The 127,464-nt window shown below is 51.8% G+C and overlaps 2 protein-coding genes, 1 non-coding gene and 1 pseudogene across 7 annotated transcripts; 3 read left to right on the top strand and 1 right to left on the bottom strand.

Moving 5' to 3' along the window:
• The first annotated feature begins 9,193 nt into the window (after positions 1-9,193).
• LOC122729641 (serum paraoxonase/arylesterase 1-like) lies at positions 9,194-34,988 on the top strand. 2 transcript variants are annotated; one of them, XM_043968613.1, is made up of 9 exons: positions 9,194-9,314; positions 17,127-17,197; positions 18,294-18,349; positions 23,486-23,654; positions 26,784-26,910; positions 27,756-27,956; positions 28,766-28,847; positions 32,287-32,415; positions 34,739-34,988. In XM_043968613.1, exons 1-9 carry the CDS (start codon positions 9,238-9,240, stop codon positions 34,895-34,897), a joined length of 1,071 nt encoding a protein of 356 aa, XP_043824548.1. In that variant the 5' UTR covers positions 9,194-9,237; the 3' UTR covers positions 34,898-34,988. The 2 variants fall into 2 exon arrangements, with proteins under 2 accessions (XP_043824548.1, XP_043824549.1); XM_043968614.1 differs by lacking the exon at positions 27,756-27,956.
• Positions 34,989-39,197: 4,209 nt separating this feature from the next.
• Positions 39,198-39,304, top strand: LOC122730296. The gene has a single exon (XR_006353481.1). It is a non-coding gene; the product is annotated as a U6 spliceosomal RNA (small nuclear RNA).
• A 5,494-nt stretch (positions 39,305-44,798) lies between these two features.
• PPP1R9A (protein phosphatase 1 regulatory subunit 9A) lies at positions 44,799-121,390 on the bottom strand. 4 transcript variants are annotated; one of them, XM_043966137.1, is made up of 18 exons: positions 121,252-121,390; positions 119,559-120,933; positions 78,406-78,538; positions 78,111-78,231; positions 77,389-77,493; positions 74,214-74,349; positions 65,058-65,213; positions 64,050-64,103; positions 62,687-62,916; positions 61,024-61,120; positions 60,789-60,945; positions 56,592-56,749; positions 56,197-56,393; positions 51,831-52,029; positions 48,957-49,076; positions 48,750-48,773; positions 47,980-48,162; positions 44,799-47,788 (listed from the first exon to the last, which is right to left on the bottom strand). In XM_043966137.1, the coding sequence occupies exons 2-18, from the start codon at positions 120,753-120,755 to the stop codon at positions 47,585-47,587; spliced, it is 3,471 nt and encodes a 1,156-aa protein (XP_043822072.1). In that variant the 5' UTR covers positions 120,756-120,933; positions 121,252-121,390; the 3' UTR covers positions 44,799-47,584. The 4 variants fall into 4 exon arrangements, with proteins under 4 accessions (XP_043822072.1, XP_043822074.1, XP_043822075.1 ...); XM_043966139.1 differs by lacking the exon at positions 48,750-48,773; XM_043966140.1 differs by lacking the exons at positions 51,831-52,029; positions 56,197-56,393.
• Positions 94,928-95,179, top strand: LOC122728057 (annotated as a pseudogene).
• Positions 121,391-127,464: the final 6,074 nt, after the last annotated feature.

Here is a 127,464-nt window from a genome sequence, read left to right as displayed (position 1 = left end):
TCTCGGACCAGCTGAGTGTGGTCCACAGGAGTGCTGATCAGCATCAGGGGAGAGGCTGTTCATAGTCATCTGGATATGAGCCAGATGTGGGGAAGGAATGTTCTGCCTGCCTTCAGCCAGACAGGTGCCTACCCAAGAGAAGCTGGGATAAGCCAACAATCTGAGGCTCCAAATGGCCAGGAAGGCAAAATTCTCAGCCCTAGGCCCTCAGGGATCCTTAGTCCTTTTGTACTCTTCCCCAAGGAAAATGACAAGCCAACCTTTGGGGGCATCCTCCTCCCTTCCCTCCTTTCCCATGTGCGTCTGGTGGGGGAGAGCAGGATGGTGGTTGTGCCCTTGCACTGGATGCGAGAGCTCCCATGGGGCATCCACTCTATGCAGGCAGTGTCAGCATTGGAGGGCCTGTGCAGACTCTGTTCCAGGCTCTCAGGGTGAGCTGAGCCAGGAGCAATGGAAGGTCATCCCGGGTACGGCCGGACCTTTCCTAACATGAGACAGACTGAGGAAAGGCAAGCCTGGCAAGCTGTGGGTGAGGCGTGAGGCAAGTCCCATGAGATGGTGACTTCTAGCACATTTGGAGTTTCTTCAAAACCCTAGCCAGGGGGCAGCTGGGTGGCACAGTGGATGGAGCGCCGGCCCTGGAGTTGGGAGGACCTGGGTCAGGAGCCAGCCTCAGACACTTGGCACTTGCTGGCTGTGTGACCCTGGGCAGGTCACTTGACCCCAACTGCCTTACCAAAAACAAAAACAAACCCAAGCCAGGTCTCTCCTCCCAGAGAAGTGTTCTGGGAGAACACTGATCCTCCTCACGGGTCATTCGAGCGGAGGATTCAGCTGCCCGCGCATGCCTACCTCAAGCCTTCTGGAGCAGGAGTCAGGAGACTGCCGGGTCCCTGCTGGGCTGTGAGCTCCCTCAGTGACCTTGGCCAAGTCACTGTCCTCCCTGAGCTTACAAAGCTTCTTTCTCTGGAAAAGGAGGAGGCTTGTCTCTAACTCTGGTTCTCTGCTGACAAGTCAGGGTGAGCAGGACTGAGCTCTCCAAAAGCTTCCATTCTAATGGGGAAATGACACTTAAAGAACAAGCTGAAAATGGTGGGGCCGGGGAGGGAAGGGCCACCAGGATGTGGTGGCCAAGCCCAAAGAATGGAGGACGCCTTCCCCCCAGTAGAGGCTCTGGGAAGGCTTCCCCAGTGGGACTCAGCGAGGACCTGGGTCATGGTGCTGAAGTCCAAGGTCAAGGGCTTTGAGAGGAGAGACTGAGAAGCCCTTGGCTGCTTTCTGCCCCAGAGAAGTAGGGCCCAATGAAGATTGTCCCCAAATCCTGAAAAGGCCACCTCCACTCTCCCCCCAACCCATGACCACCATGCAGTGGGAGAGGAAGAGCGGCTGAGATTAAAGATTAGCTGCAAAATGGGTGCAACATGGGAGCCCAAGGTCACTCTTTATAGTGACAAATGTCCAAGGGGAAGGATCCAGTCCCACTTCAGGCTGAACACACCCCTCAGTGGCTGCTTGGCACAATGCCTAGCACACCGTAGTCACTTAATAAATGTTCATTGAAGGACAGATATGCAGAATAAAAACAGAAATGGGGGCCGGGAGGGTGGAAAACCCAGACTATGTCTCCTTCACTTCTTTCTCTCTTTTTCCCTAGCTTAAATTAATTTGCTTGCCAAGCCAGAGAGTATCTTTTCTAAAAAAACATTTCTATTTAAAGTTTTGAGTTCCGATTTTTATCCCTCCTTTCCTCCCTCCCCTCCCCCCTCTGAGGTGGCAAGCAGTCAGACATGGGTTATACATGTATGATTATGTAAAATGTGACCATATTAGTCATTTTGTACAAGAAAACTCTAATAGAAGAGAAAGAAAGGAAGGAAGGAAGAAAGAAAGAAAGAAAAACAGCCCATTTCAGTCTGTTCCATCAGTATCGGTTCTTTCTTTGGAGGTGGACAGTATGCTTCATCATGAGTCCTTCTTCGACCTTTGTATTACTGAGAAGAGTTAAGTCCTTCACAATTCTTCGTCCAACAATATGGCTGTCTCTGTGCACAAAGCTCTTCTGGTTCTGCTCTCTTCACCAGACATCAGTTCATATTAGTCTTTCCAGGCCTATCTGGAATCATCCTGCTTGTCATTTCTTATAGCACAAGAATATTCCATCACGATCATGTATCACAGCTTATTTAGCCATTCCCCAATGGATGGGCATTTCTTTGATTTCCAATTCGTAGCCACCACAGAAAGAGCTGCTAGAAATATTTTTGTACAAATAGGTCTTCTTCTCTTTTAGGGGATGTCTTTGGGATATAGACCTAGAAGTGGTATTGCTGGATCAAAGGGTATGCACAGTTCTATAGCCTTTTGGACATAGTTCCAAATTGCTCTCAGGAACAGTTTTATCAGTTCACAACTTCACCAACAGTAGATTAGTGTCCCAGTTTTCCTACATCCCCTCCGACATTTAACATTTTTCTCTTTTGTTATATTTGCCACTCTGATAGGTGGGGTGGGACCTCACAGTTAATTTGCATTTCTCTGATAGTGATTTTTTTTTTTAACCGGGCAATGGGGGTTAAGTGACTTGCCCAGGGTCACACAGCTAGTAAGTGTTAAGTGTCTGAGGCTGGATTTGAACTCAGGTCCTCCTGAATCCAGGGCCGGTGCTTTATCCACTGCGCCACCTAGCCGTCCTCTGATAGTGATTTAGAGCATTTTTTCATGACTATAGATTGTTTTGATTTCTTTGTCTACCACAGAGTATCTTAGGGATTTCAAACTCTAGGTTCTATAGTAGTCTAGAGCAAAAGACTGTTCTTAGCCCTTGATGTTCTATGGAGGCTGATAAAGGATAACCTTTGATTGGCAGTATTCTGCCCAATCTTTCTTAGCTAAATTTGGTCTGGCTATCACATATAAAGGGGCTTCCTCCTCATTAGAATCTACAGAGTGTAGCTGAGATAGCTGGTGGAAGGAACTCCTAGGGATCTCCAGAGCCCAGCCCCCACCCCAGTCACTGGAGGAGGCGCTAACCACTTGGCCCAGAGTCCTACTTCCTCTGACCACATCTAGTTCTGGATACAGAGATGGAAACTGCATCCTTCTTCAAAGGGGATGTTAGTGCACTGCCCTATCATTGTTCTCACCATCCCTGGAACTTCTTAGACCAAAATGCGCCTCCAAAGATATTTCTTCCTGGGTAATATAAGCTCCTTACTGATACCTGATAGCTTACTTCCTTGGGGAGGGGGGAGGAGAGGGAGGGATAGAATCTGGAAGTCAGAACTTTAAATAAAATGGTTCATTCAAGCTTTCTTATACAAAATGACTCATATGGGAATGTTTTACATAATTGCACATGTACAACCTGTATCTGATTGCCTACTGCTTTGGGGTGGAGGGGAAAGGGAGGGAGGGAAGGAGGGATAGAATCTGAAACTTGAAATAAAAATGTTTATTATTTTTTTTAAAGAATAGTTTTTGCACAAACAAAACTAATGTAACCAAGATTACAAGGAAAGCAGAAAACTGGGAAAGAATTTTTGAAACAAGTATCTCTGATAAAGGCCTCCTTTCTCAATTATATAGAGAACTGAGTCAAATTTATAAAAAAGAATAGAAGTCATTTCCCAATTGATAAACGGTCAAAGTATATGAACAGGCAGTTTTCAGACAAAGAAATCAACGCTATCTATTATCATATGAAAAAATGCTCTAGATCACTATTGATCAGAGAAATGCAAATTAAAACAACTCTGAAGTATCACCTAACACCTATCAGAGTGGTAAATATCACCAAAAAAAAGGAAAATATTGGATACTGGAGGAGAGGTGGGAAAGCTGGAATGCCAATCCATTATTGGTGGAGTTGTGAAAAGATACAACCATTCTGGAGAGCAATTTGGAACTATGCCCAAAGGGCTACATGTGAGAAAATGGGTAGTTGCCTCCTCTCAATGTGGATACAACAGTCAATAACCCTTCTGACCTGCTTATAGGACAAAGGTCTCAGATCCCCTCCTCCCCCTCAGGCTAAAGTCACATGGTTCAAAGAGCCCTGTTCTCAACAAGGTCCTCCACATAAGGAAACTAAGGTCCAGTCCTGAGTCATGCCTATATAAGGAAGAGGGATGGGAATACTGCGTTCCAATTAGCTAGTTTTTGTGTGTAGATTGTAACCCTTGAGTAATTGGACCAATGATGAAAAAGGGGAGGACCTATTTAGCTGCACACTAGGGTGCCTCTTCGTGAGAAGGAAATAAAAGAGCTTTTGTCACTTCACTGTTGAGTTCCTAAGAATTATTGAGAAGAGGATGAATTTTTCCCTCATACTACAGAATGTGTATACCTGTTGATCCAGCAATACCACTGCTAGGTTTATATGCCAGAGTCATCCCTAAAAAGAGAAAAAGGGGCAGCTAGGTGGCGCAGTGGATAGAGCACCGGCCCTGGAGTCAGGAGTACCTGAGTTCAAACCCAGCCTCAGACACTTAACACTAGCTGTGTGACCCTGGGCAAGTCACTTAACCCCAACTGCCTCACTAAAATAAATAAAAATAAAAATAAATAAAAATAAAAATAAATGCTAGCTATAAAAAGAGAAAAAGACCTATCCATGTAAAAAATATTTCACCACCAATTTGATGTTGTTGTTTTTCTGGGCAATGAGGGTTAAGTGACTTGCCCAGGGTCACATAGCTCATGAGTGTCATGTGTCTGAGGCCAGATTTCAACTCAGGTCCTCCTGAATCCTGTGCTTTATCCACTATACCACCTAGCTGCCCTGTATACAAAAATATTTCTAGCAGCTCCATATGTGGTGGCTAAGAATTGGAAATCAAAGGAATGCCCATCCATTGGGGAATGGCTAAAAAAGCTATGGTGAGGGGCAGCTAGGTGGCACAGTGGATAAAGCACTGGTCTTGGATTCAGGAGGATCTGAGTTCAAATCCAGTCACAGACACTTGACACTTACTAGCTGTGTGACCCTGGGCAAGTCACTTAGCCCTCATTGCCCAGCCAAAAAAAAAAAAACCCACTGTGGTGTATGATGGTGATGGAATATTATTGTGCTATAAGAAATGACAAGCAGGATGACTTCAGAAAGGCCTGGAAAGGGGGGGCAGTGGATAAAGCACTGGCCCTGGATTCAGGAGGACCTGAGTTCAAATCTGACTTCACTTACTAGCTGTGTGACCCTGGGCAAGTCACTTAACCCTCATTGCCCTGCAAAAAAAACAAAAAACAAACCCCCAAAAAGTTAAATTGGGAAAGGCCTGGAAAGACATATATGAAATGATGTATAGTGAAGTGAGCAGAACTGAGAGACCATTTTACACAGGGATATTGTTTGATGAAGAATTGTGAATGACTTGACTATTCTCAACAATACAATGATCCAAGACAATTCCCAAGGACTATTGATGAAACATGCTATTCACCTCCAAAGAAAGAAATTATATTGATAGAGCATGGACTGAAGCATGCTATTGTTCACTTTCTTTCATTTTTTCTTTTATTCAAGTTTTCTTATACAAAATGACAAATATGGTCATGTTTTACATAATCATACATGTATAACATATCTGTTTGCTTGCTGCCTCAGGGAGGGGAGAGGTGAAGGAGGGATAAAAATTGGAACCAGTAACTATAAATGAAAATGTTTATTACTTAAAAAAAAAAGAATATAAGCTCCTTATAAGGGGCAGTCTCACTTTTGTATTTGTAGCCCTAGCACTTAACAGTGCTTAGCACATGGTCAATCTACAATAACGGTTTTTCCCCCCTTCATCTCACCCCATCCAGAGGCAAACCACTCTACCTTTGGACCAGTTTAATTGTGAGGAAATTTTTCCTGACCAACCAAAAGCTAGAATTTGCAAGTTTGTAGCTTCTACTCCTTGTACCTGCTTCTGCCCTTTGGAGCTGAATGGAACAAGTCCATCTTGCGCATGACAACATTCAATCTTCTCTCTGCACCTTTGCATTGGCTATTCCCCATGCTGGGAAAATAGCCCCTCCTCTCCTCCCCTTCACAGAATCACCACCTTCTGTACAAAGCCTTCCTCTCCCAAGGTTCCTGACATCCAGATTGCTGGTGTTTTGTCTGTACTTGTAGGAGGAGCAGGAGGCTTGGTTGAGTCAGTCAGTCGATCAATCATCCTGGCGCACCTAAAGTAGCGACCAAGACACTCTTGCTCTGATGCCTGCATCTCTACTGAATCAGCCAGTCAGCCAAAGGCATTTCCATGAAGTGCAACCGGAAGTGTCGGCATCATGAAGCGGGGGCGTGTATTGAGAAAGCAAACTAACCCCGATTCCAGCAGCAGCTTGATCCAAGCCCCTGAGAGGGAAGTGCTTGCGAGGGGAGGAGTGTAAGCTCCTTGAGTGCAGGGCTTCCTAAAACGTGGGGCCCAGAGTTAAGTCCAATATTGCAGGGTCAAGGGCAGACAGAGTAGTGGGACAGCTACCTCTCCAGTCACCGGTGAGAGCTCTCAGGGCTAGAGGACCTCAGATTCTAGCCAGAACAAGCCTTCCCCCAATCCCTTACGGAGCCTCTGTATGACCCCTGGCCAGCTGTCCTTCAGCCCTTGCTTGATGACCTAGGAACCAATTTCCAGTTCACTAGTTACTTGATGACCCCTCCTCCCAGTCTTGGGTCACCTGCAAATGTTCTCCCCACTGTGCTTGTTGTCAGATGGATTTCAGACTGCTGAAGGTTGGGGTGGATCCCAGCTGGTCCTGTCCAGTCCTGGGGTCAGACTCCATGTCTAACCCTAATTCAAAGCAAACTCATTGTGTGGGGGAAAGGGGTGGACCTAAGTTCGTGTATTGAGGGAGGGACTGTTATTGCCCCCACGGACATGGAGGAAACTGAAGTGAAGTGACTTCTCCAGGGTCACCGAGCTAGTATGGTCAGAGGCTGGATTTGAACTCAGGTCTTCCTGACCTCTCCCCCTTCAACTGCACCACCTGACTGCCTGCTAAAGTTGAAGCTAAACCTGACTCTATCTGAGGCAACATCACTCATCCATCTCTCCTAAGATTTTTTTGGGTAGTGGCAGAGCAATGAGGGTTAAGTGACTTGCCCAGGGTCACATAGCTAGTGTCAAGTGTCTGAGGCCGGATTTGAACTCAGGTCTTCCTGAATCCAGGGCTGGTGCTTTATCCACTGAGCCACCTAGCCGCCCCTGTTCCCTGAGATTCTTGCTATTTTTCCTCTCCCTTCCCAAACCCTGTTGTCTTGACCTGAGCAGCATTTCTCCTTGGCCCCTCCCCTCTACTCTTCTGGTTGATTATGCAGTCCAAGCCCTCACCACCATCCCCCTGGACAATGTCTCCCCCAGCCCGAGGCCACCCCTCTTACCTCCCCTAGACTCATCGTCCTCATGCCTGAAGCAGCACTCACATGGCAGATCAGCAATCTTCCTTGGTGCCTAGTGACCCTTCAGGGCGTTGGCAATCTTCCCTCACCGCACTCCCCCACCAGATGCCGGTTTGGGAAGACTGCGTTCCTGAGAAAGGGTTCCTGAGGCATTCCGGTTGCTTAATCTGCTGAATCTCCAATGATCCTTTATGACATACCTAAAATATCACCTCATCCAGGAAGCCTTCCTTGCTGTCCCCTTCCCTCGTTCTCCAGTCTGGAGCCACCTTCCTATTCTAATGGGGGCTTGCCATCCCCATCCATCATACCCTGCCTCTCTCTGCACTCCAAGCTCTCCTTATGGATGGGCCCTGTCCATCTTCACTAGACTTAGCCCCTCCTTGAGGTAAAGTGCCTACTTTGGGATCTGCCCACTTGCTTCTTACCCCTCCCCTCAAACTACCCATTCCAGGTACCTTGGCGGATCATCAGTCCTCACCCTTGTGGCCTCGGAGGCAGCTTTTGACACTGAGAGTGACTCTCTCCCCCTGTGAGCTCTCTCCTCTCTGAGTTTTGTGACCCTGCTCTCTTTGGGTTCTGCTCTTGTTATCTGAGCAGCTACATGCACCATAGAGAGAGTCCTGGACCTGGAGATCCGAGTTCAAATCCCTCCTCAGACACTTACTAGCCATGTGAACCATGGCAAGTCATGTCACCTCTGTGTGCCTCAGTTTCCTCAACTGTAAAGTGGGAATAATAATAGCACTAACCTCCAGGGTCGCTGTAAGGATCAAATGGGATAATAGTTGTAAAGCACTTAGCACAGTGCCTGACGCACAGTAGGTGTCTAATCAATGCTTGCTCCCTTCCCCTCTCTGCCTCTTCCTTGGTGTCTGTGGCCATCATCTTTGCCTGCCTACCCCATGTGCTGATGTCTGCTGGGGCTCTTCCCTCTCCCTCCTCTTTCTTTCTTGGGAACCGCGTCAGCTCTCAGAGTCCCATGAGCACCCTCTTCCAGCGTCTCCTGTCATTTCAAGCCTTGCTCTGCTGTGTCCCTTCACCTGAATTGGCCCCTCAGGCCCCGAGGTCTGAGCAGAAGCAGAGCTTCTTCTCCTTCCTGCCCCTCCTGCCACTTCTTTTTTTTTTTTTTTTTAGTGAGGCAATTGGGGTTAAGTGACTTGCTCAGGGTCACACAGCTAGTAGTGTTAAGTGTCTGAGGTCGGATTTGAACTCAGGTACTCCTGACTCCAGGGCTGGTGCTCTATCTACTGCGCCATCTAGCTGCCCCCCTCCTGCCACTTCTTAACTCCTCCTTCTGTCAAGAACAGCCCAGGGCCTGGGCCCAGCAGCCATCCTTGAGGCTCCTGGCCTCACCACAGAGTTTGGGGAGCTCAGTAAGCCCTGAGCCAGTCTCTGGCAAGTCGAGGCCACCCAGCAGGGAGGGGCCCCTCCCCTCCTTCCCTCTCTCCCTCTTCTGCCTTCCCTGGCCCTGGCCCCTTGGAACAGTACCCATGGTGCGAAAGGGTTTATTTCTGCAACTTTCATCCTCTGTTCCCCAGAAGAGCAGAGCCTCCCCCTGGCCCAGGGCCCACGAGGAACCTTCCAGTAGTAAGCCCTAACGCCTCTCCTGGGGACAGACACAGAGAAGGATGCCTGAGAGGGCAGAGGGCTGGCGGGGCGCTCTCGCAGGCACCTGGGCAGTGAGCAGGGATCCCGAGGGGGCGGGGCAGGACACCAATGGATGCAGGGGGAGGAGAGGCACCAGAAGCCCAGGGGCGGGGAAGCCGCCTCCACCTCCTTTCCCCACCCCTTTAGGTCCCCTCCATCTGATTAAGCAGCTCAGAGGCCGAGGCCAGACCCGAGTGAGCTCAGCCATGGCGCGGGGGCTGCTACTGCTCAGCCTGGTGGTCCTGGCGCTGGCTTTGGTAGCGGAGAGGCGGGCGGCGTTCCGGTGAGCAGCAGCTAGGGGCAGCTGGACAGGCGGGCACAGGGACCGGGCGTCAGTGTGTCCTTGACTGGGCTGTGTGGGGCTGTGGAAGAGAGGCCACTCCGTAGGGGGCGGCAGGGGCGGGTCCTGGGGGTCTGGGAGGGGAGAATCCCCACGGCAGCAGCTATGTCAAGAAGGGAGAGATGGGATGGCTGGGATGCCCATGGACCTCAGGGAGAGCCCGAACGAGGCAACTAGAGCGTGCTTGGTGGGCCCAGGACGTAGGGGGATCGCTAACCCTGCAGGTGTCACTCCTAGGGGACCACTGAGGACTAGCGGCTTCCTGGCCCCTCTACCCCTGCATGAGAAGGCAACCCAGACCTTCTGGAAACATCTGACCTTGTGTGATTTAAGGCAAACCTATCTATTTCCCCAATAGATGGATTCCCCCCCCTCCCAAGGGAAATAGCTCGAGAGACCGGACTGGTGCCCAAGGGCACGGACCCCAACCCTGAATCTGGGCTGGGGCAAGTCTGGGGCCAGGCCGAGAGCGAGGACCATGGGAGAGAAGGGCCCTGGTTGTGGTGAATGACCTCAGCACCTAGGAGCTGCCAAGGGGGCAGCCGAGGCCCTGGGGCACTCTCAGCTGCTTCTCCTCCAAGGCCCCAGCGTCCCCATCCCTTCACCACCGCAGTACCCCTTGGGGATGGGCTGCTTCCCATGTGTGGGGCTGTAGACAGCCCAGAGAAAGGGGGTGGGGGGGAGCTGGGCTAGGGGCAGTGACTGGGGCTGCGCTTTCTGAGGCCCTGAGCCAGCTGGCCCCACTTCCATCCCAACCGGCTCTTTGGCCAAGCCTGAGCACGGCGTGGGGTGGGGGAGGGGAGGCATGCCAGCCAGCTGTGTTAACAGCTCCAACGGGCTGGTGTCAGGTAGGGAAGACCAGCTCAGAGGCCTTGAGAATGTCCCAGCATGGCACCAGTGGCTCCCCGGCCGGCCTTGGGGAAATCCTCCCTTCTAGCTAGCACATCTCCAGGCACAGCAGCTGCCAGCCCCTCCCTCTGAGGCAGCCCCACATGGGGCACAGGACGGTAAGGCCGACCCGCCTTGGGATGGCTCCTGCTCAGTTGCTCCTAAATAAGTCCCTTCAGCCAAGGTTCAAGAAGGGAAAAGAGGATTGGCTGAAGAAAGGCGGGCACACACGCTCCCAGACTGCTCTCTGGGATCCCGTTTGGGGCTTTCTCGGCAGAGACACTGGAGGGCTCGGCCATCTCCTTCTCAAGCCCATTTGACAGATGAGGAACTGAGGCAAACAGGGTGAAGCGACTTGCCCAGGGTCATACAGCTAATAAGCATCTGAGGCCAGATTTCCTGACGCCAGGTCCGGAGCTCTGTGCACTGTGGTGACCCCAAATGTTGTGGGCTGCCCCAGGGGGATAGGAAGCACAGAGGGGAGTGATGGCATCTGGGAATAGGCTGGGTGCTGTGGAGGGGCTTCTGGGTCATGCCCAGGTTATCCCAGAGGCCTCCAGGTTCCTTCCAGATCAGAGTCTGAGCCTGGAGGTTCTTTCTTGTCCCAAAGCCTTCTAATTCCCCTCCTGGCCCATCTACATCCTCCACTGCTCAGGTTCGGAAGAGTGAAGGACAAAGACAAGGCCTCCCCCCCTCCCCTCTCCCCCTCCTCCTCTCCCCCTCCTCCTCTCCCCCCCTGCCCCCCTCCCCTTCTTCTCTCCCCTCCCCCCTCTCCCCCTTCTCCTCTCCCCCTCCCCCCTCTCCCCTTCTTCCCTCCCCTCCCTCCCTCTCCCCTTCTTCCCTCGCCCCTGCCCCCTCTCCCCTTCTTCCCTCCCCCTGCCCCCTCTCCCCTTCTTCTCTCCCCTCCCCCCTCTCCCCCTTCTCTTCTCCCCCTGCCCCCTCTCCCCTCCCCCCTCCCCCCTCTCCCCTTCTTCCCTCCCCCCTGCCCTCTCTCCCCTTCTTCTCTCCCCTCCCCCCTCTCCCCCTTCTCCTCTCCCCTCCCCCCTCTCCCCTTCTTCCCTCCCCCCTCCCCCCTCTCCCCTTCTTCTCTCCCCTCCCCCCTCTCCCCTTCTCTTCTCCCCCTGCCCCCTGCCCCCTCTCCCCTTCTTCCCTCCCCCCTCCCCCCTCTCCCCTTCTTCCCTCCCCCCTGCCCCCTCTCCCCTTCTCCCCTCCCCCTCCCCTCCCCTCTCCTGACCTCCCCTCCCCTTCCTCCTCCTTTCTGCCTGCTTGGATCAGCCTGGACCTCTGGGAAGGAACACAGGCTTCTTCCCTCCTGGAGGGCATGTTCTAGTTGGTTTGTGAGTTCTGATAGTAGAAACCCTAGCCCCAGTGTGTATGTGCTGAGTCATGACCAACAACTAACAAGCAGCACCTGGGGGGAGTTTCACAGGGATTTCTGGCCTGTAATTAAGGTTTCACTGGTCTAAAGTTTCATCTCTGCATGAGGGGATCTGGTGACTGGATCACCAAGTACCAAGAAGGGTGGGGAGGCAGTGGGGAGAGCACTGGTTTTGAAGTTGGGAGGATCTGAGTTCAAATCTCCCCTCAGACACTCGGATGTTTACATCCGGGGCCATCTCCAGTCATCCCGATCTATATCTTGGACCCAGATGACTCTGGAGGAGAAAGTGAGGCTGGTGACTCTGCACAGCCCTCCCTCCCTCCAATCCACTTCACTGCAAGTCACAACATTACCTCCTGATGTCATGGTTCTCTTCAAGGACAATCGAGAAGAGGAAGGTGCCAGCCTTAGGACGGACCTAGGAGCAGCACCTTGGTCCAGCGCTGGGAGGCTGGGTCCCTGCACGGGGTCCTTCAGCAAGGGCAGGCAGGATGGAAGAGCCGGAGGCACAGAGTGGCTGCCAGGAAGCTGGAGGGCCCTTAGTACCACAGCTAGCCCTGAATGGGGGTGGGGCTGGACCGGGCCTCATTTTACCGAGGAGGACTTGAATAAATGCATAGCTGAAGAGTAGGGCTTTTCTGAGTCCTGGATCCCTGGAAGGAAGTGACCTCTCTCTTTCAAGGGCTGAAAAACAGGAGATATCCCCCAAGAGATGCTGTAAAGCCAGACGCAGGCTAACCTAGGCTGCTGTGAAGCCAGATTCGGGCTAACCTGGGCTTCAAGGCTTGGGTGGAGAGAAGGGGCCTGGAAATGAAGTAGCCAGAGCCTGGCCTTAAGGCAATGAAGTGGGAAATACAAGTCTCTTAGGAACTGAAAAGCAAAGGGATGCCCATCCATTGGGGAAGGGCTCCACAGGCTACGTTATATGATGGGGATGGACCATTATTGTGCTACAAGAAGTGACAAGCAGGAGGATTTCAGAAAGGCCTGGAAAGACTTGTATGAACTGATGTAGAGTGAAGTGAGAAGAACCAAGAGAACATTGTGCACAGAGACAGCCATGTTGTTGGATGAAGACCTGTGAGTGACTTAGCTATTCTCAACAATACGATGATCTGAGACAATCCCAAAGGACTATCAATGAAACACTCTCCACCTCCAAAGAAAGAACTGATACTGAAGGAACAGACTGAAGCGTGCTATTTTCACTTTATTTCTTTCATTTTTTATTCGTTTTCTTGTACAAAATGGTTAATATGGCAATGTTGTACATAATCAGACATGTATAAGCCCTATCTGATTGTTTACTGCCTCAGGGAGCAGAGAGGGGAGGGAGGGAAGGATAAAACTGGAGCCCAAAACTGTGAATAAAAATGTTTATTACTATAAAAACAAAAGAAAAAAGAACCAGAAGCAGCTGGGTGCATTTAGCGGCTCCCTGCAGATGCCTCTGGCTCCTGCCCCTGGTGCTTCAGGCCTATAATCATGGGGGGGCTCAAACTCAACTCCACCCAGCAGACATTTATTAATCCCCTGCTGTGTACCAGACAGCAGGCCAGGTGCTGGGAAACCAAGACAAAGCAAAGTCCAGTCCCTGCCTGTGTGGGGAGGGAGGGAGGGGGCTCTCGCTTGGGCGCTCTCGCTTGGGCGCTCTCGGGTGGAGCCTGCAAAGGAGGCAGAGACTCAGGGAGGCCGAGGGGCCTGCTTCTCCCTTCCCTTCCCTACCACAAGGACAGAAGCACCCTGGGCTCCAGCTTGGGCTCTGACACAGTCTGAGGTGGGGACAGTTATCCTCACACATCCAGTTTGGGTTTTTTTTTTCCTCAAGAAATGACTTTTTAAATCTCAAAGTGCCGTGAAAATATTTCAGTATCCTCCAGCCTCTTCAGGTTCCTCACATACCCAGTCACCAAGTCCCCGGGGATCCTCTCTGAGACATCCTTCACATCTATCCCTCTCCTCTCCCGCTCACAGTCACCAGCCCCTGCCCTCTCCCCTCCCCCCCCCCCATCTCTTTTCTCTTTCTGTCTCTCTTTTTTTTCTCTTTCTCTGTGTCTCTCTCTTCCCCTCCCCTCCCCTCCCCCCCTCCCCTCCCCTCCTCTTCTCTTCTCTTCTCTTCTCTTCTCTTCTCTTCTCTTCTCTTCTCTTCTCTTCTCTTCTCTTCTCTTCTCTTCTCTTCTCTTCTCTTCTCTTCTCTTCTCTTCTCTTCTTCTCCTTCTCTCTCTCTCTCTCTCTCTCTCTCTCTCTCTCTCTCTCTCTCTCTCTCTCTCTCTCTCTCTCTCTCTTCCTCTCCTGTCCTCTCCTGTCCTCTCCTCTTCTCTCACTCCCCTCCACCCCCCTATGGTCACTTCCCACTTGTTCTCCCTGACTTGTCTCCTCTCTCCAAATCCGTTTGGCCCACAAGCCTTCAGGGGCTCCCTTTGGCTGCTAAGACAAACTCCGAGTCACCAGTCTGGTGTTTAAGGGCTCTGGGACCTGCCTGTCACTGACTTCCCTAGCCTTCTTTCTCAGAAATTCTCTCATCCTGCCTTCTTCTACACCAGGGCATTTGCACACCTGCTGTGTCTGGGATGGATCCCCTAGCTCTGGCCATCTTGAACCCTCCCTGAGGGCTCAGCTCTGGGGTCACTTCTTCTCTGAGGCCCTCCCTGATTTCTTTCTTTCTTTTTTTTTTTTTTGGTGAGGCCATTGGGGTTAAGTGACTTGCCCAGGGTCACACAGCTAGTAAGTGTTAAATGTTTGAGGCTGGATTTGAACTCAGGTCCTCCTGAATCCAGGGCCAGTACTCTATCCACTGGGCCATCTAGCTGCCCCACCCTCCCTGATTTCTAAATATGGAAGTGACCCCTCCTTTCTCATTGCTTGTGTCGCTCACGGGCGCTCTCATGCTCACCCTATCCTAGCTGTCCAGCCCACCAGCCCCCATTGACTGGAAGCTCCTGCCACAGAGGACATGGCCCCTTTTCTTTGCATCTTTATACACCCAGCACAGGGCACATCACTTCACCTGTGGGAGATGGTCAGTCAGCTACTAAGACTGCAACATCTCAGATGGTGGCAGACCTGGTGAGGGTCTGTGAAGGACAAGGCTGAGGGGAGGAGGGCAGTGCCATCCCCTCCTGTTTCCTGCTCACTAATGGAAGTGCACCATCTTCTCTGTGATTGACAAACAAGCTCTGATGCTCACAAACACAACTTTCACCGCCAGCTACCTCACAAACCCATCCCTCTCCCTAAACTTCCTGACGCCATTATGGGGTTGGTCTTAAGAACTCTCCACCTGGCCCACTGCTCCTTCCCCACTGGACATCCCTCTTCTAGCGCCCTGTTCCTGCCATTTATGACTGGTATGGCTGGTGGTAAGGCCCCTTCTCTCCGCCCAAACCTTTCTGTTTAGAACCCCCATTTTCTCTCCTGTAAGATGAATGGGTTGGAACAGTTGGCCTGTCTGGACCCTCCAGGTCTAGCTCTTTAGGGTCTGAGGACTCTTCTGTCCCAGCTGAACTGTCCAAGCCCAGTAAAGCCCCCTGACTGCCCAGGTCATTGAGAATTGAGGTGGTTGGTCCACCTGCTTCTCCAACCACTCTTCCCACCAAGGAGCCATTCTCTCTCCTCCAGTCTGCTCCATCCCCTCCTTGTTGCCCAAAGTCATCAGCCTCCTTTCCCCACAGACCTTTGCCGTGGTGCCAAGCCTCCTGCAGGGAGCTCAGCCCTACCCTTGGAGGATGTGGTCAGGGCCACTTTTGTGGGGACCTTTCCTCAGAGGGCCTTTCTATAGCACTTAGACTGGACATCACACAATCCTTTCCTTAGCACTTGGACAGCATCTCCGCTATATCTAGGCACCTTGCCAAAGGTGAGATGGGTACAGCTTCATGGTACCTCCTAGTCCAGCCCTCCACCGAGAGCAGGCATGCCACCTTAGCCCTCCCTCCAAGCTGTCACCACTCTTAGTACCCCCATTTCTCCAGGGTTCAGCCACAAAATCATTACTCTTGCCCCTCCTTTGTCTCACCCACTGCCACTGACTAGGGCCCTCATGGGCTAATTGGTCAGAAGCTGGGCCCCCTCTCTGTGGGCCCTTCAACCAACTGCCCAAGGCATGCACATGAAGGCTCTTCTTTCCCCACCAGTGGCATGTTCGACCTGCTTGTCCACCTTGGGATTCACAAGGCCCATGTTTAGTGAAATGAGCAGAACCAAGAGAACACTGTATACAGTAACAGCAATAGTGCTTTTAGAATGACTTTGAGCCCAAAGGGCTATGGGACTGTGCATGTCCTTGGATCCAGCAATACTACTGCCAGGTTTGTATCCCAAAGACATCCCCAAAAAGAAAAAAAAGACCTATTTGTACATAAATATTTTTAGCAGCTCTTTTTATGATGGCTAAGAATTGGAAATCAAAGGAATGCCCATCTATTGGGGAATGGCTCAACAAGCTGTGGTATATGATGGTAATGGACTATTATTGTGCTATAAGAAATGACAAGCAGAATGACTTCAGAAAGGCCTGGAAATACTTGTATGAACTGATGTATAGTGAAGAGAACAGAACAAAGAGAACATTGTACAGAAAGACAGCTACAATATTGTTGGATGAAGAACAGGGAATGACTTAACCATTCTCAGAAGCACAATGATCCAAGACAATCCCAAAGGATTGTTGACGAAGCAGACTCTCCACCTCCAGAAAAAGAACAGATATATTTTTTTAATGTTTTTTTTTTAAATGAGGCAATTGGGGTTAAGTGACTTGCCCAGGGTCACATAGCTAGTAAGTGTCAAGTGTCTGAGGCCAGATTTGAACTCAGGTACTCCTGACTCCAGGGCCAGTGCTCTATCCACTGCACCATTCTTGTACAAAATGACAAACATGGCAATAATCATACATGTATAACCCATATCTGATTGTTTGCTACCTCAGGGAGGGGAGGGAGGGAAGGAGGGATAAAAATTGAAACCCAAAACTATAAATAAAAATGTTTATTACATTAAAAAAAAGAATTCAAGCAAAAAAATAAAGTGACTTTGAGCCAATACATCATTCTGACCATTATAAATACCTGAATTACCTATAAAGGAAATGTGAAGAGAGATGCTATCTGTATCCAGAGAAAGAACTGATCAATAGAAGTGTGTGTAGAGTCGTTTTCCACATACCTATCTGTAGCTAATGGTAGCCATCTCTAGGGAAGCAGGGTGGGGGGAGAGAAAAAAGTGACATGGTAACTTTCTCATATATTTCAAAGGAATAGCAAGTTGTACATAATAGATTTGCAGTTTTATGTGAAAAAGAAATAAGGACCGTGTTTACAGAGGGGTTTGCCCTTTGTTTCTCAGCCTTGGCCAGAGGTCCACAGGCTGCCTCGATGGGGCAGGGATGCACAGGGCAGTGGCTGGAGCAGAGCCATGTATGACAGGATTTCACATGTTGACGTCAGCTCATTGCATTTCTGTTTGTTTTCTCTCTGGTCCTGGCCCAGAAATCGCTTTAATGCCTCCCGAGAAGTGAAGCCCCTGGACCTTCTTGGCTGCCGCCTCATTAAAGGGATCGGTATGTTGTGGGACGGCCCTCAAGCCTCCGGGTTGGTGGAATTGTTTTGCAATCTGTTTGTTGAATTTGGCTTCTAGGGAAACAACCCCCGAACCTTTGGAGGCTGAAAATGCCAACCCAATATTTAACGAGGATGCCAAACTATCTCACAATCAAACCCTGGGCCTGTTTACATGACCTTGAACCCTCGGGTGATTTAGTGAATTCAAAAGTCACGAGGAGCTCCTGTTTGCTGCTATGCAGGAACATCTGGGTCCTGTATAGAACAGAGATGGGAGATGAAGACAGGAAGAGGGGCGGAGTTCGAGCACTTGGCACTTAATAATAAATGTCCTGAACAGACATGCACAACACGTGTATGCACACACGCATCTATGCATATGGGGCTTGTGCAAACACATACTGTGTACTCACAGCATACACACAGGTACACACACTGTGGTACACACATGCACACCGTGCACACTGCACACACATGTACAGTGCAGCATACCTGTACACACATGCATACATGTGCACACACATACTCTCCCTGTGCCCACTTGTATAAACAGAATTTCACTTGTCAATTGTAAAAATGTCCTTAATTTTCTTTTTTTTTCTTTGCTTTTTGTTTTGTTTTGGTTTTTTGCAGGGCAATGAGGGTTAAGTGACTTGCCCAGGGTCACACAGCTAGTAAGTGTCAAGTGTCTGAGGTCAGATTTGAACTCAGGTCCTCCTGAATCCAGGGCCAGTGCTCTATGCACCGAGCCACCTAGCTGCCCTCAAAATGTCCTTAATTTTCATGTGATCATGTGCAGTGAGATCTGGAGTTCACCAAGTGCCAGATTGAAGATTAGGCTAAGGAAGAAATGAGAAGATTGGCACCCTCAGAATGCTACCAAGACACTTATGGAGGGGAATGTCAGAAATCCAATCCCCACTAAATGTGACTTGGTCGAACCATGGCCTTTGAAGGGCCCAGTGGAGAAGCAGACTGTGAGCCTTTCAGCCCCATGGAAGTAGGATCAAGCCCTGGTCATCTAGGGGTCATCCAGACTTTTGTCACCCAGCTCACATTCCAACCAGATCACACCTCTCATGCATTCTCTTGCAGAAACTGGTTCTGAAGACCTGGAGATACTTCCCCACGGCCTGGCTTTCCTGAGCTGCGTGAGTGTTGTCTATTCCCCTTGAGTGCTGCCTGGCAGGGAACCCCAGGGCATCAACAGAGGTCTGCAGGCAGGCGACTTTTGTTCTGGGGACACACACACAGACGCAGTCACGGGTGCTGGTGACTGACTGCGTAGCACAGATTGGGGTGCCAGAAGTAGAGGAACTCTGGAAAGACCCCCAAGGCAAAGCCCCCTGTCCTGTCCTAGTCCTGATTTTAGGTCTGGGTCTTTGCTAAAATTGTGTATGTTAGATATGTTGTCCAGGAGATAGGGTTCTGATGAAAATCTGTCTCTCTGCCTCTGTCTCTGTCTCTGCCTGTCTCTGTCTCTCTGCCTCTGTCTCTGTCTTTCTGTCTCTGTCTCTCTGTCTGTCTCTGTCTCTCTGCCTCTGTCTCTGTCTCTCTGCCTCTGTCTCTATCTCTCTGTCTGTCTCTGTCTCTCTGTCTCTCTGTCTTTCTCTCTGCCTCTGTCTCCCCAAGCTTCATGCCCCAAGGCCAACACCGAGGCAGCCTCTGCATGGGGGTCTGAGGGGGCTGTCTCACCAAACCAGGTCCATTCAGCATTATGACACCTCTTCCTCCTCACCCTTCCGGGCATCGGCACCACTACACACAGCAGTACTCACTATAATAATCTCTCTGAAAGAAATAGGCCCAAAGCGGGTGGCATCCACCCTACTTCATGCTGCTTCCTCATTCTCCTCTTCCATCTCCTGGCCGCTCTCTACCAAAACCCTCTGTGAATGGTGCCAGCCTTTGTCCACAATCACCCATTGCTGTGATACCTGGGAGAGTCATACAAGGTGAGGGAGGGCTACCCATGGACTGCCTATCTACAAACATGACTAGCTGGCATCACATAAAACATGTAAAGATGTGTAATGTGAACAGGCATCCTGCATTCCCTTGCCGGCAGCTTAAGATCAACATGCTTGAAACAGTTTACCATGTCTTCCACGAAGCTCACTCCTTCCCAGACTTCCCTGTTCTTGCCCAGGGTCTCACCACCTTGCAGCCCAAACCCAATATGCTTCCGCCTCCCTCACTCCCCACAGCCAATCAGCTGTGAGAGCCTGTGGCTTCCACAGATTCCCTAGAATCTTCCTCCCCATTTACTCAGCCACTCATTTAGTTGATGCTTCCCTCCCCTCCCACTTCCCAGGTCCAACTCGAATGTCAAAGCCTCCCCCCTGACAAAAGCCCTTGCTTCATTCTCCACGGCCTCAAAGAGAAAACCAAATTCCTCATCCTTGGCACTTGAGCCTTCTCCCCTGTACTCTGCCTTATCACCTGTTCTTTCCCTTCTTACGCTCTGTGTTCCAGCTGCATGAGATTAGGGTTTCACAAAGTAGATCCCCGATCTCCTGCCTCCTGGGACTGACACAGGTTGTGTTCATGCCGAGAGTGCATGCTGGCTTCTTCTCCACCTTTCAGACACGACCTATTTAGAGAGCCTTTGCAGGCATCAGGGACGGCCAAAGAAAATGTTTGTAGTGAGGACGCGGAACAGCAAGGAAGCCAAGGTCACTGGACTGTGAAGTACATGGGAGTGAGGTGTAAGAATACTGGAAAGGGGGTAAGGGAGGTTATAAAGGATTCTGAATGCCAGAGGGTTTGATACTTGATCCCGGAGACCATAGGGAGCCACTGGAGGTTATAGAGTAGGAGGGTGACATGGTCAGACCTGTACTTCAAGAGGATCACTTTGATGGCTGAATGGAGGGTGGACTGGAGTGGGGAGAGATTTGGGGCAGACAAGTGTCCCCTAGGCTGCCTTCCCTGACTATGGAGTTGTGTACGTGGAATTCTGGTGCTCATTTGTGTAGCCAGCAGGTGTTGCTGTGGAGGTGAACTTGGCCGCTGAAAATGCTATGATTGGCAGCCATGATGCAAACACCACTTGGGTCCCCAGTAATTCCCCTTCTCTTCTGGGTAGTAAAGGGAACTGAGCACATCAGTCTGCAGACCCTGGGCCAGCTCAAGGCATGACCTTTCAGGAGGCCCCGCCTCTACCCCACTCTCCCTTCTTTGGTGCTAACAATGAAAAGCCCAAAGGCTCCCTGATAAGTGCCAGGATTGGCTCTACAGAAATTAGCTTGCGAAACTTTCTCACCTAGCATAAGACTCAATTCCAGGTGTCTTTTTTCCCTTGTAAAGTTAAAAAGCTTAAGAAATATGCTGTTAATCAATTCATGAAAGCTCTGACCTTTTATGAAGTCTGAGAAGGGCCCAGATGAGATTTGGCTTCCTGACTCCATTATGTCCTGGGTAGTCAAATATCCATTGGCTAATCTGAATCTCCTTATCCCATTCTTTATAGCAAAGACACGAACTCAAGATGAAACAAATTATCTTTATCTAAATAATCATCGTTAAAATACAGTCAGTGAACAGGCAGCTTTAAAAGGGCAGAGAATCACTTAGAAGCAAATAATGCCATCTGTTGGCATGATGTAATCAATACAAAAGGGATACAAAGCACAGGATCATCAGTGATTTGTCTGAGACTCATCTGACTGTGGCTATTATATTTGTAAAAAACCAAAAAACACCCTTTGACATCTGCTCCTCCCAAATCTAGAAGATATGTCAGACTATGCCTCCATCAATCACAGATTCTAAGATGGAGCAGACACCTTCCTTCATGATTCCCATCACTTCTGTTTTCAAAAACCAGGCTCTGGGGCAGCTAGGTGGTGCAGTAGATAGAGCACTGGCCCTGGATTCAGGAGGACCTGAGTTAAAAACTGGCCTCAGACACTTAACACTTACTAGCTATGTGACCCCGGGCAAGTCACTTAACCCCAATTGCCTCACCAAAAGCAAAAAACCAAAAAAACAGGTCCTCCTTATTGGTGTGGTCAGTTCTAGATGGTAGGTCCCCTCATCACCTATTGAACCATAAAATGATCATTATAGCAAATCAAGACATTGTTAATAGTTCTCTGTTCTTGGCAGAGAGAGACAGAGAGAGTTCTGGATAACTGAAGCCTCCATTCCTGTCCATCTTGCCCCAGTGCCAGGCTTGTGGTCCATTTCCCGAGCTCCTCATCTATCCCTTCCTTCTGGCCCAGTGGTCTGTTGTGTACTCTGATGACACTATTGTTTCTGTTTCTCCCTCTGTGGTGTTTACCCAAATGCTTTCCACCTCCCTTCTGGATGCTGAGCAGACCTTTTTTTTTTTTTTTTTTAAGTGAGGCAGTTGGGGTTAAGTGACTTGCCCAGGGTCACACAGCTAGTAAGTGTTACGTGTCTGAGGCCAGATTTGAACTCAGGTCCTCCTGACTCCAGGGCTGGTGCTCTATCCACTGCACCACCTAGCTGCCCCTGAGCAGACCTTCTTAATGCACCACACTCTGCTCCCCCCCTTCCTCCATCTGTTCCCCAGGATGCTCCTTTCTGTCTGGTCTCTATAGCTGTATTGTCGCTGGAGGCCCTTCAGGTCTCAGGAGAGGTCGCCAGCTTGCAAGGGAGGACCAGCTTGCCTCCTGCTGTATGCATTAGGGATACAAAACTCATGTTCTCATTTGCTACATTTTGTTCTTTTGTGCATGAGCTGTTCATTTTAGTGCTCACTTCTTTCTTGGGTGTTGGTGTTACTTCAGCTACCTTGTAACCCCTCTCTATGGCATCTGGCTTGATGGGGTCCTTTCCATGCATCCTCTTCACTTTCTTTTCCATTTAATGCCCTCGTGAGTGGATTCTTGAGAGCCCAGGCAGCCCAGCTGGACTCTCTCCACCCACATCCCTCTGTTTAAGCCTTGGGTCAGAAAGCTGAGAACCAGCCTCACAGAGCATCTTGGCCAACGCCCCCTCCCCAGATCTGCTGCTCTTCAGAAGCCCTTGTCTTTCTTACTTCAAGGCTTCACTGGGATGCTACCTCCTCCAGGAAGCCTTCCCTGCCATACATTCGCCCCCAGCTGAAAGTACATTCTTCCTTCTCCATTTCCCTTTCTGTCCCTTTGCCCCAACTCACACAGACAAGACGGCTCCCATGTTCACTCGTGTACACGGTGTGGACCCTGCCTTGCCCACTCCCATCAGAGGAGAAGTTCCCTGTGGACTGCTTTTGTGGTTGCCTCTGTGTCTCCTGACGTGGGGACAGTGTAGTGGAGTTGGAGGACTGTCATCAGAGACAGGAAGACCTGGGCTTATGTGGCCAACAAGTCTCTGAGGCTCCAGGTGAGTCTCTGAGAGTTTCCTAATCAGGAATTCCTGATTGTAAAGAAATCCCAGGTCCGAGGAAAAACCAGCATCGTCCAGGGCCATCTCCAGTTGTCCTGATGTCTATCTTGCCGCTGGCCCCAGATGGCTCTGGAGGAGAGAGTGAGGCTGGTGACCCCTCACAGTCCTCCCTCCCTTCAATCCTATTCAGTGCAAGTCAGGACAGCCCCTCCCGATGTCATGGCCCTCTTCGAGGACAAAGGAGAAACAACAGCAATGACCAGGCCAAGAGCTGCCTCTCTTCGGTCCGGGGCCAGCACTTCCAGCAGGAGGTGCTTAATCAAGGATTGGTGGGGCCCACGGTCCCCGTTTCTGAGTAGCTTTTCCCCCAAAGAGGTTCCCAAGCCATTTTTCTTTAGTTCTCTGCTCAGTGGAGAGGAGAAGTGGCAGGTTTCGTCTGCTATCAGTCCCTCCGTTCCAGACACTGACTCTGCCCTCAGTCTTCTCTGCTCTGCTAGATCATAGAGTTCCTGTAGTTTTTTGTCACAGGCTGGGAGCAAAGTCCAAAAGTCAATGTGCCCTCCCAGCAGCTCCCACACCTAATATGAAGGCCCCAAGGGCTCTTCTAGTCAGAGCCATTTGCAGGCTTGGGCATGAGCTGAAAGAACATTCTTCACAGGACCCGGCCAGTCTCCCTAGTGCCAGAACTGAGTTCAGCCCACATTTATTAAGTACCTACTGTGTGCACAGCAGTGTACCGGGCACAGGATAGGGGGAAGGGCATATTTCCATGTGTCTGTGATTCATTTGGCAGCTTTGAGGTGCTCAAAAGGGGACAGGTGTGAATGTGGATAAGTCAGTGCCCAGAAACAAAGTCTGTGTGCCTCTGACTTTGATGCTGAGCCTGGATGATGGGTCAGGGTGTTCCTGTGTACATTTATACCCATTTTCTGTTCTCTGGTTTTTCAAAGGGCTTAAAATATCCAGGCATAAAGAGCTTTGCTCCACACAAGCCTGGAGAAATACTTCTGATGGACCTCAATGAAGAAAAACCCGAGCCTGTGGTTCTGCCCATCCATGGGGATGGGCTGGACAGGGCTTCTCTTAACCCACACGGGATCAGCACATTCACAGATGAAGGTAAAATGCCAGGGTTATTTGGAGAAAGGGTGTCCTTGGGAACCCCAAAGCTGAGAAGTTCTGCCTCACCCTAGGCATAGGCCTGGGTAGCCTGGGCCTGATACTCTCCTTCACAGTCCCAGGGCAGAACATGCATGCACACACACACACATGCATTCACACACATATACACACACGTGTGTGCACTTATGAATGCATCCATCCATGTGTACACACATACGTGGATGGAGGTGCATGGTAGAGCAAGCATGCTGTCCAGATTAGCTGGATGGTGCCTATTGGAGTCTCAGCAGGATGCTTCAAGGCTCAGAAAGCCTTTGGGAAGTCACACCTTAATAGTGCAAATGTTCATGATGCTTTTCCACATGGGGCTCTAGTCAAAATGAGTCTGGGTTGGGATGGGGTGGGGGCCTGGGTTGGAATCTCCGCCCTAACCCTGCTGTGACTCGGGGCTGTCACGTGCCCCATTCTTCACTGTAGTTTGTCCTTCTACAAAACTTGGACTTGCTGAGCCCTGAGGTCCCTGCCAGCTTGAACCTCTTGGGCCCGCAGGGTGGGCATGGCCTGACTGAGCAGCTCAGCAATGGGCCCACAGGGGCTTGGCTCAGTGGGAAACAGTAACTCCCAACAGCAGGTGTGCCAAAGGGCCAAGGCCCCCCTCCCAGCCACTTGTTCCTCCAGCCCTGTCCCCTCTACAGAGAAGTGCTGACCCCAGCATGTCTGGTCTCAACTCCTTTCTGTGAAAATTCATTATCTGAAAACATTTCTGAGGCTTATTATTTTTGAGTGAAAATGGTTTCAAGCAAGGCTAGCCAGCTCCCACTAAATCAGGTCATCGAATTCCTCAATAATTAGTGGTGAAGGAGGGATTTATGGGCTGATTTTTATAACAGAAAAGAGGAATTCCAAAATGAGGGGGACTTGCTTTGAACATAATTCCACTGGACAGGAGAGGTCATCTGTCTAGTTCGCTTCTCCCAGACAACATCTCTCTGCTGAAGTGAGATGCCCCAAGAAGTCTTTGCCCTAAGCGGGAATGCCTTTTGTAACCAGAAAGCTAGCTGGGGAAGGGGAACTTGAAGGGCTAAGAGGCCATCCCCTGCCCCAGTCCTCCCCTGAGCACTTTAGACTGAACCTTGAACCCCTCCAGCACCAAGGAGGGGAAAAGGAACTGAGTCATTAGCCAACCCCACTTGCCCCAGCAGCCAGAAAGGGGGACCTAGCCTTTAAAAATCAGAGTCTGATAATAAATCTTAGGCTCCTTTTAGTGCCTATAAAGATACAATGATCTGCTACTAAATGATAAAGCGTTCTCAATCTATCTATTAATCCAGTCTATAGGAAACCTGGACTTGAGAGAATAACTATGTTAGTCTGACTTGGCTCTAGGACCAGCTTCTCCCAGAGAAGCTGAGTAAAAAGAGATCAAAGGAATCGACCCTAACTGATTTAAAGGTGTCTGTCCTTCACTCCCCTTGCCTGGGGAGCTGTTGGCCTTTGTCTGACCAGTGCCTGGCTTGGCCCCTTCTGGCTTAAGGTCTCCCCTCCTCACTCTCCTTCCCTGACACTGAGCTATAACTGTTCTCTCACAGGTCCTTGCCACATGAGCCAGCTGCTTCTTCTGCCCACATGCTTCCTGACTGTCTGGGGGCCCCTGTGAATGGTGTATGTGTGCATATTCTCCTTCTCCTGCCTGCTGCTTTGCATTGATGGCTGGTGGAGTTGCCCTGTGGTCCCTCTCCCCCGCTGACTGAGTCATGGCTCCAAGGACCCAGAAATGTCAGTCTTGTCTTCTGGTCATTCCCTCCTAGATCCCTCCTCTCCACCCATGGCTCTGGCATTCTCCCAGGAAGCCAACCTCCAGGCCTTGGTTGTCTGGCTCCCTGTCTTCCACATGACCAGTCAGCCCCCCAGCTGCTTTTGGCCTTCCTAAGTGATTCCTCTTCTCTTTCTTTCTTTCTTCTTTTCTTTCTTTTTTTTTTTTTGGCAGGGAAAGGAGGGTTAAGTGACTTGCCCAAGGTCACACAGCTGCGAAGTGTCAAGTGTCTGAGGCCCGATTTGAATTCAGGTCCTCCTGAATCCAGGGCCTGTGCTTTATCCACTGTGCCCCTTAGCTGCCCCTCCCTTCTCTTTTCTGCTGCCATGGCCCCAGAGAAGGCCCTGCCCCTCCTAGTGACCTCACCCCAGTGACCTGTCAAATGAGGGGCTGGACTGGCCCATCACCTCCCACTTCCCTGGTGTTGGTGTAACACAGGAAATGGAGGATTGGACTTGGAGTCAGGAAGACCTGGGTTCAAATCTTGCTTCTGGTGCTTAGCTGTGTGATGAGCAACTCTTAAGCCCTCTGAGCCTCAGTTTTCTTGTCTATAAAATGGGGACCAGAATGCCTGGATTGTTGTGAGGCTCAAAGGAGATGAGGCACCCAACAGGCCCTATCCATGGCCTAGGAGGAGCTACAGACATTTCTCTCAGAGTCGTGACTTTCCCCTCTTTCTTGTCCCTCCCCCTCCCCCCCCCCCCGCACCTGCCCCATCCCCACTGACTTCCCTTTCTCAAGAACCTTACATGGCTGCCTATTTCCTGCCATAGCAGCTGCTCTGCCCATCATTCAGGGCTCTTCCCCACCTAGGTCCTGCCATGCACACATACACACAAGCACAATCCTCTGCTCCCCAAGGAGCCCAGTCTGGGCTCCCCAACATCCCCGGCCTTTCCTACTGTTCCCTGCTCGGGACCAGACACCGGCTCTCAGGGTGGGGATGATCCTGCTGTCCCCAGTTCTCTCAGAGGCCCCACCCCAGCCGCAGCGACCCGTCCTAAATGCCGACTCTCTTCATGCTTATGCCTGGAGGCTGCAGGAGCAGACAGAGGCCCAGGAGGTCTTGGGCATCTTCCGGGATAGACACTGACTCTCCCACTACCTGCACATGGTCTTGAGCCTCCAAGGACAGACGGTCCTGTCCAGCTTTGGGCCCTTTCTGGGCATCAGGCACAGACGTGCTCCCTCCTGAGGCCAGAAGAGCCCCACGCAGGGAAGCCTTCTGGGAGGCAGGCCAGGACTGATCCTCAGGGACCAAAGCCAACATCTTCTGGGCCGGGTTAATCCTGCCTCTCTGTCCCTCCTCTCAGATAACACCGTGTACCTGTTTGTGGTGAATCATCCGCAGTTCACGACCACTGTGGAGCTGTTTAAGTTTCAAGAAGAAGAAAGATCCCTTTTGTACCTGAAAACGATACAACATGAGCTGCTTCCCAAGTATGGCCCCCATAGGGACATGGTGCCCCCCCCCCCAGCCCCAATTCCCTGGGCCTGCCCCTAAAGCCCCGCTCCTTGGACCTCCTGCGGGCCATTTTCCAGAGGGGTCCTTCCCGTGCAGTTTAATCCATGTTTGACTGTGGGCCAGAGGAATGGCCCCAGCAATGCTCCAGGAGCTCCCATGGGCGTCTTTTCCTCCCCCACCAGGAATCCTCCATTTCTGACCCTTCCACGGTAGTGAGAGGACCAGGACCAGGACCCTGAGCATCCCTCCTGTAGCATTCTGGGATGCCCCATTGGTCTTTGCTCCTTTGCATTGTTCTGCCTAAGCTGCCCCAAAGCTCAAAAAAGCGAGCCAGTTCTCTGTCCCCATCCCCTCCTCATCTGATTCTAGTTCCATTCAGGTGCAGCCTTCATCCCAGCTGGGGAGCCACCACCAAGCCAACAGGGAGAGCAGCATTGAGAGGAGGGTTAGCTCCATCTCTCCTCCTCACCACACCAGCTCTTCTTGACCATGCTGCTGGTGCTCTGTGGAAAGTCAGGGTTCCAGGTTAAAGCTGCGCCATCCAGGCTTTCAGTAGGACTAGGAAGGCACCTCCCCCGCAGGTCCTCCTGCTTTGAAGAGGCCACCCTGCTCTCCCATCTGGCCAGAGTAGACCCTAATGGACAGCTTTGTATCAGGCCTGTGGCCCACATTCAGACCCTCAGGGCACAGAAGCAGGGCTTTCTCGGGTGTTTCCACCCTCCCTAAGTCTGGCTTTTCATTAGAGGGAAAATCTAATTCCTGGCCAAGTGTGAATGTGCTCTCAATTCTGCAATGTTCTGTCCTTGTGTCCACAATGCAGTGTGAATGACATCATTGCCGTGGGACCTGAACATTTCTATGCCACCAATGATCATTACTTCTCAGACCCCTACCTCCGGTCCTGGGAGCTGTACTTGGGTTTGAAATGGTCCAATGTGGTTTACTACAGCCCAACCCAAGTGCGCGAGGTCGCTGGCGGCTTTGATTTTGCCAATGGTATCAACATTTCACCTGATGGGAAGTATGTGGCCAGATTCCCAACCTCAAGACTCCTTTCTAGAAATTTTCCGGACCTGGTCAGGGTTAATGGCAGATACCACTGAGCTGAAATCAGAGAAAAGATACAGTGTAGACTAGCATGTCGTGGGATCCAAACCCTAGAGTTATCACAAACCTGCTTATTCTCCTCATGACTTTGGCAGCAGACACTGAATGACTAGTAGCTACAATAATCGCTAATATTGATAATAATATTGATAATATTTTAAGGATTGCAAAAGCCCTTACCCATATTACCCCATACAAATGCAGAAGTTAGGCAGTACCTGCCTGCCCTGTCCCCTCCGCCCTCGGAAGAGTTTACATTCTTGCCTCAGTGGGGAGTAGTGGACGGGGAGGGACTTCTGGAGGGTAAAGCCATGGGGCACACAGTCGGCTGGCAATAGTGGTGTGAATGGGATCATAGGTCACAGAACAAGAGGTGGAAAGGCTGCAGAAAGGAAACACCTGTCATCTCCCACCAGACACAGTCCCTAGTGATCTAGTCGAGAGGGTGGAAGGGCAATAGAAAAGTATTTGAGAGGGCCAAGAAGGTGAAGATGTCAACAGCAGCCAGACTGGCAGATGCCCAAAGCTTCAGTGGGCTGAGGCACAGTGAGAGCAGCAACATTTTCTGGAAGGAAACAAGTCCTTTCTCAATGAAGGGCATGACAGAGGGGGCCAAGGAGGGTGAGCTGTTCTTTGGGATGAAGGGCTCAGCCAGGGAAGCTGTTCTCTCCACTGCACATCCTCTTCTGGGGTTTCTGAATGTAAGTCTTTCTTCTCTTCAAGGTATCTTTATGTGGCCGAACTGCTAGGTCATAAGATTCATGTCTTTGAAAAACTTGCTGATGGGAGCCTCAAGGCACGGAAGGTAAGATGCATCCCGCCCCCCCCCCCCCACTTAGCAGTAAAGGCAGGAAACTTCTCTTAGAGCAAACAAGTCAAGGAGTGGCCTCCCTGGAAGACATGGAAGCCCACCAATGACTAAGCTTGGTGGAGGGGACCAAAGCTTGGTCAGCCTGGGTCATTCCCTAGAACGGAGGTCCCTGTAGGAACTTAACAATGGGAAAGGGGGGAAGCATAGGAAAGGGATGATCCGAGTGAGGAGGTCACAGGGAAGGTGGATGATGGATGATTCAGGGTGAGGATGCCCCAGGAACTGAGGGAACTTCAAGGTGGCACAACAGCTCAGGCATTATGGTAGCCAAGTCCGGAAGGGAAGCAAAGCAAGAGGGAAATCAGAGGGGCCCCTGAATAGACATAGAGAACACCTCAAGCCTTGGTAGTCCTTCCCTCAGGAGAAACCGCCCTTTGGCTGGTCACCTGGGCAGCTCCTCGGACGGCTGGGGGACCCACATTCACAGGAATTACTCCACAGCTTCCCATGCTGGAAGTCAAAAAGCACTATGGAGGAGGAAGATGGGACCAGGGAAATGGTTTTTAATTCCAAGACTCATTTAGAGAAGACTGACCAGTACTTCATTTCTCTCCATATTTGCTCCTTTGCTCTATTTTTAAAGTGGAATTTTAAGAAGTGAGGCAATTGTAACCCACTGTTGGGCTCCAGGGACCTCTCTCTTTTCCTAAGGGGTCTCCTCTGTTCAGGATCCCTACGTGTGATGGGGCCGGCCTCCATCAGAAGGGCTAGACTCCCTTTTTCTCACTCTTGGGCACTCCCATCCCCCACACAGTGACTGAGGGAAGAGCTCCTTGAAGCTTGGTTGTGCTTAATCTCTAGGGTCTCCCTAAAGGGGGAGTCAAAAAGAACTCAGCGCATGCCAGAAACCAAGTATCAGACTGCTATTTATTTCCTATACACAATAGAAATGCCAAAATGTAAATAACTCATAATGTGTGATGAGGACTTCTCATCCACTTAACTATTACCATTGTTATAACTTCAACTCATCAGAGCATAAAACTGTTTTTCCCTTTTCACCTCAGCTCTGCACTATCCAAGCAAATCTTGGTTCCTATCTTCTGAGAGTGGTCCTTTCCTCTGATGAAGAAACTCCCCTTACTTCCAGTTAGTTCCACCTGATAGGCTCAGAGCTTCAGGACTCTTGACCTCAGCAGGTCACCTCCAAGACTGGACACATTTTGTCACCTACTCAGGACAGGAAACACAAAGCAGGGTCCCAGGCACAAACTCAGCTAGTTGAGTACATGCAGGATTCTTCTCATGCCCATAGTGTAACCCGACCTAGTGACGGGTAGTCAGAGGAGATGGAGCCAGAACTTCCACAGCACCACGTGTCCTTGCTATCATCCTGGTCCTGGGCAAGTCATGCCAAGTCCTTTTGGCCTGAGCCACCACGTGGCCAATAGCAGCATCAGGGGCATTTCAAAGAATTTTAGCCCATGAGATCCTGCTTAATCATCTTTTGCAACTCTCCCCAGATCTGTGGTGAAATGGGGATGTTGGAGGGATTAATAGCTCGGTAGAAGTTAGCAGTGTGGGACGGCAACCGAGACAACTATGGCCATCTCGGCTGCGGTGAGCAAGGGAGAGCTTTACCCCCAGGGCTGCCTCTCTCTAGGCAGGTCAGCACCTTCATCTTGGAGAGCTGGCCCAGAGAGCCAGTGACAGGACCCTCTGAAGCTAGCTGCTGTCCACTGCTCCATGGCTGCTTCTCTTTATTTCAGAGTCAGGGAGGAAGTCCTCCCACTAGCCTCGTCAGACCTCCTCTGCAGTGGGGGTGGTGCATTTTAGGAAGGATGATGCTGATGTTGGGGGTGTCCAGAAGATGATGAGCAGGCTGGTGAAAGATGCTGAGTCTACTTCCAGCCTGGGACAAAAGCCCAGAGATCAGGAGGCTTAGGGAAGTGTGATAGCTGCCTGACAGAAGCCGTCATATGGAGATGATAGTTCTGTGTGGGCCAAGAGAACAGAAGCAGGAGTGGAGGAGGAAGCAGCCAAGAGGCCTGTTTGCGCTTTCTCAGGCCTTGGCTCTTCCTCAATGTGTGGTGCTCCTGGGGAGCCATGGCAAGCAAATGTGGTCAGCTGGGAATTGGTCAGTGGAGCCCCTGGCAGAGGCTAGCACATGTTCACATGCAGCCAGAGTATTAGTGAGGCCAACAGTGAAGAAAACCAAAAGCACCGACCCCCTCTCCCCAAGGCTGGAAAGTGGCTCCTAGGGCCACGTGCCCACATTGTCTAGTTCATGGCTTCTTAAACCTTTCCCACTCACGACCCCTTTTTGCCTGAGGAATTTGTACATGACTCCAGGTATAGGGTATATAAAATAGGTATACAGAACCTTTTACTGTTGCCAAAGTTTTTGCAACCCCCACCTGCAGTTACATGACCCCACACAGGGTTTTGACCCACTGTCTAAGACTCGAGACTCCATCTCACTGGGACTTGAAATGGACCAAGTAGACAGAGCCTTGGTTTCGTCAAAGCCCCAGCACTTCCTCCTTGAGTCCTCCCTGCTGTGCTCCTCCTTGACCCATCCATCAGCAAGCATGTCCGGAGCTCACCTACTCCAGTACGGGCTGGGCTCTAGGCTGGGTGGTAGGGACACTGAGTCACAGGTGAAATGACCCTGCCCTTCAGCAGGCAGAGAAAATGTGCCCAGGTACACCCCAAATCCCCACAGCACATCCCAGCTCCCATTGGGAGCACACAGGAGCCTTGGTGGAGCACAAAGACAGGCTTTCTGCAGCCAGTGGTCCAGAAGTCTTGAAGGAAGTTAGGGAGGTACCAAAGGAGGGAGAGACCAGGAAGGACAGCACTTGAGGCCTGGGGGAGGGGCTGGCTTGAGCAATGGGGTCTCCTTGGTGACCCAGCAGTCCTGTGGCCCTGCTTGGGTTGGAGCTCCCTTGTCCAGACTGGAGGGCATCCTCCCTGGCCTGTGTGTGTGTGTGTGTGTGTGTGTGTGTGCGAGCACTCGCACGCGCACACAGGCATTCATGTTTAGGCTAGCCTAGGAAATGCACACACCTATGCCATTTGGGGTTTGCTCCTCAGAACAGGGCATGGCCGGCTTCTTCAGGCCCTTTACCCTAATGGGCCATTCTTCGTCCCCATCCCCGTCCCCTCTCACTACCTTCTCTTTCCTTTCTGAAAGAGGATCTGAGCAGTGCTTGCCTGTCGGGCCGGGCTTTCTCTCATGTCCTCCACCCCTCATTCTCTCACTCTGGAGACTCTCCTCCAAGCCAGCACAGAGGATGCCAATGGGCTTCTGTTACTGCAACATGCTTTTGGAACCAGAACGAGGAGCAAATGGTCCTGGGTCCCAGGCGCTGCTACTTCTGACATGGTTTTGTTGTCTTTCCATTCTCTCCGTCTCTCAAAATTTTGGAAGGCCCTTGCTTTTGACACGCTTGTGGATAACTTGTCTGTGGATCCCACCACAGGGGATGTGTGGGTTGGATGCCATCCCAACGGCATGAAAATTTTCTTCTACGACCCAGAGAATCCACCTCCATCAGAGGTGAGTCTTTTTTTTTGAAGGGGAATGAGGGTTAAGTGACTTGCCCAGGGTCACACAGCTAGTAAGTGCCAAGTGTCTGAGGCCAGATTTGGACTCAGGTCCTCCTGAATCCAGGGCCGGTACTCTATCCACTGCTCCACCAACCTGCCCCCAGAGGTAAATCTTGTGAAGAAATTGAGACATTTTCTTTCTTCTTCCCTATAGTTTCCACTGGAAACCATAGCCCTCAGGCAAGGTAGAAGTTTTATTTTAAAGGGATATTTCATCTGGAAAGTTGTTTTTCAAAAAAAAAACCCTTGTGTTTTCTGATTTTATCTGTTTCTGATTTTGTGGGGAATCCCAATCAAGCCAGCCTGGGCTGATCTGGCCTCCCAAGCAGGGGAGTGAGAGATCCCTGAGCACCCTGAGGCAGGGCTGGCATTTCTCATTAGACTGCTGGTCTATGGTTTTTTTTTTTAATTTTTTTTTTTTAGTGAGGCATTTGGGGTTAAGTGACTTGCCCAGGGTCACACAGCTAGTAAGTGTCAAGTGTCTGAGACCGGATTTGAACTCAGGTACTCCTGACTCCAGGGCCAGTGCTCTATCCACTTCGCCACCTAGCTGCCCCCTGCTGGTCTATATTAAGAAGGATAATTTACATTTAATCAGTGTGTGACTTTAGAGACATTATCTCATTTAAAGGCAGCTAGATGGTGCAGTGACTAGAATGCTAGATTTGGAGTGAAAAAAGCCTGAGTTCAAATCCAGCCTCACTTACTTCCTAGCTGTGTGGCCCTGAGCAAATCATGTTACCTTGTCTGCCTCAGTTTCCTCAAAAGCGAAATAGAGATGACAGTATCTACCTGCCAGGGTTGTTGTGAGGCTCCAATGAGATAACATTTGTAAAGCACTTAGCCCAGTGCCTGGCATTACTATAGTAGGCATTTAATAAATGTTGATTCTCTTATTCCTTCCCTCATTTGAGCTTTAGAACACACCTATGAAGTTGGTACTATCATTACACCCACCCACCACACATGAATTTTTAGGAGTGATACTGAGTGAGGTCAGGAGACTCAGTGTTCCCGAGGAAGATTCTGAGGTGGGATTTAACCCAGGTCTCTCTTCACTCTAGGTCGAGCATTCTAACCACTATCCCACACTACGCAAGCCTTCCCTGGTAGACTGCTTCACTTGCTCCTTCCCCTAGATCACTTTCTGATGATTGTTTGAAAATACCTCTTGTGTAAAACCCTTGTGCTTCAGCTCTCACCTCAGTTAAACTAGTAACATGGTGGGGTCCCACTCTGGAGAAAGGGGGTGGGAGGAGGGAGAGGGAAGGAGACGGAGAGAAGGAGAGAGACAGAAGGGAGGGAGGGAAGCATGGAAGGAAAGAGTAAGGGAGGGAGGGAGAGAGACTGAGAGACGCAGGGGAGGGAGGGAAAGAGAGAGGAAATGGGGAGAGGGAAGGAGGACAGAGGGAGGGAGAGCTTCCTTAAGCAGAGTGCTGGACAGCGCCAGTATAGGCTGCTGAGGATGCCCTGCATGGGCTCCTCCCCAGGCACTTGTGCTGCATCCCTGGGCCTCCGGGCTGTCCCCACACATTCAGTATTCTCCACCACCACGTCGGGATGTTCTGCCGGGTTCCAGGCACAGGCAGGGCCCAGAAGACTCTACAAGGGCCCCCAGCACCAGCCTGACAGTTTCTGGTGGTAGCGTGGACTTCTCTGCCAGAGCTGACCATCAGTGGTGGCTGGATCCCCGAGGCCCTCCTGAATCATTCTTAAGAGTCATTGGATTACTGAGATCTGAGTGTCGAAGGGCCACACCACATGTATCCAAAGGAGGCCCAGCCTCTTAGCTGCAATCAGTGCGTCAGTGATGCCCTGGTAGACCTCCTCTTTGCGGGGATTGACGCCCGAAGCACGTTCAGAGCCCGAGAGGCCAGCTGGGCCAATGCCCTTGCTTACACCTGGGGAAGCTGAGACATGGAGTGAGGAAGGCACAGGCCGTAATGAGCAGAACTGGGCCTTACTCAGCAAGTCTGGACTTACTCCCGAGCGTGGCAGGCCACGGTCACTCGGTCACTGTCCCAGATGCAGCCCAGCGGAGGCTGGAGATGCGGAGGGGCATTCTTCACTGGGCTGTGGGTGCCAGGGGCAGGGGTGGAGATGAGCCCAGCAGCCTGGGAGGTCCAGGGGCTGAGGCCACAGGACCCTTCACTTAGAAGCTGGAAGGTTTTCAGGGGTCAATCTTGGGCCTACGCCAGTCATAGCAGTACTAGTGGAAGGGACTCAGCCAAGCCAGGGCTGAAGGCCATGACATCATTTCCCCTCTGCCTAAGGTGCTCCGCATCCAGAACATTCTATCCTCCAACCCAACGGTGACCCAGGTGTATGCAGAAGAAGGTTCCGTCCTGCAGGGCAGCACCGTGGCATCGGTATACCAAGGGAGGCTGCTGATCGGTACGGTCTTCCACCGGGCTCTGTACTGTGAGCTCTAGCCGTGCCCTCCTCCCTCTTGGGAGCCAGGTCACTGAGGCTGTGGGCATCAAGGGGAACCCGTCAGAGCAATAAAAGGAGTGCCCAATAGAAGTTTTCAGAGTGCGATGTTGGAGGCTGACCAGCTGATAAATGGTGCATTTGCTGTTCCTAAGCTTGGCTTCCCTTGTCAAAATCCATCCTAAAATTCAGTGCCCAGGACCAACTTCAGTACTCTGAGATGCAATCAGAGCGTGGGACGGGGTAGGTCTGTCACCTCAGGCCTGCTGGACATGCTCCACTCCTATGGGCTTCCATTTGAAGCAGCTTTCTGGGATGCCAAGGCTTTGGAACATGAGTTCCCTTTGGCCCTAAAGCATAGAATTCCTTGGATGGGTGAGTCTCAGGTCAGCCGGCTGGAATGGAGGGGGAGGAGAGGAAGGAGGGAGGGAGAAGGGGAGGAGAGAAGGAAACGTTTGGCCCGGGAAAATTTTGCCCATGTAATTAGGCATCCGAATAATGGAGTGTGACATTCCTAGACTTGGCAGGGGCCCACTCCAAGTGGGTGACAACACAGCCCCCACCCCACCTATGTTTTCCCCTCTCCCCTCCCTTCCCCTAAGATCTCCTCTGCTGCCTTTCCAGATCTCATCTAGCTCCCAAGCAGCCTCAGGTAGTTGGGGACACTGGCTGCCAGCCACCCCCCCTTTCCAAACCCCCACACATTATCCACAAGGCACAATGGGGCACTGCCTAACCAATGAATGTGAGCTGTAAACAACATTTTCACCCCGACCAACGCAGCCCCCAAGCCTTCCCAAAGAGGGCTTTGGCACTCCAGGACATGTGGCTTCATTGGTACATGTCCTGCTCTGCCCTGCCTGTCTTCCCAGGCCTAGTCAGCAGGCTCTGGGGCAGATGTGGCTAAGGCCAGCCTGATGCTGACCCTCTGACCTGGCAGAGTCTCCTAGGCCCAGCACTTCAGGGATCAATCAACAAGCACTCATTAAGCTCCAAATGCTGGTTAGATACTGGAGAAAGGTGAAGACAGACATGCACTATTGGCTCTCTGAAAGACCACACCATCTTGGAGGGGGCCGTGTATACATATGGGAACATTCAAAGGTAATACAAGATTGTGGCCATCCCAGGATGTGTGATGAGCCTAGTGTGCACCAGACACCAGCGAGGCACTGGGCTGGGGCTGGGGAGCTGCGGTTGGCTCAAAAGGGAGATACAAGGCAGATGCTCTTCACTGTGCAGTGAAGAAAAGCCTGCCTGGCCTTCTCATGGGTACTCCAAGCCCTGGGTACAGTGTTGGGAAGAGCTGGCCTTGAATCTCTGTTCAGAAGCCTGCACGCTGGGCTGCCCTGAGCCAAGTGTCTCCCTCTTCTACACCAGCTTCCCCATCTTTGCCTTGCCAGAGTCCAGCCTGTGAAGAGAGCTTGCTGATTGTCTGCTGAGCCCATCAGGATCCCAGAGCTGGCAACCCCACCCACATCCCAAGAGCATCTCTCTCTCTCACACACACATCCCCAGTCACACACATACACACACTCACACACACACACACACATACACACACACACACATACTCACATACACACATACACATCCCCAGTCACACACACCACACACTCACACACATACACACACACACACCATATACCCTCTCTCTCTCTCACCACACACACACACACACACCAGACTCCCCCTTCTATCAAAGACAAACATGTCGGACAGTCTCCTTGCTGCCAGCCTGTCTGGAGGCATGTAACAAGGGTTGGGGGAGGCTGCTCCCCTTATGGGACTGTCCTGCTTGCCCACTCCCAGCTCCAATCACCCCCTAATCCCCACTGGCCTTGGGATTATCCTCTTTGCTGTGATCTGAAAGCTGCTCTCCCTGGCCTTTTATATGGTTGTGGGAACAGGACCCCATGGTTATACAATCCTGGGGTGGGGAGTAGCAGGGAGGGGAAGCTAAATCTCCTTCTGACAGGTGTGTGGCACACCTGCACACCTTAGGAATTGTTATTGACCTGGGCCAGGTGCTAATCCCCAAGGCCCCAGGGGGGCCTTGAGCTCTCAAGAAAAGGAAGTTGTCTATCCCTAACAGGTTGGGCTGTAAGTAATTCCTGGCCCAGCCAAATACCCACAAAACAGCCTGGCACCTGAGAAAATGGACCAGGAAACAGCAGAGGCAGGTCCAGCCCCTTCCAAGCAGAAGTGGAGGCAGTGCAACTGTCTACCAGGTTCCTACCTCTACCAAACACTTTCTCCTGCTAACACGGTCTGAGAAAGTCCAGACCTAACACCTCTCCCTATTGAGAGGACCCTGGGAAGCTCCTGGATGGTCTGCCATAACCATCCCATTTTACAGTTTATGTTACAGAGGCCAAAACACATGATAGGTATACAGACAAGATTAGAACCCAGGGCTCTTCCTACCATGCTGTGTGATCTTGTAGGGAGCCCTAACTCTTAGAAGGGACCTTCCTGCCCTGGAGTCTCCAGCTGCTTGGGATTCACTAAAGGAAATAAACGTGCCTGCCAAGGTGCTTTGGTATCCAAGTGATGAGCTGAGTGCTACCGGGGGAAGGGGTTCAGGCCCCCATCAGAGTGAGCAGTCCTCCCAGTTTTATCAGGTCTAACAGGTTTAATTTTGAGAAGAGCCCCCTCCTCCCTCCCTAGGTGTCTTCTAGTGTCTTTGCCAAGAAAACCCCACAGACAGCACTGACATGATAAAAGACATGACACCTAAAGATGATCCCCTCAGGTCAGAAAGGAAGGTGCCCTAATACTGGGGAAGAGCAGAAGGCAATTATAAGTAGTTCCAGTACTAATGACGTGGCTGGACCAAAGCTGAAAGGAAGCTCAGCTGCAGGTGCATCTGTTGACAAAAGGAAAGCCCGATGCTGTAAAGATCAGTATGGAACAGGAACCTGAAATGTAAGATCTATGAACCCAACTAGATGTGCTCAAACAGGACATGGAGAGATTAAAGATTGACATCATGGGTATTGGTGAATGTAAATGGACAGGAATGGCTGAGTTTAATTCAGATGATCTTGACATATACTGCTGTGGGCAAGAATCCTTTAGAAGAAATGGAGTAGCCCCATAGTCAATAAAAGGGTGAGAAGGACATCCTAGGGTAGAACCTCCAAAATGACGGAATGATATCTGTTCAAATCCAAGGCAAAGCATTCAGCATCACAGTAATATGGCTGTGTTCCAACCACTGATGCTGAGACCAGTCGATCAGTTCCATGAGGACCCGCAGCATTTTCTAGAAGTAACAAAGATGTCACTTTCATCATAAGGGATTGGAGTGCTAACATGCAAAATAGAAAGGGCATTGGAAAAACAGGCAAGTTTGGCCTTGGAGGACAGAATGAATCAGGGCAGAGACTGATCGAGTTTCTTTAACAACCCAAAAGGCAACTCTACACACGGATATCACTGGATGGTCAATATTGAATCTGATGGATTATATCTTTGACAGCCAAAGGTCGAGAAGCTCTTTACACTCCATGAAAACAAGACCTAGAGCTGACTGTGACTCAGATCATGAGCTTCTTATTGCGAAGTTCAGAAAAACGAAAGTTAAGGAAAAGCCATCAGGCCATACAAGTGTGACCTAAATAACATCTCTTATGAGTATGAAGGGGAAGTGATGAATAACTTTACGGGATTAGAGGCTGAAGATCCATACGCCGAGATTTACACTTGGGCAGGAGGCAAGAAAAAGAAGCACAAGAAAGCAAAATGGTGGTCATCTGATCAGGCTTTCCAAATGGCCAGGGACAGAAGGGAAGGGAAATAGAAGGGAGAAAAGGAAAGATATAGCGAACTGAGTGCAGAATTCCTGAGAAGAGCAAGGCAAAGAAATAGAAGAAAACAACAGAAAGGGAAAGAGACAAGATCTCTTCAAGAAAATTAGTTATCAAGGGAAAATGTCATGCAAAAATAGGCATGATAAAAGACCAGAATGGCAGGGATTTAACAAAAGCAGAATCACTTAAGAAGAGGTGGCAAGAATACAAAATAAGTATACAAGGAAGAACTTAATAGCCCAGATAACCACCATGGTGTACCTACTGATCTAGAAGCAGACATCCTAGACAATGAAGTTGAGTGGCCTTAGGAGGCATTGCTAACAATGTCTAAAGGAGGTGATGGAATTCCAATGAATCTATTTAAAATCCTCAAAGATGGTGCTTTTTGTTTCTTGTTTTTAATTCCTCAGTCTTGCCTACATTGCCCTTTACTGTCCTCTATGTATTTTTAGTAGTGTCTTATTTTTTCCAACTACATGTAAAGGTGCTCACTTCAGCAGCACATATAGTAAAATTGGAATGATACAGAGAAGATTAGCATGGCCCCTGCGCAAGGATGACGTGCAAATTCATGAAGTGTTCCAACTATATGTAAAGACAATTTTTAACATTCTTTTTTTTTTTTTTGGTGAGGCAATGAGGGTTAAATGACTTGCCTAGGGTCACACAGCTAGTAAGTGTCAAGTGTCTGAGGCCAAATTTGAACTCAGGTCCTCCTGAATCAAGGGCCGGTGCTTAATCCACTGTGCCACCTAGCTGCCCCAACATTCATTTAAAACTTTTTTTAGTTTTAATTTCTCTTCCTCCCTCTTTTCCTCCCCCTCCCTAAAATGATAAGCAATTTCATATAGGTTATATATGTGTAATTATGTATATTAGTCATGTTGAGAGAGAAGAAACAAACCAAAAGGAAACATACACACACACACACACACAAAATGAAAATAGTATGCTCTGATCTGCATTTAGACTACACCAGTTTTTTTCCCCCCTCTGGATGTAGATAGCGTTTTCTTTCAGGAGTCCTTTGAAATTGTCTTTGATCATTGCATTGCTGAGAAGAGTTGTTATTCATTTTTGATCATCACACAATGTTGCTGTTACTGTGTATAATGTTTTCCTGGTTCTGTTCACTTCTCTTTGCATCAGTTCATGTAAGTCCTCCCAGTTTTTAAAAAAATGTACCTTCTCATCATTTCTCATAGCAAAATAGTATTCTATGACCATTCATATGTCTGCCACAACTTGTTCATCTGCCAGCCACATTTAACTTCACTCAGCATCAGTTCATGTAAGTCTTTCCAAGTTTTTCTAAAGTCAGCTTGTTCATCATTTCTTTTTTTGCTTTGTTTTGTTTTGTTTTGTTTTGTTTTGTTTTGTTTTGTTTTGTTTTGAGAAGCAATGAGGGTTAAGTGACTTCCCTGGGGTCACACAGCTAGTAAGTGTCAAGTGTCTGAGGTCAAATTTGAACTCAGGTCCTCCTGAATCCAGGGCCAGTGCTTTATCCACTGCACCACCTAGCTGTCCCCTTGCTCATTTCTTACAGCACAATAGTATTCCATGACAATAATATACCACAACTTGTTCAGCCATTCCCCAATTGATGAGCATCCCCTCAACTTCCAATTCTTTTCCACCACAAAAAGAACTGCTATAAATATTTTTGTATGAGTGGGAGGATTTCAGAGAAACCTGGAAGGACTTACATGATGCTGAGAGGAGCAGAACCAGAAGAACATCATACACAGTAACAGCAACACTGTGTGAAGAACAACTGTGATAGACTTGGCTCTTCTCAGCAGTGCAATGATCCAAAACAATTTCAAAGAACTCGTGATAGAAAATGTTCTCAACATCCAGAAAAAAGAACTGTGGATTATGAATGCAGATTGAACCATGCTGTTTCTACTTTGGGGCTGTTTTTTCCCCTTCTTTTTTGAGGTTTTTCCCTTGTGCTCTGATTCTTCTTTCACAATATGACTAATGTAGAAATATGTTTAATGTGATTGTACATATATAACATATCAGATTGACTTCCATCTTGGGGAGGAGGGAGGGAAGGGAGGGTGGGAGAAAAATTTGAAACTAAAAATCCTATGAAAACAAATGTTGAAAAATATCCTTACATGTAATTGGAAATTAATAAAATACTTTTATTAAAATATATTTTTATACAAATAGGTCCTTTCCCCTTTGATCACTTTGAGATACAAACCTAGTAGTGGTATTGCTGGATCAAGGGATATACACAGTTTGATTGTCCTTTGGGCATAGTTCCAAAATAATCTCCAGAATGGTTGAATCAGTTCACAACTCCATCAACAGTATATTAGGGATAAAATTTGGAACTCAAAACTATAAATAAACTATAAATAAAAAATGTTTATTATTTTTTTAAAAGTTGTGAATTCCAAATTTTATCCTTCCTTCCCTCCCTCCCCTCCCCTCTCTGAAGCAGTAAGCAATCAGATATAGGTTATATATGTGCAATTACATTCTCATATTAATAATTTTTTACAAGAAAACAAATAAAAGAAAAAATGAAAGTGAAAAACAGCATGTTTCAGTCTGTGTTCAGTCAACATCAGTTCTTCCTTTGGAAGTGGATAGTATGTTTCATCAATAGTCCTTTGGGATTGTCTTGGATCAATGCATTGCTGAGAATAGTTAAGTCCTTCACAGTTCTTCATCCAACAATATTGCTGTCTCTGTGCACAATGTTCTCCTGGTTCTGCTCTCTTCACTATATATCAGTTCATACAAGTCTTTCCAGGCCTTTCTAAAGTCATCCTGCTTATCATTTCTTATAGCATAATAATAGTCCATCACCATTATATACCACAGTTTGTTTAGCTATTCTCCAATTGATGGGCATTCATTTGATTTCCAATTCTTAGCCACCACAAAAAAAGCTGCTATGAATATTTTTGTACAAATAGATTTTTCTCTTTTGAACTCACAACTTTAAATTAAAATGTTTATTGAGAGACAGAAACACACACACACACACACATAGAGACAGAGAGAGACAGAGAGGAGAGAGACAGAGAGACAGAGAGAGACAGAGAAGGAGAGATGGGGGGAGTGCAGAGACAGAGACAAAGAGAGACAGAGAGAGGGGAAAGACAGGGACAGAAAAAGAGAGAGATAGACAGAGACAGAGACAGAGAAGACAGACAGATTTTCCCTACAAGACCTACACTGCATCAGCTGGGCTCTGCAGCTGTGATTGGGCTAAATGGCCCAGCTCTGATGTGTGCTGGGGCAGAAAGGCTTGGCGTTTCTCCCCTCCCCATTTTTTTGGGGGGGGGTGAGGCAATTGGGGTTAAGTGACTTGCCCAGGTCACACAACTAGTAATTGTTAAGTGTCTGAGCTCAAATTTGAACTCAGGTCCTCCTGAATCCAGGGCTGGTGCTCTATCCACTGTGCCACCTAGCTGCCCCTCTCCCCCAATTTTAAATGAAGTACTTTGGGCAAACACAGGACACATCTGTAACTTGTGGTGTCCAAATGGCAGTTACACAGCTACTGGTGGCCTCTTTGATCCCTCCATTTTCCTGGGTACCCCTGGTGGAGGCAGCTGTGTCAGAATCAAGAGGGGGATGAGCTCCCTTCATGCCTAGAACCCCTGTCTGACTTGGAGCCCTATCATCATCATGAGAAATGTAAGGGTTGCCTCCCCACCCCCCCACCCCCCTTGGGCCAGTGGAAGAACCAGACAAAAGTACCTTGGACAGATCTCAAGCCTGCTCTTTATTGCATTCATTCGTTGTGTGACAACAATAATACTCAATGGCAAGTTTATTTACACAAGGAAATCACATGTCATCCCGGGGGCTTTCTCCATTGGTCAGAAAACCAACAGCTGGGCGCGGGATGGCTTGCTCACTCGATGGAGGGGGCCAAGTTTGAGGATGGGCCTGGACACAGCACGCTTACTCTTCCATGCAAATGAGCAGACATCAAGATGTACAAACTAAGAATTTTGGATAACATGCTATCCTTACATACTTGAAGTTACTTCAAAACTTGGTTTTCCCTCAATGTGATTCTAAAGAAGGATGAAAATAAAAACGACTTTTTTTTTTTTAAACAGCAGGACAGTTCATCTTTTCTCTCTGAGCTGCCCAAAGATCTGTTACCAAAATGTGGCACTTGTCACTCCAAAGGATTGAATTGCCAGGGCACTGAAAAGTACAAAAGCAGTAGTTATGACGTTAAATATACCCAGGTAGGGGGAGGGAAACAATGTTGGGCACTGGGTTCGAGCTCCAGGGAATGACCTCCAGTGAGTGCCTTGTGGTCCCTGCATCATCCTTTGTGGCCACGTGTCCCTTCACAAAATTCACATCGAATTCTTCCACAGATCAACAGAAGACACAAGTGTGCAAATTAAAACATCAAAAGACACACAACAGAAAGGGGCCCTTCTCTCAGTGCCTTCTGGAATGCCCCCATGCACACAGGAACTACACACACAGCATTCACATGCACACAAGGTCCACCCACCCCCACATGTACACACACACACACACACACACACACACACACACACACACCACTCACATGCACATGAGCTCCACCCACCCATGAGCACCACATACCACACATACTCACCTCCTTGCCAGCCAGTGGGGTCTTGCTTTCCTACCACACTGCCTGTTATTGGAGGGAGGCTTGGCACTGGACATCCAAGGGGGAGGTCTTGAAGTAACATGGACAAAGCACAGAGTTTTTGCCTACCGGGCAGCACGTATTTCTAAAGCCCCAACACCTTTCCATTAGTCCAAATTCCCCATAAACCAGTTTTAGTGAAAATGTCCATGTGTTCAGATGGTGCTGGAATGTCTTTGAATGTTTCCACTGAGACGCTGGGGATGGACACGGGAACATGCACCTGTCATGCTTCCACATAACACTGAGTGTTGTGGCTTTGATGGCCACCTCTGCCTCATTTCAGATGGGGGTTTCTCCATCCCTGCCCCACTGAGCTTGGCAGAAGATCTTCTGTATCAAGGCATCACTTGTTCTGTGGGTTCCTGAAACAATCAGTGTCCTGGTCATGTGGTTCCCATTACTGGGCTTGTACTTCTGGGACCCTCATCCCCCAGTGGGGCAGAGGTGGATGGATTTTAGATCAAGATGACTTCCTGAGACTAATTACGGGAGGCCAAGGAAAAGACCCACTTGCCTCTACCCTCAGGCTGAGTGTGGAGGCCCTGTGGTATCTGCCAGTTGGAAATGCTCTCATACTACCAGCACCTCAAAATTGACCTTCAGTGCCACAGTGTGACAGCCTGTCTAGAGGCAGAGTGACTAGGAAACTTTGTAACCTCCTTAGCTTGGGCATCTGGCTTTCAGCCTGTTTCCCACCAGCTTGGGAGACCACAGCTCCTGAGAGAACCCCTGAGAGAGTCAGCTTTCCTTCTTGTCATCATGAGCCCAAGGAGGGGTTCACAGGCAACAGAATGTGCCAGGGGTACGTGCTGGGAGAGGCTCCTGTGGTAAAATAATGGAATTTGGCAGACGCCCAGGGGTCCCACTTGATTGATCTCGTAGTGTTTGAATTGGGTGTGAATGAAAAACTACTAAGTACCCACTTAAGATGATTAGATTTTTAATCACCTAGTTTAAACTTGGCCAACCCTGAGAAGTGTCCTCAGAGGCTGTGGACTTCGTCATCAACAGGGAACCAGTCTCAGCCACACTACCTGAAGGATCTCCCCTTTTCGGGGAGGGAGAATAAGGTAGAAAAAGGGACCCCAACAGGAAGTGGCACACACTTTCTCTCTCTCTGGCCTTGGAGCAGACTAGAAACTGGCTGCTGACTCCCATAGAAATTACAGACCCCTGGTAGTCAGTTAAATCCAGACCTTTGAATTAGCTGAGCTAAAAGCAAGTTTGGGTTTGAGACAGCCCTTGCTAGAAGAGTCAGGGAGATTATCCATTTTTCCTTTTTTCTATTCCCTTTTCCTTGACCTTATTAATTTCACCTTTGCTGTGTATTTTATTCCCATTAAATAAAACCTGATTTGTTTGTGGAAAAGAGGCTGTTAAGCTCCCTTCTTATTGGCCTGGGAGAAATAACTTAAAAAAGCAGTTTGGAGGGGAGGAAACTTTGGACCTAGAGGTCCCTCATTATTTTCTGAACCCCAATATTACAGAGAGCCACCCAATTAATTCTCCCTATATTAAATTTGGCCCCTACACCCCTAGATCTAAACCAGTGCTGTTTCTTCCAAAGGCCCAAGATATCACTTTGAGCTTAAGCCTTATTCCATTTCCAGTTCAACGTTTTGGATGTGAATCAATGGGAAACTTAGGGGGCCACCACATGCCATCATAAGTAACAGTTGGCTCGTGGGACAAGAAGGGATGTCCAATTCTGGTCTTCTCCAGCCTCCTCACTGGACAGAAGGGGAAACTGGAATGACTCCCCTGAAACAACAATATGGATCTGGAGGACGACTGAGCAGCCCTCATCTTGTCCTCAGCCACCTTCCTTGGTCCACTCTGACCACTCACTCTTGCTTCCCTCTTCCCTAGCTCTGAAGTGCCTCTTCAGGACAAGAAGATACCTCCCCAGCATTTTGGGTAAAGGGCCCTACCTCCTCCTGGGAAACAATGTGATGGGGTAAGAGGTCTTTGTATGATACATGGGGGAGAGAGTCAATGGCAGCTTAGTGACTTAAGGACTGACACAAGCTGGATGCCAGCGGCCCCTTGAAGGGCTCCAACCCCACCCTGTGTTCCTATGGCAGTGCTCTAGAGACTGGCAAAGAGGAAAAGGACCATGGGGGTGGGTGGGGAGGAGAATGCCCCATTCAGCAGCAGCCTGGAAAGTAGCTGGACCACTAGGTGTGGGCTTACAAAGACCAGAGCTAGTGCCCCAGAGGACCCAGTGAGGTTTCCTTCTCTGAGGGGGACTGGACTTGGTGGCTTCTATGGTTCCTTTTGACTCTAGGTCTGGGACAGCATACCTGAGAGGGGACTGAGGCTCCCATATCCACGGTGCCAAAATCTTCCCTGGTGAAACCTTGGAGCTCCCTCCCCACCCCCCTCGGTCACACCATCCTCTTCCCATTCAAGCTGAGAAATCTGCAGGCAGAAAGCCTTCCTTCAGCCATCAGTGCCTGGCTATGCCCTGGCCTCTATATCTTTGCCCCTGGGACTGTAAATCCCAGGTCATTGGCCCTGGGATTCAGTCGTGGCCGAGCCCTGGCTGGTGGCAGGGAGACACCCTCAGGAGCCTGCCCGCTCCCTTTCCCTGCCCAGCTTCCAGAGGCTGCTGCTGCTTGGGCTCCACTCTCCTGATTTCTGAGGGTGCCCCCTGCCGGCAACTGCTGCCCACTGCTTGGGAAGACACAGGTACAAGCCGAGATTAAGAACCCTAGGAGGGGTTCTTGTGGGATCAGCCCACTCCCACTGCTAGCCTAATGCACCCAAAGGCAAAACACACATCCTGCCCCAGAGCTCAGGCATCTCAGTGAACAAGCCAGTTCAGCCCAGGTTCCTTTTTCCTCCCTAAAGAGAACTTGAAAGGTCCCAAAGGGTCCACCTTTGCAGAGGCCCAGGTGCCCCGAGAGCTCTTGGTGGAGCATCCTCTCCTGGAGGACACTACTGTGCCCCCCCAGGCTCTAAGAGCAGCTTTGACCTCTGACCCCCCAAAAGACAAACAGATGCTGACAGAGGCAGACAGACAGACAGACAGAGACACACACACCTGGGGCTCTGCCATCTCAACATCACTGCAGGGAGCCCAGACACCCCATTTCTGCCCGGCTGAGCAGCCCCAGCCTCCACAGTGCCTAGAAGAGGGACTCCAAAGGCTGACAAGGCCGGCCCCTTTCTCAATGCCAGCCCCTACTAAAGCAGCAAAGCACAAAGACAGGCCCGAAGAGACCACAGGCCCTGGGGTCCTCTGGGAGGCTCTCAAATGCCATCATTCAGTGGTCAGGGTCCCTTTTCTAGGGTCGGCAGCATGCGGCGCAGCAGCCAGACGCAAGCAGTGGTTACACAGCAAAAACAACAAAACCCTCCCTCCTTTCGCAGACATGTACATTGGTTTCCCAGCCCCCCCCCTCCAGCCCCTCCTTGCCCACGGACAACTCGAGTGACCCGGCCCACGGCCCCCAGGGCCGGCCCTGCAGGGCTCAGCAGCGCCCTCAGGGCAAAGGAGGTGCCCTCCGGCTCCACGGCATATGGGGCACTTCCAAGTCTCTCCAAAGTGCATTGGCTCCACAGCGCTCCCGAAGCCCAACCCCGTGGAAAATCTCAAGTAGAAAAGAAAGAGAAGTCCTCAGTCTCGGCCCAGCCAGGCTGCTCCTGGGGCGTCGTCGGGGATGAGGGAGTGCGGGGTGCCTGTCAGCACAGCTGACCAGCCGGATGAGGAGAGGCAAGGTGGGTGGGGGGAGATCTCAGCGCCCAGGGCTGTCCAGGAAGCCCTCCCCCTCCTGCCGCAGCCCCCCAGCTCCGCTTTAAGGCTCTGGCTCCCTCTAGGGCTTGAAGGACAGCTGGAGAGGAGGCCATGGATGCCAGCCCTGCCCAGGCCCTGCCCGGCTCTCTAGCATGTCCTCACGGGGTGCGCAGGACGAGGAGGGACGCATAAGGGAGTCCCTGGGGGCTCGATCGGCCGCGGGCTGACAGCAGGTTGCGCAGGGATCAGAGGCCCCGCTCTCCCTGGCCTCCAGGGTCCCTTCTGGGGTTTTTCCACGTGAGGAGCTGCGGTAACAACCCGAGGTGCTTTGGGATCTTCCCAGGGATGGGCACAGAAAGCACACACAGTCAGTTATTGCAGGAAGCCCCCGGCGGAGGGGGTCGGAGGGGTCCGAGGAGTGAGACAGGCGCGAGGCCCGCAGCCCCGCCCAGCCTCACTGCTCACTGGCGCCGTCTGGGGGCTCTGGGGAGGCGGGCTCGGCCTTTCGGGCCTTCCGCTGCTGCTCCTTCTTCCGCAGCTTCTCGCGCTGCTTCTCCATCTTCTCCTGGGCTTTGCGCGCCTTCTCCAGGGCCGCCTTCATGTCCTTGAACTGCTTCTTGAGAAGGGCTCTGTCCTGGGACGAAGTCACCCCGAGGGCCTGCCAAAGCGACACCAGGCCCTGAGCCCCGCTCCCCGAGTCCGGGCCCCGCCCCGGGGCGGAGCTTCCCGGCTCCTCGGTCCCACACCTTGGGGGCCCACTGAAGGGAAGGGGAGGCAAGAGGCTCACGGGAAGGGGCCCAGAACGGCGGGACTGACGGCTCAGCCTGGGGCTTCCCTCCCCCTCCTCACCTTGAGCTTACTGCCGTCCAGCTGCAGAAGCTGCTCCCCACTGATGCTCTGGGCGCTAAACTCGGCCACGTAGTGCTCCATGTTGAGGCTCCGAAGCCACTGAGCCACCTGCTGTACGCTCCATTCCCGTACGGCCCGGCTCTGCCCCTGGCTATGCTTGGGGGACTGCCCGTCGTCGAGGATCTGCCACGGGAAGGGGGCGTAAAGCGGTCAAAGGAAGAGCCGCGCCGCGCGGGTGGGGACGAGAGGCAGCCCCTCCGCCTGCTCGCCCTCCCTCCCCATCCGAGTCAGAGGGCCTGAGAAGGGGCCGCCCCATCTCTGAAGAGCGGGAAGCCCCTAAATCTCAGGAAATGCTTCTTGTGTGACCAGAATTAACGGGGGTGGGGTGGGGCGAGGGGCCTTTCTCTCCAAAACAAAGTGAAAGGAACAGAAGTGGGGAAAGGTAGAGGCAAGGAAGGTGGAGGCCACCAGGGGCAGAGGCAGGGAAGGTGGAATAAGCAATGACATGCCCAAAAGAAGCAGTGCCCAGGAGGACTAGTGCTGGGGACAGAGAGTGGGGGCAAGAAAGATGGAGGCCCAAGAGGAGGATGGAGAAGGCGGGCTTTGGAGACACTCTGACCTAACAAGATGAAGCTCATGAGGACTCTACTCAAGGACCTTCTTTCCCAGGGTAGGTCCTGACACTAAGGAGGGCAGGAAGTGGCCCCTATCCTGGTGTCCCCTAGCCTAGTGTCCCCTCCTGCTCCATCCCCACAGCCCAAAGCTCTCACCTCATCATCGATCATATCCAGGCTCTGAGTGAGAGCGTGAAGGGAAGGAAAGAACAGTATTCAGAACAGGGTTCAAGTTACACCGCACACATGTGGGGTGCCCCCCAGGGGGTCTCACCTTCCAAGCCTGCCTTCCTCCACCCCCCAAGCCCCATCAGGAGCTAGGCTGGACCCAGGAAGCAGCCAACACTGCAAAGGAGCACGCACCTCATCAGATGACAGGGCCAAGGATCTGGAAAGGCCTGGAACTTTGGGGTCGGGCCCAAGGCCACTGAGGTCGGCAGAGCTTGTGCTGCTGGGGCTGAAATCATCAGGGAGAGGGAAATTCTGCAGGAGTGAATGAAAGGATGAGTGAGGAGCTTGGGGTTGAGGGACCAGGGTGGTCAGCAGTGGGCTTCCCAGCATGCCCCGGGGGCAGTCACCCCCTCTCCTGAGAGGAAGCAGCCAAGCCTCACTACAGGACAGCATGGCCTGCCCTGTGGAAGACAGTGAGGTATCTCGTTCCTCCTCATGCTGTCCCTGAGGCCACATCCATCACCAGACAGAAGTAGTTGGACCTGCCCGGGAGCTCTTAGGTTAGTGAATGGGGAGGACTGCCGGGAGCTGCAGCTGAGCCCGCCAGAAATCACAGTGGACAGGGAGCCTGCCCTGAGCTCCAAGGCTAGGCCCTGCCCTGGGGTGATTCCACCTTCTGCAGGAAGCCCATCTGGGCTCCAGGCTGCCCAGAGGCAGTCTGAACTTGGCACCCTGCTGAGAAGGGGGCTGTCTGTTAAGAAATACCCACAGAGAAGCTCTGCCCTCCACCAAAAGCACTCATCAGCCCCATTTCCTTGGAGTCAAAGAAATTAAGAGCCCAGGAGGAGATCAGGGGCCGAGGCCTCTTCCAGAGCCTTCCAAACACCTGTCTCTGGGAGGTGACCCTCGGCCAATGTCCTTGCTGGACTGAACACCCTCCAGCTCAGTGCCCAGCATTTTCTGGTGAGCATTCTCAGAGCTGCCTACCCAACTGCCCAACCACAGTTGCGAAGCATTGACCTGGGTCCCTGGCAGCTTCACCTTACCCTCTGGGGCTGCTGAAGAGGTCTAGACCCTCAGGCCCCCCCCTTTTTTGCAGGGCAATGAGGGTTAAGTGACTTGCACAGGGTCACACAACTAGTAAGTGTCAAGTGTCTAAGATCGGATTTGAACTCAGGTCCTCCTGAATCCAGGGCCGTTGCTCTATCCACTACGCCCCCGAGCTGCCCCTTAGCTCCTCAGTCCCAATCCCAAGTCCAAATATGTCATCCTCCCCTCTGACTCACCATGGATTACTTTTCACCCTTCTGTGACACCTACAAGCTTTATGCACCTCCATCCTGGCTGAGACCCCTGGTGTCTTTCTGCCCTCCTGGGGCACTCCCTGCATGGGAGCACCATGCTCTGACCCTTGGGCTGCTGTACCCTCCTGCAGTCCCTCAAGAACCCCTCTCAGACTGTGTTGAGCTGATTCCACCCAAGACAAATCATTGGCACGACTGGGTGGGGCCCTCGCTGCTAATGAGCCCACTGGGCACTGCCCAGCCACGCCCCCCAGCTCTCTCCTCCCACCTCGCCTTCAGCCCATACTCCTCTATCTGGTGTCAGTCCCCGAAGCACCCTGGCTCCTGAAGTCATCCCCTCTCTGACATGCATCTCCCATCCCCTCTACCCGCACTGACCCCATCACACCTGGCTACAGACAGGGCAGGTCTCAGCCACCTAGGAGACTCCCCTTAACCTTCTCATTCAGAAACCATCCCTACCCTCTTCCTATCCCAACTCTCTCCCTCTCTTCAGTGCTAAACTTCTAGAGGGGGTGGTCAACAGCCAAAGCCTGGCCTCCTCCCTGCCCATGCGCTCCACAAAACGGCTTGTGCCCTCCCTGGCCTCTTCGGCTTTTCACACTCCTGGCCACCACCTTCCTGTGCCTCCTCCTCCCTCACCTCTCACTACCCATCGGCTGCCAGGCCCTGGGTATCTCGCCCCCATCTGAGACCGTGACCGATCCGGGGCTTTGTCGCCCTCTGCTGGCCTAGGTGGCGACAGTGGCTTGAATCACCAGACTAAATTGGCCCCTTAAGGCGGGGCTTTGTAAACTTTTTCCACTTGCCACCCTTTTCCATCAAGAATTTTTTACATGAGCCGGGGTAGGCAGGCATATAAAATAGGGGCACAGAACCTTTCGCTGTTGCTGAATTTTTCACCCTCCACCCCATATTGGGGTTGTGATCCACAGTGTAAGAAGCTAGGCCTTAAGGCACTGCTCGGCCTTCGGAGTGAGCCTGATGGGCGCGACGCTTCAGTCTTCCCGAATCTCTGTCCCCTGTTCCAGCCCAAGGGAAGAGGGCACAGCCCCTGCCTCCCCCAGCCCAGGGGGCTTCTTATTCCACACCAGTCCCAGTCTTTTCCAGCACTCGGCTACCTCGCCCTGAGGTGTGGAAATCCACTGGGTGGTAAAGAGCTGGTTCTGTAGAGGTGAGGGATGGACACGGGCCATGCACGGTCACTCACTGCTCATCCCCTCCTTCCCCCAGCCTCAACAGTCAGAGCAGAGACAGGGGACCCTCCCAAGGCCTGCCAGAGCCCCTGGCCTAGAGACCATGTTTTGTGAATCTTGAAAAGTAGCTTGGTGCCAGGGGGAGCCAACTAAGTGCCAGGCCCTGTGCAAATCTGGAGGGGAGGGAACCCATGATCACTTTCCTTTGAGGGTCAGTGGCCCATGTGACAAGTCCAGAGGACCAAAAAGAAGAGGTGCCACAGGGCAGGACAGTGTGAGGACTAGAGGGGGAGGGGAGTGAGAGAGAAGGAGAGTGAGAGGGGAAGGGGAGGGAGCAGGAGAGGGGAAGGGAGGAAAGGGGAGAGGGTGGGAAAGGGAAGGGGGAATCAGAGGGGAGGGGAAAGGGGGAGGGAGGGAAGGGAAAGGAGAGGAAGTGAGAGGGGAGGGAAGAGGCGGAGAGGATGCCTTTCCCACACCACCAGTCCTGGGCATCACCAACCAGGGCAGCCCCAGGCTGGTGAGGAAGGAGGGGTTCTAGTTCTGCTTTTGGTGCCCAGGGTTTCTACCTTGGACCCTTTTTTATCTGAGCTTAGCTGCCCAGGAGTAGGCTCAGGGGAAGTGGCAGGAGCTGGCCGGGTTCTGGAGCCGTGGGGTCCTTTTCTGCGGGCACTAAGCCATGAGAAGGGGGCATGAGTCTGCCAAGCAGGCGGCTGCACTCCGGGAGGCGGCTCAGGCTCCACATTCTGCAGCCTGTCTTTGAAGACCCTGTTTGTGAAAAAGAGCAGGTTAGGTAGGTCCTGCTGGGAAGACGGCGGGCGGGCAGGGAAGGGTCCCTGCACGTCCACAAGCGAAGCGATGGTCTGTGTTCTCTCTGTGTGGAGTCATCCCTCACCCCTCCCAGCCCAGAGCCAGCAGAGGGGGAGGGGGGTGTGGCCTGCCCTGGCTCGGAACTTCTCAGTCAGACCACTTCAGCCAGCCCTGGGACATAGCCAGGGCCCATCACGCAGCCTGGCGGGGAGATGCTGTGCACGGCCTCCCCACCTCCACACCACAGAGCATAGGGTTATTATGGCTGGAAAAACAGACCAGAAAGAGAAGGGGCTCCGGGCAGGGCTTGTTCCCAAGGGCTTTCTCTGGGCCCATGTCAGCCCAAGTCCTGTCTTCGGGAGCAGTTAGCAAGCCCCCTTCTGCTGTTCCCTCAGCAGCCCTTTCGGAGCGGAGGCGCGGAGGGAGCCACTCTCAGGCCACTAGCTGCGGTCCAGGGGCCAGACTCTCCGAGGGGCACCACCACTGAGATGGCATTCTCCCAGGAGGGGCCGGACCTCACCAGGGCTTTCTCTCTTACCTAGAGCTCTCCTAGGGTGTTTTTGTTCATTTGGAGTAGGAAGGAGATCAGCTTCGAGATGGCACCTACTGCGTGCCAGGCTCTAGTCCCATCTGATCCTGACAAGTGCTGTTAGGAGGATGAGGGCCTTGCCCAGTCCCACAGCCCCTAAGGGTCTGAGGCTAACTGCCTGACAATCTACACAGTGCTCCAGGCACTGGACAGAGATGATTATCTGGGCCCATATTTGCATCTGAGAAAACTCCTCCATCTTTTTCAGATAAACGGGCTAGTCTGTCATGTGGCCCTTGCAAAAGCAAGAAACCCTATGCTTATCCCCATCCAAGTGCCCCTTTACTCATCTGCCTCCTGGGGATCCAGCACATAGCAACCCCTCCCAGCTCTGTTAGGGGAGCCTGCCGGGGGTGCCTTTGATTCAAGCCACCGATAAGGTTAAACACCAGTGGGCCGAGAATGGATTCATAAGGTTCCAATCAACCCACAGCTAGTAAAAGCTTACAGCGTGCCAAGACCTGCTCTCAGGGCCCAAACCCTTTCCAGGAGAGGGCGTAGCTATGACCAGACACGAAGATGCCAACAGATGGAGTCAAAATCAGGTGCCTTTGATGGCATTGTAGTCCCACACTAGATATCTGGCTCAGGAGTACGGTACTCCAGAACTTGGGAGATGATCTGCCAAAATCCACCAGTGGGCACCAAGGTACCAGGCCACAAAACAAAACAACCCTATCCACATCTCCACCAGCGCCCCAGTGAAGCCAAGGCTGTCTGGCAGGGCCTTTACTACTCACTTTTTTTTGGGGGGGGGGAGGCAATTGGGGTTAAGTGGCTTGCCCAGGCTCACACAGCTAGTAAGTGGATTTGAACTCAGGTCCTCCTGACTCCGGGGCCGTGCTCTATCCACTGCGCCATCTAGCTGCATGGGATAGTATCCTGCAGAGCACTTCGCAAACCTTGAAGGACTCTACACACAGTAGCTATTGTTGGGTTTTTTGTTTTTGTTTTTTGACTACTCACTTTCATCAAGTGCTGCTGCTTCTCTTTCCAAGGGTGACAGGAGCAACCCTTTAATGAACTAGTCTGTCATTCTGCTAGGGAGAGCCGGGAGCTCACTGGGCTACTTTTACACACTCAGCCCTCCCCTTTCTGAAAATCGGGACTTTGTCTGGTGCCTTTGATTGTTTTCCAAGGTCTTACAAGGTGTCACCCAAAGCAAGTCGACCAGATTTTCTTCAGTCTGGGGACTGAAGCCCACTGAGCCCCCGAGATGTTGTTTCTGGTCACTCTGTTAACGATTCGTGCAATCACTCTCCCCAGGCCAGAGGCCACAAGAAAAAAAGGGGGGAGGGAGGGAGGAGGGGAGCAGCTCATCCCTCTTCCTTCTGCTGTTCAGCCTGCCCCTCGAGTCTTTCTCTGATGCCCTCTTGCCTCCAATACGCCTCCAAACCCTCACTCCTTCCCTGCCTCAGACGTTGGGGGCTGGACCTGTGGCTGGTGTCCTTTCAGACTCTGGCCTCTTCCTCAGGACCTTCCTTTCCTTCCACACAAATGGGCACTGCCACCGCGCTCACACCCCTCTCCGCTCCGCCTTCAGACCCCACATCTGCCCTTTCTGAACCCTCAGAATCCTAGCATCTGGGAGCGGCCGATGTCCTCTCACTTTCTATCACCAACTCTGGATTTTGCTCAGAGACGTCAGGCCAGGTTTCTCACAGCCTCTGACTCCAGGCTTGGCATTTATGTGTTGGGCACAGCCCTTAACTTACTTTTCGATGTCAGAAGGCCCTGCAATTGGGGGTGGGGCGGGAGAGGGGTCTTCTCCGGCCACATTCGTACTTCACCCAGCCCATCCCCCAAACAGCTTCCTCTCTTGTTAATGTCTAAGAAGCTTAATGTGTGTTTTTGGTCCTTCACTCCTCTTTTTTTGATGGGGGGCGGGGGTGGGGTGAATCAGGGTCACAAAGCGTCTGAGGCCAGATCTGAACTCAGGTCCTCCTGACCCCAGGGCCATTGCTCTATCCTCGAAGCCACCTAGTTGTCCCTCTTCTTTTCCTCACCGCCTGGGGATGCAAGTGCTGAAGACAGCACCTTGGATCACCAGGGTCAGGACTGGGATTTCATTCGGGCAGGGAGCTTCCCTCCTATCTTCTGGGGCTCCAAGAGTTGGAGTGACCCGTGCAGGGTGACCCAGCCAGGGGCCTTCTGTCCCCTAAGTTACCCTTCCCCCAGGCTGTTTCCTCATCTGTAAAATGCAGATAACAAGAGTGCCCCTGCCTCCCCTTCCCCCCAGAGTTGTGAGGAGCCGATGGGATGACATGAGGAGCCGATGGGATGATGTGGCCAGCCTTCCGGGGCTGTTATCTTCTTTCTGCCTTCACCCAGGAGTGCAGCCCAAGAGCCCCAAGCAGAGCCAGGCAGGGCTCCCCCCAGCGGTGGCGACGTCCCCAGAGGAGGTTCGTCTATATATAACAGGAAACTGAGACTTCGCTCCCTGAAAAGGATGTTTGCCTGGCCTGGCTGAAGAAGTCTTGGTCCCAGGCTCCTCGTGGCTCACGGAGGCTCCGTCCTCAGAAAACTGTCAGGCCCCACTGACACACCCCTGAGCGATGGCCGAGGCAAGAGAGGTGGCGGTCCGGGTAGGGGGAGAGGGCGCCCGCTACTCGCCACCACATGACTGCTCTGAGCCACGGTACTGCAGCTGTCTCTTCGCTCCCACCTGCTACCTGCAGAGGGCGCTCCTAGGCCTTTCTCTTGTTAAGCAGCCTTCGAAGGGAGGTTCTGACCCCGCTCAGGCAGGGAGGGGACCCACGCCTCTCTGGGAAGCACAGCCTGCTGCCCTGGGATCCACACACTCCTGCCGCCTTCAGAGCCAGCGCTTAGCCACCGTGGTGGGGCTCAGGTGTGCCCCCCAGACAAGCCCCCTCACAGCCCTTTGGCCCGGGGAACGTTTCCTCAGCTTGAGGTGCCAGAGGACAATGGACGACGGAAAGAGCCCAGGAACTGGAGACCCCTTCAATGCAGTGCCCATGCACAGGCCCCTGCCGGTCCCCTCAGGTTTTCAGAGAAGGGCCTCTGATTCCAAGGCAACTGAAACCTCATGTGCCGAGGCAGACCCAGATCTTGCGTGATCTGGTCCAAGGCATGCTAATGGGCCTTGTCACCACCGAGCAGTAACGGCGGCTCTTCCCAAAGCCTTGGTCACCCTCCGGACCCTGATGCCCTCCACTGGCCTCCCCAGGGAGGCCCTGCCTGCCTCTGGGGGCTGTTTGAGCCTCGTCTGGCCTGGGATCTGTGCCAGGGGCGGCCTCATCCCGGGAAGCATCATGGCACTCACCTGGAGGCTGGCCCTTCACGGTCACCAAGCAATTACTCAAATGACTGCCCTCCAAGTCTGGGGTGCCAGGACAGCCTGGCTGGGATGCCCTCTCCCCAGCCTTGTCCAGGCTCCCCCAGCGGCCTCCTCTGAAGGCGAGATCTGCACCTGGCCCCGCCTGTGTCCTCCCACCCCGTGCAGGGAGTGTGTGGCCTCCTGTCCCCATTGAGGCGGCCGACGCAGAGCGGGTGCAAGTGGAGGAAGGGAGTGGTACCTTTTCCTGGGGCCGCCTTCGTGGTGGCGGCAGATCGGCGGGAAGGAGCGGGCTTTGAAGGAGAGCGGAGGAAAGCGCTTCCCCCGAAACAGCGGTAAGGTGGCCGGTGCACCCACGGGCGGCCCCGGGGCTTCCTTTGGCAGGTCGGCAAGGCTGGCAGAGGGGACTGTGGCCTGTGCCCGCCCAAGGGCGCCGGTCTGGGAGAGGACAGAGGGGTTATGCAGCGCAGGGACCGTCCCGAGGACGTAGGGCAGGGGAGGGGAGAGAGGCGGAAAGCCCAGACATGGGAGCGTCTGACCCCTAACCTGCCTCCTGAGACCCAGCAGAGCCCGCAGCCGCGGGGAGGGCCCCTGGGACAAGCCCAAGGCCGGATCACCAGCAGGGCGCGCTCTCACCTTCCGCTCCATGCTGTCCTCCCCGTCAGTGGAGCTGACGCTATCATAAAGTCGGCTCCGGGAAGGTCTCTGCCTCTTGTTCTTCACGGAGAGCTGGGCTCGCGTTTTCTGGGCTTTAGAATCCAGGCGCTCTGTCTCTGGAACAGCTTCATTCAGGTCTGAGAAAAGAACATTCAGAATTGAGCTCAGGACTCTGGGTATTAGGACCTGGATGGGCAAGGCTGGGCTCAGGCTAGGGCCCAGGGGGGTGGAGACTGGGCCCAGGCTCCCCTGGTAACCAGGACAAACGCTGAGAGAAACTGAGGCTGAAAAGGTGGGGGAGTCGAGGCTGGCCATTGAGGCCTTGTGAGGGAGGCAAGGGATATGCAGGTCACCCAGACAGCCACTGCCCTGCCATCTCTCCACCTCTGGGTAAACAGGCCTGACTTCTTGTGTGTGTGTGAACTGAGATTAAGTGACTTGCGCAGGGTCACACAGCTAATAAGTGTTAAATGTCTGAGGCCGGATGTGAACTCAGGTCCTCTTGACTCCAGGGCTGGTGCTCTATCCACTGCGCCACCTAGCTGCCCCCCTGACTTCTTTAAGGAAGGATTCTTGAGCCAAGGCTCTGAGTTTAGATGGGGAGGGGGTCCACCACCACATCTCCTTCAGGCCCCTATAAGATGTTCCTGGGACTTGGAGCTGAAAGGGATGGGAGAGGACACTGTCCTACCCCATCATTCTTTAGGTGAAGAAACTGAGGTCCAGAGACAGTGAGGGACTTCCCCAAGGTCCCACAGCCAGAAGGCCAAGGGCAGTGATCTGAACCCCAGGCTCCCCCCACTACAAAGCAGTCTCATTTCCATTGGCCTCTCCTGGTGATGTTCTGGGCCCTCTCCCATGCTCTGGAACTAGGGCCTTGGGAGAAATTAATACGATGTTATTACGTTCATCACAAATTATTCATTTGTGAGCCACCCTTCTCTCTTAAAACCCAGTTTCTGCAAAGGCCATCCAGCCTCTGTCAACCTCTGAAGGCCGTGGCTGATGAGGTGTTCCCAGCCCTCACGGTGCATGCTGGTGAGTCGGGTGGGACCAGTCAAAGGGGAGCCCTACCAGGATCTAGTGCCTGGGGGATGATCCCTCTGTCTCTTGGTCCCCCCCACCAAAGCTCCTGAAGGAGAAAAGCAGCCAGAGGTCCCGACAGGGTACCTCCCTCCCGCTGCCCAGGTGCCTCTAGGCCACTGAGCGTCAACACCAGAGCCTCCTTTTCAGCAGGAGGAGCTGCCGACTTCTCCCTGCCTCCTTACCAAACATCCGTCAGTCACTTGTCGGGAACTCCCCTTCAGCAGTGACTTATGGCCTGTCAGAGTCTCCCTTGGCATCTTGGATGACCATCAAATCACCGGCCGCTGACGAGCCCAGTTAAGACAGTGGTTCTTAATTACCACCACCGTGAAGTACAGAAGGGGAAGGGAATCCACACTGACAGAGCACCTACTCTGAGCCAGGCCCAGGCTATGCACACAACAACCCAGCAAGGTCGGTGCTATTATTACACCCATTTTACTTTTGAGGTAACTGAGGCAGGTGGAGGTGAAGTGACTTGCCTAAGGGCATCAAAGCCAGCGACTGTTTGAGGCTGGTTTTGAACTCAGGTCTTCATGCCCCTTTGCCCAGGGTCCCACAGATAGCAGGTGTCAGGGCCGATCTCACATCTCCTGCCCCAGCAGGGGTGCTCAAACCATTATACCAGACTATCCATTGTATGCTGTAACTTCTCCTCAGAAGTATTCTCAAGAATGAAGCCAAGGGGCAGCCAGGTGGCAAAGTGGATAAAGCACCAGGCTTGGATTCAGGAGTACTCGAGTTCAAATCCGGCCTCAGACACTTGACACTTACTAGCTGTGTGATCCTGGGCAAGTCACTTAACGAACCCCCATACCCCCATTGCCCCACAAAAAAAATAAAAATGAAGCCAAGGGGGCAGCTAGGTGGTGGAGTGGATAAAGCACTGACCCTGGATTCAGGAGGTTGTGAGTTCAAATCTGGCCTCAGACACTTGACACGTATGAGCTGTGTGACCCTGAGCAAATCACTTAACCCTCATTGCCCCCCCCCAAAAAAAACCCAAAAACAAACAAAAAACTAGATGAATGAATGAACAAATAAATGGATAAATGAATAAGTGAATGAATAAATAGGTCAGCAAATAAATAAACGAAAGAATGAAGCCAATAAACAAATTTCATTTATAGCAGCTTTTTTTTGTGATGGTTACAAATTGGAAATCAAAGGGATGCCCATCAATTGGGGAGTGGCTAAAGAAGCTGTGGTATATGATGGTGATGGAATATTATTGCACTATAAGAAATGATAAGCAGGATGATTTCAGAAAACCCTGAAAAGACTTACATAAACTGATGTAAAGTGAAGTGAAGAGAACCAGGAGAACATTGTATACAGTAACAGCAACCTTGTTCAAGGAAGAATAACAACTATTCTCCAAGAAAACCCTAAAGGACTAATGAGGAAGCAGACTATTCACCTCCAGAGAAAGAACTGATATTGACTGAACACAGGCTGAAACATGCTATTTTTCTCTTTCTTTCATTTTTTCTTTTATTTAATTCCTATACAAAATGACTAATATGGAAATGTTCTACATAATAGCACATGTAACCTATAACCATTGGTTACTGCCTCAGGGAGGGAAAGGGAGGGAGGGATAGAATTTGGAACTCAAAACTTTAAATAAAAATGTTTATAAAAAAAAAAAGCAAATTTCAATAGACTATTGTTTGTCCTTTGTTCTTTGTTCTCAAAGAGGACCATGACAACAGGGTATTGTCATGACTTACAGTGATCTGGATTTAAGCGAGGGAGGGCTGTGCAAAGTTACCAGCCTCACTCTCTTCTCCAGAGCCCTCTGGGCCCAGGGGCAAGATATAAACTGGAGATGGCCCTGCTAAAGTCTGCACAGAGTGCTGGGCAGCCCCTACTCGAAACAGGATTTCCTCTCCCACAACCATGAGAATTTCAGGCACTATGACAAAGGCAACATTGTAGCAGCTGCACTTGTAACTTAGTAACCAGAGGACTCCTTGGCTACAAAGTAGCTACTTAGTAAGCCTCCCCCAAGACAGCCAGCCGCCTCCACATTGCCTGCCCCCTCCCTTGGTCGGCCACTGGCCCTAGTTCCCTGGTTCCCTTTACTACCCAAAGCTCACATCAATAGTGGAAGCCACACTCGAGAGCCTGGCACCTGGGGACCCACCTCGAAAGCCTCCTCCCCTTGGCGGCTACCAATGCCATCCCTGGGCAGTTGAGGCACCAGAAAGGGGGGCTGATAACCCCAGCTGTCATGGGCAGGTTGTTTGAAGGTTTTTTCAGTTATACCATCCCTCTATGAAGCTGAACCCAACTACCATCAACTCATCCAGCCCCAACAGCTCTGCTCTCCCGCCCACTTAGAAATGGGCCTGCAGGTGCCTTCTCCTCAACCTCTCTGAAACTTCCCAAAGCCTGCCCTATTCCTACTGAGGGGAGCCTCATGTCATCCCTGACTCCTCACTCTCTCACCGCACCCCTCCCAACCCCACCCCACGTCCAATCTGCTGCCAAGGCCTGGAAATGTTACCTTCATAAGTCTTTTATATCCACCCCCTTCTCTCCTCTGAGACAACCCTCATCCCCTCCATTTGGACTATCACAACAGCTGCTGGGGGTGGGGGGAAGGGGTGGTGTGCCTCCCTCAAACTTCTCCCCACTCCAGTCAATCCTCCATTCAGCTGCCAAAGTGATCTTACTTAAATCCCAGGCCTGAGCGCGTCATCCCCCTCCTCAGTAAAGTGCTCCCTGCCCCCTCCAGGAGCAAATATGAAAAGTTCTGTTTGACATCCAGGCTCCCCCCTCCCCCGCCCCATGCTTGGTGATACACAGATGCCCCAAAATGAACATCCGTATTTCCAAATTCTATCCTCCCTTTCCCCCTCCCTGAGGCGGTAAGCAATGCCATGTGGGTCACACATTTGCGACTGTGTAAAGCATTACCAAGTAGTCATTTCTATAAGAAAACCCAGCAGACCCCCCTTCTCCAGACTCTGGGCACTTCCACGGGCTCTTCTTCTTGCCTCCTCAAGTGCATTTGAGGCACCCCTCAAGCCCCCCAGCCCCAGCCCCCATCCTCCAGCCCCCCATCTCCCACCAGCCACTGACCTTGGCTGGACACCTGCTGGCTGTGCGAATTCTCCAGGGCCTCTCCCTTGGGGGCGTGGCCCAGGCCCGTGCCCCGCTCCAGGATGTTGTTATTATTGTTCACCTGAGGGCCGCTCTGCTTCATCAGCCTGAAGACCTCCACCTCCAGCTCTTGGATCTGGGTGAGACAGATGCGTGTGGCAGGCTGCCGTGGCCACCCCACCCCCTTCCCAGAGGGCCCGAGGCTGACGCTCACCCGAGCCTGGAGGCCTTGGACCTCGGCCAGATGCGCCTTCTCCAACTCCTCCATCTTCTTCCTCTCTGCTTCCTGTTTCCTGATGAAGTCGAGTTCTCTTTGGAAGGAAAAGAAACCTCTGAGGAGTGTCAGCCAGAAGCAGGGGACCAGGCTTAAGCAAAGGGGCCACCAGAGGGCAGAGAGAGGAGTGCACTAAGAATTGAGGAGACAGAAAGCCCCCAAGGCCAGTGGGGCCAGCCCAGGCAGGGAAGCACTTTAGCAGGGAAGGGCCCAGGGCAGTCTGGAGATGCAGAAGGAGCCAGGCCCGACCCACACCTTTCCCTTCCCCAGCCCCTGGCCACAGGACTCTGGACTCCAAGGGATGAACTGGATGGAGCCTAGGTTCCTGACCCCCACTGCCATCCCCTGAGGTGCTCCCAGTGCCACAGACATGGGTCCTTGCACACTGACAAAGTGCTAGGGAAAGCCCTTCTAGCACCAGAGAAGCAGGTGAGCCGGGGTGAGGCCGGGGCATTCAGGGGATCACCACCTTGGAGGCCATCCCACAAAGGTGGAATCTGAGGCCCGGTGAGGGGGAACGACGGCTGGGCCCCAAGGGATGGATGCTCCCATTTGAGGGCAGCACTGGGCCGAGTGGAGCGCACACTGTAGGAAATGGGACAGTGACCCCTGAGGATGACCACATGCCTACTGACCATGCCTCCAACTGACCTGGCTGTGAGGCCAGAACCCAGGTGTCATGGTCCTTAAGGACGGGAAATGACTGTTCAAGGTCACAATGACTCCCAGGCTAGCCTGAGGTAGCTGTTTTCCTAGCCAGCCAGCAGGAACTGGCGACAAGACCCGGTGCCCACCACGTCTGGACCAACCCCTTTTTCTCACCCCACAAAGCAGAGTATGAGGGAGGCCCCTCCCTGTAATAAGAGAAGGGCCCGCACATTCAGGAGAAGAAAGTGGGTGAGGACTCAGCGGCCGTGGCCGGCCCAGAACCACACATGAGCCAAAGGGCAGGGGCCTGTGGGCAGGGGGCCAGGAGGCAGGACAGCTGTCTGCTGTGGATCAGGCCATGAGTGGGTGACATCTACCAGGGCTCTGGATTAGGTTCCAGGGATGGCCCTAGTGTCACCCAACCACAATGGAAATGACACTGAGGACCAGCTCCAGGACAGAGGGAAAGGCAGCCACGGCTCCTCTGCAGACCCTCCTTTCCCAGCTCCCTGGGGGCCAGCATAGCCTCACTTATCTCCTTCTACCCCTTATGGCTACTGCGCTCTGCAAACAGTTAGTGCTGAAACAATGCTCTCTTCCATCCTTCCTTCCTTCAACAAATTATAAGGGAGTGATGTCTGAGGTGTCCCCTCCTCCTACATCACCCTCTGTCTCCCAGAGGAGTCCCCCCAAATGTCACCCTCTGCCTCCCGGACAAGCCCCCTTTTTCTCCACCCTCAGGCCACCATCCCCAGGCTTACTTTTTTTGTTTGTTTGTTTGTTTTGGTTTTTTGGGTTGTTTTTTTTTGCAGGCAATGGGGGTTAAGTGACTTGCCCAGGGTCACACAGCTAGTAAGTGTTAAGTGTCTGAGGCTGGATTTAAACTCAGGTACTCCTGAATCCAGGGCTGGTGCTTTAACCACTGCGCCATCTAGCTGCCCCTACCCAGGCTTACTTTTGCTGGAAATCCTTGATGAGTTTCTTGGCCTTGTTGTATTTTTTCTCCAGGGCCTGGTACTGGCTCTGCGTCTCTTTGAGGTGCTCATTCACCGTGTGGCACAGGCTTTGGGCCTCAATCCAGTAGCTCTCCAGCTTCAGCATTCTCTCCTTGTTCTCCTCAATGTTTTGCTGGAGTCGGGTTTTTTCTAGTTCCCATCGCACCTTTTCATTTTCCGCAGCCTGGAGCTGGGCAGGAAAAAATGCCAAATTCAAGGCCCCATCTTGGAGGAAGCCTGGTGCCCCCAAGGCCTTCTGTCCCTGCACCACCTGTGGGCAGATGGCCAACCCTGCCTTCATCGGAAAGCCAAAGCCTTCATCCTGGGTTGGAATGGCCGGAGGTCCCATGGCCTTAGAAATACCCAGCGCCCTCTCTAGCCCAATGTAAGTGACTTTGGGGTCCCTCAGAGTTATGAGAGGCCCCATCCCCCAAACCCTCCACTGGCAGAGGGGAGGCTGGTGACCGCCGCAAGGTCATGCGGCTTCTCCGGGGCAGGTTTCCCAAGAAGCCCAGGGTGCCACAAAGGAGCAATCCTAAGGAATAATGCCTGCTGATGACAACCCTGAATGCTCCGTGCCCCGTGCCGTTGGGAGCATGTGGGCTGGCTCCCGGTCTGGGAGCGGGGCCAAGCCCAGCTGTGTCAGTGCTCTCCACCACCAACCTCTGGCCTTTAGGAGTTAAAGGCTTCCCGGACGGTGTCTGAGCTACCTTGGAGACACAGCTCATGGTCATAGGCCACATTTCCCACTGAAAAAACATCTTTTCGAGGCCCCTCCCGTGGCCGAGTGGAAGAGGGGCAACTAGTGAGAAGGTGGACTGGTCATGCCACTCAGCCAGGAGAGGCGTGGGAGCTCAGTCCCAATAGGAGCAGAGAAAAACCACAATCCTGTTCCCTGAAGTCAAGAAGGAGACCCAAAACTGGGAGCAAGAGAACTGAACCTTCATCTTAAGATCATATAGAATATAGATATATATAGGGGGGCAGGGCAATGAGGGTTAAGTGACTTGCCCAGAGTCACACAGCTGGTAAAAGAAATGAAATTCCTCCCATGTTTCCTTTTTCTAAGGATGGGCCACCCCCCAAAATCCACACACAAAACAGTCTGCTGGTGCCACTCATGGGAATAAATGGGCTTTGGGGCACAGCGCCCCAAGGGAAGGTGCGCAGTGGGCACGCCAGCATTGGCCACTGCCACCCCACCGAGATCCTGCCGCCGAGGGGCAACAACAGCCCCAACCAGGCACCCCGCTCCTGCCACACCCCAGAAAGGAGCCCCCCCACACTGCCTGAGAAGCACTGGTTACCACTTAGCCCCCCTACCTTGTTCTTTAGCTTCTGGATCTCAGCTTCTGTGACCGCATGCTTGATCTGCAGCTGAAAACCAGAGAGAAGAAAGGGGGGCTCTGGCGGGCAGCCAGCTCCCCTGGCAGATTGGCCCCCTGCCCCCACCCTGCCCCACACTTTCACAGAGCCTCATGAGGCCTCCCTTGGGGGCTGGAGAGTCGGCCTGCCCCTCCAGACTCCCAGACAGAACAGGAAGACAAAGGGGAAGGGGCGCCCCGAGCCTTGGGCATGGCTGCAGGAGGACCCCCAGCCTCCTCTTAGAGCAGCTCAACTGGAAGAGGGAGGTGGGAGTTGGGCAGGTAGCCCAGTGATTCTGCACCCTGGCCCTGGGGAGTCCCGAGTCACACCTCGGGCTCATCTTTCACCTCCCTCTGCTTTCTTATTTGAGCTGAAGAAGAGGCAGGACAGAATCGCTAATTTAAGGCTGACACTGACCAGGAAAGGGACAGAAACGTTCAAGCCCCCCATCCCCCAATTTGCCACATTTGGGGGTTTTTTATGGGAGGCTCTTGGAGAGCCTGGGGAGGCAATCAGGTATGTCCCCTCTGTGGCCATACCTCCACAGCAAATCATCCCCCTGGACCTGTGGCCCAGTGCTAAGTGAGGAGATGCCAAGACCAGCCTGTGAAGCCCAGTGAGGTGTGTCTGTCTCATAGGCAGGATTGGAACTCAGGACTGTGACTTCCGACCTGCCACTGAAGCACCCTGTCTGCCAATCACCACGGGGAAGTCCAAGAGGTGCCTCAGGGCTTTAGGTGGGGGGAGGCTGGGCCTCCCACAAACACTGTCCCTGGACAGGGCCAGCTTGCTCTGCCCTTGGTGGCAGTGTGGGCTGGCCTGCAGGCCTCTGGCTGGCGCTGCCACCACCGCTGCCACACAGGGCCTCTCCAGGACCAGGAGCCCCCAGCTCCAGCCCCAGTGCTGCCCAAGCGCAGGCCTCAGGAAGGGCCTCAGGCAGGGCCACCTGCCCTTCTTCGGACTCACCTCTTTGAACTTGTGACTGAGCTTTCCAGTGTCCAGCTCTGATGGGGAGAACACATCCTCGTTCTCCGGCAGCTCAAACACCTCGATGGCCAGGTCCCGGCTGGGCAGGGAGGGCCCTGCTTCCTCGTCCTCCTCATCGGTGGCATACTCCCCCGTCTGAAGGGAAGACAAGATGAGAATGCCCTGGTCACACGGGGACGTGTGCCCGACAGAAAGGGAGGTGGCCGGCAGCTCCTGGTGGGCCTCAGACTCGCAAGTGTCAGTCCAGAGAGGGAAGGGCCCGGAGCATGTCTCCTAACAGATCCACCGACATCCGAGGGGGGAGAGATGAGTTGCTGAGGTCCCCTGCCACGAAAGCAAGTCGGCATTTTGGGAAATCCTCCTGGTGGCCCGTTCACTCAGAGATGAGCAAAGAGAGGCCCATGAAGAAGTTCAGGAGTGGGGACTCTCAGGACAACAACACGGCTGTGGCTGCCAGCCTGTCCCACCCTCAATGTGCTCTCTGCCAGGGTCAGACCTTTCACGGCCCTGGGTGCAGAGAGGCCACATCAGCCTGGTCTGCAGCCGATCCACGTCATATGCATATGGGTGCTCCTAAGCATACCTCTAGACACACTAGCACTCACATAGCACACACAAGAACACAGACACACAGTACATGTGCACCTAAATACACATAATCCCACACTAGAGGCATTAATACACATGCCTGTATGTGTACAAACACGAACATACACACACCTAAGCACAATATACACAGGACATGTGTACTTACACATGTGCAAACACACTCACAATACAATGCTACAAACACAAATACACACTCATGCCGACATGCAAGCAGACACACACTTGTACTCAAACATGTGCACACAGCTACACATAACTACACTCACACATACAATACTACAAACACACTTATACAGAGACACATACAGAAAAGCAGAAATATTAGATGCTCCCTTTTCAGATCATAATACAATAAAAATATTATTTAATAATGGCTCATGGAAACATAGAATAAAAATTAATTAAAACCCTAAAGAATGAATGGATCAAAGAACAAATCATAGAAAGAATAGTTTCATTAAAGAGAATGACAACAATGAGACAACACACCAAAATGTATGGAGTGCAGCCAAAGCAGTGGTTACAGGGAAATCTCTCTCTCAACACATCAATAAAACAGAAAGAAGAGATCAATGAATTGGGCATGCAACTAAAAAAAAACTAGAAAAAGAACAAATTAAAAATCTCCAATTAAACACCAAATTGGAAATCCTGAAAATCAAAAGAAAGATTAATAAAATTGAAAGCAAGAAAAACAATGAACTAATAAATAAAACTAGAAGCTGGTTTTATGGGGGGAAACCCCAATAAAATGTATAAATCATTGGTTAATTTGATTTAAAAATCAATAAAGGAAAAAACCAAATTCCCAGTATCAAAAATGAAAGGGAAGAATTCACCACCAATGAAGAGGAAATTAAAAATGATTATTTTACTCAATTACATGCCCCAAAATCTGATGATCTAAGCAAAATGGATGGATAATTACAAAAATATAAATTGCCCAGATTAACAGATAATGAAATAGAATATTTAAATAATTCAATCTTAGAAAAAAAAAATTAACAAGCCATCAATGAACTCTCTAAGAAAAAATCCCCAGGGCCAGATGGATTCACATATGAATTCTACCAAACATTTAAAGAACAATTAATCCCAATATTATATAAACTACTTGGGAAAATAGGTGAAGAGTCCTACCAAATTCCTTTTATGACATAAATGTGATGCTGATACCTAAACCAGGAAGAGCCAAAACAGAGAAAGAAAACTATAGACAAATTTGCCTAATGAACATTAATGCAAAAGACTTAAATAAAATACTAGCAAGGAGATTGCATCAATATATCACAAGGATCACACACCAGGTGTGACCAGGTGGCATTCATACCACAAATGCAGAGCTGGTTCAATATTAGGAAACTATCAGCATAATTGACCATGCCAATAACAAAACCAATAGAAATCATATGACTGTCTTGAGTGCAGAAAAAGCCTTTGACAAAATACAACATTAAAAACATTGGAGAGCACAGGAATAAATGGAGCTTTTCTTAAAATGATAAGTACTATCTATCTAAAATGATCAGCAAGCATTATTTGTAGTAGGGATAAGATACAAGTCTTCCCAATAAAATCAGGGGTGAAGCAAGGATGCCCATTATCACCACTATTATTCAATATTGTACTAGAGGCGGGGCAGCTAGGTGACACAGTGGATAGAGCACCGGCCCTGGAGTCAGGAGTACCTGAGTTCAAATCCGGCTTCAGACACTTAACACTTACTAGCTGTGTGACCCTGGGCAAGTCACTTAACCCCAATTGCCTCACGAAAAAAATTAAAAATAAATAAATAAATAAATAAAATGAATGAATGGTGAAAAGGTCAAAGTGGGTACATGATATAAACATAAAGGGTGATACTATAAGCAAATTAGGAGAGCATGGAATAGTTTGCCTGTCAGATCTATGGAGAAATAAAGAGTTTATTACCAAACAAGAGATAGAGGGGATCACAGGAGGTAAAAAATTGTTATTACATCAAATTTAAAAGGTTTTGCACAAACAAAACCAATGCAGTCAAGATTAGAAGAAAAGCAAAAAACTGGGAAAATTTTTATAGCAAGTTTCTCTGATAAAACCCTTATCTCAGATATATAGAGAACTGAGTCAAATTCACAAAAATAAAAGCTATTCGAATAATGAATGGTCAAAGGGTATGAACAGTTTTCAGATAAAAAAAATCAATGCTATTCATAGTCACATGAAAAAATGTTCTAAATCGCAACTAGTTAGAGTAATGCAAATTAGAACAGCTCTGAGGCACTACTTTACATCTATCAGATTGGCTTAATGTGACAGAAAAAAATGATAAATGTTGGAGGGGATGTGGAAAAGCAGGGACACAATCCACTGTTGGTAGAGTTGTGAATGGGTACAACCATTCTGGAGAGCAATCTGGAACTCTGCCCAAAGGGCTATAGAACTGTGCATACCTTTTGATCCAGCAATACCACTGCTAGGTTTATGTCCCAAAGTCCTCCCCAAAAAGAGAAAAAGACCTATTTGTACAAAAACATTTATATGAACTTTTTTGTGGTGGCTAAGAATTGGAAATCAAAGGAATGCCCATCCATTGGAATGGCTGAACAAACTGTTGTATGTGATGGTGATGGAATACTATTGTGCTCTAAAAAATGACAAACAGGGTGATTTCAGAAAGGTCTGGAAAGACTTGTATGAACTGATGTGAAGAGAAGTGAGCAGAACCAGGAGAACACTGTGCACAGAGACAGCAGTATTGCTGGATGAAGAACTGTGAAGGACTTGACTATTCTCAACAATACAATGATCCAAGACATTCCCAAAGGACTCATGATGAAGCATCCTATTCACCTCCAAAGAAAGAACTGATATTGATGGAACACAGACTGAAGCATGTTCCTTTTCACTTTCTTTCATTTTTAACATTTAAAAAAATTTTCTTTTCATTTTTTTCTTTTATTCAAGTTTTCTTATACAAAATGGCTAATATGGGGATGTTTTACATAAGCATCCATGTATAACCTATATCTGATTGCTTACAGGAAGGAAAGAGGGGAGGGAGAGATAGAATTTGGAACTCAAAACTATAAATAAAAATGTTTATTACTTTAAAAAAATGATGAGGGGGATGGTTTCAGAAAACCCTGGGTAGGCTTATATGAACTGATGCTGATTGAAGGGAACAGAACCAAGAGAACATTGTGCACAATAATAGCAACATTGTTGGATGATCAACTGGGAAATACTTGGCTCCTCTGATCAAGACAATGATCTAGGACAATTCCAAGGGGCTCATGATAAAAAATGCTCTCCCCCTTCAGACAGAGAACTAATGGACTCTGAGTAAAGTCTATGATTTTTCACTTTATTTTCTTACTTTTTTTGGCATCATGGTTAATGTATAAACATGTTTTGCATGGTTTCACATGTATAATAGGCATCATATTTCTTGCCTTCTCAATGGGTGGGGGAAGAGATGGAGAGAAGGAGATGATTTGGAATTATATTTTTTTAAATAAGGGGAAGGGGGGCAGCTAGGTGGAGCAGCAGATAAAGGGCAGACCCTGGATTCAAGAGGAGCTGAGTTCAAATTCGACCTCAGACACTTGACACTTACTAGCTGTGTGAACCTGGGCAAGGCACTTAACCCTCACTGCCCTGCAATAAAATAAAATAAAATAAGGGGGGAAAGGAGAAGAACAAGTGGAAACATGACTAATCACAAAGTACAAGTAACCACTTGGCACAAACACATTTAATCATTTATTTTTTCCTTCTTTGAATGTACTTACTTAAAAGAATATTTTTGAGATAACTTTACCCTTTTCAATCTTGAATAGGTTATGTTGCCTGAAACTGGACATTTTCTTCTCAGTTTCCTTTTCCCCTATTTCAGTTTAGGTCTTTTCCGCTTAAAAAAGGCCATGATTTCATTTTGGGTTCTGATGCATGTTCCTCCCTCTGGGAGGCACCTCAGAATTGGGATTTCCAGCTGAAAGATTTCATTTCCTATACTCTTTTAACTTCATACTGACATACTAACAGTAGTGGTGATCAAAAATCTTCTGGGTGCTTGTGAAGGAATCCTGAAGGCGCCTCTGAAAATTGTTGATTAAAATCTTTGTTATATGGGATGGCTCTTTGGGAAGAGAGAGGAGAAAGGAGAAATTTAGGCTATGTAAAACAAAAGATATCAATAAAGTTTATTTTCCAAAAATAAAAAATACTGAATGGCCAAATATTGAAGCAAATTATTAGATTTTTTTTCCTGCAGTGGTGGTGGCAGTGCTGGGCTGAGAAACTCAAATCAAAGGCAAAGGCAAACAAGAGTTTGTCTTTGATAGACAAAATAAAGTTGAATTGTCTTTTAGATTTCTAGGGCAAATTGTGCCCATTTACATTATCTCAGTTTACTGTTGTTCATCTAAAGTAGTGTGATGAGGGGAGAGGGGAGGATCAGGAATTTGCTTTTAATTTTTAAACTTGTAATAGTTTTGTTGGATGTTTTAATATGCCTACTCTATATGTAAAAGAAGGGGCAGTGAGCACCCTTTCTCTGTAACGATTCATCCAGAACCAAGATGCCTCCTCCCTTGCCAGAGACACAAAGAGGATTGCTAAACTAGAGAGAAAACCATAGAAGTTCTAAGATCCCTCTCAACTTCAAAGTCCTATGATTAAACCAAGGACACTGATCACTTTGAGGACACACTCAATGTCCTAAAATATGGCCTTGTCTTTGGAGTCTGGAGGGAGGAGAGAAATTTCAAAGCCTGTCCTTGGGCCAGTCACAGCTGAGAGGCTGGGAAGCCTTTTGGCCCCAGTTGGCTTCAGCTTCTTCAAATAGAAGATGGGGGTCATAGCATCTCCCTGCCAGGGGTCTGGAAGAGTTGTCTAAAAGGCTTAGTCCTGTGTTCCATTCCTTTCCCTCCTTACAGACTTCCTCCTTTGTTCCCTCAATCTATCCAATGAGAGTCTGAACTAGATGGCATATAGCCCCCCAAATCTTGTGATCTATCAACATCTGGCTATCAAATGAGCTGGCCCAGGAAGCCAACCATTTCTTCCTGAGATTCCTATGGTTCCCTTAAATAAATATAAGGAGTCAACAGGAAGGATCAGAGATTCAGGATGTGAGGACCCTGGATGGGGTCCCTGGTGTTACAGGGGCTCCACAGCGGTCAGCAGCAGGAGTCAGATCCAGGGCTCAATCTAGGACAATACTGATAATGGAAGGTGTACAAGGAGGGGCTCCTGGGCTGAGAAAAACATCTACAGAGGGTCCCTGGCTCCCTGCTGTCTGTAACCAAACAGGATGGCAGCCGAGACGAGTGGGGAAACACACCAAAATGGAGGGGCTAGCCCCGGGTACCTTTGGGAAAGGCCCGTCAGGCCTGAGTCTCAGCTTTACTCAACTGTAAAACAGGGGGGGGGGGGCAGGATTGGCTGAGTTAAGTTTTTGTGGTTCTCAATAACCAACAACCATTTAGGGAAGAACCAACAGGATCATGTCAATGACACCATCAGCTCCGGTCAGTCTGACCTTAATACAGGGCCTGATTCCGAGAGCTGCTCACTTGAGGGTGGGCTCCCTACTGGAGCGACAGTGTGGGCCAATGGGGAGAGGAGTGGCCTGGACTGCTTCTGAGAGAGGCTTCCCACCCCTCTTTGCCTCCCTCTGTGCGTGGCTCTCTGCCCAGCTTGCACAGGGGTCCTGGTTGGAGACTGCCAATGGAGCTGCCCACTCCAGAGACGATCCTGGTTCTCCAGTCTCATGTGTGCCCAGCAGAGTGTTCAGGACCATCAGAAACAGGTCCAGTCACTGGTCAGTGAATCCCTGGCTACTGACTCCCTGGAGATTTGGCTGCTCCACGGCTCACAACCTCGCAGACTCCAGGGGCAATGTCTACGCAGGCGACGTGGGTCTTAGGGCAGGGAGATGCCCGGACCAGAGAGCCCTGAACAGTTTCTCCTGAACCACCAGGTCTGGGCCGAGGACACTACCCATGTGCTGGCCCTCAGCTTGGCAAGCTCACTAAGATCAGGGCATCTGTTTCCAGACTGCTTTTATCTCTGACTGTGCACTTCACACAGTACCTGGAAGACAACAGGCTAACATGGGATAGATGCGGGGAGAGATGGAGATATCAGGAAAATCAGAGGAGGGAGGTTTCATGGATGCTGAGGAAGATCTGACCTGCGCACTGCAGGGAGATGATTCTGGGAGGTGGGACAAGAAGGGAGCGAGAACACGGGGGTCCACACGAGGTGGCAGGTGACAGGCTTGGCTACGGAGGGCTGCAGGGCAGCTCGAATGCCCAGAGAGCATGGGGCCTCTGGGACGTGCTGCTCAGGGAAAGGAGGGCTGGCCTGGGAAACCAAGAATCGCCTGACCCTGTGGGCTGGCCCGGCGCCTGGTGTCCCTCATCTGGGGGGAAGGCGGAAGAGGCTGGCTTCGCAGAGTAGTGTCCGTGGAGCAGGGAAGAGCTCACAGCCACACAGAAGACAGAGGATCACCCAGAAGAAGACAGACAGGCCTGGTTTTTGAACAAACAAATCTTTGTAGCAAGAACCAGAAGGGAAGGTGGCACCGGGAGAAAGATCTCTGAAGGCAAGTTTCTCTGAGCAAGATTTCCCTTCAGAAATGCACAAGCCACTGGTTCCGATTTTTAAGGTAGAGCCACTCCCCAGGAGATGGATAGTCGGAGGGTGAGATCAGGCCCTGTTCTGAGGGGGAAGCCAAGCCATCAGCAGCCACAGGAAAACACCCCCCTACTTTCCCCCACCCAGCTGGCGAAGAGGAGAAGAGTCATGGAGAAATGCTGGAGGGGCTGACGTCCTCTGGGTGGGGCTGGGCCTTTCCCGAAAGTAGCTGGGAATGAAGGATGCTTCAGAAGAAGGTGCTACCATGCATATGCCCTCTGACCCACTGGTCCACTGCGAGAAGGAGAAGCATCTATGTGGACAGAGATGCTCCCAGCAGCTCTTCTCACGCAGTCAAACTTAGAAACGAGAGGGCGTCCAGGCCCCCTGGGGAATGGCTGAAGCCGGAGGTGGGGAAGCCCCACCACAAAGTGAGGCAGGCAGAAGCAGGAGAGCAACCTATACAGTGACAACCACAATGGAGAGAAAAACAACTCGGGAGCCTGAGTGTGGCAAAGCCCAGAGTTCCCCACCTCCTGCCACGAGAGGACCCGCTGGAAATGCAGAGACAGAGAGAGCCAGGCACAGGTGGGCATCTGGAGACATAACCGAGGTGGGAAGGGGTTCTGGCAGACTATGCTCTGAGGAGGGGTGCAGATTGGCTGGTTTCTGCTCGATGGGGGAGGGGAGAGCGGGAAAAACAGATTTCTTAAAAAATGCTCATTAACAGAAAAAACAAAATTAATCAAATTTTTTAAAATAGCCCCATTTCAACTCTGCCCAAAAGGCTCTAGAACTGAGCATACCCTTTAATTCAGCAATACCACCGCTAGGTTCATATCCCAAAGACGTCCCCCAAAAGAGAAGACCTATTTGTACAAAAATATTTCTAGCAGCTCTTTCTGTGTTGGCTAAGAATTGAAAATCAGAGGCATGCTCATCCATTGGGGAATGGCTAAAGAAGCTGTGGTATGTGATGGGGATGGAATATTATTCTGCTATAAGAAGTGACAAGCAGGGTGACCAGAAAGGCCTGGAAAGACGTGTATGAACTGATGTATAGTAAAGTGAGCAGAACCAGGAGAACATTGTGCACAGACAGCAGTGTTGTCTGATGAAGGCCTGTGAAGAACTATCCTATAGGACAATTGATGAAACATACTATCTGCCTCCAAAGAAAGAACTGATACTGATGGAACAGACCGAAGCATGCTATTGTTCACTTTCTTTCATTTTCTTTTATTCATGTTTTCTTGTACAAAATGACTAATATGATCATGCTTTACATAATCGTACATGTACATCTGATTGCTTACTTCCTCAAGGAGGGGAGAGGAGAGGGAGGGAAGGAGGGATAGAATTTGTAACTGAAAACTATAAATAAAAATGTTTATTACTTAATAAAAATAGCCCCACTTCTATTCTGTACTGACTTCTTCACTTCGGACTTCATTTATTTGAAACCCCTTTAGGACAGAAGTGGTGACAGGCCAGGCCCTGTAAGCTCCCCCTCTCCCCTACTGACCCCCTCAGACACCTGCCCTGCCCCTACCCAGTCCCGTCCCATCCCCGTCAAAGACTGGCCTCCTCTTTGCCAAGGCCAACACTGCTCCAGGCACCCTTGACCTCTGACCCCCCACCCCTTCCTGCTAGGCCAGTCACCCCACCACTTCTGATCTTGCTTCCTCACTCTTTCATTGCTGCTTCCCGGCAGCTTTCCCCAAACCACACATCACAGGTGCATGGCCACAGGGTACAGATGTGGGATTGGAAGAGACCTCAGAGGCCGAGCCCCTCCTTTTAGAGATGAGGAAGCTGCAATGGGGCAGGGTTGGCATCTGCACCCTCCGCCTCTCCAGCGTCCATACCGCCGGCGCCCCCCCCCCCAGTCAGACTCACCTCGTCATCATCAGCGTCATACTGGCCATAATGCTGCTCCAGCAGCTCCCGCTGTCGCCTCTCTTGCTCCAGGGTCTGACTGATTAGCTGGGCCACCTCGCTCACTTGTCCTGGCTTTTCTCGCCCAATCACGAACCTGTGAGAAGGCCAGGGTCACTGCTCAGTCACCCCTTAAGAGGGGACCGCTGGGCTCTACTAGCCATGCTGTCAAATGGTCCGGGGCTATAGGTCTGCATGGACCCCCTGCCCACATCCCTGGGGGCTCAGGGCAGGGGAGGAATGGATGGGACTATGAGACAGCTAAAACGGGCTTTCTGGCTGGGTGTGGGAGCAACCTTGTAGGGTAGCCTGAGGCCTTTGGAGACTCTCCCTGACTGGAGCCTGCTGCCCAGGCCCCATACTGCCCGGGACCCACACTGCCTGGACATCACATTGCCCAGGCCCCACACTGTCTGGCCACCACACTGCCCGAACCCCACACTGCCTAGGCGCCACATTGCCCAGACACCACACTGCCCGGTCAGTGTTCAGGGAGGACAAGAAAGCCACAAGGAGCAATAACTTCCCAGGCCCCTGATGCCCCAGGTGTGTCCGTCACACAGGAGCAGGGAGGACCCTGGCCGATGCTGGGGAGGAGGGTCTGAGCACAGGCCATGATGTGGGGAGGAGTCACGACCCAGTACAGCCTTTACAAACGGGCTCTCGGAAGCCCGAGGACCCAGAAGGCTCCTGGAAGGGCTTGCCCCGGCAGCCCCTGCCTGCAGCCTAGGGCTCAGCCCCCTCAGCCTGACCCTAGACATCTCTCCTGGCGGCGGCTGCTCCCCTTGGCCCCTTGGCCCCAGGTGCTGCTGTGTCCAGTCGCTTTCCTGGGGCGCTTAGCTGGACACTTCCCCAACAGGCCTGTGGTTGTTTGGTGTTCCTTTGAAGGCTGGATTTCCTCCCTGTGAGGGGTCAATGCTCACAGAATGTGCATGTGCTCTACACCACCGACTCTTAGTTAACTGTCCTGACGCGCACAGGGTTGTCCTGGCATGCGGCCCAAGAGGCTGGCCATGGAGGATCGGGAGGGTCCTGGCCTGGCTGACTGCCACAGCTGACAGAGCTGGGAGCCCTCTGCTCTGTCCCTCATTGCCCTGATAACCACAGACGGCTCCGGCGGAGAGATCGACAAGTCAGTCACCCACCAAGCGCTTCCTGAGTGCCTGCTGTGTGCCCCTGTGGTCTGAGGTTGGTGAATCAAACAATGACCAATCTCGGGTGACACAGACGAGAGGTGAGCCACGCAAGGGCACCCCCAGGGCTGCACACACAGTGGTGGGCATGAAGCACCATCACAGAGGGCAGCAAGTGGGGGCTCAGCTCTCATGGCCCACACCCCAGAAGGAAATCTACTGGAGGAAAAGCCAGGCTCTCCATGAAGGGAAGGCAGACGGTGAGTCACCCCCGAGCTCCCACAAGGCACGGGCACAGAGATGGCTACACCAGTAATTGCTCCCGTGACGTGCAGAGAAGGGTTTAGGTACTTGGGCTGCCTCAGCCAGCAGCCTGGGGGAATAGGCCCAGAGTGCCAGGCACCCAGAGCGGCTGATGGCAAACATGAGACACTGCCAGAAATGAATCGCATTGATTAGAAACAAACTTAGCCTTCAAACAAGGACCACCTTGCACAGGCGCCTGCTCCCAAGAGCTCTACACAATGAATCAATCATTCCAACAGGAAATCAGATGTGGGAGCTATGCAGCAAACACAACAGTCAGACTCTTCTTGCATTGATACGATGCTCTAACACTTCCTTCTCCAAGGGCAGACAGTACAGGACTGGGTGCTAACCACTTTTCTCGCCAGCAGAGCTTCTCACTGAGGTGAATTCATAGCCAACTAACAGGATCACCAATACTGTGTCTAGTGCAAACCTGGCTAAAGCCCTGGCTAAAGTCAGCAGAGTCTGAGCCTAGAAAGATGAGAGGAGAGAATGGGGTAAAAGAACATATTTCGGAGCTGCATCAGCTAAGCTGGAAGCTGGGAGGGATGGGTACTACAGATGCTGTGGACGAAGATGCCCACCGGAGCAGAGTAAAAACGTAGAAGCAGAAGAGAACCAGGAAACTGAGCACTAACCAAGCCCAGATCAGCCCTTGCGGCAGTCCTATCGGTGGCCTGTCCCCAGGCTGCTGGGGCTGTGCTCCTCGGAGGGACTGCTCACCTGGATCTCCACAGGAGCAGCGGGACCATCCCATCATCCAGTAGCCGGAGGACCATTCCATCCAGTAAGATGGAGCCCGTGACAAGGAGACCAAAAGCAATGGCCACCGATCTTGCTGAGGGGTAGTGTGGAGCAATGGATAGAAAGCCATCTGTCTCCAACATTCCACGTGTCTCTGAATGCACCTCCCTGGGCCTTACTTCCCTCAATTGTAAAGTGGCGGCTTCTTACGCTGAGAGTGAGTTCCCATATGGAGCCGTGTACCCCAATGTGGAGGTCTCGCGAAGCATTTGGCGGTAAATGTTTTAGCCGTCTAATACTTTATATACCTGGGGTTGTGAGGGGAAGAAGTCTGACAAGCCCGGCTGTAGGCAGCCTCAGCTCTGGATTGAGGGGTCCATCTAGGGAGCGCTTGGGAAGCACCTGCCTTGTGCTGGGCATTGTACAAGGTTCTGGGGATAGAGACCATCACATGCCCTTGAGGACCTTACCTTCCAGGGTTGGGGGGGGGGCTCACAGAGAATCACACCAGAAATTAACTACAAAATACAGGTCAATCCGCTTCTGGGGAGGACCCCAGGACCCGTAGTGCTGGAGCTAGGCTCTGACGGAAGCTGTCAGGCAAAGTGAGAGCTTCTACAAAAGTGTGGAGAGCGGAGATGAGATGTTGTGTGCAAAGCAAGAAGGTCAAGCTGGCAGGACCAGAGAGAATGTGACAGAGGTAAGGGCTTTACAGGCCCAACAGAAGTGCTGCTTCATCCCGAGCGTCACAGGGAGCCACCATCAGGAACAAGAGAGGGGCCAGACTGGCTTGGTAAAACGGCCCCTTCACTTCAGCCCCAGTCCAGGACCCGTGGAGCTCAGTCAAGCCCTCTCTTTCCCCTCAGAATCAGGGGCTGGGCCTCAGAGGAAGAGCTCCCAGGAACCAGCCCTCCCTAGCACCAGCACAGCAGCCTTCCAGTGGCACTCACCTGACGGTGCCCTTGGTGTTCCGGAGGACCGTGGCAGCAAAGTTCTGGGTGACTCCCACCAGACTGATGCCATCCACCTCTACAATCTGGTCATTGACCTGGATCCTTTAAAAGCAAGCAAAGAAAAGCCATCATGGGGGAGCCTCAACGCCTTGTCTTTAAAATAAAGACAAGAAGATTCATCCGGCTTTCTGACTTGTTCAGAACTGAGAAAAGTCCATCAAGCTGATGGGGGAGGGACATTGGCCTTCATGGGAGGTAAATAAGGACCCGTTTCCGGGCCAAGGGGCTCATAGCCTGACACGCTGGGGATTTGATGGGCTCACACCCAGTCACCTGCCACTGCTCCCGTTTAGTGACCACACAGAGAACTGTCTGAGAAAGACAACAATGAAATCATCCCCCAGCACCTGCTGTGCTGAGCCCTTCACAGATGTCATTTCATCTGACCCTTGCTACACCCCAGCGGGTAAGGACTGTTATGAGTCCTATTTTACACTTGAGGAAACTGAAGCAGACAAAAGGGTGAAGTGACTTGCCCAGGGTCATCTGGCTAGTAAGTATCTGAGGTTCTATTAGATCTCAGGTCTTCCTCTGCCCACTGTGCCACCCAGCTGCCCCCGAAAAGACACCTCTGACCCTGCAGACTCTGACCCAGCCCTCCCGAGATGCAACTCTGTAGAAGGTTCTAGAAGGGGCTAGGAAACCCGAAGGGAGCTTACCGGCCATCCAACTGGGCAGCTCCACCATCCGTTACCGTTTTAACAAAGATTCCCAGCTTCTCCAGCCCTGCATCGGCCCCCACGCCCATGCCAATGATGCTGATGCCGAGGCCGTCTTCATCTAGGGAGAGGAGAAACTGTCCCAGACAGGCGCCTTGCACCCTTGCCCAGAAGCCCCCGGGGTTGTGCCCCACCCTTCCCCGATACCCCTCCGAGCTGCCGAGGAAGCAGGAGGCCGTCAGGGCGGGCTGCCTCCACCCGCTGGATGCCAGTACAAGGCCCCTGGGCCTCCTACCTTTATCCAGCTCCACTGGGAAAAGGTCCAGCTTCTCCACCCGCTTCTCTAGCTCATACTCTGCAGATGCCGCCACGGGGTCCACATCGTCATTTCTCCGGTCGTAATCTTCATTGGAGTATGTGTGGAAAACCTGCAGAGACAGGGAGACACAGAGGGTGGCGGTGGTTTGTCCTTATAGCTGCTCTCTGTAGTGGCAAAGAACTGGAGATCGAGGGGATGTTCATCCACTGGGGAATGGCTGAACAAGTTGTGGTATATGAATGTCATGGAATACCATGGTGCTGTAAGAAATGATGAGCAGGCCGACTTCAGAAAACCTGGAAAGACTTAAGTGGCCTGATGCTGAGGGAAGGGAACAGAACCAGGAGAACATTGTACACAGTAACAGCCACATTGTGCGATCATCAGCTGTGAGAGACGTGGCTCTTCTCAGCAGTGCAAGGATCCAATTCAACTCCAAAGAACTCATGATGGAAACTTCTCCACATCCAGAAAAAACTGTGGAGTCTGAATGGAGGTCAAACCATACTGTTCCTACTTTTGTTTTTTTCTTTTTTGAGGTTTTTCCTTTGTGCTCTGATTCTTCTTTCACAATAGGACTAATGTAGAAAGATGTTTAACGTGATTGTACGTATATAACCTATATCAGATTGCTTTCTGTCTTGGGGAGGAGGGGGGAGGGAAAAATTTGGAACTCAAAATGTTATAAAAACAAATGCTGAAAACTATCTTTACACACTGTAAACTGGAACTGGAAAAAAAAATATCATTAAAAAAATAAATAAATGGGAGCAGCTAGGTGGCGCAGTGGATAGAGCACCAGCCCTGGAGTCAGGAGGACCTGAGTTCAAATCCAGCCTCAGACACTTAACACTTACTAGCTGTGTGACCTTGGGCAAGTCACTTAACCTCAACTGCCTCACCAAAAATAAATAAATAAATGAATGAAAAAAGGAAAAGGGGCATAGTTAGAACAGTATCAAGGTACAGACTGACCTGACATATACCATAACATGGGAAATTCTCTTAGCTCTGCTTGATCCCAGGCAAGAGTCATATCTGACGGTCAATCCTGTAGTATCAGGGTATCAAAAGCCAGAACCAGGATTAAGCAGGTGGGGAAATTTCCTTTTCAGAAAGGAAATAGCACGGTGGGGCAACTGAGTCAAAAAGACCCTATCTTGGGTCATGCCAAGGTCATCCCAGGCACAAACATCTGCCTCTAGCATTTCTCAGACTGCAGCGTGAGATGAACTAACAGAAATCAACAGCCGTCAGGGCTAGGGGACTCTAGCGGGGTCCTTCAGAGACAGCCGCGTGTCTCCCAGGCACCACAATCATACCACCTCATCAGTGTTTGGTCATGGGTTCACTGATGATGGGATGACAGCCAACACTATTCTCCATGAGTGGGGGGACCAGGAGGCTTCCACCTACCACTGCACTTTTCCTATCTCTCACCCACATACGACTTTGGTCTGAGAAAAACCTATAAAGTGAAGTGGGTGAGAGCACTGCTTGTTTTTCACCCCAGAGCTGTTTTCTGGCACACACGTGGTCTGACCCAGCTCTATTTGTTGTAGTGCCATTCCCCAACCTCAAGAACTTCTGTGACTGGGGCATCAAAGTCCATGTTGGGGATGGAGAGCACATGACATCCAAAGCTTCAAGCTGACCCCACCTTGTTTCCTCCTTCTGTCAGTATCCCACCCCTGGCCCCACCTAGCATAATGGCAGATTCTTATTAAACACTTTCTGATTGACCAGCAGGGCTTCTTACACATTTTCCACTCATGACCCCTTTTTACCCAAGAAATTTTTACACAACCCCAGGTACATAGGTATATAGAATAACTATACATAACCTTTGGATGTTGCCAAATGTTTCACGACCCCCATTCAGTTATGTGACCCCATACGGAGTCACAACCCACAATTTAAGAAGCTTTGGACTAATGGATGCATTCAACTTCCTTCTACTCGATAATTAGTCCAGGCCATGCCAGGCTCCTCTGGTCTACCTCCCATCTGCATAGCTAGAACACTCTCCTCTCCAGTTTCCTCTAAGACTCTCTCTCCAGGAGGCCTTCTCTGGCTGCCCCCACCCAAGCTGCTGGTGCTTCTAAAGTTGTCCTCCATCTACTCTGTATTTCTTTGTACGTTTTGATTTTACAACCCTAGCTAGAAGGCAAGCTCCCTGAGAGCGGAGATGGTTTTTCTCTAGTCTCCCCAGGCTCACCACAATGCCAGGTATAAGCACAGCTACATCTAGTGCATCATTTCCATTGGGGCTGGGTGTCTACTGTCTTTCCTCCAGTTCCAGCTTTTAACAATTCCAATAATGAATAATGGCACACATTTATATATGCTTTAAGGCTGGCACTTTTGATTCTCAAAATAGTCCTATGAGGTAGGTTGTTATTGCTAAGAAATGACTTGCCTAAGGTCATATGGTTGGCAAATGATCTTGGGATTGTCTAACTTGTTTGCCTCCCAAAGCTTTATACACACGGACTTTCACTTCCACTGCTTCATGTGTTTTTTTGTTTGTTTTTTTTTTGGTTTTTTTAGTGAGGCAATTGGGGTTAAGTGACTTGCCCAGGGTCACACAGCTAGTAAATGTTAAGTGTCTGAGGCCGGATTTGAACTCAGGTACTCCTGACTCCAGGGCCGGTGCTCTATCCACTGCGCCATCTAGCTGCCCCCATGTGTTTTTTTAATCAACCAATCAACATTTATTGAGCTCCTACTGTACGCTTGGGATACAAGTACAGAAACTGAAACCATGCCTATTCATGGGGGGGGGGCAGGTGGTCTGTCCATCTGTCAACAAGCACTCCTCCAGCCCCAGCTTCAGTGAGGAAAGGCACCATGGAAGAGGAAGAGGAGGAGAGGGACTCGGAGGTGGTGGTGGGCTTGTGAGGGCTTGCTGCCCTTGGGGAATGATGTCTGGCACAGACCCCTAGAGCCATTTCAGCAAAACTCCCACAGGATAAAAGAATGGGACTTGGCAGACACTCAAAGGCCCACCTGGAGATTAATCTAAACTGAGTGAATTAAGTGAGAGTGATTGACTGCTGATTAGCCTACTTCAGGTTAACTAGATTGTAAGCACACCTGGCTAGCCCTTAAGAAGGTATTGTTCTCAGAAGCTAAAAACTTTGAACTTAACTCGAGACCCCCTTCAAGTCCAGGGAACTAATGGATTTGGACGACGCTAACCAATCAGTTTGAAGCAGTGAGTAAGGACCGCCCATACTCTGGACCGATAAAAAGCTTCCACACTCAGTTTGAAGAGAGCTTGTGGCTGAAGCAGGCTCATGGTGGAAGACTTGAGGAAAAACCAGACCAAGCTAGAACTCTAAGCTAGATAGGCCTTTTCTTAACTCCACGTGTTCTCTTTTTTCTAATACTGGTATGCTTTAATAAATGCTTAATGCCCAGAGACTGGCGCTAAAGCTTCTCATTTAAGGTGACCACACATTAGATTTTAAACATCACACCTGACATGTGTCAGTCTCAGGGATAAATGAGGAGAAAGAAAATTCAAATGCTATTTGTCCAATAGTCTTTGAAGAACCCATCGCGGCCCCTTTCATCGGCCCAATTTTGCTGCTTTCTAAATTACAAACGGCTGTGAAGCGTAAGCCTCGTAGTTGAGTTCTTCAGGTACCAGAACCCCACAAGGAGAGCGGGGGCACGGCAATGACACCTGTGCATCCTGTTGCTCTTTAAATCAAGTAAGAAATTCCTCCACTTCCTCAGGATGAACAAGATGCCCAGAATGCTCAGCATCAGTCACTCTGACGAGCAGAAAAGTCTGTGTCTGCAGGTTCACAAGCTCCCAGGAGGGCACTGCTTTGATTGTTTAGACGGGGCCAAAGCTGAAGCGAGAGGCTCGTGGGCAGAAACAAGGCTTTCCCATCTCCCTTGGCGAGAGGCCTTTTAAGCCTCACAATCGCCTCTAAACAAACCTCCGATGAGCGGTTGCTACCCCAAATGCCTGCCAAGCCAGATAGTCTGGGCATCTGCCATAAACATCTCAAGGAGATTTCATGCAGGAAAATGCCATCGCTTCATGTGTCACCAGACACGGGCAAGGCCATTCTGGGCTCCAAGGAGTGGGAGTCATCTCAGCCGACTGTCCTGGGGTCATCACCGACTTCTGAGGCTCCCTCACTGAGGCCAGAACAACGCTGGCAGAGACCAGGAACGTCAGCCCCCCACACTGTGCTTCTGCCTAGACTTTGCTTTGCTTTTTCGAGGGTGTTTCTGAGAAGTGCCCGGTGAGATTCAGTAGGAAGACAGCCCTGCCTAAGAAGATCCCAGATTTGGGGCCCACTAGGTCTATTTGACAGATGAGGAGGGTTGGGGAGTTCTAGAGATGTGTGGGCTCCCTCGGGGGCACCAGGGCTTGCTGGCTGCTGTGGGGGGGGAGCCCCAACTCCTGCCTATATGAATCTGTTAGCATGAAAACAACCTACTTCTCTCCTTCTTGTGAGTGTGAAGAGAAGCTTGTTGGAATGGCTTCCCTCCCTTCCACAGGCGTTTGCTACTGACTGCCTGCTCGCAGTCCTGGCCCAAACCAATCGGTACCATCGTGGGCTCTGGGCAGGCAGCCGCTGCAGCTGCCCTCTCAGAGAGGCTCTGAGCTGGGGTCACAAGAAGGTGACATTCGAAAGCTCCCCCTCCCACGGAGCTATCCCATATGACAGAGACTTTTTACAGGACTATCTGGGGCAGACTGCTGGCACTGGGCAGCAGCTCATAGTGGGCCTACAGTCAGGAAGACTCCTTTTCCAGAGTTCAAATCCAGACTCTGACTCTTACTAGCCGTGTGACCCTGGGCAAGTCACTGCACCCTCTTTGCCTCAGTTCCCTCATCTGTCCAATAAGCTGAAGAAGGAAATGGCCAACAGTGCCAGTGCCTCTGCCAAGACAACCCCCAATGGGGTCATGGGAAGCCAACTAACAATAACTTTATAGAGAGGAAGAAGAGTCAGCATGACTGATGGATACACTGAGAAAGTCTGGGAACGCAGGACCCCTGCAGACCTGCCACCTCCATCCTCCCATCACTCCACACTTTGCAGGCTTGCTGCCTCCCTTTTCTCATCACGAGACACTTTGTGCTTCCCGTGTGTGGCTGCTCTCTCCACGTACACAGCTGTAGTTACTGTGCACGCTGGTTTTCTGGGCTCTGCGTCAGCTCCGATGGCTCTTCCCGGCTTCTCTTTTCATCACCTGCATCGTTTCTTACAACACAGTCATTTTCCATTATGATCACACACCCCAGATTATTTAGCTGTCCTTCAGTCGATGGGCACCTACTTTGTTTCCTAGTCTCGGCTCTCAGGAGAAGTGACGGAGTCTCTGGTTCTCAGGGTCTGGACATTTTAGTCACATTATTTGCATAATTCCCAAAGGGTTGTGGCTGTGTGACCCTGGCCTTACCTGTGTTGGCCTCATTTTCCCGGCTACCAAGGAGGGACAGTAATAGCACCCACCTCCCAGGTTTGTTGTAAGGATTGAATGTGGTGTTTATAAAGCAGTTAGCATACTACAGGAGCCTAATAAATGCTCCTTTCCTTCCTTCCTCTCTCCAAGGACCCCAATGGCATCCGGGCAAGTGGCTTCTCCCCCAGCTTCTGCCTCCCTGCAGATGGCCCCTGCTAAGGGCTACTCAGCTCTGCCTGGGGTTCTGTTCCCTTCAGGCCCCACACCTGCTGGATGCAGGCGACCCTGCCCACCTCAGGAACCCTCCCCTCCACAGGCAGGGCCCTTGGCCGGACCCACAAGGCCTCCCTGGGGCTGCCTCGTGGAAACATGTTGGGGACAGAAGGGTGCAAAAACACTGGGGTAGCTGAAAGGACTGTCCCTGTCACACCCAGGTCTAGCCAGGCTGTGACTCCTAAGGGGAAGTCTTGGGAGAAGCTGCTCAGATGGGCCTGTGTGGGGGGTCTCAAGGTTTTCTGACCAAGGAGTATACCCAGGGAAAAGCCCGGCCAGTTCCCCTCCACGGAGAGATGGACCCAGCTCCCCTCCCCTCCCTCCCTCCCTCTTCACAATAAGGAGAGCCTCGGGACTGCAGCTGACGTCACTGGTGTGGGCACCAAGTCGGGAGTCCAGGAAGCAGACACCTCAAAACAGAAGCTGAGGCTGCAGGAAAGGCAGTGGGCGACAGGCAGCCTGAGCCAGCAAGACCGCCGGCAGTAGCCCGGCAGCCCAGGTGGGAGGCGGCAGACCCAGGGCATTCTCCTTCCCATCACACTATCTGTCTCAAAGAAATCCCTTTCCAGACACTAAAGCTATCCTTCCTTCCAGGGAGGAAAAGCTGTCTAGATTTCCCAGTGACCTGCCCTCCTTGTCCTCTGCAGAAGAGTCATGAGGAAGCTCCACACACACCATATACAGGCACTGTGCTGAATTCTAAAATGCGGCCTGAGGGACGTCACGTGGAGAGGTTAAACCATTCCCAGGACTAGATGGAGACGGTCCCCCTCCAAGGCAGGGGGAGGAAGCAAGGGAAGCAGCATTCGGGAGGCACCTCCCATGTGAGACCTGTGAAGCACTTTTTACAATTAGGCTCTCACCTGATCTCCACAACTACCTTGGGAGGTGGAGGCCACTGTGGCCCCCGCTTTACAGTTGAGGAAACTGAGACAGACAGAGGTTAGATGATGTGCCCAAGGTCACACAGCTAGGAAGTATCAGAAGCCATATCTGAACTCCTGTCTTCCTGCCTCCAGGCCCAGCCTCTCTAAGGCCTCTCCTCAGTCTTCATCCTTCCTGACACCTCCCTACTCACCCCCACCCCCAGCCTCTAATGCTGTCAACCAGGCTCTTCTCCCGGATACCCACTGGGTTCTCTTGCTTCTTCTAATGCTGACCTCTGGCTGTCTAACACTGTCTCCTCAGCTGGGTCATCACCTGTGTGGAGGAGTCCCAAGGCTGTCCGGGGTCCTCTCAGTCAAGCAAACAACAGGTACCTACTATGCGCCACCCAAGAACTCTTGACCTTCTCCAGTGCTGCCTTTCTGGGCTAGGTCACTCTCCAGTTCTCTACCTGCCTCTATCCCCTTCTCTATCCAGTCAAGCAAGCTGCTGTCCCGCAGCCTCCCTAGTGCCCCCTGCCAAAATGGAAAAGAAGGCATCCAGCCTGGACCCTCCCATGGGCCCTAAGCCTCCCACCCCCATCCCTCTACTAGGCTGAAACCCTCGCAACCAGCACCTCACACATCCTTGTTCTCCAGGCAGCCCTTGGCTCCCAAAAAGCAAGGGGAAGCCCTCTGAGCTCCCTGTGACCCGGCAGGAAACAGAGATGATGCAGACAGAGCCAAGCATTTGTCTTTCTTCTTGTTCATGCAGTTTTACTTGTTTTTCCATCAAGTTGGACACACTAAAAGTAATGTACTGCAGATGTGTGACCTCTTGATACTACTGAAAATGTGGTACCAAGTACCTACTATGAGATCATGTGGAAAAGCACCTACTATGAGATACAGAGAAAAGTGCCTACTATGAGACATGGGGGAAAGTGCCCAGGATGAGAGCCTTTATGTGTCATCATTCTGCACTGGAGGGAGTAGAGGTCAGACACTGGAGATCTCCACCCCGACCCCCCCCCCCCAACCACTGAAGGGCACCCAGGGATTGGCCACTCCTTTCCCAGCTGGCTCACTTCCAGCTGGGCTCCAGCACCTCCATCAGGCTCCTGAGCTTGGTGGTCCACTTACTTCTTCAGCTTCTTTTTATGTCCAGTCTCCTCCAGTGGACTGAGAGCTGCGGCAGGGCAGGGGCCACCTTTTACCTTTCTCTGTCGCTTGAGCCCTCTCCAAGCAAGAGGGACAAACAACAACAGCCCAGGGCACATTACCAGTGCTGACTGGCAGACTGACAAGAGTAGGCATCCCACCCAGTGCAAAGCTTTCCATTTCCTTTTCTTTCTTGATGACAATGAGGGTTAAGTGACTTGCCCAAGGTCACACAGCTAGTAAGGTCTTCCTGAATCCAGGGCCAGTGCTTTATCCACTGTGCCACCTCACTGCTCCCACTTTCGATTTTCAATTCCAAATACAGTCAGTTCTGCTATAACATTTGTTTTGAAAACACAAATTTATTCCAAGTCAAATGCCATATTATGGAACAACTCGAGTCTAAGGCAAATTTCACATTTGCTTATGCCCAATTTCATCCATGAGAAGGCAGAGAAAGGCAGAAGCTACACCAGCTATGGAAGAGACTCCTGGGGCACCCCCTTGTCCTCAGATGTCAGGCACCCCCACACCTTCTGCCACTTCACGAGCGAATGTCCAGTGTTTTTCAGGGGACAATGACACGTTTGTTGCCTGACTTTGGGTACAAGAGGAGCTGGGGTGGAAGCAAGCCAGGCAACTGCAGGAATGCCATTCGCACCGACTCCAAGCCTTGGCCTCCTTCCACCACGGCCCAGGTAGCTCCGGCTTCTGGTCTCAGGTACCTGAGGGAGGCACCCTTGGGACCTGGGCATAGCCTGAGGCCACAGATGGTGTCACTGTTTATTGTTGTGTTGCTGGAGACCTTACCCATTTAACACATATAAAACTGTGCTACCATTTTAATTAGGGTTCTCTGTGTGGGTGTGTCTGTCAACCACATTTCCCCATAAGCTCTGTGGCTTTTTAATTGCTCAGTTTTGCACAGTGTGGTTGGTGACTTTTAGGAATACATGTCTGACTAAGGGTGGGGGGAGGGGAGGGAATAAGCACTGATATAGTGCCTACTGTATGGACAATATGACTTCCTTCAATCCTCACCATAACCCTGGGAGACAGTGCCCAAATGTCTCAGCATTAATGGGAATGAGGCCCCCGCCTAGTCTCTAGACCAATGGTGTCCAAACCCCAGACACTGAAGTGAGACAGTTCAGCCTGTCAGGCGGCATCCAAGAGGTGGCAGGCAGACAGCTCTGCGGATTTCCAGAACGCTCCCTTCCCACTATCAATTCTGGGTCTGGCTCCCTGGCCATCTGCAGAACGGCCAATGTAAAGTGTGGCCCATACAATGACATCTCACTGACTAGACTACCCAGCTGATTTGTGGCTGGTCCTCTGGGGCTGCATGCATCAGCAGAGAGCGGGCACAGTAAAGGGTATCAGGAAGGGACCCTCTGCCATGAAGTACCTGAGTGTGAGCCTTAGGAAAGTCTCTTAGGTAGCCTGTGAAATCCCCTCGAGAGCCACGACCCTAGGTCCCAAGAACAACGTCCTATACAAACCCTTCAAAGACCCCCCCCCCCCCAGGAAGGAATGTTGCTAGCAGGAGGCCAGGGCGGCACACGACGAATAAAAAAGGAGAGGAGGGGGTCCTCATGTGGCAGGCCCAGGGCTTCCCTGCCCCTCCCCCACCACTGTGCCTCTCTGATTCAAACACACAAGGCTACGACTAGGCAGGGAGCTACTGGCAGCCATATGAGAAATGCTGCAGATAGCTAACTCATCATTGGAGAAAGCAACTCTGAGGTCTGAGCAGTTGGCAGCAAAGAAGTCCCAAGAGCAGCCTGCCCCAAGCCTGGCCACTCAGCAAAGGCCTCTCCCAGACCCCATGAGAAGCCACTGCAGAAAGAGGGACAAGTCAGAGAGCCCAGAGAGACCTTTGCTTTACAACAAAGAAACCGGGGCAGCGCCGTCCATCCACTGGGGGCCAAGTAAAGCACGTGTGCCAAGAGCTCTGCTGGAGAAACCACCAAGGGCTCTGCATTTCTGGACGTGCCCACCTGAGATTCTGCTGTGTGCCTATTTGCAATGATGCGTCCCTGCTTTTTAATGGGCGGGGGCGAAGACTGAAGGGAGAGGGAACTAGCAACAAATACCCCTCGAAAAGGGAAGAAACAAGAAAAGGTCATCTGGGAAATAACCAGAGAACAGAAGGAACCCTGTTAAAGGATGAGCAAGTTGGGCAGTTTGTCAAAGTGGGCTGTGTATCACTGAGAAGCACAGGGGTGCCCAGAGCCTCCCTCTCCATGGAGGGTCCAGTGGCGCTATCTGTAGGCCAGCCGGTCAGTGAGATGGGACTCATTTTGACCCGGCACCCACCTCCGCTCTGCATCCGTGTTGGAGGTGCATGAATCTATCACTGTACATGATGTGTGGAGCTGTGGATTGGTTCCACCTTTCTGGAGATCGATGTGGAATTATGAAAAGAGATAAAGAGATCTACAGCCTATAAATCAGAGATTCCACGGCTGGGGGGCACCGTAGTGCACAGAGCACTTCCTGGAGTCAGAAAGACTCCTGCTCCTGAATTCCAATCCGACCTCTGACATTTACTAGCTGTGTGACCTTGGGCAAGTCACTGCACCCTGTTTGCCTCAGTTTCCTCATCGGTCAAATGAGCTGGAGAAGGAAATGGCCAACCATTCTAGGATCTCTGCCAAGAAAACCCCAAATGGGGTCACTGAGAGTCAGACCTGACTAAATGAAAACGAGAGATAGATACGTCCTTGAGGGCAAGGGCTGTTTGGGCCAAGTTCTGTGCCTGGCACCAAATAGGTGCACTGAATAAACACTCAATATGGTCTCAAGCAGTCAAACGGATCTGTGATGTCCTGCAGGCACTAGGCCGGGGGGACAAGCAGGAGAAGACAACACATAAATGTCATCAACATAAGATGGGGGGCAGGGTTACTCCTCCCCAGCCCCTCACTCCCTGTCTCGGAGCCCTCCCAAAGACACCCAAGCCATGGAGCTGGGAGACAGACTTTCTTCCAGCTTTCCCAGGAACCAAAACCTCTTTTGCATAAAATTAGAAAACAAAACAAAATTCTCCTTCAAAGTTCTGTCCAAAGAAGGACAGAGGGCAGAGCCTTTCTGGTCTCTGGGGGAGACAGATGGCGCCTCCCTCTGTCCAGTCAGTCCTCTCCCTGTGCCCTTGGCCCCATCTGTCCCCTTCCACCAAGCCTCTCTCCCTGACTCTCGGCCAGCCAGTCCTTCTGCCCGTGTCTGTGTGTCTGTCCCCCTCATCTTCATGAGAATCAGCTTGACTGCAGCTGATGCACGAGCCCAGGTCTCCAAAAAGATCTCGACAAGAAAGACAGGCTGGCACAAGATGATTGTTAACAGGCTTCACTGTAAAGTCATTTCAGGGGGACCCCAGAGGCTGAGCTTGAGGGGAGACCATGGGAACACCTAGAACCCCAGATCCAGAAGGGACGTCCAAGCCTCATGAAAGTCCACCCCCCCAACCTCGGGATCCACTCCTCCACTGACAGGGATGACACTGGGGTGACAAAGATGGTGACGTTCTCACATGCATGCGTCAAACCCAGCTGGCTCCTGAAGGCAGGCCTAGATGGGGAAGCACGGGGCCTGACAGCATGGGGCCCTTCTGGGGCAGCTCTGAGGCTGATTCCACCTGGGAGGGTATCCTACTCTGCAATTCAATTCAATGCAGCAAGAATTTATCAGGCCTACACCAGGCCCAGCTCTGGGGGCACAAAGAGAGTAAGGGAAACAATACTCCTGCCCAGCAGTTCCATTGATCCAAGACTGACAGGAAGCAGCCAAGCTGGCTCTGGAGCCAGAGGATGTGGGTTCAAATCCCAGCTCCAGTAAGGACAACCTGGGTGACCCTGGGCAAGTCACTTAACCAGACTGGCCTCAGTTCCCTATCTGTAAAATAGAGACACTAAGCACACCCCCTCCCAGGGCAGTTGTGAGCATGGGAAGAGATAATGATTAGAAAGAGCCTAGCACACAGTAAGGGCCCACTGCCTCTGTCTGAAGCCAGCTGTTTCTCTTGGTGTCTGTGGGTGACCCAGCAGCTAAGGCAGCCACAGGGGACACACATACCAGCCCAAACAGAAGAATTAGAGCAGGGCCCGATTCTCAACAGGGACTCCAATGAAGCATCAGATCTCACCCTCAGCATCTCTGAGTGGGAATGAGGCCTGAGAGGGTCTGTCAGCCAACAGTGCACAGAACAAGACACAGCTGGCCCTCCCTGCCCCCATTTCTGCAGCAGCAACCTCTGACACTGTAAGTTCCCCCCCACCCCGGCCCAGAGCATCCCCTCCCGCTTCCAAAGAACCAAGGAATCTTAGGAAGGGCCAGGCTGGGACAAGTCTGAGGCTGGCCACCTCAGTTCTTTTTTTTTTTTTGGTGAGGCAATTGGGGTTAAGTGACTTGCCCAGGGTCACACAGTTAGCAAGTGTCAAGTGTCTGAGGCCAGATTTGAACTCAGGTCCTCCTGACTCCAGGGCCAGTGCTCTGTCCACTGCACCACCTCATTTCTTACAGGAGGCCCCGAGGACAGCAAGGTTCCACCAAACACAGTAGGGAGTCCCCTCCACAACGGTGGGATTCACCTGGCCTCTGCTTCCAACCCTCCACTGGTGCCCATCCCTACATGCCACTCCCCAAACCTTAGACCTACAAGTCCAGGGCCCAAGCAGACCCCATGAGAGTATAAACTCCTGGGGAGCAGAACTCTTCTTCGTTATATACCAAGTGCCTGGGAAATCTGTGAAAGGCTGTTGGGGAAACCTGCATGGGGAAGGGGCAAGTGGGGAGGAGGAGCAGGAATGCATTTGAACTCAGGGATTCCTGACTCCAAGCCCAGTGCTCTAGCCACTGAGCCACCTGGCTGCCTCTAGCCTGAGCTGAAGTAAGGAATGATTAAGACAAACACACTGGAAGAAAATGGGTCAGGGGTCCCAAAGCCCAAACAAATGTCAGGGGAACCCTACTCCAGCCCCTCCCTGACTTCTGGGGCATGGAGTTGAGTGCCCCTGCCTTCTCTACCCAAGGTCACAAGGGAAGGGTCCGGTACAGGCCAGCCGCTCTTTCCAGATGAACGGACCCTGGGGTCCTGGCTGGTCGAGAACCCCAGAAAGGGCATCTCCCGACCAGAAAGTAAGGGAATCAGGGGAGAAAATAACGCTGTCAGGTGTCACAGATGGCAGAGACTTGGGGGAGTGGGAGGCCTTCCAGGACACAGAGTCTTGGAAGTTCTGGGGGCGCTGAGCTCTCCTTGTCTAGCTGACACAACTCTGCCTTCACGACACCCACAGGTAGCTGCAGGGTGAACCAGGCTGTCTAAACTCTCTGATGAAAAGGCACAATGTATTTTTCCAGAAACTGGTATTTGTCACGCATTAATCATAAAACGTGAGCAGCAAAGGTTTAAGTTTATGTGTGCATAGCGGCATGTTCCCAACATTTTCAATCCCTAACTTAACCCTCATTTTCAACCCCAGCCTCCTTCACATAGGACGGACCCAAGAGAAAGAACAAGCGCCCGTGGCCTCAGCACATCCAGGGCTTCAAGCTCGTCCATGCCGCCCCCCCTCCCCTCACCTCCAGCCCACCCACATCTTTAGCCCCATCAAATCGATCCATAATAGACCCAGACAAGGTTTTATGAAAGGAGATGATATGGGAAACAACAGGTGAGGCCCACAAGGCCTTGCCATCAGCTTCTGCCACACCATTAGAATGTAAAAGACTGGAACAGCCAGGTGGTGCAGTGGATAAAGCACCAGCCCTGGATTCAGGAGGACCTGAGTTCAAATCCGGCCTCAGACACTTGACACTTAATAGCTGTGTGACCCTGGGCAAGTCACTTAATGCTCATTGCCCCACCCAAAAAAAAAAAAAATGAATGCAAGGGACTGCCAGTGTCTCAACATGTCTATGTGAGAGTACCATGGAGGAGCCAAGATGGCAGACAGAAGCTAGGAATTTGCCTGAGCTTTCCTATATTTCCTGCAAAAAACAACATTAAATCAAGCCTCTAAACAGATTCTGGAACTACAGAACCTACAAAAAGACAGATAGACACAATCCTGCTACTTGAGATAATTCAGAAGACTTCAGGAAAGGTCTGTCTCACCTGGGTGAAAGGGGAGGGTGGCTCAACACTACTCATCTCAGCTGGCAGTTCACGTCAGCAAAGCTCAGCTCAGTGGGCAGCTTGACACTGCTGCAACTCAACACAGCTGAGAGTGGGGCAGCTGAGAGCAGTAAGAAGCCTGCAACAGTGAACCCTGTGCCCCAGGAGCAGACTTCAACTTTCTAAGTTTAAAAATAGCCTACGACATGAGCAGGAAACAAAAAAGGACCCTTAGCATTGACAACTTCTATGGTGAAAGGGAAGACCAAAACTCAAACCCAGATGAGTTGGTCAAAACGCCTACAAGTGAAGACTCAAGTAGGAAGATGATCTTGTCTCAAGATCAAAAAGCCTTCTTTGAAGAGCTCAAAAAGGCTTTTAAAAACCAAATAAGAGAGGTAGAAGAAAAAAATGGAAAAAGAAATGAGAGTTATACTGCAAAAAGAAGCACAAAAATTGACTGAGGAAAACAATTCCTTAAAAAATACAATTAGCCAAATGAGAGGGAAAAATGGACAAATGAGAGAAAAAATTGGCCAAATGGAAAAAGAAGTGCAAAAGCTTACTGAGGAAAATAAGGCCTTAAAAATTAAAATTGAGCAGATGTACCCAGCAAAACTCAGCATTATCTTTCAGCAGAAAAGATGGGACTTTAATGAAAAAGAAGACTTCCAGATATTTGTGATGAAAAGACCTGAACTGAATGGCAAATCTGACTTTCAAATACAAGACCCTAGAGAACCATAAAAAAAAAAAAATTGGACCTGGGGGACATACCTGGGGTTGTACAGTGGGCAACTGTCTTGTGTCTGAGGCCGAGTTTTGGCTGGGATCCCCCTAGGTGATGATTTGTCCACTGTGTCACTTAGCTAGATGATAACATCTTTAGGGTTAAATTGAGGGGTGAAAGGAATTCACTGGGGGAGGGCAGAAGTGAAATCCTACATGAAAGTAACAGGAAAAGGCTTATGGAGTGGGGGAAGAGATGGGAGAGGAGCAGGGCAGTAAATGAATTTTACACTCATCAGAAAAGGCTCAAAGATCTTAAACTCATCAGAGCTGCCTCAAGGAGGGACTAACAGACACACCCAAATGGGTGGAGTAATCTATTTAATCTGGGCAGTAAATGAGCCTAACACTCCTCTAAATTGGCTCAAAGACCTCAATCTCATTAGAATTGGCTCAAGGAGGGCAGCTAGATGGCACAGTGGATAGAGCACCGGCCCTGGATTCAGGAGGACCTGAGTTCAAATCTGGCCTCAGACACTTAACACTTACTAGCTGTGTGACCCTGGGCAAGTCACTTAACCCCAATTGCCTTACTAAAACAAAAACAAAAACAAAAAAAAAAGAATTGGCTCAAGGAGGGAATAATGGACACACTCAATTGGGTGGAGTAATCTCTATAACCCTGCAGGAAAATAGGAGGGGAAGGGAATAAAGAGAGAGGGGCAAAAAAAGGAAGGGCAGAATGGGGGAGGGAACAGACAGAGGCAAATCCCTTTTGAAGAGTGACAGGATGAAAGAAGATGGATAATAGAATAAATATCATGGGAAAGGGAATAGGATGGAAAGGAAACAGTTAACAATAGTAATCATGAAAAAGAGAAAAGGGGGGAAAATTGTACAAAAAAATATTTATAGCAACTCTTGGTGGAGGCTAAGAATTGAGAATTAAAGGAATGTCCATCAATTGAGGAATGATGGAAAAAGCTGTGTTATATGATTGTAGTGGAATGGTCTTGTGCTACAGGAAATGACAAACAGGATGATCCCCGAAAAACCCTGAAAGACTAATAAACATCGATGTATAATGAAGTGAGCAGAGCTGAGAGGACATTGTGCGTAGTGACAGCAGTATTGTTCAAGGAGCAATTGTGAATGACTTAACTACTCTCAGCAGTGCAATGATCCAAGACAATGCCAAGGAACTAATGAGGAAGCTTACTATGCACCCCTATAGAAAGAACTGATAAAAAGAACACTTGTGGATTGTACATATATAACCTGATTGCGATCTTGTGGAGGGGGGAGGAAAGGGAGGGAGGGAGGGAAGGAGAAAAATTTGGAACTCTAAATCTTATGAAAATGAATGTTAAAAACTACCCTTACATGTAAATGGAAAATAAAATAAATAAACAAGTAAAAAAAAAAATTGAGCAGATGGAAGCTAACAACTCCATGAGACACCAAGAATCTGTTGAGCAGAATAAAAAAACTGAAAAAATAGAAGAAAACGTGAAATACCTCATTGGAAAAACAACTGACCTGGAAAAATAGATCCAAGAGAGATAATCTAAGAATTATTGGACTACCTGAAAGCCATGATCAAGAAAAGAGTCTAGACATCATATTCCAGGAAATCATCAAGGAGAACTGCCCTGAAATTGTAGAATCAGAGGACACAATCATCATTGAAAGAATCCACTGATCACGTCCTGAAAGAGATCCCAAAAGGAACACTTCAAAGAATATTGTAGCCAAACTCCAGAATTATCAGGTGAAGGAGAAAATACTCCAAGCAGCCAGAAAGAAACCATTTAAATATCATGGAAGCCTCCACCTCCTCTTAGCCAAGCTTGGAGAAGTGCCGCCTCCTTTTTCTCTTCCGCAGCTTTCGAGTTTGCACTCAGTTCCCTCAGCTGCCAACATGCAGAACAACTCCGGCGAATTCGTGGACCTGTACATGCCATGAAAATGCTCCACAAGCAACAGGATCATCAGGGCCAAGGACCACGCGTCCATCCAGATGAACGTAGCCGAGGTTGACAAGGTCACAGACAGATTCAATGGCCAATTTAAAACTTATGCAATTTGTGGAGCAATTCATAGAATGGGAGAATCTTCTGACTCTATTCTCTGGCTGGCAAAAAATGATGGTATTGTTTCAAAGAATTTCTAATTGAAGAAATCTTGTGGAATATGTTTTTTTTAAATAAAAGTGTTTTATTATTTTCCAGTTACATGTAGAAATAGTTTTCAACATTTGTTTATATAAGATTTCCAATTTCAAATTTTTCTCTCTCCCTTCCCCCTCCCCTAGACAACAGGTAATCTGATATATGTTATATATACATAATAACATTAAACATATTTCTGCATTAGTCATGTTATAAGAGAAGAATCAGAGCAAAAAGAAAAAACCTCAAAACAGAAAAACAACAGCACCAAAAACAAAAGAAATAGTATGATCTAATCAGCATCCATATTCCACAGTTCCTTTTTTTCTGGATTTGGAAAACCTTTTCCATCATGTGTCCTTTGGAACTTTCTTGTACCATTGGATTGGTGAGAAGAATCTAGTCTATCACAGTTGATCAACACATAATGTTGATGCTACTGTGTATAATGTTCTTCTGGTTCTGTTCATCTCACTCATCATCCAGGTTTCTCCGAACTCCTCCTGCTCATCATTTCTTATAGCACAATAGAATTCCATTACATTCATATACCACAACTTGTTCAGCCATTCCCCAATTTCAGAAAAAGAAATTGAACAAGTCATCAGTGAACTCCCTAAGAAAAAATCTCCAGGGCCAGATGGGTTTACAAGTGAAATCTATCAAACATTCAAAGAACAATTAATTCTAATACTATATAAACTATTTGGAAAAATAGGTGAAGGAGTTCTAGCAAACTCCTTTTATGACACAAATATGGTGTTGATACCTAAACTAGGCAGAGCCAAAACAGAGAAAGAAAATTACAGACCAATTTCCCTAATGAATATTGATGCAAAAATCTTAAATAAAATATTAGCAAGGAGATTGCAGCAAGTGATCACCAGGATAATACTCTATGACCAGGTGGGATTTATACCAGGAATGCAGGGCTGGTTCAACATTAGGAAAACGATTCAAATAATCAACCACACCAACATGTCTATGTGCAGCCTTCACGCTTACCTGGCAAATACTCAGCACTTAATAAATGTACTTTCCTTTATGGGTCCCAGCCCTCCCACCACTGAATGTCCAGATGAGGGAGGAGGCCAGCCCTCAGAGGTCCATAACCAGCCCTTCTCTTCTCCTGGTGCTCATCCCCAATGATATTCTTATGTTCCTTCCCTCTAGAATCTCCATTTATAATGTAACTGAAAAACCACAGAACATCCATCCATCCATCCATCTATCTATCTATTTATCTATCTATGATGATAAAAAACTTTTTTTTTCAAGTTTTGAGTTTCAAATTCTATCCCTCCTTTCCTTCATCTATCTCCAAGGTAGTAAGCAATCAGATATAAGTTATACAAGTGCAATTAGACACATCTTTTTTTTTCTTTTTTTTTTGCAGGGCAATGAGGGTTAAGTGACTTGCCCAGGGTCACACAGCTAGTATCAAGTGTCTGAGGCTGGATTTGAACTCAGGTTCTCCTGAATCCAGGGCCGGTGCTTTATCCACTGTACCACCTAACTGCCCCCAATGCATCTATTTTTTTGTTTTGTTTTTTGGGGGTTTTGGGGTTTTTTTTGTTTTTTGTGGGGCAATGGGGGTTAAGTGACTTACCCAGGGTCACAGAGCTAGTAAGTGTCTGAAGCTGGATTTGAACTCAGGTACTCCTGAATCCAGGGTCGGTGCTTTATCCACTGTGCCACCTAACTGCCCCTGCATCTATTTTTAAAAGAAACATACTAGCAAAACAAAGTAATAACAAATCAACCCTAATCTTTCAAGAGGACAAAATGAAAAGTAACACTTCCACGCCACTGCAGTGAAAGGCAGTGCCCAAGTCTACAAGACTACAGCTGAAATGGGTCAGATTCCACAGTCTGGCCGGGCATTCCAGTGTGAAGGCCATGGAGGATTTCCCAAACTCTGTTCTGGTTTTGTGGTTATGGGAGCAAACCCTAGACCAACCCAACATATAATATAACAGCATAGATTTCCCTTCTGATAGCTGCCTCAAGTGTGAGGTCCAAGTGAATCTTAGGCCTCTCATCCCAAACCAAAGGAGGTGGCTGACAACCCACATGCTCCATGCCCCCTAAGAACAAGGGAGACCCTTTCAAGAAAGGAAACACCCCCAGGCAAAATGAATAAACAGTGGAAACCCCTTACAAAAGAGACTTCCACAATGGCAACCATACAGTCCCCAAATCAAGACTTTCAAACACCACCCTCAGGTACTTCTGGGTCCCAGGAGCAACAAGACGGCAGACGAGACATCTTCTCCAACCCTCATACCCGCCAAAACAGAAATGAGGCACCAAAGAGAAAGAGACTTCAGGGGTCCCCGTGGTCTAGGACCCTCAGAACCCAAAAGGAGGTTAGAGACCCGAGGCTCACTGAGCACCCCTCCTAGCCTGAAAGACTAGCAGACCCAGGACCTGAGCCAGAGCTTGCCAGGAGCCACAAACCAACAGCACCAGCACTGCCAAGCTCTGAACAGCAGGTGCCCAGGTGGACAAGCAGAGGTCCAGAACACTGGGCAATAAAGAGATAGGGGCAGAATATGGGGACGGGCCCCCACCTAGTGGGTCAGAGGGTGGCAGAACATCCCACTAGGCCTAGGGAAAGCACCCAGCATAAAAAGGGGGCCAATTCTGACCACCTGAAAAGTCACTGAGGGCAGAGATATAAGGCTAATGAGCCACTGCCCATTATGGGGAGGTTCCATCCACGAAGGAAACCACCATAAGGGGGAACAGCATCAGAGAGTGAACAGGGGAAAATCAGGACACAGTTTGACAAGACCTAGATGACCAAAAATCTCAGGAAGAAGAAAACTCAAAGATGCTGAAAATAAGCAGATAAATCAACAGGGAAAACACTAACAACAGAAGGAATATAGGGTCCAGATCCGGCAAAACAAAGGTAACATCATGAATGAAGGAAAACCCGGAACCGTGATGTGCTGTTCCTGGGGAAAGAAAACTAAGTATTTTAAGAGCAGATCTATGACCTACACCACAAAAACAATGGGCGAAACAGAAAAAGCAGATCTGTCATGGCCAGTTTTACCAAAGATACAAAAGAGAGAACAAGAGAACAGTAACTCAAACACCGAAGTGAAAGACAATCTAGAAGAAGAGAAGCAAACAAAACACCCAGGGATCTTGAGGTGATGACCCTGGAGTCCACCTAAGGATGACGGACCTCTCAGGAGGAGAGGACATGACAAAAAATGTCAATGAATAAAGAAAAGAACAGGAGAGATCCAGCATTCTTCTTCTTTTTTTTTTTTTTTGGTGAGGCAATTGGGGTTAAGTGACTTGTCCAGGGTCACACAGCTAGTAAGTGTTAAGTGTCTGAGGCTGGATTGAACTCAGGTCCTCCTGAGTCCAGGGCCGGTGCTCCATCCACTGCACCATCTAGCTGCCCCCCGAGATCCAGCATTCTTGATCACAGAAAATGACATCTCAATGGAGAGAATTCACAGGTCATCTCCAGTGGAAAACTGAACAGGGAGAGTGGTTAAATTTCTCAATTCAATTCAGAAACAAGTTGGGCAAGGGATCAGGAGAAACTACACAAATACAAAGGGAAGGGCATTTGAATAACATGAGAGGATTCTGCCCCTTCAACCCTAGAAAAAGGAGGAAGGAAAGGAATAACAGCTCAGGATGCAGCCCAGGGGACCTGCCCTGTAAAGGAGCTTAACCCTGAAACGTATGGGACAAAAGATGTACATTCAATAATAGAGAGTTTTGGAGGCCGCTAGGTGGTGCAGTGGATAAAGCACTGGCCCTGGATTCAGGAGTTCCTGAGTTCAAATCCGGCCTTAGACACTTGACACTTACTGGCTGTGTGACCCTGGGCAAATCACTTAACCCCCATTGCCCCACAAAAAAAAAAAAAAAGATAATAGAGAGTTTGAAACACTTTTCAAAAGAAAATGAGTGAGACGGTTTGCTTCTGAACCCCCAACCCAGAAAACAACAACAGGGGACCCCAGAATGAGATCTCATTTTTCAATGAGCACACGGAGAAGAGCAAAGGCGGAAATCTGGGAGAAGGACCCAGTGGGCTGGAGACACCCTCTCTACAAGTGAATCCTTCCTACCAGTTTTTTGGATAAAAACAGCTGGGAAAACTGGGAGGCTGTCTGGCAGAAATTAAGGTTGGACCAATACCTGAGACCATATTTTACTACACCTCCTAAATCCATACAGGACCTTGATATTCACCCAATGAGAGACAGAGGCAAGTACAAATGGTCAGAGAGAAAACTTAGATACTTGAAACTGAAAAGCTTCTGTGTGGAAAAAAGTGCTACCCCTGCGGTAAGAAGAGAAGTGGTTAAACAGGAAAAGAAATGGTGCCAAATTTCTCTGATAAGGGTTTGGAATCCAAGATACATAAATGATTAATAGAGACATATGACTAAACCATTAGCCAATGGATAAGTGGTCAAAGAATATTAGCAAACACTTCTCAAAAGAAAAACTGCAAAGAATTCACATCCATGTGAATGCTCCGAACCCTAAATAATAAGAGAAATGCAAATCAAAACAACTGAGGTTTCACCTCACACCCCCAAGTTGGCAAAGATGTAAAAAAGTAGACACAGCACATGTTGGAGGGGTTGTGGAAGGATAAGCACATTAAAATGTTTTGCAAAGAAAATTGGGGGAGGCGGCTAGGTGGCACAGTGGATAGAGCACTGGGCCCTGGATTCAGGAGGACCTGAGTTCAAATCCGGCCTCAGACACTTGACACTTATTAGCTGTGTGACCCTGGGCAAGTCACTTAACCCCCATTGCCCCGCAAAAAAAAAAAAGAAAAAAGAAAAAAAAGAAACTTGGAATTGTACAGATAATGGGACAAAAATGCCCATACCCTTGTGTTATGGGCATAGCACGCCAGAAGTTTTCTGGGGTACATCTTGAAAAACTAAACCAAAGAACAGACACCTAAAGAGATAAGTGGAACCAGATCATGACTGAGCTAGCTCCTGGACCATCACCCTTCATTCCAGTCTCCCCCACCCCTGGGGAGATAAGATTAGGGAGGAGGAGAAAGATGGCTTGAGAGATCCTCAGCCACCCCTCACCCAATTCCCCCAGCCACCACCAGTGGGGGATGGTCCTCCCCCAATAAGGGAACTTTCCACAGTCAGATGATCACCTCCATCAGTCCTCTATAAAAGTATCTGCCTGTCTCCTGCTTGAGGAGATTGGTATCTCAGAGCCACGCTCTGTGCCATGCCTTCTCCCCATGAGAAGTCCAAGGATTTCTCTCTTGGTTTCCCTTCCCCAGCCCCTAGAGAAACTACTATCTTATTCTATTGGATTTGTGTGCAAGAGGGTGTGATTCTTTAAAGAGGAATTCCTAAGGACCCTAAACCCCAACCCCTACCCCAAACCCCCTACCCTATTTCCTCATAACATAACTGGCACCCAACGTCAAAGGGTACAGGAGATTCTTCTTTCCTCTTGGCACACAAAACCTGGAGGTTCTGGGTTTCTTTTCTCCCTCTCCCACCTGACTCAACCTCCTGTTTGAGTCATGGAGAGGTAGAGAGGGTCAGCTTTTGCGCAGCCAGCGTCTCCCTCCCTTGAGAAATAAGACATTGAGCAGAAGAAAGAACCCAAAGACTCCACGATGCCGACAGCAGCACTTTTTGTGAGCACTAAGAACAGGAAACAAGGACTGGGGAGAAGCTTAACAGCTCGTGGTGCGTGCATGGAGTGGGATATCACTGTTCTAGAAGGATGATGCTTGTGGTAAGGAGCCGATGCAGAGGCCGAGAAAAACGACACACAGAGAACCAAGAGAAAGAACAGCCAGGCCCCCAAAGCGACTGCGCCAAAAGTATAAGGATGGAGGCGAGGGCCCTCAACAGCAATCCTGCAGTGCTCTGGGGCTTTCTCAATGGATCCATCAGCTGTGCTGGCTTCTTTCCTCTGTCATCTCTGAGAGGGGAGAAAGAGAAACCATCCCCCAGCCACGCTTGGCATCGGGGTGAGCATCACACCATCATCAGGAACCCAATCTAGGTGCTTGGGCCGGCTGAAACCAAAAGCAGCTGCACAACTACAAAAGGAGGATGCCCAAGGCACTAAAGGACTGAATGAACCCAGCACCAGCCTACAGCGCAAACCCAGAACTATTTACTCCGAAAGGAGGGGGCGTTTTCTTCTGCTCTGTGGTCTGAGTCAGAACTGAGAGGACCACCTTCTCTGGTGACCTTTGAAGTTCCTAGTGATCCAGACCCTGGGAGCCCAGCAAAATTCACGCTGGACATCGGAAGCCACGAGTAGCTGAGCCTTTGGGAAAGCAGGCAACTCCCTGCCAATGTCTCCCTGTGGCCCAGTGGGCACTGGTCTAGTGAGGGAGATGACCACCAGCAGGCAGCCCAACTCAGTCCCCAAGAGTCCCAAGCAGTGACCTGGGAGAAGCGGACTCATCTCTCTGTCCTCCAACTTGCAAGCCGGCACTGTCCAAAGCGCAGGCAGCCAGAGAGCCTGATCCCCTGCTTTGCCCACGAACATCCTATCAGAGGCTTCCCTTTCCTTTCTTCATTTCAATTTTACCCTGCTCTGCCCCCAAAGAGAAGAACTGAAGCCATTATGTGTTGTATTTGAAAGCACATCGACTCTAGATTCTGGGGTCACAGGCTAGAATCTCACCCCTGATGCTAACCCCTTGTATGTCTCCCCCGGGCTCTGGAGCAGTTGGCCTCAGTACTCCAGGAGAACTGTGGATCTCCCAGAGGAGAAGCTCTGTAAGCAGCCTAGTCCTCCCCAGACACGTGTGGACCCCTGCCTGTCACTTGAGAGTCAGGCCCAGTTGTCTCTGTGGCTCCACTGTGGGGTGCTGACAGACACCTGGGAGTCAGAACCTCCGGGAGCCTTAACCATCCCCCAGGTCCCCCAGAGCTTCACCAAGGATGTCCTGAGAGCCCAGCAGTCCCTCAAGACTCTCCAGTTTCCTCAGGGTGTTCATGGGAATTCTTTGTATAGTCTAAAGCATTTTCAAATTTTAGCCCTATTTCCCTACTGCTCCTCATGTTTCCATGAGCAAGAAACAAGAACTTGCCTGCCAGGTCACCATTGCTCAGGAGCCACCATTGGAGCCACCATTGCTCAGGCCGGGCCCCACTGTCATCTCCAAAGCTTGACTCATCGGTGCTGCTCTCATAGCTGCGTGTGCCAACTCAGGCCAACCAGCACCCACTAGTGCCACAGCGCTGGGACTGTCTGCCCAGAGAAAATTCGGCAGGGCCCCAGCCCTCAAACCACCTCTCCCTCCTCATCAAGGATGTTCTGAGCAGCTCCAGTGGGCCCCTTGTCACTGGATCCCTGGGTATCTGAGCAGAGGGGAGTAAAAGAAAGGGAGGAGGAGGAGGCAGGTGATGAGAGCATTTTGTATCTGCTCCTGGAGGTGAGAAAAAACCACTGGGGGAATGTGGGGGGTGACGTGGGGTTTTGGAGTTACAGGCCCTGGAATGTCCAAAGTGCCCCGGCATACTCATGGCAACAGGAAACATAGGCCTTGGGATGCCCACTGGGGGGCACAGGCCTTGCAGCACCCACTGAGGCAGGGGCACAGGTCTTGGAGTACCCACTGGGGGGGCAGGGGCACAGGCCTTGGGGTACCCACGGGGGGGGGGGGCACAGCCCATAATGACAAGAAGCAAAAGCCCTAAGGTACCCGTGGTGATGACAACCTGGCCTCTGCTTCCCGAGAAAGGATCAAACCTTGCATTCACCAAAACCTTGGAGCTGAAAGGGCTCTTGGAGGTCTCTAAAACATGTGCCTAAGCAGGAACTGCTCAAAAAGCTCCAGCGATGGGGGCACTGAGCCTGCCTTCCTTAGCTGCCAGCCAGTCTTAACTCTGCGCTTTGGGACCAAGTTGTTCCTGATGTTGTTCGGTCATTTTCTTTCTTCTTTTTTTTTTTTTTTTTTCGGTAAGGCAATGGGGGTTAAGTGACTTGCCCAGGGTCACACAGCTAGTAAGTGTTAAGTGTCTGAGGCCGGATTTGAACTCAAGTACTGCTGACTCCAGGGCCGGTGCTCTCTCCACTGAGCCACCGAGCTGCCCCATGTTCGGTCATTTTCAATGGTGTCCAGCTCTTCCTGACCCCATGTGGGGTTTTCTTGACAGAGGCACTGGAGTAATTGGCCATTTCCTTCTCCAGCTTATTTGGCAGAAGAGGAAACTGAGGCAAATGGTTGTGACTTGGAGTTCAGGAAGATGAGTCCGCTCCGTGCACTATGGTGCTCCCTCGCTGTCCTCAGGACCAAGTAAGAGAAGCCAAATCACAGTCCTTAAAATGGTCCTGAGAATACTGGGACCTGGCTCTCACAGCCTTGCCTCTCCGGGGAAGCATCATCATCTGCTGAATGGCCAGGTACAACATGCCTGCTCCGCCCAAGACCACGGGGAGGATGCAGCCCCAAGACAAACAGTGGGAGCACCCACTTTTGCTATGCTGAGGCATCTGGCAGGTCCGCCTGCCGGTGACGTCCTCCATCCTGGACCCCCAAGAGGTGCCTGCCAGCGAGGCCATGTGACCTTGGGGGAGGGGCATTGTCCCCAAGCTCGTCCCCAGGCCACCAAAGGTGGCTACTGAGTAACCAAGAAAACCAGAGGCCAGATGGGCACTGAAGCTGGCAGGTGTGGATCTCGAGGAAGGAGAGGGGCCTGGGTCTTTAAGCAGAGGCCTCCTCTAGGGCCCCTTCCTGCTAAGACTCTGAACCTTCCCTGGGAGCCACAGCCACACCCTGAGCTGTCCTCCCTGGTCTTTTCATTCCAATCAGCCCCAGTGGCTTCTCCCTCCTCCCCAGCCCTTCCTAAGCCTAACCCTGAGCAGTCCCCCAAGTCTTTCCCCCAATACTCAGGGGCAAGCTGCGGTGCCTGTTAGGTAACACTGATCACTCCTCATTTGGCCTCCTTCTTGATGAGTGACCCACTGGGGCCAGGGTCTGTCCACACTGGGTCAAGCAGCCCACATCATCCAGGCCCTCCGGGCAGAAAGGCTCATGAGCTATGCAGGGAAAAACTGGACAGCTTGTGCCCAGCTGGGCCAGGGCCAGGGTGGAGGGCAGCCAGGCCCAGTGCTCAGCCTGGTCTCCCCCTCCTGGGCCTGGGCCTGGACCTGCTCTTCTCCCTGTCCACCAGGGTTTTTTTCCTTTTTCTTTTTTTTTAAAGTAATAAACATTTTTATTTATAGTTTGGGGTTCCAACTTTTATCCCTTCCCTCCCTGAGGTGGTAAGCAATTGGATATAGGTTATTCATTAACAATTATGTAAAACACGACCATATTAGTCATTTTCTATAAGAAAACTTGAATAAAAAAAAATTAAAGAATGTGAAAAACAGCAGGCTTCAGTCTGTTCCATCCATGTCAGTTCTTTTTCTGGAGGTGGGTAGTCTGCTCCATCATGAGTCCTTTGGGATTGTCTTGGATCCTTGTATGACTGAGAATAGTTAAGTGGTTCTTCACCCAACAACATGGCTGTCTCTGTGCACAGTGTTCTCCTGGTTCTGCTCACTTCCCTACACATCAGTTCATATGAGTCTCTCCAGGCCTTTCTAGAATCCTCCTGCTTATCATTTCTTATAGCACAAGAATATTCCATCCCCGCCATGTACCACAGCTTGTTGAGCCACTCCCCATGGATGGGCATCCCTTTGACTTCCAGTTCTTGGCCACCACAAAAGAGCTGCTATCAATGTCCTTGTACAAATGGGTCTTTTACTCTTTGGGGTTTGAACCCAGCAGGGGTATTGCTGGGTCAAAGGGCATGCGCAGTTCTGTAACCCTTTGGGCCTAGTTCCAGACTGCTCCCCAGAATGGTTCCAGCAGGCATTCTCCTCTTGTTTAGGCCTTGGGTCCCTTTTGCAGCAGTCTGGTGAGGCCAATCTCTTTTTAAGACCAAGGTTTACCGAGAAAACCAGTCTGACTGAAACGGGTAGAATCGTCTTCCCCAACAAAGCTCCGTGCTCCCCCAGTCCCACAGAGCCCTGGGGCTACCCTCTTGCCTCCTGATCTCAGGGCTCCTAGGAGCTCTATCATCGGCTCTATGCAGACACCTCCCCAGCCATCCTCTCCCTCCTTGGCTCTATCCTGTCCACTGGCCCAGAACAGAGCCCCAAAGGCAGCCCTGCCACCGCCAGTCCAAGAACCCCCTCCTGGGTCTGGAAGATGTACAGGTATGGATGTCTCCATCCTGACACTGAGAGCAGGAAGCATTCGCTAGCTGCGTGACTGAGCCCTCCAGTCTCTCTGTACCACATCTGTCCGCAAAGCCAAGGCATGGGAGGATCTGGCCATCAGGGTGAAAACTGAAGCTCCAGTTGGATGTATGATGGAAGGAAGGAGGCTCCTGAATCACCTGGGCTGGCGTGCAGCCTTCTCCACCCAAGGGATATCATCCATTCGGACTTCCGCCCGATCTCCCATGAGGCCATAGCGAATGCCAGGAAATTAATTATATTCATTAGGAAACCGGATTAATTTATGTTTAATTAATGCCTCTTGGATAAATGTTGCTGAAGGACATTCTCTTAAAATGAATCCATCCATTGGCTCCAATCAGTGTTTTTAGCTCTAAGCAAAAAAACGCCCCATAGATGATCTTCTGCCCCACTTCCTCCAAGTAAGTTTGCAGAGGCTCCTCCCAGGGCCCCAGAGAAGAGGGCCCCAAGGGGCCTCTGGGCACCTCCCACAAAGGAAGAAAAGGCAGCCAGACAAGGAAGTGAGGCACAGCAGGCCCCACCCACGCCCCCCCACCCTCCTCGGGAGCCAGGGGCCCAATTAAGTCCCCCTTAAAGCCACAGAAAGATGCCAGGACCTCACTGCCCCAGGGGGAGAAGAGTGATGTGTGCCACAGGGGTGTGTCTGAGTCCAGGACTTGGACACTCCAGAAATTACCTCCTCAGAGCAAGAAGGCAGGTCCAGGCCAGGGGTCCAGGCCAGGGGTTCAGGCCCTGAGCACCAGCTGAACGACTCCGGTGATGCCCTGGGCAAGGCCTCAGCTGGCCCCTCTCTAATGAGGGGCCCTGGCCCTGAGTCCCCACCCTTAGGGATTCTGCTTGTTTGCTTTGAGGGGAGAGGGGCCTGCAGATCACCTCATCCAGGACAAGGCCTCTATCCTCTGTCACTCTTCCCTGCACCCACAGCCAAGGACACAGACAAAAGTGCTCAAAGCATCCAGTTGAGGCCATGAAATGAAGGGGAGAGGAAGAAAGGAGGGGGAGAAAGGGGAGGAGAAGGGAGCTTTGGAGCAACCTATCACCATGACAGTCTCAGACCTTCCATAACATCAGAATTAACTACATCTTCTTTTTCATTGACCAAAAGCACAGGGAACAAGAGCGTGGAGGCACCGGCCCTGAGCTACACATCTGAACCACCCCTGGGCCAGAGCCTCCATCCCAGCTCCCCAGATGTGCCAGGGCTGTCCCCCAACCTGCTCACATCTGGGGCCCAGTGACCAGGGAGACCTGAGGCCCAAGCCCAACCCTGGCATGAGTCACGGCCCCTCATCTGCCTGATAGAGCTGATGACGAGGTGCGCCAGGGGACCCAGCACTGCCAGGATCCAGGCCCAGCTCCTTCCCAGCCACACCCTGAGCCTCTTCTCCTGCCATGAAGGCTGTCCAAGACAACTGCAGGGGCCAGAGAAGGCACATGGGCATGCAAAGCGTCCCCAAAGAAACACCTCCCCAAGGGAGTGGCCATGAAGGCTGGGGGGGGGGGGCAGGGAATACCCAGGCAGAAGCAGAGCCAGCAAGTCAGGCCTGGCAGAAAGGAGCCAAGCCTTCTGCCCCTTCCCTGAGCCACCGAGCGAGGACAGCAGTTTGTAGAAAAGCCTCTGAAAGGTCCCCATGGCTTCTGACAAAGCCCACTGACTCTGTCTTCAGAACAGGGAACCAGAGGCTGCCCTAAGAAGGCAGGGCCCCGGGGCCCTGGGTTCAGAACCTGCTCTGTATTAGTGCCTCAGTGGGACTGATCAGCCCCAGTCCAGATCGATAATGTGGCTTCCAGTTAGGATGTCACGAAGTGTGTCCTCAGGAGCCCAAGAGATCTTGCCTCAGATACTGACTAACTGGGTGACCCTGGGCAGGCCACTTCCCCTCTGCCTGCCTCAGTTTCTTCATCAATAAAGAAGGTGGGGGGCTGGTTCTCCAAGTCCTGCCTATAACCCAACATCGCTGTTCCTCTCTTTGCCCAAAAGCACCACCTCCACACATGCTGGGTACCCCATGAACAGGGTGCTAGCTTCTCCCCAGAGAAGAGCTCTCTGTGAACAGCTAAACAAATATGTCTCCCAGGGCCAGCATCACAGTATGAGAGGGAGAACACCCACACTTCCACAACTTGCCCCTCCCCAGATACCCCACCTGAGTGCTCGTGGCGAAACCCCCTGGAGAAGCCGAGGGCTGCCTCCCAGGGCAGCCCTCAGGTCCACAGGGGTCAGCAGAAGCCTCAAATGCAATCCCAGGCACCAGATGGCAGGAGGCTCTTGGAGAGCCGAATGAGACGTCACTCAGGTGATATGGCCGCAGATGGCATCTGAAGGGTGTGCAAGAGAAGTAGGGTGAGAGAAAGATCGATGCACATGGAGGCATAGAAAGGTATGCAGCTGACTGGAGCAGGCACCCCAGGCCACCACCTGCAGCTAGGTGGGATAGAAAGAACCTGGGGGCCACATCAGACTGTCCCTGCCAAGGAAGGGTCTCCCCTTGACTCCCAGCCTCAGCCCCCTTCCCCCTTCTACAGTCTCTGCTTTGGTCCGAGAGTCCTGTGTACCCCTACTCCCTTCCACCCTCCGGCCACCCGGATTTCCTACTGCCCCCACCCAGCTGGCCTCACTGCTTCCACGTGGTCTGGGTCTTCCACGGCCTGTGTGCTTCGGGAGGGGGAAGGGGAGATGTGGGATAGAGGGAGAGATGGAGGGAGGGAGAAGGGAAGGGGGGAGGAAGCAGAGATGGAGGGAGAGACAGAAAGGAGAGGGGAGGGAGAGGAAGGAGGGAGAAGGAAAGGGGGAGGAAGCAGAGAGGGAGGGAGAGACAGAGAAAGGAGGGGGGAGGAAGAAGAAAAAGGGAGAAGGGAAGAGGGAGGAAGCAGAAAGGGAGGGAGAGGAAGGAGGGAGAAGGGAAGGGGGGAGGAAGCAGAGAGGGAGGGAGAGACAGAGAAAGGAGGAGGGAGGGAGAGGAAAGAGGGAGAAGGGAAGGGGGGAGGAAGCAGAGGGGGAGGGAGAGGAAGGAGGGAGAAGGGAAGGGGGGAGGAAGCAGAGAGGGAGGGAGAGACAGAGAAAGGAGGGGGGAGGGAGAGGAAAAAGGGAGAAGGGAAGAGGGAGGAAGCAGAGAGGGAGGGAGAGGAAGGAGGGAGAAGGGAAGGGGGGAGGAAGCAGAGAGGGAGGGAGAGACAGAGAAAGGAGGAGGGAGGGAGAGGAAAGAGGGAGAAGGGAAGGGGGAGGAAGCAGAGAGGGAGGGAGAGGAAGGAGGGAGAAGGGAAGGGGGGAGGAAGCAGAGAGGGAGGGAGAGGAAGGAGGGAGAAAGGAAGGGGGGAGGAAGCAGAGAGGGAGGGAGAGGAAGGAGGGAGAAGGGAAGGGGGAGGAAGCAGAGAGGGAGGGAGAGGAAGGAGGGAGAAGGGAAGGGGGGAGGAAGCAGAGAGGGAGGGAGAGGAAGGAGGGAGAAGGGAAGGGGGAGGAAGCAGAGAGGGAGGGAGAGACAGAGAAAGGAGGAGGGAGGGAGAGGAAAGAGGAAGAAGGGAAGGGGAGGAAGCAGAGAGGGAGGGAGAGGAAGGAGGGAGAAGGGAAGGGGGAGGAAGCAGAGAGGGAGGGAGAGACAGAGAAAGGAGGAGGGAGGGAGAGGAAAGAGGGAGAAGGGAAGGGGAGGAAGCAGAGAGGGAGGGAGAGGAAGGAGGGAGAAGGGAAGGGGGAGGAAGCAGAGAGGGAGGGAGAGACAGAGAAAGGAGGGGGGAGGGAGAGTGGTAGGGAGAGGCAGAGAGGGCAGGGCCCAGGACCAGTGTAAGTCAAGGCTGCTGAATATTCCCAAACCAAGTCACTCAGTTACAAATCTGGGGCCCCTGACGCTGGCATGGACACACTGGCATGGACATGGCTCCTGCCTTGGATACATGTGTAGGCCCCACCCCCAGAGCCCTCAGGACATGGGAAAGAGGGAGGGGACACAGCCTCCCTGCATGTCTCTCTGTTCTCCCCAAACAAGTTTCCAAATTCAGAGCAATGCCCACCAACAACCCAGCCCTGGGAGGAGGGCTGGCACAGGGGGCACCAGAGAGGAAAGAACAGCTCCTGACAAGACCACAGAGCCCCACCATGAATGATGCCAACGCCCCTTTCCTGCTTCCAGAAGGCTGAACCAAAGTCACTTGGCTACATGAGGCCTAGGACCTGAGACCCACATCCTAGGCCTGTGGGGTGAGGCCTGGGAAGACCCTTCCAGCCCATTCAGATGAGGAGAGGCAATGGGACCGCCTTCAAGGACCGGGGAGAGGACAGTCCCACTGTCCTGGGCAGACCTTCACAGGCACATGAGCATGGTCCATCCTGGGTACCGTGGAGAAACTGGAGGACACCCGGGGGCCCCAAGGGCACCTCCTCAGAGGACTGGCTGAAGGAAAGGGGAGGCTCAGCCTCCTCTGCAGGCCCCAGAGGGCCCCGCCCTGATGTTAGCCAGAATTGCCCCAAGCCGATGGACCCCCCCACCGAGCTCACTGAGTGCCTCCTTTTCCTGCCTACCCTGCACCAGAATTCAGAGCACCCGCCTCTCCTGGAAGAAGCCAACGTCTAGGGCTGTCAGAAGCTGATCAAAGGCATCTGCTCCCCGCAGGACTCTTCAGAGGAAGAGAAAGGATGGGTGTTTGCAGACAAACCTCCTGAGCTGCCTGCTCCAGGCTAATTGCGCCTCTTCTCCTGGGGATTCCAGACAGACCCCACAGAGGTCCCACCTTGCCTAAGCTCTCCCCTCTCTCAGGTCCAGGGCCTCCCAGGCAGGGAGAAGGCCTCCCACAGACGACCAAAGCATCAATAGTGAGGTTGTGGGGTAAGGAGGGACACCAGGAGGCTCTTGGAAGCCCGGGGCAGGGGGATGACTCTGGGGGCTCCCCTGAGGTCAGGGGCCCATAAGGCGGCAGCCAATGGTTGTGGCTGAAAAGGACTCTCCAGAGCTCCCTTCCTGGGCTGATCCCTGGACAGCACCTGCCGCTCCCTCCCCAGCCCAGGTCTACACTGCAGAGTCACAGCCTGTCTGGGTGGCCTTCCTTCAGGCATGGGGGCCAGCAGCACCTCTGTAGGTAGATGTGGCCCCAACAACTTCCCTCACTCTCATACCAGACCCGACTGCATCTCCATTACTGCAGGGATACCCAGGGCCAATGACCTTTTGGTCCCCACAGAGCAATCCCTAAGGTCACATCACAGTCTGTGGCTGCTAAAGAGACCTGGGCATGAGGAAGATGGGCACCATGGCTGGGCTAGAAACTGGCCATGGCCAGCCCTGCCCCTACCGAAGAAAACAGCAACACAGATGGCAAACTGAAAAACCAAGAAAAAGGGGGCAAAGGAAAGGACCCCCCGCCATGGGAGGAAGTGGGGGAAGCAGAAACCAAGGACATGAGGGGGCAGAGCCGAGTGACTCTGGGTAAGGAGAATCTCAGGACAAAGCTGAGGAGCAGAGAACTCAGCCCCAGTGACCCCCGACAACCAGGGTCTACTGACTGTCAAAAAGGGAGGCTGTTGGAGCAACATTCCAGCCACTCACCTACTCAGGAATCCTCTGTGGCTCCCTATCATCTCTGGGGCTCCAGTCAGATTTACTTCCAGTCAATCCCTTCAAACCTTCATCTCTCCCACCTGAGGCTCCCCCGACACCCACCAAAAACCACATCTCCTCCCTCAAGACTCAGCCTGGTCACCAGCTCCACCCCATCCCTTCGTATAGACCACCCAAGGGCAGGAGACCCAGGGGTGCCAGAGCTCTGGGAGGGCTCTCAGGAATGGTCACTGCACTACAAGAAATAAGGAGAAACCAGAGAAGACTCCTGTGGTCTGATGCAGAGGGAAGTGGTAAAGACAAACATCTCTGCCAACCTTGAGAACCCTGAGCAGGGAAGGGGAGGGGAGGGGAGGCACTGCAGAAGAGACAGAGGAAGCCAGTGAGGACAGACAAGCAGTCATAGGTGAAAGCAAAGGGAGGTGCCAAGGACAGTTCCACATTGTCAGGTAAGATGCCTTTTTGTCCTATTCCATGCATGGAAAGCCTTTGCCAAGCCCAGAACCACAATCAATACCTTTAAAAAGACAAGAGAAAGAGAGCCAGCTCAGGACAGGCTCCAGCCCCCACTGACTGTGGTGGGACCAGGGCCCTCCAGATGATGCTGAGGAGAAAGGAGGGGGTCCCAAGGCCCAGGGCTGGCCTGGTCTGGCTGGGAAGGTCACATCTGTTCGGCCCCTGGGAGCTAGACTAGGAGTGTGGGGGAGGCACAGAGAGGCAGGAGGAGGCCTGAGGCCAGGCCAACCTTCGGAGACCCCAGGAGCTGTCCAAGGTGGAAGAGGCTCCCTATAAACATTGTGGTCCTTAAGGGCCCTTTTCGGGGATGGTTTAGACCCACTGGGGCACCCCAGAGTCAAGAGGCCCTAGTTCAAATTGAGCTTTAGACACTGACTAGAGTCATTGCACCAGAGTCAGCCTCGGTCCTCTCAACTGTAAAGTGAGGATACCATGCGGGTGGTGGTGAAGACCAAATGACCTTGATGCCTGCCACACAACAGGTGTTTAATAAATGCTTCTTCCCTTCCAATCCCCTAGGGGTCTCCAGACAACGTCAACATTATTGTCCTAATAGCTCTACTGCAGTAAGTACTGGTGGTCGAAGGAGCTCTTTGGAGAGGGGTCTCTGACTGCACTCCGAGGTCCCTTCCGTCCCACCGACAATGCCCCCGAGAGCACCCAATGAGCACAGGCTGGATGGGGCGGTGAATCCCGGGGGCTCCACTGGCAGGAGTCATTTCAGCTACAAGTCAAACTAGTGCCCTCCCAACAGCCATCACTGACAGCGAGCAAGCGAGCACCTGCTTTAGTCCTCTCATTCCAGACCCATTGAGGCGCAGGGAGGAAGTCACCTGCCAGAATCACCAACTCAAGTGTCCGAGACCAGATCTGGCCACAGATCTCCCTGACTCTCAGGCCAGCGGTCTGTCCCCCAAACCATAGTATAGCTCTGTCTGAGGAATCATCATTGCCACAATTAGGAAACTGAGGGAGAGAAAGAGACCAGTTGGCATTCAGAAATGGGACTCTCCTGTCTATGACTGACCCCCATTTTATGGATTAGCAAACTGAAATGCAAAGAGGAGGTTCTTCTCCTCCCCCGTGCATGCATGCGTATGCGTATGCGCACGCCGAGAAAGCATGATGCTCTGCAGGGATACAAAATGCTGGAACCCACACTGCTGGAAGGAACCCTTAAACCTGCACCAGAACCAAAGTCAAGCGTGGGGACCTCAGGGCCAAAGTGGGTGAGAACATGAGGAAGAACAAAGAAAGCCCCACCCCCAGAATGCCTGTGGGCGTGGCCCTCCCGAAGCCACCTCAGAGTCACTTCCCCCCACACCTCCAAGCACAGCACTTGCTAGGTACTTTGGGAGCTGACTCAGGACTGGGGTCGCGGGGACAAAAGATGGATGATTCTTGTCCAACTCATCTCTCTGAGACCTCGCTCACAGACCCTCCAATCAAGCCACCCTGTGTCTGTCCAGGGCTTGACCTGTAGCATCAGAGGCATCGGGAGAGATGAGTTCAAATCCAGCCTCAGACACTTCCTAGCTAAGTGTCCCTAGACCAGTCTGATTCTTTCTCATCCTTATCTTCCTTATCTGCAAAATGTGGACAACACGAACCCTTCCCCAGAGGGCTGTCATGAGGGGACCACAGGGCAGAATAGTGTGACAAGGACAAAGAAGAGAGAGGAGCCTGCCACCGTGTAAAGCCCACACACCAAGGAAAAAAGGCCCAAAGGGCATGCCACCTCCTAAGCGCTTCCCATACCCTGGTCTCACGACCCTGAGTGCTCCCATTTGACAGAGAAAAACTATGAGCCTCATGGCTTGCAAGGCTCCAAGGTGGGACAGACCCTGGATGTGCAGACACCAGACTCCCACTAGCAGCAACTCTCAGAGGAAGAAGAGACAAGTCATGGGGATGAGTAGGCCTGCTGTCTGCCCAGTTTACGCCACCTCCCCCCACATGACCCAACCTCCCCAGTTTTCTCAACTCTGACCAGTAAAGAAAGCTGCTGGGGATTCCCATGGGCACAAGTCGAAAAGCCCTGCTCAGGGTTCCAGGGTCAGGCCAGGAACAGACTCTGTCCCTGCTGGGGAAGGAGGCAAAGAGACAGGGACAAAGATGTGTCTGAGAAAGATGCAGAAGCATAAGGGGCCCATTGGCCTGAGCTGGGGCACTGCTCCTCAGGACCAAGAAAAGGGCACTTGCTGGGAGTCCCACAAACCTGACTGACCAAGAGGAGTCTGTCTGGGAGGGGGAGAAGTGGGAGAAGACAGAATGTGAAGGAGGGTGTGTGTGTGTGTGTGTGTGTGTGTGTGTGTGTGTGTGTGTGTGTGTGTGTGTGTGTGTGTGTATAGGGTGAGTGTGTATGTGAGTGTATGAGGTGAGTGTGTGTGAATGCGTATGAGTGCATATGTGTGACTGTGTGTTGGGGTGAGTGTGTATATTGTGTAGATATGTGTATGGGGTGTGTGTGAGTGTATGAGGTGAGTGTGTGTGAGTGCGTATGAGTGTGTATATGTGTGACTGTGTGTTGGGGTGTGTATATTGTATAGATATGTGCATGGGGTGAGTGTGAGTGAGTGGATATGGATAAGTGTATGTGACTGTGTACAGGGTGAGTATATACAGATGAGTGAATATTGTGTGGATATGTGTATATGGCAAGTATGAGTGAGTGAATGTGGATAAGTGTATTTGTGAGTGTGTCTATACATGTGTAAGAGTATGTTAGTATAAGTGGTGCAGTGGATAAACCACCAACCTTGGATTCAGGAGGACCTGAGTTCAAATCTGGCCTCAGACACTTGACACTTACTAGCTGTGTGACCCTGGGCAAGTCACTTAACCCCAACTGCCTCACCAAAAAAAAAAAAAAAAGAGTATATTAGTATGTGTGTGGGTGGATGTGTACATGGTGAGTGTACATGGGTGAGTATGTATGTGTGTGCACACCAAACCAAAGGGAGGGTGGTCATTTCTGGGAGACCCCATCCCAGAGGGAGCTAGCTAGCTGAACCACCCATGCTCCCAATGAGACTCAGGCACAAAGCCCCATGGGACTCTGGGAGGAATTGGGACTGCAGAGAGCCAGGCAGGGGTGTCTAGGTAACATTGTAATGAAGAGATACACTTGTGACAAGAGGTGGGGGGAATTACCTTGCTGGCATCGTGCACACCAGCCAAGAAGGGGGAGACCCACCAGTTCACAAGTGGGGACCCACCTACCCTTGGCTGGGGGTCCCACTGGACCGAGGCAGAAGACCTGACAGACACATGTGTGACGGGATGAAAAGATGGCGGCACACACAAGGACAATCTCGTGGCCCTGAAATGTGACTCTTGCCAATGGGGAGAAAGCAAAGGCTGGAGAGGCAGGGAGGAGAACCTGGGAAGTGAGAGCCAGCCATGGTAGGCGGGGTGCTCTGACCACTGGGAGAACAGCCCCAATTCTGCAGGGGCCGGGAAAGATGACCACATCATCTGCCAAAAGAGTCAAAAATAAGGAAGCAGCGCCCCCGCCCCTCACAGTGACCTCCAGGCCCTTGAATGCCAGCTCAGCCACTCACCCAAGATTTAAAAGAGCAAAGAGAACGGATCCTGACTCTGATCACCAGGAAAAGATCATTATGGGCAAATCTAATAATTCACTGAGATGAATCTAATAAGTCAATGAAGATAAATGTTAAGTCTTTCACTTGGGACCAAAAAACCATCCTCACAAGGGCAGGTATCTGAATAAGATCTGAAAGTCTGAGTGGACTGCAAGCTCCACAGAAGTCCGCAGTGGGACCCGGCAGCTCAGACACTGAGGGGAGGGCCCCACCTGGGAGGCTGGAAATCAGTTTGTCAATGAGCGTGCCACGTCGGCTCTGTGCCAGGTCCTGTTGTCCTGTCATGTCCGGCTCCTCACAAGCCTATTTGGACTGAGGAAACAGTGTGGTAGATAGAGAACTGGGCCTGGACTCAGGAAGATTCCTCCACTTCAAATCCAGCCTCAGACACTGGCTGTGGGATCCTGGACAAGGCATTTGACCCCATCTGCCTCACTTTCCTCATCTGTCAAATGAGCTAGAGAAGGAAATGGCCAAGCACTCCAGGATCTCTGCCAAGAAAAGCCCAAATGGGGTCACGCCTGAAATGCCTCAACAACAACAAGGAGGCTGGCAGAGGGGAATCAGCCATGGCGGGCCTGGAAACCTCCCACAGTGGAGGTTCTGGGAGGACGGCGACAGACAGGGGGAGGCGGAAGGGCACTTCTGTGGGCTGAATTCCAGGGCCGGGGTGAGGCTTCAAGGATGGGCCTCTTCACTTGTCCATAGAGGCGTCATATTTCACATTTCCAAGGCATGTTCAAACCCTCTTTCTCTGCCCCTTCATTCTTGGTATGCGTCTTTATTTACCTGTGGTCCCAGGCTCAGGCTACCGGCCAGGCTACCGGCCCTCTCCTTGGAGGAACCTGGTAAAATACCCCCATTAGGAGGCCCGCTGAGGACAGGCCCGTCCTCTTCCTTTGGCTTAGTAAGCACCTGCTACCTGCTCACAGGCAAGGGAGGGCCAGCTGCCACCAAGCTAGAATACACCACAGGCCTCAGTACCCCCAGGCCTCACAGCAAGAGCGGATACCCCTGCCTGCCCGACGTGCTCCAAAAAATATTTTAACAAGAAGCTCCCGCGTGTTTTCCCTCTAAGGCTGAGCTGATTCACACGATAGTGTCATGTGGAAGAGGAGACCAGGGGCAGCTAGGTGGTGCAGTGGATAAGGCACTAGCCTTGGATTCAGGAGGACCTGAATTCAAACGCAGCCTCAGACACTTACTAGCTGTGTGACCCTGGGCAAGTCACTTAACCCCCATTGCCCTGGGGGGGGGGGAAGGAAGAGGAGACCAGGTCCCCTCCTAACAGGGCAGGACAGCCAAGCTCAGCAGCATGGGAGAGGAGACCAGCAGCAGCACCCAGAGAGCCCTGGGGGCTCATGGAGCACTGAGCCAGGAGAGGAGCCTGGCCTGATGGGCCAACCCCCCCAAACTCCCCCCGCCCCGGCCCTGCCTCTGCTCCAGCAGCTGCTCACAAATACCGCAGTGGACCTGGGGGAGGTGGGTGCTTTCCCCCAGGGTTGGGGGACCTGGGTCAGGACCTGGGGAAGCTCGGGGTCCTGAGGAGAGGGGAGGAAGGCTGCACTCCCAGAACTGTCCAGCGTAGATGGGGCTGCTCTAGGAAGGCACAATTTAGGCGCCCTCCCCCACAGACTGGCCAGCCAAGATCAAAAGAACCCACCTGGGGCTTCTGGCCTTGGGCGTGTCTATCTACACCCCAGAAACTGCTGGCAAGTCCCAGGAACTTCCCAGACCAAAGTGTTCCTCCCTGGCCACTCCCCACCCCCAGGTGCAGTTTTTCCATTAGAATGAAGCACCCCAGGGCTCTTGTCCAGCTTCCTTTAGTAAGCTCCTTAGCACTGAGCTTGGCCCAAATTGGGGCAAAGGATAGAGCCAATAGGGCCTGCAGTCAGGAAGAGCTGAGTTCAAATCCAGCCTCAGACACTTACAAGCTATATGACCCTGGGCAAGTCACTTAACCTTGTTTGCCTCAGTTTCCTCACCTGTAAAATGAGCTGGAGACGGAAATGGCCAACCACTCCAGCATCTTAGCCAAGAAAACCCCAAATGGGGTCATAAAGAGTCAGAAACTACTGAAAACAACTGAAGGTGGCACAAAATAAGCCCAAGATAGTTTTTATTCATTCATTTAATCCTGAATGCTTAAAAGCCTCCATGCCAGCAAGAGGATGCCAATAACCTAGGGGTTGGGGGAGGGGCCTGCTAGCAGCAGGAAGTTAGAGCGATGATGACCCTCCGGAAGACCCAGAACCAAGGCAAGGAGGCAGCCAGGGACAGCAGCTTCCAAACTGGCTTTTTGGAGGAAAACACAAGTGGGGGAGGGAGGAACAAAAACTGCTGTCAGTCACCAAAGGAGACTTGGAAGGGGGCGGGGAGAGGGGGGCAGGGGAGAGGGGCCAAGGGGTCCCACTGGCGTCCCCAGAGAAGCTTCAGAGATGAAAGCAGAAGTGACTGATAAAGCCAAGGGCTTGGGTGGCCATGGGCCACCCCCTCATCACCCCAACAAACCTTCCCCCCCAGTGCACAGGAGGAATTCCACCAATGGTCATTCCAAGAGGAGTAAAAGCCACAGGGACCCTAAATTCTAAGGCGGTGAAGCTTCTCTCCTTCACCCTTTCCTTCTTTCTTTCTGAGGGATGGGGAAAGGTGAGAGGAAGCAAGGAAAAGACAAATCAAAGCTGATAGGGGGTAAGCACCTTAGGCCTTTATCCTTAAAGAGAGGGACTCCAGGATCATCCTCAGGGAAACAGCTGAGCCCCAGTTTTCAAAAGCAAACAAAAGACCCAACTCAAACGAACTAGTCCATCCTGAGGGCATCAATAGGGGCCCATGTGATGGGGGTTAAGGTGGAGGACTCTGCATGAAGTGGGGGGGCCTGGTGTGAAGAGGTCGTGGTGGAGAGACCTGGTGTGAAGCAGAGCCCGGTGAGGGAAAAGGGCCCTGGTGGAGGCCTGGTGTGAAGGGGGCCCAGGTGTGAAGTGCGGTCTGGTGTGAAGAGGGAGCCCTGGTGGGGGAAAAGGGCCCTAGTGGAGGCCTGGTGTGAAGGGGGCCTTGGTGTGAAGTGGAGTCTGGCGTGAAGAGGGAGCCCTGGTGGGGGGAAAGGGCCCTGGTAGAGGCCTGGTGTGAAGGGGGCCTTGGTGTGAAGTGGAATCTGGTGTGAAGAGGGAGCCCTGGTAGGGGGAAAGGGCCCTGCTGCGAAGCGGGGTCTGGTGTAAAGGGGGGCCCACACTCACCTCTTGCCCCCTCATGGCTGTCCTACTCCCTACTCTGGGATTTCTCCAGGTCTCCCACACGGAGCACCTTCCTTTTTATTAGCCATTTTCTGTGTTAGATTTCAAGTTCCTTGAAGGCAAGAGACCCCACACACACTTTTCTAGTCCTTCTCTGGAAGGCTCTGAGCTTTCCACCCAAAGGCTTGTCACACGGGTGTGGATGAAACCGCAGCTAACCTGAGCTTTAGGGTGAGAAAGCTGTGAGGTCAAGGGCACATCTCGGTGGGGGACCTCCAAGAGCCCTTTGCCAGGGAGGTCACGTGGAAGCAAGTCTCTGGCCCCTCGTGCCCAAGAAGAGAAGGACCCGGAAGCCATGCTTGTCCTGGACAGGCCTGTCTGTCCCTGCCCAGGGAGGGCCCCTGCAGAGAGCTGGGACAACACAAGCCTGAGGCCTCTGCAGAGGAGATGGCAGCATCCCCAAACTGGGCCCACAACGTAGCAGGGGCAGAGACCCTGCTCAAGAGGCTGAGGCCAAAGGCCTGGAGGCAGCTATGACTGATAAACAAGGGGGGCAGGCCTCTCCATCAAGCAAGCCACAAACCCTAACTACGTGCCAGGCCCTGAATGTGGCCAGTCTGGGATTCCTGCGGGCACAAGCCTGGCACAAGTGTGACAGCACAGGGAGAAGCCAAGGGGACACCAGTGTGTGCCCATACCCACAACAGGGACCCTTGGGACCTCGGCTTCCCATTTCTAAAGGGCACCTGCAGGAGGCTCCAGGCTCCTGGAGAAATCAGGGATGAAACAAAAAGCGGATCAAGTTGGTAGAAGACCATCAGCATCGGCCACCAGAGCGGGGCTGGTGTGTCACCCGTCCCCCCGCCCCCCCAGCCAAGCCTGGGGAGATACCTGAGCCAGGCCACTCCTTATCAGCCCCCAAACCAGGCCCCCTCCCGGAAGGGACACCCCAAAGGGCAGACCCACCCGTGGGAAAACAGTCCAAAGACCCTTGCAGGGGCTGTCATCCTTAGGCTCGAGGCAGATGGGCCCCTGCCAGTGCCTTCCTCAGCCCATCCCTTCAAACACCCACATCCTCCTCAGCAGTGGGCAGCTGGGGCACCTGCCCCAGGGCTCACCACTGTCACAGCCAGAAGCCTGCCTCACAGGCCCCAAGGCAGAGCAGGCCACCAGCCCCAGGAGCCAGCCTCAGCCCCCACAGGCCACTCAGGGCGGCCACAGACTCACCTTGATGGGCGCCCGGCTGAACTGGATCTTGCGACTGGCTGGGATGTCCTCTTCCTCCGGCAAGCCGCTGATTTCCAGGTAGTCCCTGCTGGGCTGGTATTCCTGGGTCTCATCACTGTCGTCCTGGTCGGTGCCTGCCTCTCCCCAGTCTGAATTATACCTGGATCGCACCCGGTAGATGTTGTAGTCCGTGTGCATGTAGACGTGGGCGCTGTGGTCAGAGGCCTCCTCTGTGCCAGGGGCATCCCCGGTGCTGACAGCCCCTGCCAGGGCGGCCCCAGGGTGTTTGGGGGCCTCAGGCTCTGAGGGGGCAGCCTGGCCAACCGGCAGCTCATCAGGGGCTGCTCTGGCAGCATCTTCCTGCACAGACCCCTCCAGGCTTCTCCTTGGCTGGGGAGGAGTTGGTGCCTCAGCCTCCCGCTGGCCTCCCACCTCTGAGGACCCGGGGGCTACCTCCTCCAGGCCCCCACCTTCGGCCTCAACCCCGCGGGGCTCTGAAGAGCCCCAGGAGTCGGGCTCCCTGACAGGGCTGGGGGCCTCGGTGCAGGTCCCCGAGAACTCCTCGTGGTTCTCAGTGAGGGGGTCCGAGTTCTCAAAGACAGCGCTGAGCTGGCTCACGGTGGGGGACACGGCCTCAGGCCGAGAACTGAGGCTGTCCAGGGAGTCGGTGCTGCCCCGGTTGGACTTGGCTCCGGGCCAATCGTCGGGCCCCTCGGGCCCAGGCCGCTCGGCCTGGGGCGAGCGCCGGCTGTTCCTCTCAAACATGCGGCGGGTCTCAGAGAACTTGGAAAAGGACGGGCCATCGTGCAGGGTATCGAACCTGCTGATGCGCTCTGACACGGACGACTCCAGCTTCAGCACGCAGCCCGCCGCCCTCTCCAGCAGCTCCTTGGGCCGCCCCCGCCGGGGCGGGGAGGGGGGCGCCCCCTTGGCCCTGGCCTTGGGGGGGGCGGCCGCCGGCTCGCTGGGCTCCATGCCCATCTGCATGAAGAGGTTCTTGATCCTGTTGACGTTGGAGCCATATTTCCTGCCCCTGCTCTGCTGGGAGCCCTCGCCCTCCTTGGCCTTGGGGTCCCCCTCGGCCTTAGGCTTGTCAAAGGCGCTCTTGAGAGCCTGGAATTCCGTGCGGTAGGCATTCCGGTGTGGGGAGGCGCTCCGCAGGGTGCTCCGCTCCCCGGAGGGCTCCGTTTTCATCATGTTGACATGAGGGCTGCAAAGCCCGCGGGCATGGCCAGGCACAGTGGGGTTGGTGTCCGGGCAGCCCCGGTCAGGGGCCCACGATCGCTGCGGCCGGGGGTGCTGCTGTTGCTGCCGCTGCTGCTGCTGCCACTGCTGCTGCTGCTGCTGCTGCTATAGGGCCGCCCACGAGGCTCATCTGCAACAGACAAGGGGGGGGGGCTGGAGTCACGGCCCAGAAAGCGGGGCGCGGGGCCCCCCCCCCACTACCCCCACAAGGAGGGCCCCCGCCTCCCCCTCCCTTCCCCACGCGCGCGCGCGCGCGCACACACACACACACACACACACACACACACACACACACACACGGGCACACATGTGGAAGGCAGTGCACCCCTCCCCCGCGCAGACACCCAGAGGCGCGGGGATGGGGGGATCTCTGAGCGCCCCCTCCCCCACGCGTGGGTCCGAGCCCTCCCCTGCCCCTCCCCCCGCATGCGGGCACGCGCACACCCACCTGCGCCCGCGCCCCGCGGCCTCCCAGGGCCGGAGCCTCCTTCGCAACCTCCGAGTCCTCAGTCCGGTCAGAAGAACCACGTCCTTCCTCCACGTCCTTTCTTCCCCCTCCTCCTCCTCCTCCTCCTCTTCCTCCTCCTCCTCCTCTTCCTCTCCTCCTTCTCCCTCTCCTCCTCCTCCTCCTCCTCCTCCTCCTCCTCAGCTGCGGCCTCCGCCCCCCGTGCGCGCGCACTGGAGACGCCGCGCGTGACCCCGGCCCGCACCCGCGCGCGCACGCGCGGCGCCTTCCTACGTGGGGAGAGGGGGAATGGCGCGGGGTGAGGGGGCGGGGCCTGGGCGGGGCGAAGCCAGAGGAGGCGGGGCCATGCGAGCCGGTTTGGGGGGGGGGCTGTCGGGGCGCCTCCAGACAGCCCGGATGGTCCCTGGTCCCGGGGGGACCCCTCTGCCCCCCGAAGTCCACACCGCCGGGGAGGGCCCTAGGGCTGGGATGGGAACCTGAAGACGCGCCGAGCCCTGGAGGGGAGCAGAGCCGAGGGGGCCCAGACAGCTGGGAAGGACTTCGGGACAGCCCCCCACACACACTATCCCCTCACTCAGCGGCCCGGCCCCTGCCTCCTGCCCGAGAAGTGGGGGACCCAGGAAACCCAATGAGGCGTCCGGGGGCACTGGGGGGCCGGGGTTTGGCTTCGGCTTCTCTTCTGGGGCGGGGAAGGGAGACAAAGGCAGTTTTTGTTCATTGAAAAAAAAATGATCAAACAAAACCAATGTGTTTGGCGTGACTTCATGTGTGCGCTGGAGGGGGGACTTCTCGCCTTCTCAACGGGGGGGGGAGGGGGGATAGGAGGGGGCGCGAGGGAAGGGGAGGGCGGGGGGGGGGCCCGAAAGGAGGGAGAGAATTTGGAACTGAAAATAAATATTTCAACATAAACAAAAGTTCAGCTCCAGCGCCACTTTCCGGAGGGCTCCCCTGATTTGCTTCCCCCTGTTTATTCTGGATCTCTCGGGCTTTCACTTCCCTGTGGGCACTCAGCACCCAGAGAGTAGGGACCCCTTTTGTGCCCCTAAGCGGTATCTCTGCGGAGGGCACTACTACACTATTCCCATTCTATGGATGAAGAGAATGAGTCAAAGTGAATGCTCGCATCTCAGAGGATGAGGTCAAGGTCACCGTTAGTTTTCCAAGTTCACCCCCATTCTCCACTCTTGAGCTTGTTCTGGCCAGAGCCCTCTCCTCTGGCCCCAGAACCGGTCAGCATCATGAGCCTTCGGATGTCGCTCCAGACAACCAGGTCCCTCCTGTGAGGGGCTGAGGCAAACCCCTCCTGCCTCGGTCTCTCCTTGGGCAACACGATTCAGCGGTCAGGGATTATCCAGGAAAAGCAATAGCCTTTCGCTTGCGCTGTGGCAATCAAACTTTGGGGAACGTTATTTAGCATTCAAAGCCCCCCCCCATTTTCTTGGTCAGAATGTGGAGGTTGGAGACAAGACAGGTGACTGGGCTGACGCTGGTCGCTCCCAGCTTTCCCTCCATCACTCCCAGTGTGATTGTGCCCATTTCAAGGTATGAAGTTAGTGACCCACCAGTTAGATAGTGAATGTCCAAGCTAGACTGCTTCCCTCTAGTCCGGGGCTCTCTTCAAAGCATCTTGATGCGCAGGCGCTATTTCCGAGAATGTATGTCAGGGTTTGGTAGAAAGTCACCAGGATTAGTGTAACACAGTGCAGAAAAACATTGCCATCCGCCAACCCTAGAAGGCGCAGGGCATCAGGGGACATAAGCATTTTGTTGTCATTTTACTTTGAAATAAAGTTGTGGGGGGCAGCTAGGTAATGCAGTGGATAAAGCACCATCCCTGGATTCAGGATGACCTGAGTTCAAATCCGGTCTCAGACACTTGACACTATCTGTGTGACTCTGGGCAAGTCACTTAACCCTCGTTGCCCTGGAAAAAAAGAAGGAAGGAAGGAAGGAAGGAAGGAAGGAAGGAAGGAAGGAAGGAAGGAAGGAAGGAAGGAAGGAAGGAAGGAAGGAAGGAAGGAAGGAAGGAAGGAAGGAAAGAAAGACAGAAAGAAAGACAGAAAGAAGGAGAGAGAGAGAGAGAGAGAGAGAGAGAGAGAGAGAGAGAGAGAGTGAAAGAGAGACAGTAAAAGAAAGAAGGAAGGAAGGAAAGAAGGAAGGAAAGAAAGAAGAAAGGAAAGAAAAAGAGAGAGAGTGAAAGAGAGACAGTAAAAGAAAGAAGGGGGGCAGCTAGGTGGTGCAGTGGATAGAGCACCAGCCCTGGAGTCAGGAGTACCTGAGTTCAAATTTGGCCTCAGACACTTAACACTTACTAGCTGTGTGACCCTGGGCAAGTCACTTAACCCCAATTGCCTCAATTTAAAAAGAAAAAGAAGGAAGGAAGTAAAGAAAGAAGAAAAGAAAGAAAGAGAAAGAAAGAAAGAAAGAAAGAAAGAAAGAAAGAAAGAAAGAAAGAAAGAAAGAAAGAAAGAAAGAAAGAAAGAAAGAAAGAAAGAAAGAAAGAAAGAAAGAAAGAAAGTTGTCCTGGGTCTCTTTTTTCCCCCTTAGGGGTATTTTTAAAATGCACTGACAATTGATTTTTGGTGCTTCAAGTTTTTCTTCAATTCCAGTCCTTAAGAAAATCTATGGAAGCCCTAACTCCCTACATCATTACACCCCTCCCACCCCACTGTTGTGCTGGTGGTGGTGGTTTTGTCTCTCCTTCTGGAAGAGGACCAAGGACTTCAGGAAGGGGATGTCTTGGCTCACACGTGAGTTGGATTTCCATGGGGCACAGCTGTACAAAGGAGACAACGAGAATGGAGAAGGGTCTCGAGCCCATGACAAAGGAACTGAAGATGGTTCGACTGAAGATTTTAGGTGGGGGGTGGGGCAGTCTCTGCCCCGGCCAAGGGAATCCCAGGAGCAACAGCTTGAGGCTGGGTCCTGCCCCACCCTACACAGATGTCACAAGAGCGGCTCCTTTGGGACAGGGTTTGGGGGGCCCCTCGAGCTCTGACATTCTGGGGTCCCAGATCTGAGCATCTACACGAGGATGAGCCTCCTTCAAGGAGAGAAGGGGGAGGCTGGGCTCCTTGGACCACTCACTGGGCCTGGCCATGGCTGGTTGGCTTCCAAGGCTGGGGGCCCTCAGCAAACAAGCACCAGACCCCCCACCCCCACCCCAGGCCATCTCCATGTTGGCACGTGGGCTTTTGAGTCATTCATAACTCCTTGACAGATCACAGGCAGCTAATTGTCTGCTTAGCAACCAGATGTGTCAGGATTAGGCACCGTGGGCGGTGGGCCTGTAGGTGCCTTTCTCCCCCTCAGGTGAGGGTGGCTTTTCTCTTTTCCCCAGGCAGCTGCTCTGGAGTCTCCATGTTGCATGGTTGGCTTCTTGGAAGCAGCCCCAGCCCCCCAGCTCAGATGCCCAGGCCCCAGGCCATCTCATCCCGGGCAGCTCTGCTCTCAATGTCTCAGGCTGACAGGCCACACAACGGTCCCCTCCTCTGCTCTCATCCTCTTCAGAGCCATCTCTGGTCCCTCAGACACTCAGCGCCATTGATGTCCCCCGCCTCCCCCATGCATCTTCCTTCTCAGACTGGCAGTCCCCACATCCAAGCCTCTTTGGGTCAGGAGTGACCTCGGAGACTGTCAGGTCAAGAACACCCCCTACAGCAGGTCCAAGCAGGGGCCTCTGGCAACAATGAGAGGCTCCTGAGTAGAGGGACTGTTTCTACAGGGAGTGAGCCGCACCCCCACCCCCACCCCAGGGCTTCTGGCAGAGGCTGGAGGATGAATGGTGGGGTCTTCAATAGCAGGTAAGACTCCATGGCTTGCAGCAGCTTTTCTCACTCAGAAATCCTATGACCTGGAGGCCAAAGTCTGGGATCAACAATTCATTAAGACAGGGCATGGACTCCAAGGGGGAAGGGCCGGGCAGACAATGGCAGTGAGAAACAAGTCGTTTGCCATCCCAGGATTCAGGGCATGGGAGGAGCATCTAGTCCTGCTAAGAGTGCCTGGGGGGGGGGGGGGCAGGTTTCCTGGCTGGAGAGAGAATGAGCCCAAAGGAAGGGGAAGGAGAGAGCTGGGCCAATGGCATGGAGCCAACATCACACCCTGCCAGGGATGGGGATGGGGGTCCACTGAGATAGGGCTCTGTGTCTGGGTGGAGACAGTAGCACCTGCTTCCAACACTGGGGAGAGGTGAGAGGTCAAGGCCTCCAGGGTGCTCAGAGCCTCAGAGGGATGTGGGCTGAGGAGGACGCCCTCTCTCCCTTGGGAGCCCCCAAGGCACAGAGGCCACCTGGTGTTGGGGCTCTTGCCAGGGTCACCAGGGGGCAAGTGTCTCATGTGCTGAATCTTCGAGTGGCTGCAGCCTTAGAGAGCTTGGCCCTTGGACGATGGGCCTGTCATCCCGCCAGAACCCAGCCCTTTCCAGCTCCCCTGCTGCTGCCTTTGAAGAGGCCACCTTCCACTGGCCTGAGGCCCTGCAGGAAGCTCTTGTGAAATCCCAAAGGGCATACACTCTCACACTCACACATACAGACATGCACACATGCACACGAACACACAAAGGCCTGAATTAACTCATACAAATGGGGAAGAGTGACCCCATGGACCATTAACCACCAGCCAGTGTTCATGGACTTCCCAGTTCAGAGACATGCCCCGCCCCCTCGGGAAGCAGAGTAGGGGGGTAGGGAGAGCAGATGGGGCTTTCCCTGGGTGACTGAGATCACCGCAGGAGAAAGCTACACCCACCTTCCTGCCTCCTCCTGCTCTTGTTATTCCCACAGCCCCAAGCCCACGGAGCATAGAGCTTGATTGAAGGCATCAGCCCTCACTTCAGACGGTCCACTCAACAGCTACCTGGGGAACACCTGTTGTGAGCCCGACATTGTTCTAGGCACCAGGACCCAAAGACCAAAATGGAACAGAAGGAAGTCATGTTGGTGGGGGTACGAGGGATGCGATGTCTGTGGCTCATCAGTCAGGAGGAAGCGCTCAGAAGAGAAAGCCAGAGCTAACAGCTGGGGTGGGGGGGCTCAGGGTGAGCTTGGAGCTGGGGCCGAGGCTTTGAAAGGCTACTGCTGTGGGGGAAGGGGAGAGATGGGGAGAGGATGAAATGTGGGCCTGGGGGCCAGGTCACAACCCGCTCTGTCTAGGACATGGAGGAAGCAAAGGCAAGCCTGGCCAGGACTCGGAAGGAGTGCCTTTTCCCCTCCCAAACCATGCACTCCAACCTGGCATCCAACTCCTAGGGCATCAAGCTCCTGAGGGAATGCCAGGGAGGGTCACAGTTGCCACTGGCATCCTCAGCACCTCCCTCATCATCCTTCCACAATGGATTTGCCCAGCCATTGTTGAAGGGGCAAGATGCTGGTCCATTGTTCTTTCTTCCTTCCCCAGCACAAGCTAAGGGGATGCTCGTCACAGCAGGAGGCTACCAGCCAAGCCTCCTCCCAGTGGGGGGCCAGGCCAGGGGAGCCAGTGTTACCTTAGGTTACTTTGGCAAATGCTGAGAAGTTGCCAGACCTTCATTGATAGAGAGTGCGGGCTCAGCATGGTTTTTTTTTGTTTGGTTGGTTTGGGTTTTTTTAGTGAAGCAATTGGGGTTAAGTGACTTGCTCAGGGTCACATAGCTAGTAAGTGTCAAGGGTCTGAGGCCAGATTTGAACTCAGGTCTTCCTGAATCCAGGGCCAGTGCTCTATCCACTGCACCACCTAGCTGCCCCTTCAGCATGGTTTTTATCTTGACTGGTGGCTCAGATGGCCAGACTGGGTCCTTCCCCTGCACATAGGACAGATCCCACCACATTGGGTGATTCCATTTCTTCTCAAGAAGGCGGCACCACAGTGCACAGAGCACTGAGCTTGGAGTCAGGAAGACCAGTGTTCAAATCTGACCTCAGATGTTTACTAGCTGTGTGATCCTGGGTGAGTCACTTAACCTCTGTTTGCCTCAGTTTTCTCAATGGCAAAATGGAAATAATAACAGCACCTGCTACCTGGAGTTGTCCTAAGGATGTGATGAGGCTTAGCCCAGTACCTGGCACATAATAAGCCCTTAAGCAATGTTCACAGCTCTCCCAGCTCATGTTGATCGTGTTCACTGGTAGGCAGCAGACACATTAAAGACTCTCGGTGGTGTCAGCCAACAAGAGTCCCCTGCCCAGGAAATGCATTCCTCCTTCTTGCCTGGGACTT

The sequence above is a fragment of the Dromiciops gliroides genome, chromosome 5 (genome assembly GCF_019393635.1).
Source record: "Dromiciops gliroides isolate mDroGli1 chromosome 5, mDroGli1.pri, whole genome shotgun sequence".
Classification (NCBI taxonomy): Eukaryota; Metazoa; Chordata; class Mammalia; order Microbiotheria; family Microbiotheriidae; genus Dromiciops; species Dromiciops gliroides.
The sequence above is the reverse complement of the archived record's forward strand: the minus strand, read 5'-3'. Positions and strand labels throughout refer to the sequence as shown.

Bases quoted from the DNA above. Each gene is read 5' to 3' on its own strand.
- LOC122729641 (XM_043968613.1), top strand. From the start codon at position 9,238: ATGGCGCGGGGGCTGCTACTGCTCAGCCTGGTGGTCCTGGCGCTGGCT. The intron at 18,350-23,485 runs GTGAGTGTTGTC...GGTTTTTCAAAG, and splicing joins GCCTGGCTTTCCTGAGCTGC to GGCTTAAAATATCCAGGCAT. The intron at 26,911-27,755 runs GTATGGCCCCCA...TCCACAATGCAG, and splicing joins CAACATGAGCTGCTTCCCAA to TGTGAATGACATCATTGCCG.
- PPP1R9A (XM_043966137.1), bottom strand. From the start codon at position 120,755: ATGATGAAAACGGAGCCCTCCGGGGAGCGGAGCACCCTGCGGAGCGCC. The intron at 52,030-56,196 runs GTACCACTCCCT...TTTCACAAACAG, and splicing joins GAAGGCGGCCCCAGGAAAAG to GGTCTTCAAAGACAGGCTGC. The intron at 48,774-48,956 runs GTGCGTGCTCCT...GCTCTCACTCAG, and splicing joins TGGCCCTGTCATCTGATGAG to AGCCTGGATATGATCGATGA.